This window comes from Rattus norvegicus, chromosome 4 (assembly GCF_036323735.1).
Source record: "Rattus norvegicus strain BN/NHsdMcwi chromosome 4, GRCr8, whole genome shotgun sequence".
Classification (NCBI taxonomy): Eukaryota; Metazoa; Chordata; class Mammalia; order Rodentia; family Muridae; genus Rattus; species Rattus norvegicus.
Genome location: NC_086022.1, coordinates 148852624 through 148996802, shown reverse-complemented (window position 1 = coordinate 148996802; position 144179 = coordinate 148852624). Strand labels below are relative to the sequence as shown.

Genomic DNA, 144179 nt, shown 5'->3' with positions numbered 1-144179 from the left:
CGAATGATCCTCTCCCAGGGCCCACCTTGTCTCGGGATGGAAGACCTTCTACAACTTGAGGTCCACCTCCTAAATGCTGCAGCACCCCCACAAAGCACTCAGCTAGGAATCCAGCCGTCAGCATGCAGCAGATCCAAACTACAGCACATGAGCACAAGGACGGCTGAGGAGCACGGGCTGTGCCTGAGATAGCCCAGCACTGTTCATTTTCTACAGGCTCTGCCTGGAGTAGTAGTAGTAGGCTATGGCAGTGAGGTGGTGGCAGGTGGAAACCTGGCATGAAGTAGATGGCAGCCAGGGGTGTGACCCATAATTCCCATATCTCAGGCGGTCCAGAGGCAGCGGGCCGTCCCGCTCTCATCAGCCATTAGAGTGACAGCTAATCACAGCCTCCTTATTTATGAGATAACCACGCATTCAGCATATTTCCTCAAACGGAAGCTATTGACAGTCCTAGAATAGCTCCTGAGAGGGAAAGCCCACAGTCAATGGAGCCTTTAGAGACAATGACCAATCAACAGAGTTGGGACCAGCTACATGGGCCTTCTGATAGGAGAAAAAGGGGCAGAACCAGAAGAGGAGCAGGCATGTTGTTGGGGAGAAGCACCCCCAGAATTTGGAGGGATGGGGCTGGAGAGGTGTTGGCAGATGGAGGTGGGAGGCAGGAGCCCTGGGGGAGGAGGAGCCTTGCACCTGTTTGTCCCCCACACTAAGGCTGCTTCCTCTCCACCCCCTTCCACCTGCACCCTTGCTCCCCTTCCAGAGCACTTGAACCTCGCTTTCCTTTCCCTCTTCCTGGCCCTCTTTCCTTCCCCTTCACCTCCCCCTTTTAAATGTCTCAGTTATCTATTTCTTAGACAGGAGTACAATGTTTAAGGCAGACATTGCTTTTCTGTGAATGTGAGTGTGATGTGCGTGTAATGTACGTGTGCACGTACAGATGCGCGCACATGTGTCAGACAGAGGATGCTGTGCAGTGTCTTCCTCTATTGCTCTTCACCTTATCTGTTTTGAGGCAGGGTCTCTCCCCGAACCTGAGGATCCTCCTGTCCCAGCTTCCACACAGCACCAGAGTTGCAGGCTCATGCCACCACACCCCGCTTTTCTGCAGGCACTGGGGATCTGAGTCCAGCACTTCCCCTGGTAACTGGTCCTCCATGACCCTGAGCATTTTTTTTGATTGTCACACTTAATCTTTTGCTCCCTTCTCACAGAAAACCATTGGGAACAGCTCAGTGCAGACCCTTCTAGAATGTTCTTTTTATTTGTATATATCTCTACATTCCTGGAAAACATATAAGAAGGTTCCAATGTAAGGGAGGACGAGAGAGCTTACTTTCTTTCTCAACTTGGCTGGACTAGGATTTACCTAGGAGTCCGGGCGTTTCTCTGAGGGGACATCTAGAGAGGTTTAACTGAGGAGGAAGAAAAAAAAAGTCCATCCTGAAGATGAGCTGTACCATCCCACGATCTGGGGTGTCCTCGTAACTATGGGGGACAGCAGTTTGCTGAGCACTACAATTCATCTCTCTCTCCTTCCTGACTGTGGATGCACTGTGACCAGCTTCTTCACACTCGTGGGCTAGCCCTTCCCACCGTGCTTGTTGCCCCTTCAAACCACAAGCCAATTAAAGCCTAGTCCTTAACCTGAATTTGTAGGATGTTTGCCTCAGCACTAAGTCAAGTCACCAATACCAGAGGCTTCAGTCCATTAGTGGGGGAGGGTGCAGCCGTACGACTTGTACCTTCGTGAACAGGATGCAGAGAGAGGATGCCTGCAGTTGGGTTTCTTCCTCCCTCCTCTTTCATTCCTTTCTGGCCCCTAATCCATGGACGATGTCATTGTCCCACCTTAGTTGATCTCTCTGGAAACATCTGACATGCCTAGAGTCATTGCTCTTCCCTCAGACCCCGTCCTGAAATGCCCCTGGGGGTGAATGCCAGGGTGCTTGGTCAACCTGCAGTTGCCTCCCACTCTGGAGTGAGCACTGGACGAGTCTTTGCTGAGGTCTCACCACGAAGCTGCAGGGAAATTAAAATCTGTGAATAACAGCCAGCCAGTCCAGCCGGAGCTCCCTCGGGGCCCACTGAGCAGAGCGGGAGCCAGAGCTGATATGGAGACGAGTGTCCAGCCTGGGACTCTGGCCAAACCCCACAGATGGCCGCTGGCTGCAGAACCCGGCACTGGAGGGAGGCCCAGCTGCAAAATGCTTACTCTATCTCTGAGTGAGACAGACGAGGAGTTTGGAGACCTCGCCAAAGGGGCAGCTGAGGGGCCAAAGCAAGAGAGATGGGTTGAGGGAGTCCTCACTGGGAGTTCAGTTCTGAGACTGGGAAAAACCCCATCTCTGAAGCAGTGGGCATTGGAGGAAAAGGCAGGACTGGGGTTCAAGGTGAAATAAATGACCACAAACACTCCTTTGCTATAGTACGGGTCCCCTCCCCATCCCAACCTTCTTATTTCAGGCCCTAGGCATGTCCCTGGATATGCCCAATCTCTTCCTACCCCAGGGCCTTTGCACAGGCACACACCCCCACATTACAGCAGATCCCTTCTCATTGTTCAAATCTCAGCACCCTTGTCCCCAACCTTCTCTGATCACCTTCACAAAACTGCACCCCCTCCCCGCCCTCCACTGGCTGGCTTCTAGACTAGAAACTGAGTGACTAGTGACTAGGAATCTTGCCTCTCTGGGGACTACAGTTCAGCAGGAAAGATAAAAATCCCTGTGATTTAAAGATTGGTAAGATAGTGCCTCTAGGGACCACAGACAGGAGTCCCACTGTGGGCTTGAGGTGGGAGGCTTTCCAGAAGAGGAGGTCAGATGGCCAGGAGTGAGCCAGAGAAAGTGGGAAGGGGAGGGGTTCTAGTAGGTAACAGGGCCTTACACAAAGGGTCCAAGGAGGAGGGTGAGTTGTGGGTGCCAGGAAATTGAGGTAGGGATGGGGAGAGGAAGAAGCACCAGGACTTCTGGTGTGTGTGTGTGTGTGTGTGTGTGTGTGTGTGTGTGTGTGTGTGTGTGTAAACCCTGACAACTTGGATGTCTAGTTTTGAAGATGTGCTAGGGTCAGAAGGTAAGACCAGAGAGAGTCCTATTCCAGGCATAGGTGACTCCCTTAAAGGCCAGGGAAGAAGACAAGAAACATAGATTCCTGTCCTACCTCCCAAGGTCCTCGGCTTGAGCATCATGCCTGGCCATCCCTTCCAGGCATGTGTGTTAAGGTGTAAAGAGCTTTCTCAGAACAGGACGCCTATGTGGCCTGGTCTCAGTCTGAGCCCCCCACCCCCTACACATACACACACAAGCAGACTACAGTCTCCTCACTTTCTCTCAGGTTTAATGGCGATTCATTGAGACATGCATGATCAGTGAAACACAGACTCAAAGGAGAGAAAAGCTGCTGGTGGTTTGGGGGAGTCCAGAGCTTCTGGAGAATCCACAAGCCTCTGCGATGGACCTGCCTTCCACCCCCCAGAACCTCCTCTCTCAGAACGTCTGCCACAGAGTCATTTCTGATGCTTGAACAGGGCCCAAACTGGAGTCAACAGCAAAGACCTAAAAGCCTCACAGTCGTAGCTCAAGGCCAGGTGGACCCAGAGTATCGGGGAAGGAGACAGATGGCCCCAAATGAGGGGTAAATAAAGGTGCTAAGTGGCCCACTGGGAGTGAGTATCCTGCTTCCTGTCTGTGAGGCCCCTTCATCCCTGTGGAAGGGCTTATGCAGTTAGGCCTGGGCTGTGCTAGAATGGGCATATGCCTTGTGTCTGCACACACACACTTCCACACGAACCCTCTGCCTGCCCCGTTCTAGAGACCCCTGTACTCAAGTCAGTCCGTTCTCAGGCTCGCCCATGCTTTCACACCCATGTCCATGAAAGGCCAGCCCACATGTTCACTTCCAGAGGACATGCTGCCACTCCCCCATGAGGGATGTGTTGCCAAACCCAAGAGGCAGGTGAGGAGACAGCAGGCTGTGGGATTTTTCTCTCACAGCAATGAGCAAGGAGCCCCCGCACCACCCCTAAGAGATGTTCATGTTTGGTTGGTGTCTGGCTTACAGTAAGCCAAATATGCACTCCAAACTGGTTCACAGCCTCCTTTGGACCCCCAGGGAGGATCCCACATCCCCACCTGCAGGTGCTTGCCTCAAAGAGCTGTGTGTCTCTTCTGGCTGGAGATTTTAGAGCCCGTTCTGCCATGTGCTCTTTATTCTCTGACATGGTGACCTCCAGAAGGGTTCACCCACTGACTCTGGGTCCCAAAAGGTACTCTGTAGGGAGTAGGGTCTTAGGAGACTTGTACATTTGCTAGGGGGACACCAGGGATTCAACCTAGCGGCTGAGCACTCTAAGCAGAGGGCTGTTTGTTACAGCAGCAGAAGGCAGCCATAGTTGACATACATAGAGCATTTACCACCTGGTCACCTCACACTATACGTACACCAGCCTCTTCAAAAATTCACCCCACACATCAGCTATGCGGACTCCTTGAAGCACTGCTGTGCTACTGTGGAGCTCATTTGATAAGGACCTAGGTGGTAGGGACACAGGAGGATGGGACACAGTTCTATTCCCTCCATGGTACTACAGTGAGGTGGTTTCATGGCAACTGTTCATTTGCCAAGGCCTTAGCCTCAACCGTAGCTGGGTAGGCAGGCTCTGAGGCCAAGGGAAGTGGCCGAGTTCAGTCAGGAAGCTTGGACTCAGAGCTTCCCATGGCTGTGGGACATTTCTCTATCTGCCCACTGTGGGGATAGGAGTGGCTTTGAATTCTGGAAGGGTGACTGGTCACATATGGAGGACAGTTGAAAGACCGTAGCTTAGGGACAGCACTGGCTGTCCATCCGTGTGGAGTGTTCATTCACAACAACTGCTGAAGACTCATGTGGTCTAAGGTCCTGTGGGTGCCTTCCCGGCTGAAAAATCTGTGCAGGGTGTGGGTGCAGGAAACGCCATAGTGTCTCCTCCAGAACCCAGGACAAGAGGGATCTGCAAGATCACGGGGATGCCAAGGGCAAGTGGTCACCTAAAGGAAGTTAGGGAAGGATCCCTATGGTGCATGTGGTCTTTTGAAGTCAGTCTATGTATTGCTGAGGTCATAGTCTTTGATATGGGAAGACCCGGATTCAAGTCCTAACTGCTTCATTTTCTGGCTGTGGCAACTAGGGTACTAGATTTAACCTGGCTGGGCCTTGGTTTTACTCATCTGTGAAATGGGCATTGGCCATTCTGCATCATCCTGAGGATAAGATTTTGTGTTAGCAGGTGCTGCCTATCAGTGTGAAGTGTGAATGGGCACTGATCACACCCTATTGACAAGGAATCAGCCACTCCTGATCACTCTAAACACTGACTCTGCTCTTCTTGAGGGAGCCTGAGGGAGCCTGAGGAAGCCTGAGGGAGCCTGAGAGAACCATTGACTTGTATTGGGCCTAGGTCTGCCCAATGTACCCAATGTCCCATTTGCATGCTCAGTGGCACAGCCTGGACTCCTCTGCCTCTTTTCCTGGGATCCAGCTGATCCTCCCCACCCCCATTTCTCTTGTCCAGCCTCACTTGCCAGAACATTCTGCCACTGGAATGATGGCTGCCCTCTCCCTGTACTCTTCTCCAATGAAGGAGTTCAAACAACTCATGCTGGTTTTGAGAAGGAGCCTGATGTCAAGTTTACCAGTGGGGCCATGGTGGGCAAATTACTGCTGGAGAACAGCAAGGCTGAGGGCAGAGTGTCATTGGTCCAGTGGCAGGGAAGTCTTGAGAGCACAGAAGAAGGGGAGGGACGGATCCTGGCACCTCCTCTCTGTTTCTCCTGCCCTCGTCCCCTGGCACCTCACCAGACACACTGTGACATCTTCTCTCGTGGGATTTTGCCCAACCATTTTTTCCCAGAGATGCTCAGGTCTCTCTTCTCAGTCAGAGCAAACTCCTAATTACGCTTCAAAACCCAGCCCAATGCTCACTCCAAATGCTCTGGCCAGCCCTGCCTACATTTCATTCAATTCTGAAAATGCTTCCTCCTAGTGTTTAGTCTCTTTTTTGGATCTACTGAGGGGTACACATCTGCCAGTCCTAGCCATCTCTAGTCTGGCTGAGAGCCCCCCAAAGGCCATATTCACCATAGTTTCCCAGGGACAGGGACACACCCTATGTGAGTCTCATGTTCACATCTGCAAAGAAGGGCTATTGATAGGGTCCACTTTTAGGGCAGCGGTGGGTTGAAGACATGTGGTCCTCACATGACTGGACAACTGGTCTTGTCCCAGATAATGGTTCAAACATCTTTTGTTCTACCCTCCACCTTCATTCTCTGATAACCCCTCCCCTCCATTTTTCTTTTGGGGGCATGCGTGTGGTTTACGGTCTGGGAACGGGCGTTCTTTTCAAGCATGTCAGACGTGCTCTGCTGCAGCCCTTGGAGTTGAGGGAGGGCTCCCCCAAGGCTTGTTATTGTTTCAGTGTCTTGCTATCTCTCCTGCTGGGTCAGAGCAGGAGGCCTGGCCCACTGCTGTGGGCTGGAGGAAGATGAGACAGTCTCTGTGATGTCTTGGCCTCTCGAACTTGTGCTCTGCAAAGCAGTTGTCACTCATCTTAACCGGACTCCCCACCTGGCTGGCCTTTCAAGTCTGTGATTCCACAGCTCTCCTGGGTTGTGCTGGCCTATGCTGGGAGCATAAGGTGGGGGGGGAAGAGAGTGGCTGAGACCTTCAGTTTCTCACCAGGTCTAGCCTATGTGGTGGGTCCCTGTGTCCCACTAGCCTATGCCCCTCTCATGCTTCCTGACATCCCTATGAATGTAAATGGTTAAGACTTATCTGTGAAAGCAGTAAAGAGGCTTATCCATCCAATAATTCATTCCCTGGCTCAGTTTTCTCATTCATTCATTTATACCTCAATAATTCATTAATTCCTTCCCTCATTGATTCCTTCTCTCATCCACACCATCCACTCATCATTCATCCATCCATCCATCCATCCATCCATCCGTCCATCCATCTATTCACCCATCCCTTTGTTCACTCACTCACACATTACTTTCTCCTCTTCTAACCTGGTTCCCAACAGGTGGACTTCAGCTCCCTTAGACTACATAGATCCCTCCTGTCTCTTCTCCAAGTCTCCTCGGCATCCTTTTCGGACCCCTGTTGAGCCATGGGCCGTGCACATTCCCAGCATCTGGTCTGTCTTTATTTTCTTAAGTATCATGTATTACCCTTTATTTTAAAGAAAGACTCTCACTGTGTAGCTCTGGCTGAAATGGATCCAGGCTGACCTTGAACTCACAGAGAGACACCTACCACGGCCTCCCGAGTGCTGGAATTAAAAGCATGTTCCATGTGTCAACTCCCATGTCCAAAGTCACTAAGGCCATTAAAGGGGACCTGAGACCACAGGGGCGCTGCAGAACCATATGTTTGCTTCCGTCTCCCAGCCTGTAAAATGCACACCCTACTGGGGCTCTCTCCCCAAGGCCATATGGGCAGCTCTGCTTGCTGGCACTGCAGCTCTCACACTTGCTGTGGATTCTTGGGGTGGAGCCTCCCTGGGGACTCTCACCACCCCCTTCTTCCCTGTCCAGCCTTTGTCTCTCAACCATTCTCCCTGTGGTCCTCTTAGCACTGTCTTTAGAGCGTCCCTTTTAAATTCCACCTCTACCTCGATCTACCACCTGGGACAGGGGAGGAGAGCAATGGACTGAAGCTGCGATGCTCTGGTGCCCTCCAAACAGAACAGTGCTACATCTGGGTGTGCATTACATGAGTCAAACTACCCTGAGAAGACATGGCTCCTGCACATTTCGGGTGGCTCCTCCGTAGAACTGGAGGTTAGAGTACCTTAAACTAGGGGTTCAGGAAGAGCCCTGCCAGTTCCTGCAGTAGCTTCACCAAACTGTCAGAAGCCTCATCCTGTGTCAGGATTCAAGGGTGCAGTAGGGAATGGCACAGATGTGACCCCAGCACAGACGACCCCAATACATTAAGGCCATCCACAGGCTGCAGCAGTGTGAGGACTCTGAGCTCCGTGGGGTTGGGATCCAATGGGGCGAGGCTTCTGGTCAGCCTTCCCTGAGAGGCCCTGGCACTGCTCTACATGGGGTCAGCATTGGGCACAGTTTGTACCTTTAATTGGTCATTTTTGACTCTCTGGTCTTCCCGCTGCTCTGTGTTAGGGGCTGCAGAGTTGAGAGAAGCCATATGTGAATCTGTGTCTTGTCATGGAGAACCTCTATCTCCAGAGGAGGGTCAAGTCTGAGTAAGACCTGAGCCTTAGAGGACAAGGTGGCCTCTGAGCCTCCTAGTTGACTAGAGAGCATATGCAGGGGCGGGGGGGGGGACGGTGGATAAACCAGACGGAGAGGGAGATGGAGAGAGATAAATTCCCACGATGAGACTCACTGAGCGGTTCAGAGTCCTTGGGTTGGAAACAAAAGGTCTTTGGGGACAATTTAAATTCTAGGTTTCACTCTCAAAGCCAGACACTCCTAGCTGTGGCTCGGTAGGTTGTCCATGTGGCAGCAAACAAAGACTGTAGTGTGGCGTCGGGCTGTACCTAAGAGCCCTGTTTGGATGCAGATAAGCCAGGGTAACAGGGCACTTTGGTTGGGTACTCACTATGCTCCAGGGAGTGAGCTACTTCTGGGATTTTATTTAATCTTCTCTAGAATTCTGTGAGAAGGGAGACCAGGCAGTTGGTAAGGCACTCGGGCGGTAAAATGGAAGTGCATTTAAAGATATGGTTGGGGAAAAATACAAAGGGGACAAACAGCTGAGACCGGCAACCATGAGCCCAGGGAAGGAGATGATGCTACTACAATATGGCGGGAATGGGTGTAGACCCAGAAACAGGAAGGACCAGTGCGAAGCCCAGCAGAGTGAGGGGTTGCCATAAAGAATGTGGCCAACCTGTGCTCAGGTCCCTGGCATGGGGATTGCAGCATGATGGGTAGTCGGCTTTGGATGTGGGCGTTTGCTCTTCTCCTGACCTTCTGTCAGGCCCCACTGGCTAGGCCCAGTTGTATTTGTGGAAGGACAAGGGAGCCTGAAGGTATGGCTCCCTCCATCTTCCCTGAGCCACAGTTAATAGTGGAGGACTCTTGGAAGTAGGAGGTGTTCCCTCATCCCCTTCAAGTCCTGATGAAATGTATCTATTATCTGAAGAGCGGAACTCAAGAGTCCAGAAAACAAGGAAAATGCTTTCTGTCAAAAACCATTAATATTGCAAGGCAAAAAAAAAAAAAAAAAAAAAAGGAAAGAAAAGAAAAATAGAGACCGGTTGTCATACACCCTTGGGACTGGATAGCTCCCAAGATGCAGATGAAGAAACCGAGGGATGGAGCAGAGTATCATGTACCTCACAAAAAGCTCTTACATGTGGGCTCAGCTCTGCCCTTTACTGACAGACAAAACATGCTTGACACAGGGAGCAGTGGCAGAAGCAGGCCCATCAGGTGAGGCTGGCTTCAGCTATGCCCCATGCTGGAGTTTGTCCAGAGTGTTGATCCTGCATCATGCTTCCTAAGCACTGAGTCGCACGCACTTATGCTGAAATGGGTAAGGACATTTGACACTATCTGTCCCCTTCCTTAGTTGATCCGAGCTTGACATCAAGAGCTCTGGTTTGGAATGCACTGAAGAGAGCCGCGCCATGGAGACCTGCCAAGAATGGTGGCTCCTGTCAGCTTATCCCAAGACCATCCATTAGAGTGGCTCCTTAGCCACATTCTCACATGCTCCATTGAGCACTTACCATGTGTTGGAAGAGACACGCCACAATTACTTCATCATTAGGTTAGTCTAGCAATCTAGCATCCAGACCAGCAAACAGGCTGAGAGGGAAATGGCAGCTGAGAAGCCCAGATCAGATGGGCAATCTCCCAGGCTTCTCGCTTCAGCATAGCTGTGGGGCATGTTCCTGCTCTTAGAACTCCCTGACACATTAGGGGACATCCTGAGCAGCAACCACCAGCCAAGCCACTTACTGACTCCTGGTCCTCAGAAATGATTAGTTAATGGGTCCCTAAGTGCTAGAGGTAATTTGTTGTACAGAAGGTAATAAATTCACTCCACTACCCGTGTTTCCTGGAGTTGCTTCCAAAAATACTGGTGAGCCTTGAGTCTTTGTCTTAGGGACAATTTTTTCAGGGAAACCAAGATTTTTGTCACTGTGCCAGACTAACCCCCAGCCCCATCACGTGAGTGAAGGGCCAGGCTGGTTTTGCATCTGCCCCTCCATGTCGTTGGTGCCTGGTTGGTCCCTGGGTTAGGGGGTCGGGTTCTGTCTTCTAAGAGCCTCAGGACTTAGCCAGAGCTTCCTCACTCAGACTACCAGATCCCCACTGTGGCTTCATTGGCCAGAACTTTTCTGCTTAGACCGAGACAGTGATTTCCTTTGTGTGAGAGGGTAATGTCTACCTTTTTGTCCATTTCATAGGAACATGGATCCAGCAGCTCTTGTCTGCTCCCATCCAAATGGTGACATGAGAGGTGTGACAGATGATTCTTATCAGTTCCCAGAGCCCTCCGGGTACCTGCCAGACATGTGTGACTTAGAATTAAGCTCTTATTTTACTTTGACAACCCAGGCAGCCAATCTCTCTAGGAGTGGGAAGAGAGCTGAGGGAACTGGGGGGTGAGGGGCACCCTCTGAGAACTTCAAGTTCAACCCTTTTCTTTTTGCCAAGAATGACTGACTCCCTGGCTGTCTTCCCAGCAGGTGTTCGGTAAATGCACATCAAAGGACCAGACTGGAAAAACGCCAATTGTGCATTTTACACAGAATCACACATCCTGGGCTCTATAACAGGATCACTCCAAATGCATACTGCTCTCAGCTTTTCCTCTGATCTGGTGACCCCAACATCCCAGTTCTGTATCACAGTTGACATTCACCACCCCCCGTAACCCCCACATTGGGCTAGAAATCTTGGCCTGTTCACTTTCTGATTATGCTAATTAGCTAGGCTTATTTTTGTTGTTGTTTAAAGGAGACAATTATTACCTTCACTTTGACAGTTTCTAACATTATTAGCACTCACAGCTGCCAGTACCACGGTGCTATTAGTCACCTGAATTGCTCCAGAAAGACAATTACTCTCTTCAGGCTGTGCCCCAGCACTTTGCTCTATGGGGACAAGAGGTGACAGGGATAGGGGCAATCTCCACAGTGAGCAGGAGTCATGGGGGGTGTGCTGAAGCTGCAGCCACTGGCCCTGGCTGCTACAATTGGAGTGGGCAGTCACAGGGGAGAGGGACAGCTGTGACTACCACCTTGGAAATCAGAGGGCCATGGCAGCAGGAAACATGTAATGTCAGAGCAGGTCATGGTCCTCCCCTGGTAGACCCCAGGTAGAGCAGGACCTAAGCCAAGGCTCGCCATGTTGGTGAGCCTCGCTTCTCTAGGTATTGCTTTCCACAGTCCTGAAGTGTAGCATAGCTGGAATCCATCTTTCTCTCCTCCTTTGGGTTCCTGGGTTCTTAAGACTAAGTATCTCCACAATTATAGATCATTTCTGTCCTGTTGGATGTAATCGCCCCACCTCTCCACCTCCATGTCCTACTTTTCTCTGAGGTAAGGTATCCCAGGCTGGCCTAGAACTCGAGACCTTCCTGCCTCTGCTGGAATGCTGAGATTACAGGTAGGTATGCACAACCATGGCCGGCAAAATATCTTAACTCTTGATAAATATATCTCGCTTTTTCACACTGTCACCAATTAGTTATGCCTGTGACATCAACAACTCACAGAGGGAGTTCACACGCCTACAGCTGCCAGGAATACCCTCTATTTGAGGGCTGGGAGGGGCCTTCCTCGATTACCTGCCAAGTCGGGGTGCACATGAAGCAGGAAGTGGGAGATGCCCCTGGGAAGGCCGCCCGTCCCCTCTTACAGCCAAGCGGAGAGCTGGCTGCTACCACTTGAAGGATAGCCATGCAGGGAGTTGGGGGTTTGGCCCTGTGTCTCTGGCCCCCATCTCAGTCATAGCTATAACTTGTTAGGAACCAGTTCCCTATGCTGAGGACTCAACTAAAAACATTCAGCCTGCATTGTCCTCTGATACCTGTAGAGTTCCCCTGAGGCGGAATCACTATTCTGGTTTGGAGGTGATGAGACCAAGATGTGGAGATCTTGGGTCCCTTTCTCAAGTTTGTAGGTAACAGCTTCTGAATCTCCATGAACTCACTTCACCCACCCCACTGTCTCGTCTATAAACTGGGCCCAGGACGATGACCCAACAGTGAAGGGCTTGCTGTATAAACGTGAGTGTGAGTGAGGATCAAGTCTGGATCCACAGCACCTGTGTGAATGGTAGGTGGGTGTGGCAAGGACCAGCGATCCTCACAGCAAGCCAGCTAGTCAGACTGTGAATCATCAAGCCCTCAGTCCAAATGAGAGATGCTGTTTTACAAGGTGTCTAAGGTAGAGAAAAACCAGGAAGGCAGCCATTGTGAGCCGCTAGCCTCCATTCACATGCACAGGCAATTGCACACACACACACACACACACACACACACACACACACACACACACACACACCACTCCATCAGGGTGGTACCCAGGATAGGATGCCTAACAGGTATAAGGTGTGAGTAGCTGAGAACATAGGAGCACCTGGCACCCTCCCCAGCTTGGGGTACTCAGCATCTAGTACCCTCCTTCAGACCCCTCATGGGCAGAATCACTGGACTGAGCCATGCGTCTCCATGCAGAGTCCCTGCACAGAGTTCAGTTCTGACCTATCATGGGGTCATCTGCCCCCTGCTGGTAAGCTCTCCTGGGGTCTGGAGCCTGTGTGGCTTCTTCCCTGCTAGATCCCAGTGTCCACAGTCTTGGAGCACCTCAGCTGACATACAGTGAATGACTTCCCTGCATTGTCCTGACGGCCATCACAGTCTGAAGTTCTCCCATGAGGCTTCACAAGTGTTGAGGACCAAGGAGACCCAGGAGGTAAATGTCTCTCTTTCCCAGATGAGTTTACTCACTTGCTTCTTTCATTGCACAGGCAAGAGGGCCGGAGCCAGGGTCTTAGGGGGAGTCTGGCTGACTCTGAAGCAATTACCCAGAAAGAAAAAATGTCTGTTTCTAATGGCTCTCAGCAAGCACAAGCAAAGGTTACTTCACTCAACCCTCTTAATAGTCCATCTTGTGAACAAGAAAAGAGGCCCAGAAGAAATGACTCCAGTTCCAGAAGCCACAGAGCCCGGAGTGGAGGAAACATCCTGCTTGCCTAAAACATGCTTTTCATTTTACCCGCTGCACCATGTCTGTCACCTGTAGTTCCCCTCCCAAATGAAGTCAGGGGGATAAAGCCTGCTCGAACAGCATGAGCTGCAATGGCTTTCTCAGCAGCCCCAAGGGCCTCGCCCACCTCCCTCAGCCTACACTGGTGGCAAGAGACCTCAGAGAAAAACAGGGCAAGCAGGGGCGGAGAGAATTGGAGATGACAGCCCATGGCCGCAGGCCTCTGGGCAGCAGGACTGGAAGTGGGTTGGCATCCAGGCCAGTGATGACCCACTTTGGGGCTTGCTCTCTGTCTGAGTCTTTCTCAGGCCCCTCCCACTTCCCCCAAATGGACCTGGTGAGGGGCTTGTGTGCCCCATCCCCCTCTCACAAGGGAGCTGGGGACAGTGGCAGTCCTGTCTCTCTGCCTCTGCTAGCAGAGAAGCACGTGCTTGGTCTCCTCAGCTGTGCCAGGGAGACCTGCCTGAGAGATTCTAGCATGCCTATCTGAGCAGGGACAAGGAGACACTCTCCTAACCAGTGGAGATGGCTAGGAGCCAATGACAAACCAGTCTTTTTATGGTTTGTTTTCATTTTGTTGGTTTTTTTTTTTTGTTTTTTTTAACACTCAGTAGGACTACCTCTGAGAGTACCTCTGAGATCGCACACCTGCCATTGGTTAAATACTCGCTCTGTACCAGGAACCTGGCAATGTTCGCAGAGTTCTCTTGCAATGCCTAGAGGTATCGGAGTTACATTCAATTTCCTCAAAAATATGAGGCTCAGAGAACTCAGGGGACCTGTCCAAACTCACACAGTGGGTCTGATGGGCTCTAAATGTAGACTTTTCTGCTCCTGGGATTCTAGTTTCTTCCTTTGTCTTAGGGGGGCTCACTGGAATGAAGTAACGGTCCTCGGCCTAAAGGAGCTGGTTAGAGATGAGGGATTTCGGGAAGGTGGAGATCTGAACCAGCAGCGGGTCAGCCAGGATTGTTGTTGTTGGGGCTGCTGCTGTTAGGTTTCAGGTGGGGACCTTATTTTAAGAAGGGAGTCACATTCTGGAGGTGGAAGGTGAATTCTAGGGGGAGAAATCCTTAGTATTGGGCTACATGTCTTCTCGTCCCTGTTGGAGGCGGTGGTGATGTAGTTTCTGGACTGAGGACAGAATGGTAGACATCCTGGGACCCAAGAGAATGGCTGTGTCCTGGGGACCCCACTCACCTTGAAAATGCTCTCTATTCAGTCCCCCAGGTGGCCTCAGATGACAACCTGGCTGTGCCACATGCTTAGGGAGGGAGCAGGAGACATCCTTACAGCTGTCTGGAAAATTCATCCCTGGGGCCAGGGTTTCTGGCCATGGTTTCCCCCTACACTGACCTCCTGGGAGCTTGGTGACACCTGCATTCCGCTGCAGTCGGCCTCTTAGACACATTGCTGGACAAGCTTCAGTTGCCTAAGGCAGAAATCAGCTTGTCTAAGACTGCTTCTCCTCAACATGCCCTCTTTGCCTATCCTGCTTAAGTCCGGAGTGTCTGTTGGATGCTTCCCCCATCTTCTCCCACCCTCTCCCGACCCCCACCCCCACCCCAGCCACAGCACCAGCACCATTCTTCTCCCTCATCTCCATACCAAACTCTCCCACCCCATCACCTTCCTGCACTCCAACAGGGTTCTGTGCGCTTCTGCCCTTCCAGGAAAGTGGGGCTCAGAGCTGTGGCCACTTACTGGGAGCACAAACCCAGTTTTACCTTCAGTCCCAGGACACCCCGATGTCCTGGCTCCCTGCTCACACAAGAGACTCATGTCTGCCTTGCTGGTCTGTGTGTTTGTACTCCGCAGGCTAAGTAAGAGGCTTGTATGAAGTGCAGTGGCTGGGTAAGTGGTCCTTTCATGTGTTCTGCGAGTTGCTGGGTAGTTTGAAATGAGCTCAAGCCTCTGCTTCCTGCTGGGTCCTCAGGCCCAGGCCCATCCTGGCACACTACCATTGGGGGAGGAAGGGACAGGCAGCTTAGTGACTAAAGCTTACATCAAATGTGGAGGAATGGCAGCCGGTGATCCTGGTGACAATCCCCAGCTGCAACCACACACACACACACACACACACACACACACACACAGAGAGAGAGAGAGAGAGAGAGAGAGAGAGAGAGAGAGAGAGAGAGGGACCACACACAGACACACACATGCACAGACACACAGAGAGACACACATAGACATACACAGAGAGAGACCCGCACAGACACACAGAGAGACACACATAGACATACACAGAGAGAGACCCACACAGAAACACACACAGACACACAGACACATAGACACACACACACACACACACACACACACAGACACAGACACAGAGAGAGACACATACATATGCACACATACACACATGCAGACACACAATGGGTAGGGGCTGAAAGGCCTTTGTCTAAGAAGCCAAAGGGAGAGGTTGGGGAGAAAGCTGCCTGCCCAAGATCAAGTCATGAGGCCCCTAGTGCACTGGCAAAGCTGCAGGCCCCCTTTGCAGATTGGACAAGCTCCTTAAAGCCCTGACCCTAGGAAATAAATCAATGGTGACTAGCACTTGGCATCTGTTCCTGAGCTCCCAGCTGCTGCCACCCCAAGGTACTTACACTGTCCCTAGGCTTCACTATGAAACACTTGAATTCCTTAGCTGGGTGGGGAATGACAGCATCTTCCATGAGAAGACCAAGGCATGGAAAGATTTTATGGCTAGAATGAGCCCAAACATTGTACAAGAAAATGAGTGTGTGTGCACATAGCAAACAAGTATGTGATATGTATGCACGCATGCCTATGCATGTGTATACATACATCTAACATGTATGAATTTGCTGACTCTTACACACATTCCACATCCCAACTTCTTCTTCAGGCAGGGTCAGAAGTGAGTTCTCTCATATCACCTCCTCTCTCACCACCTCCTCCTGGCAGCCCTCTATGGTTATTTCCCATGGTACACGTCAGACAATGCCACAGTGTCCTTCTGGCCCAGGCACAGTGCTTGTCTCTAGCAAAGCATGGTCTCCAGTGGAACCCAAGAGGTTCAGAGCTGTCTCTGTCCCCACGCCCACATCTGGGACTTTCATGCTCATTCTTGCAGAATCCAGGTCATGTTCACAACCACTGAGGTGAGCCCCCAGGCATCTGCTCTCAACTCCCAACTTGGCAGATAGGAAAACTGAGGGTGGGGAATCCCATACTTCCCAAGCTGTGTAGCCAGAGAAGGGCTCTTTGAGTGGGATCCAGTCTCTGACTAAGTTCATTACTGAGTGTCCTCAGTCTGCCTTCAGGAGATCTACACAGCACCATGGTGGACACATTCCTTTCTGCCATCCATACGTGTGCTCACAGCAGTTCCCTTGAGATCAGCTATGGCATTGTGGTTAGGTTCCTTCAGGCTGGGCTGAGTCTCCAAGCTGAGGTCCTGCCTCTAGACAGCCCTGGATGCTATAGGTACTGATAAGGTCCCCGCTCCTAACCTTCTGTGATAAGGGCAGTCAGGGAGGGAACCCTGCAGGGCCAGCAGGTAGAGTTAGAGGTAAGATGGTGCTTCAGGTACACTGCACAGGATACCTAGGTGTCAGGTAAGTCCTGGCTCCAGGGCACTGACTTTCCCTGTATTTCTTGTGTGGGGCTGAGCCAACACTCAGTAATCTGGTGTGTGTATGCAGGAGGAGCCCTTGCTAGTTCTGCTGGGGCATGTCTAGGGTCTGAGTCAGGGAAATGGAAGGGAAGTAAGTTGAGGGGAACAGAAGACTGCTGACTCCAGTCCTCTCTACAGTCAGCATCAGCAGACCCCAGCTGTTGCTAGGGAACTGTTTATCCTCAAGCTGGATCCCACCCTTCAGACCACCACATTTTTTTTCTCTTTTCATCCTACCAAGAGCCCTGTGAAATCTGCATCTGACAATGTGATGTCCCCTCACAGACAGAAATCATCGTCCATGCATGGAGTCACTCTGTGCCTGATGTCCAGGAGTGTTCCCCCCGCGCGTGCACACACACACACACACACCCCACATACACACACTCACATACACACACTTCACACCACACACACCACATACACACACACACACACACACACACACACACTCTACTTCAGGGAGAGAATGCTGACATCAAGCCATTCCTACTCTAGTGGAGCCTCTCTCAGAGAGGTGAAGGGGCTTGCCTGCAACCACACAGCAATGTGGGCGCTGCTCCCCTATTCCCATCTGGGCTTAGGAATTAAGGATCTGAACAAGTTTTCCCAGGAGTCTGTCACTCTGACTGTGGAGCAAGGATGTGTTCACTCACAACTCTAGTGATCTTGGGAAAGTCTCTGCTTATCATCGGGACTCCATTTCTCACTGTATCTGACTTAGGGGACAGCTTCTTAGTAAAGGACAAACCAGCTGCAGCAGCCTCCCTTCAGCTCATCCTCTGCTGGAACCATCAGCAGTGAGCAGCTGTTGCTTAGCAACAGAAGTAGAGGGTAGGGGTCTGCAGAATCCTGGGATCTGTATAAACCTCCAACCTGAATTCCACATCCCAGGCATGGGCTTTGGGGACACTGTGCCAACCACAGACTGAAGCCCAATGCCAGGTAATGGAGTGGGGTTGTGCCTGGCCTTTCTAGGGCACTGAAAGGCCCTGTGTGGCTTCTGACCATTTCACAGTAGTAGGGGCACTATGTCATTCTGTCAGGCTGGGAGGATAATAGGTCAAAAGGTACCTAAGAGTCTTGACCTTGGGACCCCTTCTCCCACCTAGAAACAAAGGGAATGGTTCAGAAGTCCACTCTCCACCCCCAGATATGAGTTCTTGAACAAGGCTAGCTCCTAACATGAAAACTGGGTTTGGGGTGGAAATGAAGCACGTTGTATGCGTCTGCCCCTTAAATACTCGCTACAACCCCGGGAAAAAGAAATTGAGACCCAGAGGGGTTAGATGACCTCCCAGCATTGTACAACCAGAATGAGATAGTTAATATCTGAAACTAGGCTTGTGTGACTTCAGACCCTGAACTTACAATGACTCTTCCAGGTTCCTCCCCCAGGTTCCTACTTAAGAAATTGTGTGTGTGTGTGTGTGTGTGTGTGTGTGTGTGTGTGTGTGTGTGTGTTTTCTTACGTGTGTATGCATATGTGTGTGCCTTCATGGATACATGTGTGTGTAAGCACACCCTGGTGTCAGACATAGAAAGCCAGCAGCTCTATGCCCAAGACAGAAATTTGACAGTAGTTGTTTTAGCTGTGAGGCACAGCAAGTTATGGTGATTACACAGTAGGAAGGGATCAGGCTGATGAGGTTACCCAGGGCACTTTGCCCTGGCCACTGTGATCTCTTTCAGGATATTAGGGGAGGGCTCCGTGATGTCCTATCTCCTTCCTCAAGGGGTACTAGGGGTTCTGAATTGCCTGGGTCACAGCCAGTGGCTGTGGTGTGCATCCTGTCCCCAGGTGGAGATGTCTTGCAGTCGTTTGCAGCAATCCTCACGGGGTCTGCCCTTGCAGCCTTCTTGGGTCTGGTAAGCAAATGGAAGGGAGCAATGGCTGCCAAGGGGAGGAGGATTGGATGAGGAGGAAGAGAAGACTACAGGAAGAGGAGAGAGAGAGAGAGAAGAAGAAGAAGAAGAAGAAGAAGAAGAAGAAGAAGAAGAAGGAGGAGGAGGAAGAGGAGGAGGAGGAGGAGGAGGAGGAGGAGGAGGAGGAGGAGGAGGAGGAGGAGGAGGAGAGAGAGAGAGAGAGTCAGTCAAGGGAAGGATATGAACTGCTGATGAAGATAGGAGGGAGGCAGAGGAAAGGGCGAGGACAGGGGTGGGTACCAGGGATACAGGGGTAATAGAGCAGCAGGAGGGAGAAGAGAGAGAATACCTGCATATCCCATTAGCCAATAAAGAGGAGAGGCGGGAGTAACTGTTCCTCCGCCCCACTCTGCAGCTCAGATAGTACCTCATAACGCAGCCATGGCCCCAGCCAAGACCTACTGACACCAAATCTCTAAGGAAAGGGCCAGAGGCTGCTAAAAAAGAAAGACGCCCCAGGGTTTGCCCAGAACTAGCATACCCACCAAAGACTAGGGTTCAGAGCAGCCCCAATCCAGTTCCACCAGCCTCAGTGTCCTGACTGGCAAAGTGGGCACAAATATATCTGAAAAACTGACGGGGGTGGGGGCGGGAGGGGCGACTGCTCAGTCAGTAAAGAGCTTGTGAGGCAGCATGAGGCCAGAACTGGAGCCCCGGAATCCATGGGAAAGTGGGGTGAGTGTGGTAGTTTGCTCTTACCACATCCAACAATGGCAGGTGGAAACCGGTGGACCCCAGGCCCTAGTGAGAAACCTGTACAAAGACTAGCTGAAAGCCAGGAGGTGGTGGTGTAGGCCTTTCGTCTCAGCATTCAGGAGGCAGAGGCAGGCCGATCTCTATGAGTTGAAGGCCAGCCTGCAGAAACACCTTGTCTAAAAAATAAAAAATAAAAAAAAGAACTAGGTGGAAAGCAACAGAAAGAGACAAGGAAGGTCAATCTGTGGTGCTTCCATACACATACATGTATGCGTGTGCTCATGCAACACAGGAACATGCACAGTCAAAGGTGCTCTCATAAAAGTGACCATGGAGTTTGCATGTGACCATGTCTGGGTCATTGTCCAGCAAGGAAAGGAGACAAGTTTAAGGTGCAGCCCAATGAGCCAGGTAGCCTCAGACAGTCAGACATGGACGTGTGTGTGTGTGTGTGTGTGTGTGTGTGTGTGTGTGTGTGTGTGTGTGCACGCGCGCGCACGCGCACGCACCAAAAACAATACATGGAAGATCCTTTTCCCCTGACCAATAGCTCAGTGCATCTTAAACCCAACATGCAAATCTCTCACTCTGTCCTCCATACTCCTCCTCTGAAATCCAGAGGTTTGGAAGTGGGGAGAATGGCTCTGGAGGTACATGAGTGCAGGATGTCCTGTCCCATGCACTCTCTTCCTTCCTTGCCTCTTCTTGCAGCCCTTGGGTGGCAAGTGGGCCATGGTAGCAAAGTGGGAGTGAGCACATCCCACGGAGGCTGGGGAGGGGGCTAGCACATCCCACGGAGGCTGGGGAGGGGGCCACGGCACTAGCTTGCTCGCTCTGCTTGCAGTAATCAAGGCTCAATCAGCGCTCATCAATGTGTTCTTGAAATAGACCCAACTGGATGGGGGAAGCGAGAGCGCCTCGGTTTGTATAGCAGCAATCAGCGGAAGGCAATTTTAGATGCTGGGGAACAGTAGCATTGCCCACACATGCAGGGATTCAGCAGAGTTGCAGTGCTGCTTGGAGCCCACTGCAATCTCGGAGGTTAAAATGCCCCACCAGGGCTGTAGCTGCCCGGGGCCAGGAGTGGGTATGGGAACATGGGTCCAGCTGCACTAGGGTAGAGTCCACATTCTCCTTCTGCTCATTGGTGCAGGTCCTACTGTGTGCTGGGAGCATAGGCAGCTGCTTTGTTTGTGTAAAGTGGGTTCCCTTTTGCAGAGAAACCAACGGAGGTGGAAAAGGTGGATGTCGGGTCAAAGGTCATTTAACTAGGGCAGGATCCTGTCTGTCTGACACCCTTAGTAGGGCCCTTTAGTCTCTAGGAGACATTGGCCTCAGCTAGCACAAAGCACCATGTTAAGCACCAGGCCTTACAAACCTCTGAGGCCTGAGAACAACTGTTTCCAGCTTTCAGATGAGGCGTAGTGAGACAGCAAGAGATGAAGGGATTTGCTAGTTTGATTCTGCCTGCAGCACATGACATCACCCAGCACTGACCTTCTGCCATCAGCAGGCTGAGATCTGTTCAGTTTCTCCTATCTCCAACCCATCATTTCAGATGCCCCACTTACAGAGCACCGAGAAATCCTACCCCACTTTGGAACCACACCCAGGATCTGCACATCCCTGGGGGCTGACCCCAACCTCCTCCCCACCCACCCCTGCTTCGAGTCCTAGTTGCCACCTTCCTGGGCCCCCTAAAGTAGCTGGAAGATCTCATTCAAACATAAGCCAGAGCCTGTGAGATGGCTCAAAAGGTAAAGGCATTTGCCACCAGGTCTGAAGACCTGAGTTTAATCCTCAGAACTTACATGGTAGAAAGAAAGAACTAGTTTCTGTACGTTGCCCTCTGACTTCTGACCTCCACGTATACAGGGTACACATGAGCTTCCTCCGTCACATACACATGTAAATTCAAATAAAGAAAAAGAAATAAATAAATGAATACATACATACATACATTACATACATACATACATACGTACATAATATATACCACAGACATCCGAACCTGTACCTTTTCTGTTCAACCTTCCCATGGTTCCCAGCTCCCTCATTTTACACTGACACTAGCCTGCCAGGCCACCCCCTACTTACCACCTCTCTCAGCTCAGCTTGACATGTACCACTTTCCCCTAAGCACTTGGTTTTGTTTTGTCTCCTTTTAATTCTGGAAAGAGTACATACAGGCTTCTACCATAGGGCCTTTGCACATGTTGCCCTCTTCCAGTAATACTCTTTCCCATAAGGTCATTGTGTGTGCTCTTCTCTCTCTCTCTCTCTCTTTCTCTCTCTCTCTCTCTCTCTCTCTCTCTCTCTCTCTCTCTCCCTCCCTCTCTCCCTCTCTCTCCCCCCTCCCTCCCTCTCCCCCTCCCTCTCTCCCTCTCCCTCTCTCAAGGAAACCCTCCCTGGGTGGTCCATTTAGAACAACACACACACACACACACACACACACACACACACACACACACACACACTTTAACCCCTGCTACGCTCTATGGCCTCCTTACACCTCTAATGCAGATCATTTGCTTCGGCCCTCTCTTTACTTGACTTCATGGAAAGCTCATGGTCCTGTCTCTGTCTACCAGAATGAAGCTGTGTGATACCGAGGGCACAAAACTGGCATTTTCTGGATGTGGGGGTGGGGGCAGAGGCTGTAGGGGTTGAATTCACCTGGGAAATGAGTAAGTGAACAGAACTGCAGGGCAGTGGGTGGTACAAGCCCCAACACCCAGTTTCTCTGGTGTCACTGAGTTAGTGACCCCATGCCCTCAGTGGGTAAGGGGGCAGGGGAATGTTGGCTTTATTTGTAGATGAGACAGGAAAACCATCAGGACTGGGCTGGCCATTGATGAAGGCTTCTTTCCTCTGTCCTCCAACACCCACAAGCAACCCCAATCTAGAAATAGCTACAATGCCCATAAATGCTGTCACCAGAGGAAGGGTCCTGCCCATGACACAAAAGGACAGGCCTGCTTAGTTGCTGGTTCTGTAGCATCTTGGGGCAGAGCTGAATTCCTGGGCTGATGAGTTTGGTGAGGGTAGGCAGCCACCCTCCTGGCTCTCTCTCTGCTTCCTCTTGCCATCTCTTCCAACCACATGCCTGTCCCCCACCCCCCCCCCTCAGAGCGTGCATTTGTAACCCAACTTCTCAGTGGCCTAGGGAGGATTTTTAAAAATAGCTAAATCAATGGATTTCATGTTTTGGAATAAAAAAAGCAATAGACGCATTTTGTTTAGGGAAAAAAATAATTAGATGGTACAGAATTAAAAAGAAAGAGAGAGAGAGAGAGGGAAATTGGCCTAAATTTTCTCTCCAGAAACTTTCGTCATTCCTATTTGGTTTTGTGCTCCACTCTCAAACCCAGTCCTGTTCTCACGGCTGTCCTGTGGACTTCCTTGTCCACACGGGATGGGGCCCTGCCTCCACCGCAGATGCATCAGGGCTGGCCAGCAGGTGTGGACCAGGATAGTGTGGTGCAGTATGAGCAGACCCACAGGCCACTCTAGTTCTTTAGCCTAGTCACCCCTGCACAGTCATCTCCCCAGACCCTGCTCATGTTTTCTTCAGAATAGTCTCCATAATCACCTTTCCAGTTCACCCGAAGTCTGATAAAACAAATGTCGTTCAGCTAAGGCCTGCGGCAGCTTTGTTCCAAGGGGCAAGGCAACTTTGTCCAAGGCATAGCCAAGTTGGAATGAGGAATCCAGGTCTCTGATGGCATTTCGGTCCTTCTGAAGACCTGAGGTGGGTCAGACGCCTGCACTTAGCCCCTTTGTGTAGTCAAAGAGACTGAACCAGACAAGTGAAGTTATTTGTCTGAGGTCATAGCGAGGGGAGAGGAGAGGGTGTCTGCTATCAGGGTGGGGGTGAAACAGGGGGAGGATGAATTTTTTGTCAAGGGTAGCCCTTTTGTTCCTTCAATTGGGAACCTAGATAAGACTTTAGGCCACCCCACCCCACCCCCAAGTCTCCTGTGCAGGTCCCTGTTCCAGGTCCCGCCCCTATTGTCTGAGGTTAGCAACAGTGCCCCCTCGTGGCCTCTTTTGCTGCCACTTGCTGATGAAAGGCCCAGATTAAGGGATGGGAGAGGCCTCCCCATTCCTCCCCTTTCCTTAAGACCACATCCTGCAATGTGTTCCTTCAAGGTCAACCCATGTCCTCCCGCAGGCCTATAGGTGGCTACAATGGCCCTCAGTAATGCCCCTGAACCCTGATTTCTGCTGGTCCCCAGCCACTGCTGGTCCTAGAGCCCCTGCCCTTCCCACAGGCTCCTGTCTTTTGTCCATCCTAACTCCCAATGCTCCCTCCCTCCCTGATGGCTCAATGAGGCAACCGTCCACCAGGAACCTCTGCTGTATCTTTTCAGCTCCTGTGGGGGAGGGCATAGCTCCCACACTCAATGCCTCTTGGTGGTTTCCAATATCCCCACCCCTCTGAATGAGTCCTAGTGGCCTCCCATCATTTGGAGGAACATGGAGCCCCCCCTCGCCCCTGAGAGATGCCTCATGTTTCCAGGTGGCTTTCAAGGCTCTCCCTACACAAACTCCACCATCCGTAATTTCAGCATGCTCTTGGGTGACCCAGTGGTGCTGGTGGCTGTAGCAGCCTTCCCGAGCTCCCAAAGGTCAGTTTCCTGTGTGAGCTTATCTGGGCTAAGGAGGTACCCAGGTAGCTGATGAAACAGGGCTTGCCTGTGGGTCTGTGGCGGTGGGTGGTAGGAAGAGGTTAGCATGTGAATCAGCAGACTGAGTAAAGTGGACAGCTCTCAAACTGGGAGTGAGTATCATAACCTTTGTAGAGGACCTGGGGAGAAGAGAAAGGTGGAGGACCTGTAGGTCTGGCTGGCTCTCTGCTGGGGCTGAGGCGGACTTCTTTTCCTTAGTTTCCTGCTGGGATGTGGCTTTACCCCACAACTTCTCTTGTGTCCCCAGCACACAGTGGGTAAATGCTGTGTTGATTCCTCCAGTGTTCCCTGCAGAGCAGTCCTTTCTCAACAGGGAAGCAGAAAGATACCATAGCCTCTGAGTTAGGCCCAGAGACCACCCTTGTCCCTGCTGGGTACTGAGTCATATGCAGATGGCCCGTCAGCCTATTGAAACTCACAGTTAACCCTGGGAGCTGTGACAGGATCTACACGGGACTCCTGGGGAAGTATGGGCTAGTCACATGTCCTCTCTGTGTCTCATTGCTACCCCATTACAGACAACTGAGGTAAGGCCCGGGAAAGGGGGTAGGCTCACCCAGTAAACAGCATGCTCCTGCTGGAGAGGCCAGAGAGGCAGCTCCTCCCCAGAAAATCTCCATCAAGAAGGCTGTGGACACTGCTTCTCTTGATTCAGAGTGGAAACATTTGACAAAAGGGGCTGCCCTTATACCCTCCTCCAAAGCCCTGGAATGGAAACTGGTGGGTATTTAGAGACAGCCTATTGGGTGCATGAAAGCCTGATCACTTCTTAGGCTTCAGCAGATTGCCTGTCCTTTGATGCTTGGTCCCCTTCACCCCACAGGAAACTTCTTAGAACTAGAGAGGGTCTTTGACTTCACTTTCAGATCTCCCCTTCCAGACTCCAGTTATTAGCAGTGTCTATCAGAGGTAGGTTGCAGAGCCTCAGTTGGGCAGCAGGGGTCACTAGCACACACAGCTGCCTACTGGTGGACCAGGCAAATTCTGAAATCCTTTAAGTTCAAAGGTCTGCAGTTCAAGTTTCCTGGGAAGGAAGGAAACTCGCATTTTTATGACAGTCTCTTACTGCCTTGCTGCTGACACCTGATTAAGTGAGTATTCAGGCTGTCACCAGGGAGATCCCTCAGCTCAGCAGGTCATCGACTCAGCAAGGTGGGGGAGTTGTGAATTCTATGGTTTATAAGCTGTGTGACTATGGGAGGCAAATTGCCTGAGTTATCTGGGCTCTGACTTTCCCCATCTGTAAAATGGGCAAGTGGTTGTGAGAATAAAAGAGGAGATCTGCTGAACATTCAGCTCATATGGAGCGTCTGTGCAGCAGCCACCATGTACAGTGACTTCAGGACCCACGAGGCATCAAAGGAGGTGGGGCCTGAAACAACACGGCTCCCAGTGTTGTCTGGTCTGTAATGCTGAGCGGAGCGCACGGCCTTTAATTGCAGAGCCAGGGTGGTTCCGAAGGCATACCCTGAGGATACCCAAAGACAGAAGGAAAACCCAATAAAGACCACTTGCTGGGAACAGCCACATGGGAGTTGATCCACATCCTTTAATTTTTAAAAACGAGCAGACAGACAATCTTGTGCTCTTTGGGTTGCCAATAAAAAGTTTGTTAAGCAAAACAGCCCAACCCTTTTCATTTTTAATAATACTGTAAATATCTCAGAAAGGATATATTGCATCATTTCTAATGAATATCAAAAAAGTTGTCATAATGACATGTCCCCTTGCTCCCACTTACCCTCCCCTCCTCCCTACAGTTACCCAAAAACTAGTATGAAATTACAAAAAAAAAAGAAAAAGAAAAGAAACAAAAAAAAAAAACCAACCCCCAAACCACAAGCCTCCCTCTACCCAGCCCCATGAGTAGTGTTAAGAGTGTCAAGTGTTAAGGGCCACATGTACAACACGTGTGTCTATGGTGACAGACATCAGGGATCTGTCTGTCCATCTGTCCATGAGGGAGTTGGTGGCGAGGAGCAATAGCAGCAATGGGCAGCCTCCCTTCTCAGGGGTGGTGGGGGGACAGCAATCGAGGACCAATCCCACAGGTCATCTTCAGGATGATGCTGGCCTTCCCAGAAGGAATACATGGCCTATGTGTGAGCAGTTGGGGGTGGTGTGCCCTGGACAAGTGCCACGTTAAATGAGGCGGTGCTGGGCATTTGGCTCAGCTAGCTCAAGCTTTAGGTGGGTGGGAGGGGGCTGGGCAGAAGAGCTAAGAGTCTGGAAGCATTGGGTAAATAGAGCATTCAGGACTCTGACAGGACACTGGAGCCTTAGCTTGAAGATATCTCACCTTTCCACAGACAAGTCTAGGAAACTCCAGGGAGAGGAAGAATGACCCTCCCTCCACTTCCCATCCTCCATAGCTGGGCAGACAAAGCAGATGAGAAACCCAGCAGTTGAGGAAGAAGAGATCAGCCTAAGAAGGCTGAGTCAGGCAGGAGGGAAAGGCACCAGCCTCCCCCTAGGGACCAAGTCTGCTCTCCATTCCCAAGGAAGAGCCTAAGGGATGGGTGACCAGTTCTTCCCCCTGGCCAGTGGAAGTGAAGGCTTCTCAGACCCAGGTGACAGGCAGGTGGAATGGCTCCAGAGTAAGGTGTTTGCCTACAGGATCTGCAGGAATAGGCAGGAAGGTAGAAAAGAGGGCAAGGGACAAGGTGGGTGACAAAGCAGGGTACATAAGGAGGTGACTGTGGGTGGAATCCAGCCCCAGGCCTCCCTGTACCTCCCATGCAGGGGTGGCCATAGATCCTAAGTCATTGATCCTGGCCGGGGAGCTGCAAGAAGAGATGGTTACCTTCTGGTCATCCCTATCTAGGAAGGAGGGACAGGGCTGGTAGTCAAGGAGGGCTGGATGGATAGTGGGAGCCCCTGCCACAGGGTCTGGGGGTGCACTGGTCTCCAGGGATCAGGGCTAAGCTAAACTCCAGTTGTTAGGGAAACACACTTCCCCACATCATTTGTTGTAGGTTTGACTTAAGATAAGCTAGGTGGGGAGGTTATAGCAAAGGGGACAGAGAAGAGAAGAGGTCTACAAGTCTCTGCAGGTCAAAGCAGCCCCTGCAAAGCAATGAGGCAAGTACTCTTCCCTGCTTTGAAGGGAAGACTCCACTCTATCCCCTCCCTCAGTCTGGAAGATGGAGAAGCTGGGGGCCAGGGAGAGAAGGGAGGAGCCACAGTCATTGGAAGGGACAGTCAGCAACTCCTGGTTACTCAGGAGTCCTGAGGATGGGGGGATGTTTTGTTCTCTGTCTTGCCACCTTGACATGTAGAAGGTGTCACTGGAAAAGGGGAAGACCAAAAAAATAAAAATAAAAAACAAAACAAAACAAAACAAAATAAAACAAACTGATCCTAGGGCACAGAGGAGGGTGGCCAGGGAAGTTCAGAGATAAAATCGGGAGCAATTGAAAACCAGAGGCAGATGGGCACCGCTCCCTCACTCCGCCTGCCCCCAGCACAGAAGCTGACAGTATAATACAAGGACTCTAGAAAGCACAGGCTGAGCCACCCTGGGCCAGGATCTGCTGGTCACTGTACAGAATTATCTTGGTGAGGTGGATATGCCCACGATCGCTGGGGTGAGGTGAGGGTACAGGGCACACAGTGGCCGGCTGGGAGTTAACTTGTTAATAAATCCTGTGCAGACGAGCAAGCCCCTAACATTAGGTGAAATACAAGGTTCAGGATTCATTTACACGCAGGGAAGGAAGGCTGGAGACACATCCAAGTGGCTGGCGGGGATCAGAAGTGCGTCTCCTTCTCTGTGATGGCAGAGATGGTACCGTCGCCTTTGACCTTGGCCTCACAGTCATTAACGGTCACCATCCGTGGGCTGGCCCCAAGCTTGCCCCTCATTTTCAGATCAGCGCTGGGGACTGTCAACTTCTGTAATTTCTAGATGGTTGAAGAGGAGGAGAAGCCTTTGTGAGCAGGGATGCTGGGGCCTGGGTTTGTCCATTCTGCCTCCCCAGTCGTATAGATGCTTCTTGGAGTCATTAGACTGGGGTCAAGCCCTAGCTCTGCCTTACTTCTCAGTTCTGGGTGGGTCATTACCTCCTTGAGTTCCTACACCAGAAACAGGGATGGCTGAGATCCCCACTCCTGGCAGTAAATGAGAAGTAAGGAAATAGAGGCATTCAGCTTCTACAGCATGGATGTAGAAGGTAACCAGGACTAGAGAGTCAGAATCAGGGCTGACACCTCATTCCTTCCTTGGCAGCAGGAGCAGCTGGACTTTGAAGTGGCCTGAGGGCTGTGCCAGCTAGTCTCCTGACCTCTGGTTGCATCGCTGTGTGTGTGTGAGCCAGGGTGACAGGTACTGACTGATCAGAGGGAAAGGGACTTCCAGTGTTACTGAGTGAATGTTGGTTAATCAGAGCCCTGCCCTGTCCTGGGTTCATCACCACAGCATTGCAGTACAGGGGGAGGTCTATGAGCTCCTTTAGATATGCTTAGAGGCAGATGCCACCCCTACCCTCTATCAATTAAGGGGCACTGTCAACCTGTTTGGTGGGCAGGAGGCTGAGATGGAATTCACAGAGTCTGGCTTAATCCAAAAAATCTCACAGAGGTGCTTCTGACAGTTTAAGGATGGACACCTGCCAAAGAGGAACCTGCCACAGCTTCCCTACCAACTGCTCACCTCGGGCAGGGTGCCCTCTGTCTTCCACAGCTTGATGAAGATCCAGAGCGGGATGCACAGCATGGAGGACAGAGCCATGAGCCAGCCAATGCCGTAGCCCCAAGCAGGATATGTGTACACATTGTTGTACTTGAGCGGCTTGTACTTGACCAGAAAGAAGATGAAGATGCCCTGTGGAAAGGCAGGGGGAGGAGGTTCTTGGTGGCACCCCTCAGCCCTACCCTCTTCAAGGGTCCAGGCACCTCCACTGTCCACAGTGGGCTTGAGGCACTGCCATGGGAGGGAGTCAGTATGGTTGTCAAGACACAGGGCCTATGGCCTTGGGGCCCAGGCTCTTAGGGACCCTGGGGCCTCTTCAGGGCTGTGATATCTGTCCCCTTTCCCAGGATCCTCTTTCCCAGCTTCTGCCCACTCAAGAGTTTGTCTTAGTCCTATCATGAACCTGTTGTTTTGACCCCTTCAATTGAGAAGATAAGTTCAGATAACCCCAGACCCCAAAACAGGCCAAGAAATAATGAGGCCATTTTTCTGTTAAGTGTCCTCTTACCAAGGTTGGTCTGTGACCTGTTTCTAGGGATAGAGTCTAAACCTTGGCATTCTCCTCAACTCTGTCCATCACCTTCTCAGTAATAAATCTCACTCATGTTTGCATGCCCCTGGTCTCCAGGGAGGTAGACCACTGTCGGGCTGGTATACATAAGGCCCTCACAAAGGAGAAACCTCTTCATGGTCACTCAACACTGGAATTAGGCCTTGTCTCAGCAAGCCTAGAGAGTCTGAGCTGAGACCTCAGCTCTAGAGAGCGTCAGATGGCAGGGACCTTGGGCACATGACCCTCCTCAGGGCTGGCCTCAGCCAAGCTGGCTGGAGCTTAAGAGTGACTGGTGAACAAGTTGGGGAGGGGATGGAGGTGTCTTTCTACCAGTCTTACCGCACAGATCCCAGGGGTCACAACTTTCCAGCACCACTTGATGAGTGACAGTGGCCGGTATCCAATCATGTCCTCAATATTGTCATAGAACCTGTTACTTCCTATGGGAAGGAAAGCAGACAAGCACGTGTCTCAGAGAAGAGGTGAGGTGGGTCGACGTGGGACATAGGGTGCTAGGGCTTAAGTGTGGAGCACCTGCATGTAAAGTGGGGTCCTTTGGGTGACATTATTAGGTAGTCTTATTGTGCTCAAGGAAATAGGGCTCTACAGAGATCCTTAGGTCAATGGTGGGGTTACCTCTCTCTGTTTCTGGCTAGAGATATTCTTTCTCCATTACACACCCTCATCATGAGAGTTCTTCACCAGGGCACCTGGACCAGAAGCAATGGCACCACCCAATCCTGGATTTGAACTCCAGAACCATGAGTTCTGTTAGCCCCCTACTCCTTCCATAGCCCATGGCAGCCATTTCTTTGCAGTGATGCAAAACAGACAAGGTGAGGTGAGGGCCTGGCGATTCTCAGGAAACAGGGCTCTAAAGGGCTGCTTGTGAATTCTGTGTGTTGTTCCACACTCTGCTTGTTCTGGAGACAGCAGCTCTTTTCCTGGTTTGTGTGAGGACCAGGAGAAAGTGGGGTGAATGAGGGTGTGGCTCATGCTAGCGGCTCTGCCTGATGTCTCCCTCTGGGACACAACTTTCACAATGGGGAAAATAGCCTCAGGGTAGGGCTAGTCAGATATCAGGGAGTCTGAGTCCTGAACATCCTATGCTGGCATACAAACAGGAAGGTCTTGTGATAGTAGGAAGGGCCCTGAGTCCCCAGGGAAAGTACCGAGCCAGGAACAGCTTACCAGGCGCCAGGGGTCCAGCCTCCACTTACCATACACCCAGCCGATGCAGACACACTCAAAGATGGCCACGAAGAGCAAGCACATGCCACTGGCGGCGTATGAGTCAAAAAGCTGGAAAATGTACATGCCTCCCTGGGGGCAGGAGGACAGACAGACAGACATGTAGGAGAACAGGGTCAGTAGCCAGCCTTTGTGTGGTCTTCTCTGTACTGGCAGCCGCCAGCCAGTTGGTTTACTCATTTCTAGTCTGAGTGCTACACTCTATAGCTGGGTGTTCCAAGGCCCTGTCCTGCAGAGATGTCAGGACTGCAGGTGATCTGTGGCATCGGAGGCTCCACTGAAACTAGAGTGGGTGGTAGATGGCTTCAACACCTCTCCCCAGAGCCTCTCCAGCAGCCTCCAGGTAGGCCTTACTGCTGCCGGTCTCACCCTCTTCCATACTTCCAGAGGTTTAAAATCACCCTCAGCTCCCTCCAACCTGGACCACCACACATTCTCAGCAAAGTGGCCTCACTTCAGCCCAAAGGTCACTTCCTCAGAGAAGCCCTCCGTCCTCAGCCTCACTTTTTCTTCAGGCCTCCAGACCACATTGTTTGAACTCACAATTTAATCCTAAAAGTGCCTTGTTAGCAGCTGAGAACTCTGATCTCTGCTCAGGAAGCCCCCACACCTTGGACCTTATTATACCTACAGCTCCCAACACAGAGCCCAGCGCACAGTAGGTCCCCTAAAGATGTAAGTAGAATCACCTAGAGCATGGGTTCTGAGACGTGGTACTGGCTGGCTTGCCTAGAACCATGCCCTGCTCTCTGCCTCAAAAATAGACACCCGGTAGGTACGCAGTTATTCATCTTTGGGATGAATTACTGATGAAAGATTGTCTGCAGGCCTACTCTGTAACACATGGTTGACCCCTCGGTGGCTGGTATTGTCAACTTGACCAGACTCAGGATGGACTCTGGGCATGTCTGTAGGAATGTTTCTAGAAAGAATTGACCAAAGTGAGAAAAGCTTGACCTCAGGGTGAGTAGCACCTTCCAACAGGGAGCCCAGGTAGAGAGAGGTTTGAGGAAAGGCATGTGTTTGCCTATTGCTGAGTGAGAACTTCTATTTTGGCCTCCACCATCATCCACAGACCCCAGCCTCTCTAGCCTTCCAGCACAGACACGATGCTAGTGACTTTCCAGTGATTTTCCTGGGCCTCCAGTTCTAGGGTGTCCTGTCCAGCTTCATGAGCTGAGCAGCCACCAGGTCCTCCTCTCTAGGAAACATCCCCAACCATGTAAGGCATCCTAGTGACCCCCTTCTATACTCTGTTCCCCCAGAGGGCCCTACAGACCCCTTGCCAGTTTCACTTAAACAGTACAGTATAGCTCTTCACACAGCATTGGCATGATGTTAGGCATCATGAGTAATCCAGAGATGATGGGATGTGGGCTGGTCCCACGAATCCTGGGTATCCTCAGATTTGCTGCTCATGGCGGTCCTGGTGTGACGGGGTGACTAGGCAAGTCTGAAGACATAGCTCAGTGGAAGCCCTGGCACTCAAAGGGATCCAGGAAGGTCCTTCATGAGAACTGGGACGGGGAGGGGAGGGAGAGGCCAGGTCTGGATTCCAGCAGGAGTAGCATCTATAAGAGAGATCTTCTTGATATTCTAAGGGTCCTTGAAGAGGGGGATCAACGTGAAAGAGTTTGGGGGGGTCATGTGGGGAAAGTCAGACAGCAGCTGCAGGGCCTCCTGAGTTTGCCAAGGTGACTTACTTGGAATAAGAGTACCCCATCATGTCCCTTGAACTGTCTTCTATCATGAATATTCTACACCTCAAGACATGTGTCCCCTCAAGCGTCTCCTCTGAAGATGGAGGTAACATCGCCACAAATACAGGGCCACACAGGGAACACCAGTTGAATATGAGGGGTATGGCGGGGACTCTGGCTAGGTTCAGAACCCACACACTATCTAGACACGTGCTTTTAGCCAATGGTTGTTAGAGGGAATGGGTCTGAGGCCTGATGTGCAGATTCTCTGGAATGACGTGCCTCAAGTCAGAATTTTCCAGGAAACTTCTCTTTTTAAAATTATTGATGATGTCTTCATATTTTGAAGAACATAGGGAGAGTGGAGCTAAATAATCCCCGGGCCCTGTCTGCTGCGAGGCTGCCGTTGACAGCAACATCAGACATCAATTTGTCAGCTTCAGGTTTGAGTCTGAAGCATCTGGACAGCAACGGACCTGGCTTTCTGAGTTCAAACTGAAGATCCTCTTCCTAACAGTCCGGGTATCACTTTTAAAAGAACCAAGTAACCCTCCCGCGCGTTACCCAGGAAAGCCTCCCGTCACACTGATGTCTGCCCAACAACAGGGTATATGTACCAGAGATGACTTCCGAGTCTCGTCAGGACACACAGAGAAGGCCTGTCATTACAGACTCTCAGGAGGCTGAGATGGGAGATCGCAAGTTCAAGGCCCACCTCCTCTAGCCTACTCAATTTTAAGGACACCATCAAAATAAAAAGTAAGGCGTGGGTAGCTCAGGGGTAGGGCACTTGCCTAGCATGAGAGAGGCAAGTTCAGGCTCAGCATCAGCATTGAAAAGAACAGAAAATAAAGCAAGAAGTTCACTGACTCTGGGTCCTCTAGTGACCTGGTGTCTAGCTCAGCTTGTGCAAGGGTGCTCTATGGCCCAAGCTTGTCTGTCTGTCTGTCTGTCTGTCTGTCTGTCTGTCTGTCTGTCTGTCTGTGTCTCTCTCTCTCTCTCTCTCTCTCTCTCTCTCTCTCTCTTCCTTCCTCTCTTTCTCCTCCTTCCTTTCTTTTTTCCTTTCCTCCTCTTCCTCCTTTTTCATTTTGTGTGTGTGTGTGTGTGTGTGTGTGTGTGTGTGTGTTTTCAAGACAGAGTTTCTAGTTGTCTTGGAACTCACCATGTAGACCAGGCTGGGCTTGAACTCACAGAGATCCATCTGCCTCTGCCTCCCCAGTGCTGGGATTAAAGGCACCACCACTCCCGCCCGGCTAGTGCCCAGCTCTTTAAACTGTGCAGATCACATGAATGAAATGTGGGAGGTGTAAAACAACTGGTAAAGGCCAAAGGATTCTGACTGTACAAGGACTGAAAATTAATTCAAGGTCACATCCATAACAAGCCAAGTGTTTTCTGTCAGTTCTCACTGGTGCCCCACCACAAGGCCTCACCACAGCCATGGTTCTGACCACATGGCACACTCTTCCCATATCATGTGCCCTCATGCAACTCAGCACCAGTAAACACTGCCTGAAACTTCTCAAACTTGAGACTGCTATATGTTATGAACTGCGGTTTTTACTGTAGGTAAAAAGGCTTTTGTTCTCCCAGAAACATAAAGGTTTAATTATGGAAAATAAAGACAGCGTTTTCTCAGTCTTTCCTCAGTGAGTATCCAGTTAGGCTCTCTTTATATTCTATTACTGGAATGCTTGATATTTCTTTTTATGCTTAGTGCATGTATACATGTGTATGCACATGTGTGAGTGCATGTATGTGCATGTGTTTACATGTGTGTGTGTGTACAAACACACATATGCAAACACATGTGAGCTGTTTGGGTTCATGTACAGAAGTCAGAGTACAACTTATGAGAGTCAGTTCTCTCCTACCATGTGGGTTTGGGACCAAACTCAGGTTGTCAAGGTTGGTGGCGCCTTTACCTACTGAGCCATCTTGCTAGCCTCAGAACATTTGGTTTTAAAAACTGCTATTTGAATTGCATAAAAGATTATTCAAATTATTTGTCTTGGGGTTAGACAGAATTATAATTTCTGAAATGACCCTGAACACACATTTGAAGTTGTGAATTATATATTTATGCAGTGTTCTTAGTACTGATGATCATAAAACCAAAATATTGGTCAGCTCAGGAAACCATTAAAGATATTCTGCATTCTGCAGTATCAAATATTGAGTCGAGATTTGATTCTTTATGTAAGCACAGCCACCTCCTTTACAGTTTTGCTTTTGTTTTTAAAAAATGACAAAATTGTAAGTATACCAAAGAATTGCTTTCAAAGAAATGCCTTTATACTCTATTATCAGTAAGTGGTTTGTATTCCCACATTTTTATGCCTGCATCTTTGTCTGTGCATCACATGTGTGAAATGCCTGTGAAGGCCAGAAGAGGGCATTGGATCACATGAGACTAAAGCTACAGATGGTTGTGAGCTGCCATGTGGGTCCTGGGAGTCAAACCCAGGTCCTCTGCAAGAGCAGTCATTGCTCTTATCCCCTGGGCCATCTCCCTAGACCCTGTCTATCTATTCTATATTTCTATTTCCCCAGGTCACATACAAACTTCTTGGGCAAAAAGGAGCTGTGGGTAGCAAAGTTAGGAATTCCTGCTCTGATGTCCCTATGCCCATTGGTGACCTATTCCTCACAGCACAGCCCTATGAAGACGTTGATGGCTGTGTTGGCTTTAACTTTTCCATGTCTTAATGTATTTCTTATAATCCTTGTATCCCTCTGCCACCAATATATTGACAGGCATGACTACTGATATTCAATGTCCCTACAGAGAAACGGAGGCACCAAGACACAAGGCCACTTGCAGCATGATGTCACGGTGCTGAGTGGAGGGTCTGAGAGCTGAATAGCCGGGCTTCCAGTCTTAACCACCAGTCACACTGTGGTGGAAGATAAGAGATGGGTAGCCTGTATTCCTTAGACCTGAGCTCTAACCATGCATAAACGAGAGAGAGAGAGAGAGAGAGAGAGAGAGAGAGAGAGAGAGAGAGAGAGAGAGAGGGAGGGAGGGAGGGAGGGAGGGAGGGAGGGAGAGACAGAGAGAGAGAGAGAGAGAGAGAGAGAGAGAGAGAGGAGGCTCCAGCAGGCAATTACCAGGATGACTGAGGCTTACACGGCTCACTGGGCCCACTGTGAACTTCTTCAGAACAATGGGCTTGAAGATACCCCCTCTGTGGGGGTGAAGGGCTGGCATGTGAAGCCCAAATGTCTGCTGATTACTAGTCTTGGTTGACTGGAGTACTGGCTCCCTGATGGCCCCTGGGAGTCACCATGTACCATTGGAAAGAGGCTCTGTGCACTAGGGGTAACCCAAGGCAGCCTATGCTGGGAGTCAGCGATACCCACACCAGCACCTCCCCATCAGTTTCTTCAAGGCATCAGATTAACCCCCCAATTTTTATGTGACAAATGGCTCCATTCTGTGTAATTAACCGGTGCTTAATGAGGCCCTAATCACTGTAGTCTGGCTTTCTGACACGGAGAAGCCTGAGGTAGAACCACTGTAGGGAGAGCTGGAACTAGACCCTCACCCCATTCATTTGGTTAAGCAGCGACTCACTCTCATCATCTCGACAGTGAGCAAGAGCAGCAATAACTCCAGCACTCCCACTGAGCAGGAGACAAGCCGCCTCTGGGCACCCCTGACTCAATAGGGTGTCCCCAATCTCCTGGACTTTTGGGTCTGGAGGACAACTGGCAAAAGTGTGATCAGATCAGGGGTCTTAATAACAGCTAGAGGGACGGGGAATGAGCTGAGAACACAGTGGGGTGTGTGTGTGTATGTGTGTGTGTGTGCGTGTGTGTGTGTGCATGTGTGTGAGTGTGCATGTATGGGTGAGTGTGAGTGTGCATGTGTGTGTGAGTGTGAGTGTGCATGTGTGTGTGAGTGTGAGTGTGCATGTGTGTGAGTGTGAGTGTGCATGTGTGTGAGAGTAGGTGACTGTGTGTGTGAGTGTGCATGTGTGAGTGAGTGTGCATATGTGTGAGTGTGAGTGTGCATGTGTGTGAGTGTGAGTGTGAGTGTGCATGTGTGTGTGTGTGTGTGTGTGTGTGTGTGTGTGTGTGTGTGTGTAAGCCTGGTGGGAAGGGAAGCAGGAGAGCTTCCCTAAGGCTGTGAACTGGGAGGGGGATGTGGAAGAGGGCCTCTGGAGATGGCTGGCCTCTGTTTCACCCCAGCTGCCTGATGAATTCCTGTTCCCCACTTCTTCCTCTTATACAGCCTCTCTGTGTCTCTCAGCAACAGAGCTCCCTCTCCTTCTTTGCACTGTCTTTATGCATTATGCCCAACCTCACCTTCCAGATACCTGACACAGAACAGGGACAGAATGGCTGAGGAGTGGGGTATGCACATGGTTTAGAAGACCATCTCCGTTCAGGGTTGGCAAGAAGCCCACCTCACTTGCATGAACAGTAGGAAGAAACACATGGGGGAGGGGCTGAGACTGGAGCACATAGCAAATGCCACCCCAAGTGCCTGCTCTGAGAGAAGTTCCAGAAGAGCCAATATTGAACATGAGGCCATGACAAGGAGCCAGTACTGGGCCTGAGAGCTGACACTGTTCTCTTCATTGCAGGCTCACCCAAGGGATGATCAGGGGAGCAGCAGGTTAGCCTGTCAAGTTCCTGCATGAGCTTTCCTGTCTAACAACATCTAATACTGACACAGGGCTGACCTTGTACTCAGAGCTCGACAAGGGTATAACAGAGAAGGTGCTGGGTCTGTGCATAGTTGCAGGGTCTGAGGTCTCAGAGCAGGAGTTTGATAGAGCGCACTGCGAACACCACTTACCTCTGTCAGCATCACCAGGCCTAGGAAATAAGAGACAATGGACAGGGCCAGGATGAGCAGTTCTCGCCGGTAGCCCCGCCGGAAGACCTTGGGGTACATGTCAACCACGGCTGTCACAAGGCTCTCCACACACACAAACTGGAGGGAGAGAGACATGCATGAAGCCCAGGAAAAGGCCAGTCCTGTACCCTAGGTCTACATACTAGGGGTTCTCCCTGGCCTGCCTTGCACCTTCACTCTCCACCCGTGGTGATGAATGCAAGCCCTGGTGCCAACATGCTCCAGTCTGTCCACTGAGGGGACCAGGATGAAGATGCTGGGGGTACTTCCCAGGGTCATTCAGCATGCAGCCCGGACTGTGATGGCTCCTTCTCCCTTGCTGCTAACACTTACTATTCTGGGTTTTGTGAATTACAGGAGACCTAGCCTCTGCTCTTGAGGCAAGGCAGGAATCTCAGAACTGTCCTGGGTGTTTGGCCATCTGCTGGCAGCAGGCTCTGGCCATTGCCTTTGACTTCTAGGACTGTGATGGTGCCCTGTCTGTGGAAAGCCACACTCAGCTCTGTCCGCTAGGTGCTTAGCAACAGAGCCCAGCTATGAACCTGCCTGCTTCTGAGGTGGTCTCCCACCTCTGTACTGTAAATGGTGTATGTATTTGCTAGTTACCATGTTGGGCACCCCTAACTGTCTGATTCAAGGTATTTCCATTATACAATAAGGGTTGGGGCACAGAGAGGGGTGGTGACTCTCTCAAAGTCACACAGCTGGGAGCGAATGTTCACCCCTGCATTGCTTCCTGGTACTGCCAGTCTTTCCCCAGGGTCTTGGTGGAGGGAGATGGGATTCAAAGAAGGCAGCTTACCCAGGAAACTAATGGAGTGTGGGCTGCAGATGTGCACAGGCAAGAGGCGGGCAGACCCCAAGTATCTGTCCTAGCAAATCACTTTGCTTCTGCTTTCAAACCCAGACAATGAGTGGGGGTCCTCAGCTTATGTGACTATTAGAGGATGGACTTAGGACGTGGCCCAGGCACATGGCAGAAAAGCCAGTGAGCCCAGTGGGGCATGAGCAGAGTCATGCCTCAGTCACACCTCCTCTGCCAGGCAGGACCTTCTGTCAGTCACATCCCAGCTGCAGAGCTCTGATTCCTGAAAGGCTTTGCCAACAACAATGGAAGAAAAGCTATCAGCAGAAACACCCAGTGCTTCTGCAGCACAGCTTAGTGGTTTCCGGGGAAGGATTCCAGCTCCAGAGAGAAACTGAATGTGGCTGGATTGACAGACACACAGGCCAGGGCTTGTGTGCTCAGTGACTCCTGCAAGGTCATGGATGGGAGCAGTGCTCATCAGACTAACTTGGGCCCTACTCTTCCCCAGAATGTAGGAGGTTTGGGACGGCTTCTCTGGTCAAACAGGGCTTCTCCTCTGCACAGCTCAGACTTGTCAGGATAACCGATAGCCATCAGCATGGTTAGAGGCAGCTCTTTGGGTGCGAGACAGCTAGCTGTGCTCAGCAGCAGACAGAGGCTGTACCCTAGGCCTGTGGGGCAAAGAGAGGCCACAGGCTGCAAGCTGGGAGCCCATGGGAGGATGAGAGTGTGCATGGAGAGAAGCAGACAGGGAGGGGAAGCTGGTGTAGAGGAATGAGGAGACAGGAGCATGCAGTTTGCCCCTAGAGCTGGTCATGCATCTGCTCTGTGGTCCACAGCTACAGAGTGAGTGAGGGATGGATGGGCAGAGGTCCACAGGGACTGGTGGGAGAAGGCACTGAGATACCAAAAGGATGCCAGAAAAAGGTTATAGAGACCTCTTCACAGAGCCAGACGAAGGAAATTGGCTTTCCCATGTCTCATGGGACACAGAGACCCTTGGTTATAGTATTGTCATTATATTATAATTATTATATTAGCCACAGCCTTTATACCCTCTTTCTGCTTTTCCAGGAGCCTTTGGCTAGATATCATTTATCAGAATGGAAGGACTTACGGCATCATCTTAAAAACTAAACCAAGGTCCGGGCAGTGAAGCAACTTTCTGCCAAGTCCGAGAACCTGAATTCTGTGCCTGGGACACGCACAGGAGAAGGAGAAAACTGATCTCCACAAGTTGTCCTCTGACCTCTGCATGTGTACTGCAAGCAGGTATGTCTACACACAGACAGGATTAAATAAACAGATGCAAAAAAAAAAACCAAACAATACAAAGCTAAAAGGAAACAACCCAAAACATTTAAATTGGGCATTTTGGATGAAGAACAGGCATGGAGGAATACCAAATAGACATGTCTGTGGCCGGGAGGCTGCCAAGAAGGTGACAAGGCCGCTTGGTGGGCTGATGACTAAGGCCAGGAGAGGGTTCTGCAACCTAGAAGCTGTTCCTAAGAGTAGCACCTGGTCTGTCTAGTCCCCTAATCTCCCCTTCCCTCTTCCCCCTTCCCCCTTCCCCCTTCCCCCTTCCCCCTTCCCCCTTCCCCCTTCCCCCTTCTCCCCCATCCCCCTTCCTTTCCCTTCCCTTCCCCTTATCTGGATGTCCCCTTCCCTCCCACACCATCTCCTCCCCTCTTCCCGCCCCCTCACCTGACTGTCCAGGCCCAGGAAGATGAGCATCATGAAGAACAGGGTGGCCCACAATGGGGACAGGGGCATCATAGTGACAGCCTTGGGGTAGGCGATGAAAGCCAGTCCAGGACCTGAAGGGAGAGAGAGAGTTCAGTGTTCCCATCTGGCACGTAGACAGGTGGTTGCCGGCCACTGGGCCAGTCTCACTCAGATCTCCTGTCTGTGGTGTGCAGATGGCGCCAGGTTCATATGGGCCTGCTGTGGAGAGGGGCTCAAGTCAGGGGTGTCTGACACACAGATCCTCTTCTGTATCCACCTGCTCCCTGCTTTCACATTGTGGGGCGGAGCCTGTTCTCACCAGGACCAGACAGCAGCTGAATCTAGGCAGGAGCAGAACAGTCTACCTAAAAGTGCTTCTGAAAAAAGTGGGATGCCACCAAGCAGGGAGGTCACAGAAGGAGGATTTATTATAGTAGAGCCAATATATCGTAAGAGCCATGTGTAGTGTGCTTCCCTCACCACGCCCACCATCAAGATACACAATGTCCCTGTTGCTTCTATTTACTCATCATTTCCACACCCATCTCCATCAGCATCCTGGTCAGCTATAGGAGTTTTCATTTAAAGATTCTTTTTAAGAGCGCGTGCGTGTGTGCGTGCGTGCGTGCGTGCATGCGTGCAGTACCCGTGGAGTCCAGAAGAGGGCATTAGATACCCTAGAGCTGGAGTCGGTTTGTTGTTGTTGTTTTTTTAAATCTCAGGTTAAGATTTCTGTGCTGTTTAGGATAGAATTGCTGGGGTGACAACCACACACTTCACCTATGAAATGTTGATTTCAAAAGCAGCCATGCCGTTCTGCTATGGGAAAAATTAAATACTTCAGCAATTAGATAATTATAGCAACGTTTGAGGCTACATGTTCTTGCCAATACTTGATACTGTTATTATTTCAGATTTAGTCCTTAAAGTGACTGAGCGTTTTTCTGTCACTTTGGTTTTAATTTGTGTTGCCTGGGTACCTTCAAGTGCTTACTATTTAAACAAATGCCCCCCCTTTTATTGGTCCACCTTTTTTATTGGTTGAAGCAGTCTCTCTCTCTCTCTCTCTCTCTCTCTCTCTCTCTCTCTCTCTCTCTCCCCCCCTTCCTCCCTCCCTCCCTCCCCTCCCTCCCTCCCTCCCCTCCCTCCCTCCCTCTTCTTCCCTCTCTTTGTACATAGGGGAGAGTAGGCATCATGGTCATATTTCTTCTCGGGCTATGACTAGCCCTTTAATTTTTAAAAAAAAGATTTATTTTTATTCTATGTGTATGGGTGTTTTGCCTGCATTTATAGTGGTGTCCAGTGCCTACAGGGGATCCTCCCCTGAGATCTCAGTCTCCATTGGAATGTTGCTTCTACAGCCATTGTTATGATGGTGGTTGCTTAAGCAAGAGCTGCCTCATCAATCACTTGGTGATGCTTTATGCCTGTGTGGGCTCCTTAGTGCTCAGAGGTTTTCTCTGGGTTATGATCCAGAAATGATCATTATTTACTTTGCTGCTCAAGTTGTCCCAGCATGGGCCACCAGGGGCTTCAGGTAGATCCTGTATCTTTCCGATATGTCCCCAGCTTCATCTTCTGGCTTCATTGTGTTCTGGCCCAGAACTAGACCCAGTTGCCTCTTCAAGGGGCCCTAGCTTCAGACACCAATGCTTAGAAACCCTGGTCTGGATACAGGGTGTGTTTGTTAACTGACAATGTCATTGCAGATGCCTTCCTCAGCACGTTCTTCCCTCCTGCGCATGTCCACGTGATTCTATCCACACACTGAACTCAGGAGTTGAAGCATACAAATCCCTTGATTTCTAATACAGTGAATTCTAATGCCTGTTCCTCGGAGGGAAATAAGAGCCTTGAGATCTACGTACATTTGCCAATTAGTCTGCCCTGACACGCTCATCCCACTCACCAGAATCTCCAGTCCAGACTCCTGTTCTGACACAATACACTCTGGTCATGCTTTCCATCTTTAGCTGCCAGTACCCTCTTGGCATGTGCCATCTGTTGTCAGTTCTGTGTTCCTTAATGCTATGGGACTCACTGTCATTCTATACAGTGAGGTCACTGTTACTAGCTTATATTCCATTTTGGGGCTCATCCTATCTTGGATGGGGTGTGAGACATCACCCAGAGTCCAGACTATGAGGAAAACACTCTGGAAAGCACTGACCTTTCTTTCCTTCCCCCACTCACCCTTTCTGTCCCTCCCCTCCTCCCTCCACCCTTCTGACCTTCATGACAGTATCCGTTCTCTCTGCTTTTTGTCCTTTCTGTGTCTCCTTTGCACAGCTGACAATGCAGTTTCTTGCATCTCTGTTTTTCCCCAGTGAGGGATAAACACTGATATTTATTTTTCAACTTTTAAATACAAACTATTTTTTTTCCAGTCAATTCTCACTGTGGAGCCCAGGCTGGCCTCAAACTTAATGTACTGACTGTGTTTATATCAACTTGACACAAGCTAGAGCCATCAGAGAGGAAGACGTCTCAACCGAGAAGATGCCTCCATAAGACCCAGCTGTAGTTTTTTAAATTAGTGATCAGTGCGGGAGGGCTCAGCCCATTGTGTGTGGTGCCATCCCTGAGCTGGTGGTTCTGGGTTCTATACAAAAGTAGGCCAAGCAAGTCTTGCTGAACAAGCCAGTAACCAGCACTTCTCCATGGCGTCTGCCTGTGGGCTCCTTCACTACCTGAGTTTCTGTCCTGACTTCCTTTGGTGATGTACAGCAATATCAAAGTGTGAGCCAAATAAACCCTTTCATCCCCAACTTGCATTTTGGTCATGGTGTCTTATTGTAGCCATAGAAACTCTAAGACACTCAACATCCTCTCCCTCAGGCTTCCAAGTGTGTGCCACCATGAACAGCTTTCTATGCACACTGATTTAAAATTACCCTTCAACTGATATTTTCATGATTACTTAACAGGTTTAAGATTATTTTTTATTTTTATGTATGTGTGTGCTTGCCTGTGTGGTTTTATGTGTACACATGAGTTCAGTACCCACAGTGGCCAGAAAAGGGTATCAGATCCCTTGAAGCTAAAGTTACAGGTGGTATGAGCTGCCTGATGTGGGTTCTGGGAACTGAACCTAGGTCCTCTGTAAGAGGAGCAAGTGCTCATAAGCATTGAGCCATCTCTCCACCCCACTCCTGGTTATTTTTAATATACATACTGCTGTTATATTTTGTCAACATTTTCTCTTCAGTCTCCATGAAGACATTAGGTTTGTATTAATCTGTGAATACAATGTATACTATTAATGGAGTTCCTAACAGTGAATAAACCTTGCATTATTCATGCAATGGTTCTTCTTGGTCAAGACATATAAATCAGTTTATTTCCATGTCTTCCCAGTGATAGAGAAAACAGTGAGTTTTGTTTCTGTCCTCGTCATCTTGCATCTTCCCCGGTTCAATGCCAGGCACCCCCATGCCAAGCTCTCATATTTAAATGTGCTTATCAGGGTAGCAGCACAGGCAGGTGGGTTTATAAGAGGCAATTAAGTCTTAAAAAGATGATTAGGTGGAGAGGGATTAGTGTCTGCCTCAGGGTCTGGATTAGTTCCTGTGAGAATGGAGTGGTTCTCTTAGTGGACTGTTAGACAGGACCCACTCCCTTGTGCCCACCCTCTTTCCTGTGCACCTATCTCACTGTCTAAGGGCTCCTGCCACGTGATGCCTCCGTCATGGGACGGCACAGCCTGAGATACCCCCCACGCATGATGCAACCACCAGATCTTCCTTTCTTCAGAAACTATCAGGTAAAAAATAACACATCTTTATAAATTACCCAACTTAGGTATTCTGTTATAGGAAAAGAGAATGGCAACAGTCAGAGAGCGTGGGCTTGAAAGTTCCTCATAGTTTATGGCTGATTTGTAGAGGAGTGTGATTCTTTACTAGTTCATGGGAAATTCCTATTCCTAACTTTGTAGAAGGGTATATAGCTTTTCTTCTTTCTCTCCCTCTCTTCATTTCTCTTTTTATGCACGCATGCACGCGCGCACACACACACACATATACACATTTATGTATATGTTTACATACATATATATACATTATATACATATACATATACACACATATATGCAATGTGTATGTGTTTGCCTGCTTAAGTTTATAAGCATTCTGTAAGTGCAACAGTTCTCGGGGGTATTGGAAGATGTTATCAAATTCCCAGTAACTGACATGTTTGTGAGCATGTGTGTTCATGTACATGTGTGTATGTGTGTGTGCATGTGCGTGTGGAGGTCTGAGGTCAGTGTTAGATGCTTTTCTCTTCCCCCATTATTAGAGATAGGGTTCTCACTGAATCTGACAGTCATTGATCTGAGTAAGCCTTCCAGCTAATGAGCTTTGTAGATCTGCTTCTCTTCGCTCTCCTCCGTTCAAGGCTGGAGTTACAGGCAAGCACTTTTACACTCAGCTTTTTACAAGGGTTCTGGGGATCCAAACTCAGGTCCTCAGGCTTGGGAGGCAAGTACTTTACCAACCGAGCCAGCCTAAAAGCTTTTAGATAAAGAAATTACTTCTTCAAAAGATATGGAGCTGATCAATCTTCCTATTTCTTCTGTGGCAGTCCCAATACACTGTGTTTTAAAACACATTTACCCACATAATCTGTGATCAAACATAGGTTGAAGCTATTCATGGTGGTCCTCGACTTTCATTGTAATGTCTGTTGGGTCTGTAGATCTGCCTCTTATATCTCATTATTCAAAAAACATTAAAACTTCTTTATTATCGTTGTTTATTATTATATGTGCACATGTGCATGTTATTTGAGTGAGAACCTGTATAGTGGTCAGAGGACATCTTTGTGGGGTCAGTTCTCTCCTACCTTAATGTGGGTTCTGGGGATCAAACTCAGGTCATTGGGCTTGTGTGGCAAGTGCCTTTAACCACTGAGCCATCTTGCTGACAACTTTCATTGTTGGTGTTGGTTGTGGTGGTTTGAGTGAGAAGTGTACCCCAGGGGCTCATGCATTTGAACAGTCGGTTCACAGTGGGTGGTGCTGTTTGGGAAGGTTATGAAATGTGATCTTTCAGCTTTCCTGCTGCTGATACTACGCCATGCCTTCCAGCCATGATGGACTCTACCCCCCCCCCCCAAATTGTAGGCCAAATAAACTCTTCTGAAAGTTGCTTTAGTCGTGGCATTTTATTGCAGCAATAGAAAAGCCAATAATACATCAGTAGTTTGTATTTTCTTTAATTTTTTTCTTGGTAGTTTTGCCAAGGAATTATGATTTTGTCCATCTCTTCTAATAGAGTTGTGGCTTTTAAAATATTCTCTATTAATTATATAAGTTCTCTTTATTATTTCTCTGGTCCTACTTATCTTAGGCTTAATAATGTCCTATTTGTGAAGTCTATTCTGGTAAACACTTCATGCTTGCTTGAAGAGACTCTCTGAGGTTGTTTGGTGCAAAGCTGTATGAAACCCCTTTAATGTGCCGAGGAACTAAACATACTGTTAGGCAGTGTGTAAGGCAGCGTTCACCTCTGATGTCATCTACTTTGACTCTGACCCAACCTCTTTGAGGCCCATATCTATCTTCAATACTCAGGATCTATAGCACTTTTTCACTGCAGTGCAAAAGAACCATGTAAGTCAAGAAGGTGTTGTGGTTTGCCCTGGAGTTATCTGTATTTTGATGCTAATTCCACTGCCCCAAGGACAGCTGCCTAGTCACACACTCAGGACTCAGGTCACTTCAACAGAACCTTCTCCCCATTTAATTTGTAAAATATAGGTGAGGGCAGGTACCGGATAGAAGGAGGCCTGTCATTGCATGAGAAGGAAGGATGGGCAGGAGAAAAGTTTGAAGGGAGAGGAGACAGGAACGTAAAGGAGGATGAGACAAGAGGGGGAGAGAGAGACAACTTGGTAGGTGATGTTAGATTCTGCTCTGTGTATTTACAGGTTGTTATTAATGTTCTTAAGGGATGGATGGTACTGGGCTTTGAATGTTTAGGTGGGCAATTATATCTTATCATTTGGGTCAAAGGTTATTGTGTTGTGTGTTCTTTCATGTGTAGATTTAAGTGTAATGGAGTGTGGGGCAGCTGGTCTGGGCCACCAGAGAGTTGGGATGTGTGTTTCTGGCATGGAAACCTGCCTTGGGAACTAGATAGGTATAGAGAGTGCTGATGGCTCAGAGAGAGGCCTTCAGCAGTGTGATAAGGGATGGAGCAGAGCAGGTGAGACGCTTTGCTGACTGAGAATTAAGATATCTATCAGATATCATGGGGTATCACAGTGTAGACCTAGTGGGGATAAAAGACAGCCTTTTTAACTTTTTATATTTTTACAACAACGAGAAGGAACTGTGATCACAGTGAACCCTCACTCTGCTCATTTAATACAAACACATCAATACCTTAGGCTGTGGTATCTCTGAGGACTCTATATGAGGAATGGGGTCACAGGAAGAAGGGAGGCTTTCAAGCACAGGAGCATGTGTGCAAAGGGTCTGTTCTGGAGTATGGTGGAGAAGTGAGACAGACCATTGAGGTTGGATAGAGTGGGCCAATGGGCTGTGCAGGCCTCCCTCAAGGCCACATTGTAAACATACCATGGGGTTGAGTGCAGAGCAGAACAAGTCCAAGGTGAGTGAAGATGTGGGACAGGAGGCAGGGTAACTTGGGAAGTAACTGGCTCTGGTTCCCCAACCAGGGAGGTTAGGGACGAGTGTGGCCACACCTCAAGAAACAAACCGAGGACAGGAAGATCACTGTGTGGCCACATTGTCCCCACCCCTTGGCTTCCCCCACGAGCTTGGGCTTTCTACATCCGGGCTCTGTAGACTTACCTGATTCTGCCACCTCAGCAATAGGCACGCCCTGCTCGTACGCCATGAAGCCCAGGACTGAGAAGATAGCAAACCCAGCCACGAAGCTGGTGCCACTGTTCAGACAGCAGAGCATAATACAGTCCCTGTTGAGAGACAGTGACAGGTGTCTGGGTCAGCTCAAGCAGAATAGGCACCTTCTGGAACCTTCCCCACCTGAGACCAGGGCATACTGTGGGGAAGGCAGCAAAGTATAGACACTGACAGACTCCTGTTTTCTAGATGAAGTATTTGTGGTCCAGAGAGGGTGGCTAGCTGGACCACAACCACACAGCTTTCCCTACATTGCTAGAAGACAAAGTGGGTCACAGAGAGAAGGATGTGACTGAAGGTAGGGAGCCTAGCTTTATTGAACAAGAGAAGGAAGACTCAGGAGACAAACACTGCTCTGATTCCTGAGGAGAGAGCCAGAGATAGCAAGCCAGGAGGGGACCATGCTTCCAAGTACAAAGCCCAGAAGGTGGGAGAAGTCTCCGTGTAAGAAGCTAGGTAAGTGACTAAGAACCTTAAGCCTGCAGCCCAGCAGCTTCCAGAGGAGAGGTTTTTTGGTAACACCCATCCTAGCTAAGCAAGGGAGAGGTTTTGTGGTGGTACCAATCCTGGCAAAGCCCTGCATTCTGCTCTGCATAGGTTCTGCACTTTGAGCCAGTTTACGGAGGAAAATGAACAGAGCAGTTACTCTGACCTGCTCTTAAGAGGGACTCACCAGCTGGGAAACACCAACATAAAACCCTATGGGAAACCAGGCAACAAGTGATGGATGGCGATCCAGAGACTTGGCCCATCCTTGCACAGGCCCTGCAACTCAGCCTCCACAGTGCAGGCTCACAATTCAAACCAGGGTGCACGCCAGTGCCCTGCTCTCTATGGAAGCTGTGCTTGGGTAATCCTGACCAATAGTGTTCTAGATGGAGTGACATTGTGGCCTTTGCTCCTGACGCAGGAGCTAGAGTTTACTGCTGCTTCCTATTGAATGGCATCTCCTGCTGACAGCATAGAGAATCTGCATAGACTCTGCTAGCCAAAATCTGACATAGCTACCAACAGGGGGTGGGGCTTGAGGCTATGGTGGTGCCCAGTTCTCTTATCACTCCTCATCCTGCCCCTCATCTGTTGTGCTCTCTGGCTTGCTCAGAGACTGTGCAGCTGTCACATGCAGGACTGAGAACTCTCCCCTCTTCTTGCATCCTGCTTTTTGTAATAGAGCCAAAGGTGATACTTATCCCAAGCCAACAATGACCTTGGTAATGAGGGCACAGTGGAGAGAGCACAGGACACAGAGTCAGGAGCCTGGGCTATGATTATCCTGCAAGGTCTTTTCTTTGGGATTGACCTAACCATGATAAAGCATTTTGGTTTGTTTCTAACCCCCACACTAGGGGGTGGAATCGAACCTCCAGGTCCACTGGTTTGGGTTTAGCCATGTGACCTACTTTCCAACAGTAAGATGTTAGCTGACACGACACAGACATTTGACTTGTATCTTCTTAACTGGACCTGTCTTCTATCATTCTTGTTATTAAAATAACTATTGTTGTTGTTGTAGTTGTTATTGTATGAAGAACTCTCCAGGAGACTAACTGTCCCTTCAGCCCGAACCACAGGATGTACACACAAAGAGCAGATTTGAGCTTGACCTGAAGCCAAACCCACTCACTCATAGCCTGGACAGTTTCCCCAGCCAACCTCAACACAAACACTCAGCCCCTGGGGCCAAGGTTACTTGTCACAAACATTACCATGGCAGCAGATGACTGATACAGGTCCCTTTAAAGACACCCTTTAGACAGTGAATGCCAGCTGGGTGGCTAACCTTGATTTTATATACTATCTAAAGCCTGATTTGCCTCTACTCTGGAAGAAACTCAGTGCAGCCTAGAGGAGGACCACATTCTTCTCGAGTCAGAAAGGACTCACACTTTCTCTAGCATCTTATTGTCCAAAATCCAGTTGCAGCTGCCCTTTGCATCTTTCCTCATCTAAGCTAAACAGCCCTGACTTATCCAGCTGTGGGGACAGAAGGAGCTGGAGAAGAGAGTATTACTCCATGCTTGCTACTTTCTGGATTTCTCCCATCATGTTTAAGGAGAGCTGCCGTGTGCCAGCTCTGAGTCAGGTCCTCTAATCCCACCACTGGAGTTCATGCTCCAGCATCAGTTATCAGGTAAACTGTAGCTGGGGATTCAATCCTCCCAGATACCCCTTCTGGAGCTACATAGCACTTGCTAAGAATCAGGGCTTCCAAGACCAGACTGGGCAGTTACCTTCAGCCACCATGAGGCCAGGGAAGGCAAATGTCCCTATCTGCAAATCCCATCTCCCCCATAGGCCCCTCTGACCACTTTCCTGTGTTTGAGTTCTTAGGGACCTCCAGTCCCCTCAGCACAGTATCTGGATGTCCGTCTCCACCTGTGAGCTCACTCACCCACACCAGGCTGGGCCCTGCCTGGCCAGGGCTGTTTTATCCCTCTCATGACTTCCCTACAGCTCCAGCAATCTCTGGGGAAGGTTTATGTAACCAGGGCTTTGAAGTCAGCAGGAGCTGAGCTGGGCTTGCATGAGCTCCAGAGGCGACTAAGCTGTCAGGAGAGGGGATTAATTGACTGCTGGGCAGACCTGTTTGCAGAACAATCTGGAAACAGATTTTTGCAGGCATCTGCTTTGTTCTACTGAGCAGACAGGAAGAGGAAAGTCCTATCTGCTGAGTTCCTACCAGCAGAGGGTTAGGACAGGCCCCTCGCACAAAATGAAGTGCTGTTCATTTTCAGATCCACTGTTAGGTTGCTGGTAGAGAACATCATTCATGTTTAATTTTATGTATTTTGTTCTAAGTCCCCAAACACCTTATATGTCACTATTATAACTTCCAATTTAATCAATAATTTGCATATTTTATTTGGAGTTAGGTAACAGATATTATCTGCTCTAATTTGATTTTCCTTGCTAAAATGGGGCTGGGAAAGGACTAGGACAAGGTCTAACTGTATCATAGGCTAGCCTGAACTCATTATGTAGCCCAGGCTAGCCTCAAATTCACAGCAATCTTGCTTCATCCTCCTGCATGCTAGTGTTGTGGACTAATATGCCTGACTTCCTTGACTCTTTTTTTTTCCATCATAAAAGCAATATGAACCCAGAGTAAAGAAAAATGCCTTCTATATACAGGAATCAAGAGAGGCCCAGCTTCTTGATGTGATATTTTGAATAGTTTTCTCTTTCCTCCCAGAAGTTTGAGGCGGTGTACGTTTTCGTGTTGTTTCCCTCCTCTATGGGCTCCATTTTAGTTTTCTACCATTGCTTTGCAACTTCAAATACTATCCTGGTCTGTTCTCATGGCAGTGCCCATCACAACGCCAGAGACTCCTTCCTACAGAAGGAGCTCCCAGTCACACAGTGTGATGCTCTGTCCATCTACCATTGAGTATTCATCTACTGTGTGCTACATGCTGGGCTCTTAGGCGTGAGGACAAACTGTCATCGAAGTCAAAGACCCCAGAGTGAGTTTGTGCCCTCCCTCTCCCACATTGCTGACTGTCCCTGGTCCTCAACCTCATGGTGGCCACTCAGGCTACAGGCCTGAAAGGATGACCCACACAGCCTTAGCCACCTCCCTGCCTGGTCCCCTCAAGGCTTTGAAAGTGACTAGCTGCAGGATGTCAAGAGGAGTTGGGCCAAGGATAGGCCAAGGAGGGCCAGCCGCTCTAGGTGGGTCAAGAGAGGGCCCCATGGACCTGTGAGAAGCAACAGGAGTCAGAAACAAGGTCCGTGGTGTAGAAACAGTGGGGTTGAACCAGTTTAGTTCCTTATTAGCCGTGTGGCCATGGGAAACTTATTGCACATATACACCTCTGCTGTACACACTGGCACTGGGTCCTGACTGGGGATGCAGGGTGGGTTTCCCGTGCATCCAAGTCAGACTCTGCTTGCATGTGGCAGTTTCCCAGTTCTGCCCCTGTGATCCCGGGGAAAGAGAATGGCTGACCAGCAACTATGTGTTCACGGCCCCGTGCAGTAGATAGCTACAAGGGTTTGGAAGCTGTGGCTGTTGTCGGGCTCACCTGTAGCAGTTGTTGTTATAGTTGTTGTAACTCCCCAGAGCGGTCAGGCAGCCCAGGCAGATGGCATAGGAGAAAAAGATCTGCGTCCCAGCATCCACCCACACCTGGAGGAGGGCACAAAAATGTGGGCATTGAGAGAGTCAGATGTGGGATGAGGGAGAGTCAAATATAGGAAGGAGTGTCCGATGGAGGAGGAGGGAGCTTGCTCTCTGGACATTCCCCCGCAAAGTAACTCTAGGTTAGAAATATCAAGCTTCCTAATATTTATATTCCTGGGGAAGACATTTCCTTAACAAATTCTAGATCTTTCTAAAGGTTGTGGTAATAGTTCACTATATAATGAGAACTTGGATATTGAGATGGGCCTGCAGGCATAAGCCTGTAGCCTAGCACTAAGAAGGTTGAGGGAGGAGGATCTCTGCAAGTTCAAGGCCAAGCCTGTCTACTCAGTGACTAGGCTAGCCAGAGCTACTTAGCAAAACCTTGTCTCCAAAAAATAAATAGTTGGTGATTTAGCTCAGTGGTAGAGCGCTTGCCTAGCAAGCACAAGGCCCTGGGTTCGGTCCTCAGCTCTGAAAAAAAGAAAAAATAAATAAAAGAAGTAAATAACACCAGGTGTAGCGGTACATGTCTTTAATTCCAGCACTTGGGAGGTGAAGGCAGGCAGATCACTGTGAGTTCAAGGCTAGTCTGGTTTACATAGTGAGCTACAGGACAGCCAGAGCTAAATAGTGAAATCCTATCTTGAAAACAAAACAAAACAAACAAACAAACAAACAAAATGGTATTTGGATATCAAGGGCCCTGGTTCCAGCAGTGTGACTTTGGGACAGTAGCTTAGCATCTCCTAGGCTGTTTCCTCATCTGCAAAGTAGGAAAAGGAGGACCCCGTGAGGCCTATGAGGATGAGCATATCAGGATTGGGATTCCTGGTCATGGGTCCTGTGTGTACCTGTTCATGCATGTGTGCATGTGTTTGGGTCTACCAGCCTACAAAAGATTTCCTAATGCCAGCTTCCCTGGGATGCAGACAGCCACCAACGTCTTAGTCACTAACATCCCGTCTGGTTAAAACTCCTATAGACAGATGACATTTCTAGTACTCTCCCTCCCTGAGGCTCTAGGTTCACTACTTCAAAGTCTCTAAGGAAAGCCACAGCTGAAACACAAGCTGGGATTTGAGCTGAACATCCAGCGCCACCTGGAGATGAAACTCAGCACTGAACACAGACAGTAGCAGCCGTTATTAGGCACTTTTGGCATGCAAGGCACCTTGCTGAGCCTCTGTGTAAGACTGCCTTGGAGTGTCAGCAGTCTTGGGCAGCCCTGTGCAGGGTACAGTTGATGCTCTTAGCCTTCTCTCGGAGCCAAGGAAGAAAGAGGGCAAATAACCTGCCCAAGAGCATACAGCTGGAAAGTGATGGGTGGAAACACACACAGATCTTCTAGAGACACAGCACTGCCAGACTCATGCAGGTTCAGAACTAGACCCTGCATCCTGGTGAAGCATCCCTACCTCAGAACAGGCCCGCACTGTGCTGGCAAATTAAGATGTACCAATACACAGGTATTGGGAAATAGAGCACAAGAATATTTTTTAAAGCCATTGGAATCATATTTTGTGTCTACTTACACACACACACACACACACACACACACACACACACACACACACAGTGTTTAATTGAAGTTATGCCCTTTGGGTAACCTCTCAATAGTCAGAGACTAGATGGTATAAACCCCAGTGCTAGGCATGGGAAACAAACCTTTGCATTGTTGGTTAGAGGAGCCCAAGAAACTGCCCAAATGACACAGGCTATTGCCATAGATCATGGTGCCTTCTTGAAAAAAGAAGGCAAGACCTCATTTCTAAGAACTCTACATAGTTTTGACACAGGAGGAATCCATCTGGATCTGACCTAAATGTCTCCTCCCTGAGGACCACCTCTCATAGCGTCAGAACAATCCATGCAAGCTGCCATGGAGAAGACAATCAGTAGTCCTAGCCAGCTGTGACATCTATGAACACAAATAATGATCAGAATGACAAAAGACACTGAAAATTACAAAATCAATCTCTCTCTCTCTCTCTCTCTCTCTCTCTCTCTCTCTCTCTCTCTCCCCCGCCCTGGGATAACCAACAGCTGATCAATTGGACTTAAGGCTTGCCCAGTAGGAGAAAATTCATGCCTGGCACTGTAAACCTAGCCAACTATCATGGCTCCTGAGGTATCAGATCCTAAAGGAGAACCTACCACAGCCACTATAAAGCAGTATTATTCCTAACTGCCCTCAAAAAATACTTACCCTTCCACCCTTGGGTGATTATGGCTCTCACCTGTCTTCAGAATAGCTCCCTTTAGCAGCAGAGATCATCACAGAAAGCCACGACTAATCAGGTGCAGAGAGCATTGATCAGGAGAACCTAGCCCCAGTGGTTACATCTACAGCACATCCCTGTACCTAAGGCTCAGGAGACGTCTTGGAAGGAGGGATAGGAAGACTGGAAGAGCAAGAAGACCAGATATTGGCTGTAAGACAGTGTCTTCTAAAAAACAAAACAAAACACAAAGTGGAAGTTTGGGGGAACAAAGGGAGCAAACATGATTAAAACAAATTCTTTGAAGTTCTCAAAGAGCAAGGATATTACATTTAAAAGTATTTTATAAACTCCGCAAAGCTCAAGAATCACTGTTGCAGATGGAGAGTCAGGGTGGGTAGCAGTACAAAAGAGAATCAAGACGCGAAGAGGGATTTTCAAAGTGTCAGGAACTTGAGAATGCCTACATGTTGGCAGGAAGGGTCCAAAAGAGTAAAACTTGCTGAAGATTGAGGCAGGAGATGAATATGTTATTCAATGCTGCATCCTGTCGTGGTTTTCCCATGTGCCAGTCTCTGAGAATTCCTCTTTCTGCACTGAAAACCAAGCAGACCACAGGGAGACACAGAACACAGCTCACATGCTGACTCAGGAACAGAATGCCTGCTCCTGAAGGAGCCCTGTGAGATGCTTGGTGGCTGACTGGTCATGGGTGGCTATTTACAAGGGACTTACACCTGTGGCTAGTGGTCCTATGAGCTCAGCCTCCCACAGGCCAGAGCAGGGAGAAGCCTGCAGGCTAGTGGAAAAGCTTGCTCAAGCATTACTCAACAGAACATCATCATAGTCCTCAACTCTGAGTTAAAAAAGATTCCAGATCTCCTGTCCACACATCCCAATGATGGGCATCCCAAACCCATGCAAGGATTGGCACTTGCTGACAACTTTCCTGCAAATCCAACACCCATCTCTTCCCTTTGAGTATTGGGACTTCAGATTCTTTTTGGGAACCTACTTCTCTCCAACTCAGAGTGGGCCCATATCACAGGCCTGACTAGTTTTTCCAGGAATGTGGAAGACTTTGAAACCTTGGACTAGGAAAACAGTTAAGTGCTATCTGCAGAGTTTAATCAGCCATCCCAGGGAGCACTTGGAAAACAGTAATGCCAAGAGATATGTAGACTTTGGATGCCCAGCTCAAAAGGTTTCATGTGAGAATAATATTAGCATCTGAACTAGAGATCATTTTTATGATAGTTTGGCAAAATCTGTTTGTTTTCTGTCCTTATCCTAAGAACTTGCCTGAGGCTAAATTTAAAAGCATCAGCCTAATTTCTTCAAAGGAAGAGATTTAAAAAACAGTCCAATATTGCCTGTCATGTGGTTATTAATACTTAGTAATTAGCAGATTACAGTGAAAAAAGCCAATGGAACAGAACAAATACTGAATGTACAGTATGGACAGGACTAGGACCCTTGCAAACCTGATTTGACAGCCAAGTCTTGTGCTGAAAGAGAGGCTATGATTGTGAGATTAGAACTATTAAGGAGAAGACATATCTGCAACGGGATAAAGAGAAGGCTACCCTTAGTAATAGCTTGTTTAGAGCACACAAGACTCTGGGTTCAGTCACCAACACTATGCAGACACAAAATAAAAAGTCTCGAAGAAAGGAGTTTGAAAGTTCTTATCATGAAGAAACAATATATTTGAAAAGACAGAGATGTTTGAGCTGGTTTAAGCATTATGTAATTTGTATATACATTGAAATACTATCCCATCCATAATATACATACTATCCCATCAGTATAATCAATGTTTACATTTTATGTATTAGTTTTAAAAGCTCATTTCACTTTATTTTTGAGATGGAGTCTCATGTAGTCCAGTCTGGCCTTGAACTCCTTATCTAGCGGAGGATAACGTCAAGCCCATAGTCTTCCTGCTTCCACCTTCCAAGTGCTGGGATTACAGGTACCCAGTTCATGTAGAGCTAGAATCAAACCCAGAGATTTGTGCATGTTAGGCAAACACTCTTTCAGCTAAGTCACGTTCCTGGTACCAGGTAAAAATAAATATACCAATATGCAAGCTTTTTTCCTTCAAGTAGGGGAAGACTGCCTTTCATTACTGCTTTAGATCTGTTTCTTTAGGGACTTGTACTTGATTCGGGCCTTCTTTGCACAGTATTTATACTTACTGATTTTTTCACATTTAAAAAAGTACACTTCTTTGTTGGCTTATGCATTATTTGTTGTGGGTTTACCTGTGTGTACCTGCATGTGTGCCCCTCCGTGCCTGTCATCAAGAAACAACTACAGAAGTAGACTCTCTACTCTTCTCTCCACTTAGGTCTGGTGATGGAACTCAGGTTGTCCGGTTTCATGGCAAACACCTTTCCTTACTAAGCCATCTTGCAGGACCTTTCTTGTGTCTTAAACTATCTCTTTATTTCTATAACTTGGTCTTTGTTTTTCTCCTCAATAGTCTGTTTACCTCATGATACTATCATAGCCACAAACAGGCTTTTTGTTTCTTTTCAGTTTTCCTTTTATGAAGTGATCAGCCCTTCCTAGCTCTTCTTGGATTTCTTCTTTCCCCTACTTATTAATGCATCTGCCTTTTAGAGCTGGCTTTGGGATACTGCAGGGTTGGGCTGTCGTGTGGCTCTGACTACAGTGCATTCTTTACCATGGGGACCCTATTCTCAGGGTTTTCTTATAGCAAGCGTGTGTTGGATTGGACCACACTCCTCTTCTAGGGTTTTAGTGAAGACTGGAAGGGATGCTGCTGTGGGGAGGGATGGTGATGGTCCAGGGTGTATTTTCTAGTCTTTGTAGTTCTAGGATCCCCTCTTCAGTGAAGACTCTCTTCAAGAGTCTTTAAAATGGTGTATGTGTGTGTGCCTGCTTGTCTGTGTGTACATCACATGCATGCAGTGGTCATAGAGGCAAGAAGAGGGTGCTTAGACCCCTTAAACTATAGTTACAGAAGGATATCAACCATGAATGCTAGAAACAAATCCAGGTTCTTCATAAGACCAGCCAGTGCTCTTCACTGCTGAGCCATCTCTGTAGTCCTGATGTCAACCTCTCTAATAAAGACACATGCATCTTGGGCATCACACAGCCTGTGGAAATTCCAGGCTAGGTCTCTTAAGAATGTTCCATGAAGAGCCATGACATGTGTCTGGAAGGTTCCTCCTCTCAATAACTGGGTACAGCAGATATGCCCATGGCTAAGAAGATGCTGTTGTGCCTGGCTACCAGCCGGGCCTCTCGGTGTAGACTGAAGCTAATGAATCTATCAATGAGCTGCTGAAGTTGTCATTGTGAGGACTGCTGGGCCACTGATGAGCCTTGACATCTCAGGGTTCAGCTAGATACCTGCCTATTTATCACCCCCACAGAGCCTGTGCACGAGACCTCTTCCATCCATTGCATGGTGACCCAAACTTTCCCTGCTACGTCAGTAACTGCTTCCTACACAGTCAATGGGACAAAGGGACAAAGATCCAGAAGCTTCTTCAGGAAATTTTCTGGAGTCTGCAGGGACTGGTTCCTTCCACTTCTGTCCGTGTACCTTGACTAGAGTCAGGCCACAGGATCCCAAAATAAGGACAAGGAAGTCTGGAAACTGGTCCCATGAGGAGGGTATAAATGGCTAGAGGCTCCCATCACATTATCTCTAAGGCATAACTTCATGCACATATTTCTCTCACTACTTGAAATTTCTGATATACAGAATGAATGAATGAATGAATGAATGAATGAATGAATAAAAATATGGTGGCCATGGAAAAATTTGACAAACAAACAGAAGAGAGGTGAAGAAAACAAGGGAAATGAACACTTCTGACCCCTCCATGGAGTTGATGGGTCCCTCAGGAAAGACTTGACTTAACATTGGCCGAAGGGGACTGTGTTCTTGAGGCTGCCATGATTTAAATTTCAGGATTTATATGACATTCTTGCTGGGTCACTCTGGCACCTTTGCTTTCACTGAAGGGGAAATGGACTCATTGAAGGTTAAACAGCTCTTAAAGGAGACTCAGGTCTGAGTCTGTGTCTTTCTGGGTCTATGTTTCAGAGAATGGTGGGAGAGTTTCTTGGTCTTCAGCATGAACCTGGCATCCCTGAATTCTACAAAACAAATGACTTTATCTTGGTAAGTCCAGCCCCTTTGCTTGCATCTCCCAGGAGCTACAGAGGTGGAGGTTCCTATGAGAAATGACTTCCTATCCCTGCCCCCTACACAATGCAAGGGAAAAACAGTCTCACTAAACAAACTCTAAGGAAGCCAGGTCAGGGAAGGAGCGGATCCTCCCCATGTTCTGCAGGATGAATGGGGGGCGTGCTGGCCTTGCTGCAAGGGCAGCCCACATTCAGAGATTTTAGGGCAGATTTGTGTGGGAATAAGAAAAGCCCCTTCACAGCTTTCAGGACAACTGGTTCCAAGGAGTCCCAGCACATGGGTCAGGGTGCTACCTGCCGGCCCAGTGGGACCCTCATCATTTTGGAAGAATAGCTTTAGGCATGAGGACATATTCCCTTTCAAATATGTAGAGGCTATGCTGCCACAACGGGTGGCCCATTCAGCAGGGATAGCATGCTACAGTTCACACTATTGCACTGTGAGTCTTGTACTCACTCTGAGGCTGGCATCCATACCAAGTTTAGAGATATGGTTAAGTGGACCATTGGCTCACATTTTCCCCATAGCTCTGTCCCAAGCTTACTTATACAATGTCTAATTTTATCTACACATAGAGACAAAAGCTATGTGTCTTTTCAGTGCCTCTAAGATATGGGTGATTGTTGGGAAACAGGGGTCAGGACATTGTGCATAGGTAGAGACGGCGTCTTTCTGTTTGTTTCACACACAAAGGATAGACTCAGGGTTCATGCCTCGGGAACCAGAAGTTGTGCCCACAGGGGACTCAGCAGGCTAGTCACAGTGCTAAATGAGCCAGGGGCCTAGTGAACCCCACTCTTCCACAAGACAGCCCCTATCCTAAAACCCAGAGCAGAGAGAGACAGACTCCTGTCTTATATTCTGTTTTATATCCCCCCCTGTAACGCGGATACACTGGCTGATCTCTGAGAGTAAGAGTCACAGCAGGGACATGGTTCACCCAGCTACTCCCAGTAGAGATAAAGATGGAGAAGGAAAATCATTTGGCAGAGAAGGGCAGGTGAGGGAGGCAAGAACTGGAAGAGGTGTGCTCTTTGAAGGCTTCTGAGGTGGGATGGATGACCACAGAGAAACCCCAGCTAAAATGTACCTTCAGGTCTGCAAAGAGCCCACTGCTGGTCAGCACCAATGGCTGTGTCCCACAGGAGTAAGAACAGGTTGACAGTAACCCTGGTTACCACAGTGTCTCCAACCAGCTGTATCAGAGCCTGGGACCCCACGGGCTGGGCGAGTTGCATGTCTACCTCAGCTACCCTTCAGTCTCACTGTCAAGTTGGAGGTCTTCTGTCCTTTAGGTAGATAAGGCAGCTGGAAAGGGAATCTCCACCCACTCAGTTTGAGAAAGATGGACCCTGGCACATGTACAATTACCTTTGGCTTGGGAACAGATGCTTCTGAGGATAGGGGAGAATTCAGCAAACCATTGGTGGGGCGGCCAAACAGTAGATGGAGCTTGGGGACTCTTAACGGAACAATAGGAGGAAGGATTGCAGCCCCTAAGGTGAGAGGAACCCCACAGGAAGACCAACTGAGTCAACTAACCTGGACCCTTGGGACTGTCAGAGACTGAACCACCAACCAAAGAACATATACAGGCTGGAGCTAGTCCTCTCCACACACATGTGGTGTATGCAGCTTCTCTCCACACATACGTGATAGGTATGCAGCTTGGTCTTCATGTGGCTACCAAACAACTGAAATGGGAATTATTCCAAAAGCTGCTGCCTGCCTGTGGGTATGTTTTTCTAGCTGGGCAGACTTGTCTGGCCTCAGTGGGAGAGGAAGCCTCACAGAGACTTGAAGTGCCAGGGTAGGGGGATACCCAGAGGGTCCCCACCCACTAGAGGAGAAGGGAAGGGGACACAGGGGAAGAATTGTGGGAGAGGTGCTTGGGAGAGGGGCAGTGAATGGATGCAAAGTAAATAAATAAAAAGCAAAAAATAAACCAACAACCAACCAACCAACCAACAAACTTAAATATTGGTGAGGAGTTCCTATCAGATGCCTTGCTCGGATCCTCAGAGGGACTTGTGAACAGAGCAAAAGCTGTGTGTGGGCAGAGGCAGGTTGGGGTCTCACTCCTTCTGTGTGGCCCCTCGTAAATTCTTCCATCTCTCTGGGCCACGGTTTCATCATTCACGAACAGCAGATGAATAGAAACCATGCAGTGGGCACTGGGCACCTGCCCCTTACCCTGATACTTTTCAACTATGCTAAGAAAGCAAAGTCTCATGTCTTTGCCAATATCTGATAGCCAACCTCCCTCTCAGGCTTCTGAGATGCATCAGCCCTGCACAGATACACCTGGCTCCTCTGGTCATGAGTGCAGGAACCAACAATGAGTGGGGAGAGCCAATGCTTCTCAATTCCAAGGCTCCCTGCCTCCCTGATGCCCAGTGAGCACTGCCAGACCCAACAGTGCAAGCAGCCTTTGTCTTATGGTGCCAGGAGCCAGGACAGGGCTTGGTGACCCACAGACTTTTCTTGAACATTTTATTTTCAGACAGACACACAGACACATACAACTTTTTTAAAGTAGAGCCCTCAATTGAAGCAAAAACGTAACTATATGGCATGGCAGGAAAGAGCTGAAACAAGGTCTTTCTTTCCACCTTTTCTATTGGGAAGGCCTCTGAAAGGATTAAAAGTAGGTTAGAAGAAGAATGAAACAGCTGTGTTTCCAGTGTGTACCTGACAACGGCTTTTGTGGAAGTGAATAATTACATGAGAACTGCTTCCTTCCCACCTCTTTCTCAGCCTCCTCCGGGTTGCTAGGCACCCTCGCTCCTTCTCCCGGCTAATGCCACATACAGAAGCAAGTGAATACAGTATGGCCATTATGAGGGGCCTGGAGTCCAGGAGAAGGATTCAAATGCTCCTCCCCTGTGGCTTCTATGGGGAAGAGGGTTTGGGGGAGCTGACTTTGGATATATTTAAATGCTAATGTGCTGGGCCAGCAGGATGGTAGTGGTGGGAAGGGGCAGGGGATCTTGGCTTGAAAGCCCCACTGGAAACATGTTCTGTTGCTTCCCGAGTGGGTGCCAAGCCCTTCCCTGGGCAGCTGGCTTTGGCTACCCCCGGACCTGCCAGTAAAGTGTCAATGGGCTGGAGGGCTAAGCTGTGAGTACTGAGGTGCTGGCTGGCTCTGTGTGTGCGGAGTTTGGGTGTGTAGGCTGATCCTGGTGGCCCCTGTGTGTGCAGCGGTGAGCAGGGGTCACCGTGGCTGACCTTTGCCCAGGATGCTGAGCAGTTACATCCGAGACACAGAAAACAGGAAGTGGTTGGTGGTACCAAGTACGTGGCAGTGACCTTTGATGTCTTATATAGTAAAATCCTGGGGGCTAGGCATACCTGCCCCAGCTTATCACATGAGGTATTGAGCCCCATTTTCCAAGGGCTTAGCAGAGGAGGTCCAGAGCCAGGACCTCTTTCTCAGCTTAGAACCCCTCCCTCCTTCAAGATCTGTCCATGGGTGGGAGATCCAATTGAGCCAAGATATTCCCCACTGGAACTTCTTCAGGGGATCAGCCCTTGTGTCGTAGATGGCACATTCCATATGCAAGACTTGATATACACACATAAGTCCCATCGACTCCCACTAAGATCTACAGGTGGCCCCCACCATTGTGAACACCATGCTGATGACCCATCCCATTCAAAGTGACCTGAATCAGAGGTCCAGCCTTGCCTTGGCAGGGGTGTGGGCTGGCAGCAGTAGCCCTCACCCACAGACAGCACCAGGCCAGTGTGCCCTGGACCAAGCCAAACTCTAGCTCCCAAGTCCAACCCTGAGCTGGCATAGTCTCTTGTGTCAGCCAAGCAGGCCCTGGGATGAAGCCTTAGCCCCTCCCACTATGGCCACATTCTTTCCCCTAATAACTGTGGAATTGATTCAAAGTCAGGGGTGCTTTGTATCCTCTGAGGGCCAAGGCAGTGTGGGGTCCAGTCTACAGAAAAGGGTCTTGGGGTTGGAGGAGAGAAAATACAGCTGTCCGATGGAAGACTGCCCACTTTACTGGTCTGCCTACACACAGAACAGAGACCTCCCAGCATCCCATTGTGTTCTCTGAGCATCATCTGCCTGCCTTAGCAAAGACGGGATTCCATGAGAGCACACGACCCTTTGTGTCATGCTGGCAAGTTCTCAAGAACAGAGACCACCTCTGCTTGAGACTCAGCACACAGGAACACATCTTCAAGGTCCATGCAGAATCCCAAGTATCAAACTAGGTGTGGAACCTGTTGGACTGAAAAGGAAGGTGACCTGGAGATATCCCACGCAGATAGTCCCTGAAGTTCTTGAGCATTCCCCTAAAGCCCTTTCTTTTTCTCTTAGCCTCGGTTTCCTATTATGTAAAATGCAGAAACTAGACAGCAATGGTGATGGCCGCTATGTGACATGCATACCCCATTCTCACTGCTGCCCATGGCAGGCATTACTAATCAATCATTCTTCAGTCCTCAGTCCAGCTATGGTAAAAAGGGTCTGCTACCAGCCAGAGTTGGCAATGGAGTAAAACCTGGGAGATGATTGTTCATCTCTGCCATTTCAGGGAAGGAAGTAATAGCTAGATTTCAGGATTAGTTGAGCCCATTCCGGAAGTCCCATGCACAAGCCGATACATAATATTCTCACAGAAATACACGTTTAGTGGGTCACTGGTGCATGCATTGGTCTGGGAGACTGGAAGGAAAGAAGATGGCAGAGATGCAAACCAAATGCCAGATTGGGAAAGTTATAGTGGGACTGAAGTTGCCCAGCAGGGGCACTTCCAAGCAAGTGGCTGAGTGAGGGGTGAAGGGCATTCCTGAGCTCCCTGGAGTCCATGGAGCAGCTACAATTTATCAATGCATATTTGGTTGGAAGTTGTTCAAAGTTCCCAAGCAGGAATGTGCCCATGGGACTCACAGGGAGGCTGTAGGAAGAGATTACTCAATTCCGTGATGATCAGATGTCTGATGCTAAGTGGGAAAACACTCAAGTCCCCAGGGAGCCTCCTAGAGAGGACTCACGTTGGCTGGGGACTTCTCATAGTCACAGGAGCCAATGAGCTTCCGCCCTGGCTGACAGTCTATCTTGGGATGAGTCCCCTTGGCTGAGGATGAGAAGGAAATAGGTGCTTAAAGTGCTCTGAGCCACCCTTTAAGTCTGGGCAGATCTCTGAGCTTTTCTGCAGCCGAGAGGCCAAACCATCGCAGAGACACTATCTCAGTCATATATTCTGACCATTACGATATAGCTTCCAGATAGGGACATTCATAAGTAGTCAGACCCCCAAGATCCTCTGCTCAGGAGCCTGCAACCTAGCAGGTGTACAGTGGGAAAGGAACTCAGACAAACAGCAGGCCTGGAGGATGCAGGTCAGTTAGGCTGGGTGGAACCCCAGCCCTTCTGGGAAGACCTTGCAGAGGTTGAAGCCATAGTTTCTCTGTGGGTGACAGCACAGCTGGGAACTGACAGGTCACCCTGATAGTTCATGGCAGTGTTCATGCAAAGGGCTCACAGGAAACATTAAATGACCAGAAAAGGTCATGGCTATGCGTGTGTCTAAAGGGGATTTTTGAAGGGTCTAGGCCTGTACGTGATGTCGAGCTGAGAAAGCAAAGGAAAGTGTGTTCTCAGTCCTGCAGGCAGCTGCTCCTAAACCTTTAACTCCCTGTTCCCACCCCAGTCCTAGTTGTGGAGGCTTCAACTAGTAAAGGAGGCCGGGCTTCCCCGTTCTGGTTTGGAATCACCCCATTCACCAACGATTATCCTTACCCAGCTCTCTTTGGGGGATCAACACCTCCTCTCCCAAGGGCAGTAACACTTCCTAAAGAGTCAGCTTCCAAGGCTTTCCTCAGTGTCCCTGGGTCTCCCTGAAGCCAGGTCTCTTGGGCATCAGGTGCTCTTGGGAGTGTGAAAGGCCAGATCAGACTAATTAACACACACATTCTCTCACACAGTGTGTAGTGTGAGGTGAGAACACTTTAATTGACTCAGTAATTTCTAAGTATGCCATCCTTTGGATTTTAATGGGAATCGGTACCAGGACTTCTCCCTCTACCAAAATGCTAGGATGCTTAGCCCTTAAAGTAGTGAAGTATTTGTGTCAACCTCTGCACACCTCCTGCACATTATCTGGTCTATCAATGACTGGCAAAACCTAAACCACCTGAACCCATAGACAAGCTGTTGTATGTTATTCGGGGGAGAATAATGGGTGAAAGAGGCTTTTCGTGGTCACTGAAGATGCAGTTCAGAAGTGAGACTCTATTTGTCCTTTGGTTCCCTCTCTGAGATCTTTAACCATCCAAGGAGTCACCCACTATCTATACCCAGTCTCCAAGCAGGCTACACATCTGTCACCTGCCTCTGCTTCCCAAAACTACTGTCCCCATGGATCTTGAGGCCAGGCCTCTAGCAATCTACCTACCTCCCCTCATGGTCCTCTTTCAGCTTTCAGAACCCTCATCATCCTGAAAGGTCACCTTGCTACCTGTTCATATGGTCTGTCCTCAGCTCATATGAAAAGAAGTGACAGCGTTCTGTGTCCCTGGGAGTTTAACACCAAGGTTGGATGATGTTGGCTCAGAACCCTGAGGAGGAGCTCCAAACGCAGCAAGGTCTGGAGGCAAGCATGCATGAGAGGACAAATAGGGGACACAGCAGCCATGGCTATTCCCCCTCCCAAAGGATTCTCTGAAGCTCAGTGTCCCAGGCCTTGGGGCAAAGAAATAGAGAGCAAGCCAAGGTCCTTACTACTCATGCCTCCCTAGGTGACTTCACATGGCCATATCTTGAACAGCAAAACTAAGAATGATCATTAAGAAAATAAATCAAGAAATGAAGGCTGACATGTCCCAGGTGAAGGGCACACATGCCTGTAATGCACTTTAAAATGCATAGGAAATAAATTGGGTAAAGGAGGAATAGAGAGCCCTAGGCAGCGGTGAACACAGTGAGTGTCAGTGATAGAATCTGGGGGATGGATGCTACCCAGACTGATGACACAGGGGATGTTCCCTGGAAGAGACAGGTCAAGACTACAAAAGGAAGGGGAGACTGTCCCCAGGACACTCTGGAGAGGAGACATGATTCCTGCTCAACGGCACTACTGTGTTGTTATTCCCTTTGTACTATGTTAGTCATTCCCTTTGACTAACATGCTCTTGGAGAAGAAGGGAGGTTTGTAAGATTCTGGAAGCTTGGGATGTTACACAACTCACACAGTCTACTTCCAAGGCTACACAAGCAGCAGTGGTACCAAGGGAGACTCTTCAGTGGAGGTCCAAGGAGGTTTTTCTTGACTGTTACTCATACTGGGGATGGGGGAAGCATTTTGTTGATGCAGCTGCTCCTGAACTCACTGGTTTATTATTTAAATTTGGATGAGATTGCCTCCTGATCCCCTACTTGTGTCCCATCAGGATAAAGAGACAATTCATTCCTGTCATAGCCTAAGGAATGGTCCAACCTACTGTTAAGATGGGGCTTCCCACATCAATTATTCTCAAGATAATCCCTCATAGGCACACTCAAAGACCAAATACTCCCAGATAGGTGTGCCTGGAAGCTTGCCTCCTATGAAGTTCCACATCCCTCTAAGTTGACGATGAGTATTTCAGACATCTTGGCTATATGCTTCCTTGAAGAGAAGCATCCACTGCATGGATAACATAAGGATACCCTCTCGCCAGAAAGACTAGAGAATATGTTGCCATCCCCAAGAGTAGCAGTATAGGCTGATATCACAAACAGGCTGTGGTGGTATTAAACACACATATGCACACAGACTCAACTGTCTGTCCAGAAAGAACCTGCCTGAGTAAGGAGGAATTACAATAAGAGACATGAATTCTGTGCTTCTACATTATTGCCTTCATTGGCAGGAAAAGTGTGTGTGTGTGTGTGTGTGTGTGTGTGTGTGTGTGTGTGTGTGTGTGTGTAAGGAGTTGGCCTGCCATTTCTTAGAGCTGGCAGAGTACAGGAAAAAGAGCTTACAGTTAAATATGTGCTAAAGAGTCTTTACTGGGGTACAGACCTTGGCACCCGTGAGAAGAATCAGATTGTGTCTGGGGAGAGAGAAGCCTATAGGTTCAATCTTTAACTCTGAAGGAAAAAAATCCTTAATGATGGCTCAGCACAGGACACAGACAATCAGGAAACACTCAACTGCATTGCTTAGATTGGGAACAACTTAGAAACAACAACTGTTAGAGTTCTCACAGCCTGGCTTGTGAGATTGTAGGGTGTGAGAATACTGGATCAGTCTGAGCTCTGTGGAAATGTAGCAACTACATAATGAAACTATGCATCCTTCCTTGAGCCCTGGGTGCAGAATTTGACACAGTGCTAAGGAAACCAGTTCCTGATGCACTGTCTCATAGAGCCATAGAAGAGACTTCGCCACCACCAGCTAAGATCCCCAAGAATACCAGGGGCTGGAAGACAACAGAAGGGGAGAATGAGCAAAGTGGTGCTTGATGGTGGTGCTTGATGGCCAGCTCAGCAGCCTGCAAGGACTGCGTTCACAGAAGAGCTAGTAAAGAGGCTTCTGCAGCAGGGATCTTGGGACTGTTACATGGCTTCAGTGGCTTTGTGGCCACACGGTGAAGTGTGATCTGTATGAGCTTCAGAAGAGGTTCTGACATATCTGTGATTTACACCAGCATATAAACTGGGCTTCCAAAGTACTGAAATAATCAAGAAGAGACAGAAGGAAGGGCAAACAGAGGGGTATGTTCGGGTTACCGAAAGGTGACTATGGCAAGATTTATATCAAGCTAGTTTTCCCATGGGTGTGGTAACCCTGGCAGCTAAATACTTTACTGGTGGGCACCTGGATACTTTTAAAGCCTGAAAAAATGTTCACAGAAGACATAAATGATACAGTAAGAAGACAAAGACTAAGCTTGTTCTAGTGGTGGGCAGTTGTACCCTCTGAGTATACATTATACAGTTCTTCCCTAAAAGTACACTGATGGTAGAGATCCTTTATCCAGCCCAGGGCCCTTCCTATTGCCAAAACCTAGAGCCAATCTGAAGCTAGAATCAGTTCCAGCAGCAGGCACAGCAAGGCACAGCAGGGAATAGCAGGGAACAGCATGGCCCTGCTCCTTGGGCTCCCTGTCAGCTAAGCAGTAGTATCTAGTCTCACCAAGCCTATGGGAGGCAGGAAGACCCCTGGAAGCTTCACATTAGGATGAGGAAGTTGGACATTTCATGGAGAATGACTGGATTTATAAAGAGCTAAATAAGGTAACATAAGAGCTCTATCCATGTGCTTGCCTACCCTCTGAATATTCTCTAGGACATGGGGAAATCAAGCTGGGACCAAGCTAGAAGCCTCTTATCTATTGGCTGGCTTTTATAATGCTTAAGTAGGTGGGGGATGGGGATTTTTGTTGACAGTACTATTCAAATATAGAGCCTTTGTGCTACATTAATAACCTACATGACAAGATGTGTCCTCTGGTTTATATACCCAGATCACTAGCCTCCTAGGATTGTGTTCATAGAATAACTAAGACTATTCAGGGTGCAACCAACTGATTTCCAACTGGATTCAAGGCCAACTCCAACTTAAGTATAATACTATGCTGCAGGGTAAGGCTCATTGCTAGTGAGATCATAGGCTCCCATGGAGGGGGACAACTTCTATTGTTTTATTAAGTAGATGTAATGTGTCTGTCAATTTGCTTTTAAACATTTTTAGTTTTGCCATGGAATATTGCTGCTGTTACCCCCAGCTTCAGAAAGAAATTTTTCTCTTGCAGTGTAGGTTGAAGACTCCTAGCCATCCAAGCTGCCAAGAATAACTGACTATGGCAAAGGGTGCAATGCTTGGCCATAAATGTAAGACAATAACCACCCACTCCACTCTCAGGGAACAACTCAGAAGAGGGGAGATCCAGAGGAAGGGGTGGACTGTCGTGTATCTGTATTCTCTCCTGGAGGGACAAGGAAGGCTCAAAGGACTCAGGGAGCTAAGGCAACTCATAAGGTTCAGAAATCACAGAGGATTACAAGACTCACAAGGACCCTCTCCCAAATAATATAGCAATAAACAATTGCTGGAGAAAAAGACTTTTCAGTAGACTTGTGACTCATCACCCATACTGAGAAGGATTCTTAGTGACACATCTGCCTTGGAGTTATGCCAATAAACTCATTAGTTCACCAAGCAAAATTTGGGTGAGTTCATTTCTTTTGGCTGTTATTGGTACCCTATCTGGGATAAACAGACATTTGTTCATATCTCCCTGGGAAAAGTCATGCACATGCATGCTTCCATTAGTGGCAAACTGAGTACAGCTCTGGGCTTTTTGGCAACGGCAAGAACAAAGATGAGTGTTCAATGTGTAATCAGTAAACCAAAGAATTCTGGGAACTCATCTATCTCTTCCTTGACATCACCCCACAGACAAATGACACGTTAAAGTACCTAACATCATCCATCAGTAAGCTATGTGCCTATTTGGGTGACTCTGAGCCCTTGCTTCTAGACACACAGCCCTCTGGATGAGATGGTGCAGCCTTCCATGGATCCAGAGAAAGTGAAGGACAAGTTAAGTACAAGAAGGTTTGTCTCTGTGGTTCCATTTCGGTCTTTATTTGAGATTTCTGTCTTAGACATAATTCCTAGAGAAGTCTATGACTGCTGTTATTTCCTCCATCTGATTTTTTTAGGAATCCTTCTTTTTCTTTAAAATAATGTTTTATTTGCTTATTGAAAGTTTATACATTTACCCAATTTATTTTAATCATATTTATCTATTACTCCCTGCCCCCAACTTGCACAAGTGTCTCCACCCCATCACCCTTCCAACTCCCTGTCTTTCTTTTTTGTTGTTAATGATAATCCTCTGAATCTAACGAGTGCTTCTTATATGCAAATTGGTGCGGGGCCATCCACCAAGGCACAGGTTACTAACCACATCACCAAGAAGAGTGACACTCCTTCCCTCAGTGGCCATCAGCTGTTACTACTAGCTCTTCTGCTAAAGGCAGATTCTCAGGGCTGCTGCCACATTTACTCTGCACTGTTTTGACTGACTTGATCTTGTGCAACTAACCACAGGTGTTGACATATATAGAGGCCATGTCATGCCAAGAGGGTGCTCTTTCTTTATGACTCTGTGACTGTTCAGTCAGTCACCCATTTAGCCGTCTAAATGAACACCACAGCACACACTATTCTAGGCATGAGCATAACTTTGAGATTCTACAACCAGTATTCAGTGGATATCTACTATGTGCTGGGCAGCACACAAACCATCTCAAGAGGAAAGTTGAGTAAGATGTTGTCCACATATTGGAAGGGACTGATCGTTTGGGTAGTGGTTGAGTATAACCTGGTTTAATCACATACTCTCTTAAAATAACATCCACCTGTCCCATTTCAGATGCTATGTAAAGTAGAAACATGCAGAGGACCAAAGATAAATCATTTCTCTTCTGTGGGCTTTCCCTCAGGAGATACCCTGAAGATGTGTCTCTGGACTTTGGACAGTGGCTTGTAAAGGTTAGTGATAGTGCTGGGCCCCCAGAGTCTGCACGGGGAGTTTCCCATCATGCAGCACAGCTTCCTGAGGTGGAGTGTACAAGACAATGACCTAAGCCTCTGTAAGGTTGGAGGAGGAGCTGTATCTCCTTGCCTATGCCTGGTGAAATGTCACTAAGGTTTTAATCAAGGAGTGGAATCAGGCTTGAGTTCTTTGTGAGCAAAAGCAGGGCTGTGTTTGCCCTGTGGGTGCTCCAGAGCTCAGCTTGCATATGGGAAGTGAAAGAAATGGGACAGGAGATTCACACACCAGTGAGTCTGCACAGAGATGGACATCAACTGTCACAATCCCAGTCACCCAAGACCTATCAATGCCCCATCATCTTGCTGCTCACAGGCAAAAGAGACCTCGCTCTTTCACAAAGCTTTCATGTACAGTAACTACTGTATCCATGAGGTGCTCATTGTAATTATGGTAGAAGTGTGGGGCTGTTGAGAGCCTCTCTATCTCCCTCCCTGTGGCCTCTGCAAATCTCAGGGCACTTTTTTCCATGGCAGACTATTAGTATATCTGACATTCTCTACCACTAACAGAAGTAGAAAGGACAGGGATAATTAAGACGGATGTCCAGAGATGTCAAACTCCTTCTCTGAGGTCACAAAGCTAGTGGTCAGGACTCTATTCCATGGCAGTCTATACTTATTATTTGACAAATGATGAGACAGATTCAAAAAGCTGGAAAAGTGACAGACGTTTCATTTGGGGTCCTATGTCCCAATCTAGTTCTCCACCAACTGTGGTGACACCCTGTCTCTGGGACTTAGCTATTCCCCACTACACTGCCTTCATTACCACACAACTTAATAAATGTAATTGCATTCTAGACAAGAAGCAAATTGACAGTGAAAATATGGTCTTTAGGAAATCATCAACCAAGAAATGTGACTTTGTCATGGCGATATTTGAATTAAGAATAACTAGAGGTCATTTCACTGAATGCTCATATGATGCTCAAGTAATTAGTATGCCAGATTTAAGACCAGCAGATAAAGAGAGACAAATGCTAATGATCAAGGATATTGTCATGGGAGATAAAGAGAATATACAAGCATGATACATACTTGGCATTTTGAACTACCAGTCTTGCTCGGAAGAAGATAGAACTGTCTCCCTATCAACAAAAGAAATGAGAAAAGTCAAAGATGAAAGTTGAAGAGAAAAAAAGACCCAGCAACCCATGAGAACATCTGAGCAAATAGAAGCCCAAGAAATTGGGTTTTAAATACCTTTCCAAGGATAGCACTAAAAATTTGAGCTCTAGGTATGCCTACAAGTTAAGATGAATTACTCCGCAGAACTATGAAGCAGAAAGTGAATTTTCTGTAGAAAATAAGAAGTTACAAAGTTATTTTTCAGCATAGCACCCAACATGGAAGTACTAGATATATGTGTAATCATATGCTGCTTTCATCAATGTAGACACTCAAGCCCAACATGCTAATTACCATCTTTAGAATTCTATACCCAGATAAACTATCACTCAAGAGGAAAAGTGGGATAAATGCATTTAGCCCTATATAGACTGAGAGGGTTTAGTTTCTCTTAAACCCCATGGAAAGTACTAGTAAAGGATATACTTTGCCAGGAAAACAAATATAACCCTATAGAAAAAAAATGAAAATGATAGGGAGTAAAGAAATCATTACATCATGGAATAAAATCCAACTATTGACTCCTAAAAAGTAATGAAGAATTTAGATGTATATAATTGAGCTGATGAGTGGGGTATTTAGAAGGGTCTTGAGTCCTACTGTTTATTGTTCAGACAGAGGATGAGGCTGGTGATAGCCATGCTGGCCGAGTCAACACCCATGCCTTTCACATTCTCCCTTGGCCTCTGTAGGGCTCACAGGTGAGCCTTCATCATGGCTCTTCCTATCCAGATAAACAGTGGCCACAGTTCTGGTCCCAGCTTTTCAATGGCATCCTCAGAACACTGTTGGATATCAGCAGGCCCCTGGAGCTAGAGGAGGGACAACCACAAAAGTGAACAGTCTCTCTTCAGGAAGATGAGGTACCAGCTCCATGCTTAGGCCCCAAGGGAGACTTAAGATTCTATAGATTGGGGGTTGGGGACTTAGCTCAGTGGTAGAGCGCTTGCCTAGGAAGCGCAAGGCCCTGGGTTCGGTCCCCAGCTCCGAAAAAAAGAACCAAAAAAAAAAAAAAAAGATTCTACAGATTGTCCTGCTTTGGGGTCTTCAGTTCTAAACATCATTACTGCTCAACAGACATCTTTACAAAGGGAAAATCCTTTCATAGCCATGTTCTTTGTGATAGCTAAGCATGGTTGCCAAATTGCCCGTTAATTAAAAGTCATGACACTGGGCATCCATATGTAGAATGTTTCTGATCAAATTATTTGAAATAGGAAGACACACTCTAAATTTGAGCAGCACTGGTAGAAGCACAGATAAAAACAGAAAGAAGTTTTGCATTTTCCTGCATGCCTTTGTGCTTGCTGGCAAGTCTATCTACCCTGGTGTTTCCACTACTGTCGGCTCATTCATTGACAATAGAGCAAAGGTCAGAAACTCCTCAGAACTCTATCAGCACCATATTGGGACCTCTGAGACATACAGCATCATGGAATGAACAACTATCAGGCTGGTGGCCTCTCTCGTGTGAGATAGCCATTGTTGGACTACTCCGACTGCATCCTATAAACCAATCTATTGTGTTCCCTTTTAACACATATTTCTTTTTTTGATTCTGTTGCTCTTAAGCTGCAGTTCTCAGTCTGTGAGTTGTGAACCTTTTGGGGGTAGAATAACCCTTTCACAGGGTTTGTCTAGACCATTAGAAAACATAGATATTTATGTTATGATTCATAGCAGTATCAAAATTATAGTTATGAAGTAGGAATGAAAATAATTTTATAGTTAGGGGTCACTACAACATGAGGAACTATATCAAGTGGTTGCAGCATTAGGGAGGTTGAGAATCACTGTTCTAGAGAACCCTGACTAATACACTCCTCACCATAGTGACCTCTGGTCACACATGACTGGTGATGATCTGAAACTTGCCTACAGTGCATGATGCACTGAACTATAAATGTGATTTAGTTTCAGTCAATTTAAACAGACGAGATTTGTGTCTGCATATCTGGATAGCACAACTCTAGGGGAGTAGGACCTAAAGAGCTTACTGTATTCTACCTCCAGGAAGCCTCGGGTGGTCCTCTACCTCCTCCCACCGTAGAGTAGGCTGGAAGGCAGGAAGAAGGCCCAAACTCCAAGAAATTCTTGCTTGAAGAATATCTGTCCTCAGAACAATAGCCATTTTAGACATGAGCCTTAACTGATTGATCTGACAGGTCTCACCTTCCTGGAATGATTGCTTAGGCAAGAATGTTTCAAACATCCACCTGTGTGCCAGTCACTTGACGGCACTGCTGAAATGCCGTCTTTGAGAGAGCAGCCTCATGACGGAGCCTGAATGTTAGCACTTCTGACAAACTCCTAGAGATAGCATGGCTGGCTTGAAAACAGTTTGTGTAGTAAGGTGTGAGCAAAAAAACCAGTATGAGAAAGCCAACATTTGCACCATTCCAACTATAGACCATTCTGGAAAAGACAAAACTATGGAAACAGAGAAAATGTCAGAAGGAGGATGGGTGTGAACAGGCAAAATACATGAATGTTAAGGCAGTGATCTTACTTTGTATGGTGCTTTAATGTTGAGTACATGTCATTACACAGCTGACCAAATCCACAGAATGTTTACAGAATGTCTAGCACACAGGATGTAGGCACCTGCCACTAAGCATGATGACCTGAATTTGATCCCAGGACCCACATGGTGGAAAGAGAGAACTGACTTCCATGTACCCTTTAACTTCCACAAATGTACTATGGTGCATGTATGTGTGCACACAAATGAACAAATAAAAGTTTAAAAGAAATATAAATTCTATGGGCATCAGTGAATATAAGATATCAAAAATGGCTCTGTAATTTTGAGGAAATGGACCACCCTAACAATAACAGAAAGCCTTGGGTATTAGCGAAACTTTAATGAGAATTCTGCAACTTGAGTTTCTTTTAAAAAACACAAAAATATCATAATAAGGCTGTTTTCATTTTAATCCCAGGTGTGAGGCTATGGGGCCATTCTGATGTTCCTCGTGATTTGCCTCGTGCCCTAGCAGAAGCTTGGTTTTGACAGCTGCAGATAGTTTCTGAGATTGTGTGACATGTGGAATTCTGGGAATTTTCCAAAGGGTATATAAATGCTAGGATCCCAAGAGACAAGGCTGGTGGTTGGTGGTCATTTGGGGAGTTGGTTTTGGTTTATTAGTAGTCATGCTCAAGGAAGAAAGAAGAAAGAAATTAGACTCACAAATTCTCATTCTCTCTCTCTCTCTCTCTCTCTCTCTCTCTCTCTCTCTCTCTCTCTCTCTCTCCCTCCCTCCCTCCCTCCCATCTATTCTTCTTTCTCCCCTATATCGTGATAGGAGGTGAATCATGGGGTAGGGATAAAGGGTGGGGAAAAGAAGAACCCATAAAGTAGCAAAGACAGGCTATAGGAAACAAAGTCATTCAGACTTTCTGTTTTCTATTTGTGTAAGCTTAAAACACCCCCAAAGTAAAACATATTAATGAAAGACCCTACTCAATTAAAACCCTCTGTTCCAGAAAATATAAACTACATCTATCCACCTGATCCCCTACCCATTCCCATAGTGGCCAGCCCAGTGGCTAGTAGGAATGGACTCTTGGTCTATGAAAACAAAGCCAGGGTCAATACTTCATAAATATGTTCTGGGCAAATAAGCTCAGGAAGGAATCCAGCCAACAGCCCATCTGGGGTCATTAGACAGAGCTGATGTGCTTCTCTTGGTATAGCGTAGCTTGCCACCTATACTACTGAGCACATGTCATGAGGGACTTTGGCTGTCTCCTGGAAGTGACCCTACTACCTCTTTGCTGTCAAACCTTGTGAGCTTCAGCTACAGCACCTATAATGTCATAGCCAGTATGTTATTTCTCATGGCTCTACAGCCCCCCTTCATCCTCAGCACCTAGATGCTTACTTAGCTAAAGCCCCAACAACTCATTGGCTATGTGGGCCCACTTCTCCCTCCTTCCCTCCTCCATCTTGTCCTGTCCGTTTTAGACTCCTGAAGAGGCTAATAATAGCTGTCTCACCTAGACTAACCATATCCACATGGGCCAGGGGACAAGTAAAAATTGGTCTCTGCCCTCTAGGTTCACACAACAGGACAGTCTGAAGGTGAGAGAGGGCAAGTTTCTAAGATATAGCCACCTAGGAATGCAAAGAGCAGATTCAAAAGCAGCCAAATCCCTAGCACACACCGCCTGGCTTCGCTCCGTCTGCCCTGAGCTAGACAGCCTTCTAAAATTACAGATCTCTTCACACCAATCAACTTCTCATGCAGGCGCTTTCCACACCTACCCACAGACCACTAAGGGAAGTCTGTATTCTCTGGCTTGACAGCTACAGTCTCTGGAGAGAGTAACATGACCTTTCTCTCTTTAAAGCCACATTACATGTTACATATAGTTGCTGGTTACCAACTCTCCCCTGCAGTCATGTCCCTCTGGCCACTTCCTGCATGTATACAGGCAGTTATTCTTTTGATCCATGCTTTTTCCAAACTGCCTTCCTCCCCCCACCCCTTCTTTCAGATGGCAAATTAAGGCTCCACTAGATCTCTAGGACAGGCAGCCAGAAAGAATTTTTTAATTCACCTCTGACTGTTGGTGTTCCTTAAGATAAGCTACCATATGGCATCCATCCACTTCTATCTACCCACCCTCCCATCTGTCTGTCCATCCATCCATCCATCCATCCATCCATCCATCCGTCAATCTGCTCACCCTTCTACTATCTACCTATTCATACATATATCCATCTGTCCACTCAAACACCATCCATTCAACCACCCATGTATCCACCGTCCATCTATTAATCTGCTTACTCATCTATCTACTCACCTATTCACCTATTCAACCATTCAGCCACCTATCCATTCATCTAACATTCATCCGTGTGACCATGTCTGTCTGTCCATCCACCAGTCCATATGCTGCTGCTACATCCATCAGTCCATCTATGCATCTACTCAACTACCCATCATTCATCTTCCCACTTATCCACCACTCATTCATCTGACTTCTCAATTATTGACCACCCATAAAGTTGCCTAACATGCATCATCTGCTATCCATCCACTCATTCATTTATTCATCCATCTGTCTGTCCATCTATCCATCTGCCCATCTACCCATCCATCTCATGATGATTAGGATTTTCTCATGTCCTGGCCTCAATCCCAAGTGCCAGGGAACCCACAATGGATGACCCACAAACATCCTCTGTTTATGTAGAGTTGAAGTTCTAACTGATGATACTAACCGTGGATGTATTGATGAATAAACATGAGATTATTTCAGGCAGCTACCAGCTCCATGAATTAAAAAAACATCACCGGGTTTTTATTCAAGTCATGGGTTGAGAAGAGACCTGATGTGGGAGCAGAATGAATATGTGAGAGGGCCAGCTATGGGATGACATAGAGAAAGAACCTTGAATGATGGGTCCCTGGCAGCTGGGGCCAGGCCCATTGTGACCTGGGATTGTGGGCCATGTGAGATATGATGATTGATGATATGACCTATGATGATTGAATATATTGGCAAATACCGCCAAATGTCTCCTGGGAGTCAGAATTTGCAACTAAGCAGCACTGCTCTAGATCAAGGAAATATCTATAGTCACCTTCTCCAAGCTGAAAGCCAAGGCTTGAAGGAACCCATAGAGGAACCATAACTCAGAAGCCCATTACCTCCTACCTAGTCCTGTGAGGCCAATTTTTTGGAGTCAGCATGTGGCTTCCACAGAGCTGGACTGTGAAGATGTGAGGGTGAACCCTCACAGTGTGTTTAGCCCACACAAGGTCCAGCTGTCAAAGGCTGGAATAGGATGCACATGAAGACAAAAGCCAGCACTCTTCAGAGGAGGACAACAGAATCTAGTGTCTACGCCAATTCTGTAACATAACAGTAGTCAAAAACTACAAGCAACAAATCAAATAAGAAAACACAGGCTTTACTCTAGGCCAGAGGTTTTGCATTTAGTAGACATCAGTGACCCTAGATGTGTTCAGAGAACTAAAGGACACATCCAAAGCACTGAGGCAGGGAGCCGGCGATCCAGAATCTCCAGTGAGCTCCTTCAGAGTGCTGCAGGAAGGCAGCGGACACAGTGAGGGAAGGGTGGTAAGCAATAAGAAGCAAGAGCCCCGTTGAAATGCTTGCCCACACTGTTTAGACTGAACTTGAATCTGCCCAACGGCTACCCTCAAAGTGGGACACCAACAAACCAGAGGCAGCAAAGTCAAAAGAGAATGGGAGAGGGAGGTTTGGAGGGAGGAATGGAGGGAGGGGGAAGATAGACAAAGTTTGAACACTGGGAAGTAAGTGATGGGCAGTTGCTTCAAATTGGAGATGAGAGAGCTGGACACAGGATGGGGGCAGTCAGAAGTGGTGCCTAAATGGTGACAAAGTATCTAAGATCCTAGGAAAGAAGCCATGTGGTGACTTCAGAGTCAAGAAGAAGAGCTGGGACTGGGAAGCAGGCGGTCAGACACAACGGCTTCAGCATTGTGCCTGCCTTTTGCTCAGCTGAATCACAAGCCTCTGGGCTCAGGGATAGTTGGGTTTTAAGCTTATATCTCCTAAAAGAACTTTGCTTACCCCATAGACAGAGCACAATGGTTTTTGGTAGTGATTTGGTGGTTAAGTAAACTGGAGAGACAAGACAGTTATGGTGACTGGTAGAATATCAGATATCAGTAGATGATAACCATCAGTAGTTACGTTTTAGATGGCAGCTAAGTGTGTGCTATGTGATCGTCCACATTCCAGGATCACTATGTTGATAGCTATGCCAGCAGCTCTCTTACTCCCAACACTAATAAAACAGATAAGACATAACCTGGGGCCTCAACTCTTTGACAGCATCTTTGTGATATGCAGAACCTCAAGGAGGAACCCGACAATGCTGTCTCCATGAGCTAAGAAAAGGGGAAGACTTCCTGCCTTTGGACAGGAGGTTAGGTAAGATATACGCCAGTTCCAATCCCCAGTACTGTCCCTCCATTCTTACTATTGACCTAACCACAGCTCTTGAAAGAGACAGGAGCCTCCCTGAAGACAAGAGCCATGTGTGATGAGATAGCTAGGCTGAAAAGTAAACAATAAACTCACAGTGCTAGAGAAACCACTTAATGCAGAACCAATGTATTCAAAGAAAAGTGTAAGGGACTTCAGTTTCAGGAAGTAAGCATGAGATCATATCAGTGGCATTTTATCATCATCATCATCATCACCATCATCGTCATCATCATCACCATCATCATCACCACCATCACCATCATCACCACCATCATCATCATCATCATCATCATCGTCATCATCATCACCATCATCATCACCATCATCGTCATCATCATCGTCGTCGTCGTCGTCATCATCATTATTATTAAAATGTATCTGCTATCTCTAAGTCAGTGGAGGCACGGATATTTCAGGTTCAGCCCAGAGGCCATGTTTTATTCTAGGTCTTGGCCTGGAACCAGAGTACGTTGCCACCAGGTGGCAGTAACTTCATGTCACCTTCTTAGTGGCTCAGAAGGCTTTGAACCAGGGTCTGGTCTTCTTAGGTGGTCTGACTTGTTCTCCTCTGGGGTGGGGAGGCAGGGAAGGTCCTGTCCTGAGGTCCAGCATTTGGACACCTCATCCTCAGGTTCTGCTCCCTCTGTAGAGGGGGCAGCACAGGGAAGTGGTGTACCAGGGCTGCCTGGGAAAGCAGACCCGAGAGTTGGATCTGTGACAAGCCTTTCTGTTCTCGCCCTGAAAACACACACTCGAAACACAATGACAAGGGAGAGCGAAAGGAATCTGGGGCAGGGACATTGTGGTTTCTTGCAAGATCCCCTTGGCTCCCCAAAGACTGAAAAGACAGAAAGTGAAAATCTAACGGGGTGAAAAAGGAGTTGGAGCCCTTCACACTCCAGGGCTAACAGTGAAGACAAACAGAAGTTTAGAAAGTTCTGACCATGGAATGCAAAGCACAGGGCAAGCTGTGCTGTATCACACAAGAAACGTGTTTTGTTGGATCCTCGATAAAAACCTCAGTTCCTACTTCCAAGCCACCTTCCCCTTGGGGTGTGGGGCTCTGAGTTGTCCTACTAAGAGCCAGACACAAGACAACATGGCTCAGGGTCCTACTATGTGCCAGGCCTGGGGCTGGGCAGCAGAAGTAGGGAATACAAGGGGTTTGGCACATGTGTGCATCTGTGCTTTGGGGCAGCTCTGTATGGAAGACCCTAGAGGGCAGGTGAGAGTCATGATGCCAGAGAGAGAGAGAGAGAGAGAGAGAGAGAGAGAGAGAGAGAGAGAGAGAGAGAGAGAAAGACACAGGATGGGAGCCATGCAGCTGCACAGCGACAGTAGACTGAGTATTCCAAAGTCACTGCTTCTTGAAGAGCATGCTCAGATGTACTGGGAACTTGGGCTGCCATGACACAGGCAGTGAGCACTACTGGGATCAACAATCTTCCTTCCAAGATATACTCACGGATCATTTTACCTCACTATAGACTGTGCCCGGGGCTGGCAATCCAACAGTGGGTAAGCAGGTACAACCCCGGCCTCACTAAGTCTACACTACAGTGAAGGACTGCAAGTCCTACCCAGAAGCCTTTACGATATCATCAATGGTGGAAAAGGAGCTTGAGGACTGACAAGAGATATAGGGGTTAGGGAGGACATGATGAGGTCTTAAATTCTGGGATTCTTCTGGCAACTACAATAGCTGCATGCACACCATTACACGTTTTAAAACAATTTCCACAGCCATCTTTTCATGCCCACAAATAAAAGGAACTAGTTCCATTTTACTGATGAGGAAACTGAAATGGTCCCAACATTCTAAATAAAGGGCGGAGTAGTGCGACTCCCAGCCCCAGCCTATGCACTAACATGCACAGGGGGAGCAGAAGCACCTGCTAAGGAGCGTCAGGTGGAAGAAGGCCTGAGAAGGCAGGTGAGGGTCAGTGAGGGTCAGATGCAGTTGCCTACAGGCTTTGGCACTGAGAATGAAGAGACAAGGTGAGTGGCCAGGCTGAGACCCCTCCAAACCAGACAGCCTGGTGAATCCTGCTTCAGTTGAGTCCTAGAGGTTGAGTGAATGTTAGGGTAAGGAGTTAGGGACAGAAGGAAAATTGTCTGTAAAGAAACAGCATGTGTAAAGGTCCTGGGACAGAAAGGACACATATGTTTGAGGCCCAGAAAGGAGGCTCTTATCTGGAACAAACAGAGCTAGAAAGCAAAGCAGGGATGGGAAAAACACAGTATAGATGCAGGTCCCAGAAGTCTTGGGGAGTGGGGCAGCAATCGGAATTACTCGAGTAACCATGAGCACCCCAGAAAGGGTTTAAGCAAAGAGCTGCCAATCAGATTCACATTTCAAACAGCTGTTTTTTGCACTGGCCAGAGAGCAGCCTGGAGGGGTCAGGTATCATTTCTTTAAACCACTGAGGGGCCAATCCTGTTTTTGTGAGGGGACAGCAGTAGCCTGCATAACACCAGGGGCACAGAGTGGGGAACAGAAAAGGCACAATAGGATCTGGTGATCAGTAAAGCACTGGGTACTCTGCGGCAGAGGTCAGCGAGGACTGAAAGGTAAGTGTGTGAGCTATGCAAGCTGCGCTTCTGAGGCGGGCCAAGTGCAGGTGTGGCTGGAGTCTGAGACTCGGCCTTTAGGATGTTCTCTATGTGTCCAATGATGTAGCAATTTCTTATGACAGGGACACATTGTATCTCTGTGTATAACCGCCTCTGAGCCTGGGGGGTCTTCAGTGACTCCCAGAGTATGTGGGTGGTTGTGGAATCCCCAATCCAGATGTCCACACAAGGTGTTGCTGTTCAACTCTTTCTTTGCCACACTGAAGCAGAGCTGCGAGCCTTCTCCAGAAACAATGTGAAAACAAGCAGAGGGCTGGCACTGAAGCAGAGGCCATACTTTGCCAGACTATACTCTCACAAAATCTACCTGGAAAACCTACCAGCTGGTGCCAACCTTTTCAGGCCACTGATAGAGAAACTGAGACTCAGAAGGAGACCTGGGAAGGCAAACCTGAGACGGTCAGAAAAAGAGCTGAGTAGATTGCTAGGCCACAGGTTCAATCTGTGTTTTCAGACTGTGTGTACGTGTGTATTCAACTGTGTGCTTATGTATGTACATGTCCATCTCTGTATAGATGCATGTGCACATGTACATGTTTTTGTGTGTAGCTATATGTGCATGTGTGCATCCATGGGCTGGCTGGTTTTGTGTGTCAAATTGACACAAGCTGGAGTTATCACAGAGAAAGGAGACTCCCTTGAGGGAATGCCTCCATGAGATCCAGCTGTAAGGTATTTTCTCAATTAGTGATCAAAGGGGGAGAGGGCCCAGCCCATTGTGAGTGGTGCCATCCTTGGGCTTGTGGTTCTGGTTCTATAAGAAAACAAGTGGAGCAAGTCAGAGGAAGCAAAGCAGTAAGCAGACCCCCTCCATGGCCTCTGCATCAGCTCCTGCCTCCAAGTTCCTGCCCCTGCCCTGTGTGAATTCCTGTCCTGACTTCCTTTGATGATGAACAGCAATGTGGAAGTGTAAGCGGAATAAACCTGTTTCTCCCCAACTTGCTTCTTGGTCGTGGTGGAATAGACCACCTCTGCACCATTTCTGTAGGAATAGAAACCCTGACTAAGACAACAAGTGTATTTGTTTCCTCTGTGTGCATGTGTGTGCGTGTGCGCTTGTGTGTCTGTGTGATCACAGGTGTGCTCGTGAGCATTTTTACCTGTGTGCATGCATGTTCATCTGTGTTTTTCTCCCTCTCTGTGTCTGTATGTCTCTGTCTCTGTCTCTGTCTCTCTCTCTCTCTCTCTAAGTGTGTGTGTGTGTGTGTGTGTGTGTGTGTGTGTGTGTGTGTGTCTGTATGTCTGGCTCTGCATGTGTATCTGCATGTGTCTGTGTGTGAGTGTAGGGCTCTGAGGAAGTGGCACTTGGATGCCTCCAACCTTTTCCAGGAGTCAGATTCATCCCTGAAGCTCCTTACTTAAGTAAGCTCCTACTTCAGTGTCCTTCAGCCACCCCAGACCCACTGAAAGTGAGCCCTGAGGCCTGCACCTTCAACAGCTCCAGGCACCCTGATGACTGTCAAGGTCTAGATGTCATGGGGGATGATTGTGGTCTCTTTGCTGACCTTAAGGCCAGGGAGGAAGAAGGCAGTGACCAGGGGAGACAGGCAGGAGCTTGCTCTGTATGGATATAGGACCTGTAGACCCCACAAGGGAAGACAGAGCAGCAATGGGAAGTATGAACCCCAAACTGCTGGGTTAGCAGAGCCGCTGCTGTCACAGCTGTCATTGGCCAGGCCAACAGCACACAGGAGCCAATTGCTTTCTTCCTGAGGATTCCTGTGATTTGGAGTGTGACTCAGTTGCCTGTAGCATTCAGAGACATAGCAAACTGGCAAAGATGAGCACGTGTCCCAGTCCACTGGCCTCATCACTTATTGTCACAGACACCTCTGAGTTGTGGTAAATAACCTGTGCTCTGCAAATCTTTCCATCCACACTGCCCAGACAGAGGGAGCCAGAAGCTACAGGCTTAAAATCACTCGGAAGCACCAAATTCTGACTGGAAGCGAAACACCAATTCCATGTGATTCATGTGTGTTTGTTTCTATATAAAACGGGCATTTCCTAGTGGACAAACTGACTCTGAGCAAGTAGCTTCCTATGCTGGCATTCCTGTGAGCATGGGCACACCCGAGGAATACTCCAGTGAGCTCTAGGCTAGTGTCTGAAACTCTGAAGGCTTCAGGCAGGTGGTGCAGGTTGAGGGCTCGGCTGATGAGGGGGCTCTGTTTAATACACTCCCGGGCTCTTCGCCATGAGCAGTGAGAGGGGCTCAGGCATAAACACTTGCCACTCATGACTAGAATAATCCAGGCGTGACTAAAGGTGAGCCGATTTCTCCAATTCTTTATGTGGAGGTGGGGTCAAGGGCAGGTTCGGGTGTGAACTATTCTACCAAGAAAGCCAGTCATAGAAAATATCCCCTTTCTCCCCAAGACACCCCTGACAGGTCTGCAACACCAGGCAGGGGAAAATAGCGAAAAGATTTAATCAATTCCTAAATGAAGTTTAACATGTCCTTTACTTGTGACTGTGAGTGTGGCAACAAGCCACAGACTTCTCATGAAGGAAAGCCTAGATATGATGGTGAATATCTATAGTGAGGCCTGGATAGCTCAGTGGTGAAAAGCACATATTGCTCTTTCAGAGGACTGGAATCCAGTTCGCAGCACCGGCATCAGGATGCATACAATCACCTGTTAACTCCAGCTCCAGGTGATCTGACGCCTGTGCCCTCCTCCCACGCCCACACATACGCAGCATACACACATGTACACACGATCAAAATTAGTTGATTAATTAAAATTAAAAGCAAATAAATAAAAATACAATATCTATGATGAGTGTTGCCTTGAAATCATGATACTGGATGATCACATGATCCCACCAAAAAAAAATCCAAAACATCCCTGATCCCAAAACCCAGAATCCGAAATTTCCAGAATGTCAACATAATACAAGTAGAAAAGCTCGTGGCAAGAGACTTTGTTTCCCAGACAGCACAACTAAAAATGCATATAGAAGATATGCATGAAACAAATAAATCCATGCTTACAACTGGGTACCACCTCCAAGACACTCATCAAATATATGGAATATTCCAAAACTCAGAAAAATCCCAAACCTGATAAGTTTGATTCCAGACATTGCAGGTGGGATCATATGTTGAAGGCACACACCAAGACGCTTCCATGTTTCCAGGTCACATAGTTAAATGTTTTAATACACTTGCTTGCCTATGTGTTTAATGGATGCATTAATAATTTTCATCCTGAGGAGGCCACCGGCTTCCACCTACTTACCTGGTGGGTGAGTGGACCAGCCTCAGTGGCTGGTGGGTGACATTGTGCTTTTGAGCTGCAGCCCTTACCTGTGGATCAGAGAGCCGGGAGAGGTCAGGGTACAGGTAGAACTTGATGCCTTCCGAGGCACCCGGCAACGTGACCCCTCGGATCAGGAGGATCAGCAGCATGATGTAGGGGAAGGTTGCAGTGACATACACGACCTGCGTTGGAGAAGAGAGACAAGAGGTAGGCAGGGGTGGTAGTAGTGGTCTTATCTCACTCGGCACAGCTCCCTCTGCACGATGCACGCCATCCTTTATGGAGGCTGCCCTGAAGTCAATAGAAGCATGGACCATGCTCTCTGTATCCATCTGCACAGCCCAGTCTCAGAAAGACAACTGGCCCTGAGCATCCTCAGGGTCTTGTTTCCATAGCTGCCAGGAGCCATGGATGCGCATGCCTCTCACATCACGTGCAGTGTTTGCAGAGCGCTCCATAGTTCTCCGTGTCATCACTTGACAGCTGACAACATCCGATACAATGCGAGCGCCATGCCGTCGGCACCCTGCATTATCTAGGGAACAATTACAAGGAAGGAAGCCTACAATCCAGTTCCCATGCAAACATCCATTCATTATTTCTATCTGGGTTTCTCCGAATTCACAGATGTGGCTCCTGTGGGACTGTACTGACAGCAAGTACCTAAACTAACGTCAGAGAGGCAAAGAGTAGGATGACCGTGCCTCCCTGGTCGTCTTTGCCATGTTGGGTGTGACAGCCCCGTCAATCAAGAGGAACCTGTGCAGGAGATGGATCTTCCAAGGTTGTATATGGTCAGCAACAATGTGTCCTACGTTTAAACCTTGTGAGGGGAGGGAGAACCTGTTTGTCTCCCTCTGCCCACTCCTCAGGGGAGCGTGTACAGAGGGCATATGAGGAGCTTGACAGCAGTGGGTTTCAAACTCACAGAAAGACATTGAAATTACAACCCTGTACTTGGAGCTCTGGGAAAGAAGTTTCTCAAAACAGTTCCAGGTGGGTCACTTGATAATGTTGTCTATCTGACTCCACTCATTTTAAAATGTATTTATTTACTGTATGGTGTGTGTGTGTGTGTGTGTGTGTGTGTGTGTGTGTGTGTGTGTGTGTGTGCATGACATGGCATGTGTATGTAGGTCGGGGAAAACATTCAGGAGTCCTTTCACCATGTGGCCCCCAGGGATCGAACTCAGGTTGTCAGGCTTGGCAGCAAGCACCTTTCCTAGCTGAGCCATCCTGCTGGCCCTCTATTTCATCTCTGTTTAAACCTGGCTGGGACTCTTTTAAATCCATTTCACAATTCACTAATGGTTTAAGACTTGCAATTTTGAAAAGAACTGTTCTTCGTAAAAATCTTTTCTTTTTATAACCTAAGATAGACTGGGACATGGGGGTAGGAAAGGAGATGGGAGGTGGAGCCGAGAGTAGAAGAGGAAGCTAAGAGGGCAGGAATGACCCCACACTGGTTTGGAGCTCTCTGGGTCTGGTCTGCAAGGAGGTCAATGGTTCAACCCAGAGAAGCTGAGAGAGGCTGAGCCAGTAGAGAGACTGTGCACTCAAGGACACATAACCTTCCTGGAGCCCTCTCCTGAACACTGCTCACACAGAGCTGGCCAACCATCCAACCTCTGGACCCCAGCCCTGGGTCCCCACATAGGTGCCAGCCCTCCTCCACTGGAGGACCCTGCAGGACTCAGAGTCCTGCCACATTTAGCCTTTTCTCCTTTGTCATTTTCTATTCTCTAATCACTTGCACTGTCCCTTTTGGGGACCTCCCACTCCTGTTTAGAAGGGAGCTTCTAAACAGCCAACGAATCATGGCCAAGTATGGATTCACAGCCAGGTCGACTTACTTCCAAGGTCTCCTATTTGAACATCCCAATATTCCACTCATGAGATCATCACAACATTTGTGAAAATACATTATTATTTCTCTCACTTGAGAGAAGTCATTTATTAGCATAAAACGCATGTTTAAACACAGTCCTCGAACAAGAGGACACAAGGATCAGCAGAGATGGTGACAATGCATCATCCAGACACACCTGGAAGGTTGGATCACCTTCTGTGGGTGCTATCTGTGTTCTTCAATGATAGCTCACTTAGCCCCCAGTCTACCAATGCCTGCATTTAAGCTGACAAGTGAGCCATGGGCTCCCTGGCACGTCGTATGACCAATGCATTCTCATACTGTCATATACAATGCCACGAAGTGTAATTCAAGGAAAAGGGCATGCAATTCAGACACACAGAGTAGGCAGTCAATATTAACAATAAGAAAAAAGGTCAGTCATGGCTGTAGCTGGCCATTGGCCAACAGGCTGACTGCTGTAAAACTCTCCTCTTCCACATAGCTTCATAGGCCTTGTCTATGACAGATATTCAGCATTGCACACATATTCTGTAAGGAACGCTTCTTAGGGCTGGAGTGATGGCTCAGGAGTTAAGAGTACTTTCATTTGCTGCTCTTCCAGATGACCCAAGCAGAGCGTCCATCTTCTGCACTGCTCACAACATTTTTAATTTTCAAGCTCCTCCAGAACATCCCACTGTGGTCTCAACACTCAATAGCCTTTCTAGCCCAAAGTTCCAAAATCCTTCTACAATCCTCCCCCAAACTTGTCAGAAATACCCCGTTCCTGGTACCAATTTATGTTAGTCAGGGTTTATAGTACTGCCATGAAACACCATAACCAAAAAGCAAGCTGGGGAGGAAAGGGTTTATTCAGTTTATATGTCCACATTGCTGTTCATCACCAAAGGAAGTCAGGAAGTCAGGACAAGCACTCAAGCAGGGCAGGAACCTGGAGGCAGGAGCTGATGCAGAAGTCACAGGAGGGATGCTGCTTACTGACTGGTTCCCAGTTCTCATATCAGGTGGCTTACAACCATATATGACTCTAGTTCCTATGGATCTGACACCTGTGTCCTCTGAGGGCACCTGTACTCATGTGCATGTACCCACACGCATGTGGATGTGCACACATACCGAACCCCCCACATCTATATATAATTTTAAAATAAGAAATTTTTAAATATTTTAAAATATTGATTTATTCATTTATTTGGTGTGTGTGTGTGTGTGTGTGTGTGTGTGTGTGTGTGTGTGTGTAGTTATGAGTATGGGTGTATGTAGGGATATGGAGGGGTGTAAGTCAAAGGACGTTCTACAGGAGTTAGTTTTCTCACATGGGTCCCTGGGATTGAACTCAGATTGCAAGGTTGGCAGCAAACACCCTTACCCTCAGAGCCATCTCACTGGCCCCTGTCTATACACACTTGACTCTTTCGAATACTGTTAAGTCAGCTCAAATCTACAAGTCAGGAGGAGGGTAACAACCTCGGTGCCCTCAGCTAGGGTAACAACTAAACAACCATGCCAATCAGTGCAGTAGGCAGGAGCTGCCATGTCCCAGATTTCTTTCTCCAGCTTAGCGGCCATGAGCCCTTGCTCTCACAGCGGAAAGATGAGAATGCTAAGCACAAGGACAACTCACATTCACAGGAATTCATCCTCAGCCTGCAGGACCACGTTAATGAGGCTGAATTTGCCAGTTTCCCTATGTTGTCTTTACTGAGTAGATAGGGTCACTGGGGTACCCTTTAGAGAATCATTTAAGACCTGACCAAGTATATCCTCTGGGCCCAGGCAGTGTGGATGGCAGACAGAGACTCATCCTGGTGGTGGTGTGCGTGCGCCATTAAATGGCTGCTGGTTCTCAGTGATGACTCTGAGGCCACAGAATGAGCTCCCAGAGTATGCTTCTGCATTACGTTCGAACAGCCAAGCCCCCTAACCATTGTCCCTACTTTCATTTTTATACTTTTAACAAAACCATAAAAGATAGGTAATATGCAAATGATTTGCCCACAGACCATAGTGTGGGCATGTTTACTACTAGAATGAAACCCCTGACTGGCATGTGTTACCCAAGATTCGCTCCTAAGCTAAAGTGTGGGAGCATCAAAAAGGATATAAAGGGTGCAGGAGGGTGAGTGACATCAAAGTCGAAAATGTAACATCTCCCCAAATCCCTTCTCATGTGTTTCTATTTTTGGCTAGACTGGGTATTTGTGTTATCTTTGATTCTTCCCCTCACTCCCAGCCCCAGCAGCTGGTGACTGTTACCGTATAGATATGACTGTCAAGAGATTGCCCACAAATGACATGTGCCAGCACTCACTTCTCTTGTGCACTTGTCAGACTCTACTAATCAATCCCAGCATTCCTTGCAGCTGAGCCTGCCAGCAGCCTCAAAGCCCTCCATGTATTATTCTGTCACCCCTGACCTACTCCACATATCACATGTGCATTTCCTGTTTCCTGCAGGTTAATGGATGTGTAAGATCCAGGTCTGGTCCTTAAGGAAAACAGTGTGCATGTGTGTTTGGGTCCCCTGGAGTCCTGATACTGCACGGCAGGGTCAAACAGGTAAAGAAGGCTGCTGAGCCAAGTGCCTCCCAGGTCGCTGAGACGGATCCGTAAAAATGATTTGGAGCCAGGCATCCCTGGGTAAGTGGGAACGGCAGAGGCCAAGGAAGTGGGATGGACACAGAATATGCCTACACAACATCAGGAAGCTTCCAAGTGGTCACTGGGGTGATGGGGAGGTTGGCCTCGTTCCTCAGCTGTCCCCACATGCCATCACACTCAATTCCCACTGTTTGGCTCACTGTGTTCTGCACTCACAGCAAGGGTCCCTCGCTCCCTTCCTTCTGGGTCACTGTGACAACCCTGTGCTATCCACACTGCTGCCCAGGTTCAGAAACAAAGATCTGGCTCATCTCTGTCCTGTGAGTCGTAGCCAGCTGCCCATGCTCAAGGTGGGGTGGAGTGAAATGGTTGAGCCTTGGTGGCAAGTGCTAGCATCCAATCCCGCTTCTTGCTGTGTGACTTGGCAGGTCTCCACCCATCCCCACCGCCAGTTCCTCACAGCTAGGGAGCATGCCAGGCTCCTCCAAGTCCCCTTGCCTTTTCCCAGCCTTCTTTTGTCCACAGAGTCCATGGCCAGCTCAAGGCCACCCACGGTGTTCACTCTCTATGTGTCTGAGTCTCCACACAGCTGGCTGAGCTTCCTCCAGGTCACATGTTCTGCCCTCCACCAGGATGTCCTTGTCCCATCTCACAGCTCTAGAAGCAGAAGCTCACAGTGGCTGACTTGAAATATCTCCTGCTCACCTCAGCAATGCCCTTTTACCCCACACAAACAAAACTGCCAGCCCTGATGTGGTTGTAAGGAATGCCACGTCCTGACTCAAAGCCTGTCACCCATCACTTGAGCTATCCAAGCCCTCTCCCTAGCACCAAATACTATGGTTGCCTTGCCTTAAAGGCTCATTCATGATATCTAAAATGGAGGGATGGACTTCGACGTTTCACACTTCTAATACTGCACTCACTGGTCCCAGAGCACAGAGGACTCTGGTTGAGATGGGTACAGTCACTATTTGTTGGGTGAGAGAAACACAAACTTAGGGTAGGATGCCAGTCATCTAGAATATGGTTTTGCACCAGGTCCATGTGAAACATGGGAGCCTTGTGAACTTAGGTTTGGTGAGTATTGGATTTTAGGAGGTGTATCTGTTGGGAAGGTCATCACAAGGTATATTCTTGTAACAGATCACACACACACACACACACACACACACACACACACACACACACACACACTGGGAGTCAAGGATCTCTTGATGAAGGTCCTCCCTGACAAGGAGTAGGGTTCCTTTGAAGTCATCTGGGGACCCAGAATATGTCTGGACGAGGGAGGAGTTGTTCGCAGTGCTTGTGACTGTGCTGAATGATGGGTGACTGAGATAGGCACAGTAAGTCCTTTGACAAGGTAGCATCCAGCCAGCCTGTTCCTTGATGTTGCCAACAGGGGCTCAAACACAGGGAGGTGGGTGTGGAGGGGGGAGGGTCCCATTTGTCAGCCTCCTTAGGCTCAGGCAGTGAGGCCTCCCTGCTCGGAGCATACCCCTGGGTTAATGAAGAGTTTCACTATTGTTGAACCCCCTTGCATCAGGTCACCTCCTTCTGCACAGAAAGGTCGAATAGTTGTGGTAATTACACTGTATCCTGTCTTAATTGACTCTAATTACTCATTTGCATCCCAATACTGGAATCCTAGGGTGCTTTTCCCCCTACTTCCAAGACACTATTTATTTCATAGCAGGAAGACTGTCTGGTCACTTGGAATGCCACAGAGTTTGCAGAAGGGCCTCCCCTCCCTAAGTTTTCAGGACAATGGGGCAAGTTATAAAGTGGAGTGTTGTTCAAAAAGCTTTTGGAAAGTGAATTGATGTGGGGACAAGGGCCTAGGTCCCCAGGGTCAGCAGATCCAGAATGCTGTGTGGACTGCTCAGGCAGATTCCATCCTCACTGGGGGAGAAAGTATGATACAGTGAAGACGGGGACAGATGGGCTAATTTAAGCCCATCCATGCTGTATTCCACAAATGGACTCACTTATGTGAGCTAATCTTTGCTATTTATCCAAATCTTCTTAAAGGCAGTATGCCTCTTATGTTACCAAACATGACGAGGAAAACTGTGAACTTCTGCCAGAGAGCAAACCATCTCTAAGACCAATGGGTTGGCAACCGCAGAATTAAATGTGATGAACTAAGATGAGAATAAATTCTGGCACAAGGCTGGATGTCCTTGTGGGTGCTCTGTCTGTGTCTACAGAAAGAGAAGCAAGTTTGAGAGGGACTAACTCGAAACCATCTCATCCCTGGACTCTGCCAAGGAAGCAACCATTCCACAATATAGCAATACTCTCAGCTGCCTTTCATGCAGAAAAGCTCATTCTAGGGTTTGCTCCCAGAGGAATTTCTTCTATAGTTGTAGTGAAAGACCAGACAGATGCTATGTGAGGTGCTCCCTGTGGCCTTTGTCAAGTGCTAGCCTTCCCAGAGGCAGGACCCCATGGCGCTCTCCAGGGTCCTGACACTCATTTGGGTTGCACTAACTGCCCAGAGCCTTGGACCATGCTTCCATTAGCTAAGCACCTGGGTGCCAGAGATGGCTGACAGGGTTACCTCTAGCCTGCCTTCAACACCACTTATGTGGGTTTCCCTTTATACATTGCAGACTGAAACCTTCAAGATGGCTTGTCCCGGAGCACAGCTCCAAGCACTCAGAAGTTTGTCCTCTCTGTGCTGCAGCTTCTGTTCTTATCCAGGAGCCTCTGGCATGACTAGATTTTGACACGAAGTCATCATTACCCACTACCCCCAGCCATGGCAAGCCCGTGAAATCCCCTGTGCCCATTCTCTTCCCAGCTGGTCATTCCAGCACAGCCACCTGCCCCCTGGGTTAGAAAGCATAGCACTAGACATCCAGTCATTACACAAGCATTCTTTTGACTAATAACAGACTGTTGTTACTCTCCCTAACCCAGATTTCTAAGGACTGCTCCCAGACTTCCCAAGGAAGACTATCCTAACCTTCACCAAATAGTCAGACATACCCTCCACTAAGGACTTGTTGGATGTGGAGAAGATGAAAATCCAAAACATGGAAGTTCCCATGGACACAATTAGCTTCCCAAAATTTTTTACTACTCTTAGAGATGTTTTCCAAGATTATTCTAACAAAACTTGTGTATGTTTGGGGGAAACATACTTCTAAGTAACTAAATCTAAATTGGGTAGTGCCATGTTTTCACAGACAGTAAGGGTATCTCCCGACAGAGCTATTTTAACAAAACAGTGCTGTTTGCTTATGTAGATGAAAAGATAAGCAGCAACTGACTAATAACAGCATAGACTACCTGATTGTCACCAAATGCTGTGTCACTATAAGATGCATGTGTCACACTGGCATCCCTAGACAGGTTTAAGGAGGAGGAGAGGAAGATGCTGTGAGACAGCATCAGAGCAGGCTCCAGCTGAGTGGGGTGAGCAGAACTTGGAACTCACTGGAAGACCATGAGGAAGCCCCAGTATCTACTCCCTCTTTTGCACTAAGTAAACCCCTGTTTAGAGTGTGCATGCATGTATGTGCAAGGTTACTGACAGCTGTCTTCCTCAATCACTCTCCACTTTACTTTCTCAGATAGGGTCACTCGCTATGGAGGTTTGTTATTTGGCCTCACACATCGTTTGTTCACCTTCCTGGTGCAGGGTTTGCAGCATACAATGCCACACCAAGACTTTTGTGTGGCTTCTGGGATCCAAACTCCTTACTGACTTACTCCCCAGTCCACATGGAGAGGTTTAATGAGAGAAGAGTAGAAGAGGAGAGGAGTAAAGGCCAGCCATGAGCACGTGGAGGGAAGTGGGGGAGAGGAATGGGGAGAGAAGGGACAGAGGGGAAGAGGGGAAGAGCAAGAGAGCAGAGAGTAAAGCAAAGAGTCAAGACTCCTCATTCTTAACAGAACTTACAGCTGCCTAATCCCAACCTCCCTCACAGCTAGGTGGTCACGTGAAGATAGCTGGCCAATAAGACACAAACTAAGGTACTATGTACTTCTACAGATCATGCAGGTAAAAGGAAGGGCTAGATCTTTCCCTTCCATCTTGCCTTTGCATAAGCTTAAATGAAGACAAGATCTTTTAGGTTATGAAACTGTGGGCAGTACCCTAAGATAGCCAGGAGTGAGAACAGGGGGCTGAGCTCCCGAGTCTGATCCATCAGGTGAGAGGAAGGGAACAGGACTTAGTGGAACAGAGAATCTAGATGCCACCAGCTGCCTCTCTGACCTTGTGTAGGCACCACTGTTCCCACTGTGGGTCTGGTCTGAGTCTTTTGTTGTTAAGTAAAGGTACTGGCTAAGAAGACCCATATCCCCCTTCACAGACAGCGATGCTGAGGATGACCTGAAGATCCCAGACTCAGGCCGTTAAGGTTCACCATCTGCTACTTCTGGAACCAACCAGGAGTGTCAACAAATAGGAGAGGCTCAGCTATGAAATGAAAGCTTCAAGCTTCCATGCCAGGGTCCAAGAGCAGTGTTGGTGAGGACCTGTACATTCAATACATTACCACATACAAGGTGTGTGTAAGTTCCCTGAGTCTTCCCAGTTTGTGAAGAGAAGCCAATTCCCACGCAGATGATAAAGGTGGGTCAGAGGTCACCATCATCCAGTCACGAGAAACGCTGGAGTGGCCTCTCATCCTAGCAAATGGGCAGTCTTTGCAGGTAGGGAACAAGGTAGCAGGGGTTCTAGACTTCAGACAGAAGCTGCACCAATCTCATCTCAGCTACAAGGGGATCAGAGCAGTGATTCTGGAAAATACTTAGGAAATGAACGTGGTACTGACTGGGGACATGGAGGCACCGGAAAACTAATGTTAAGAGTGGCTCATTCACTGGCTGGGGAAACCTGAGAGCAAAGGGCCAGGAGAGAAGACGACCCACAGCATAAACATACATGCATAGCCATCACTCCCAGATGCCTAAAGAAAGTGTGCATAACAGCTGATTGATAACAGTAGCAAAACTAGTTATAAGTAGCAACAAAAATAATTTTATGGTTGGGGGTCACCACAAGATGAGGAACTGTATTAAACGGTCACAGTGTTAGGGAGGTTGAAGACCACTTATAAACAAACTATGACCATGTCCCAAAGGAAACACACTTTTGCAATCAGGAAAGTACAGGATTCCTGGTCAGATCCCCATGGCCCCAAAGCCTATACCCTGACCATCACATGGACCAGTGGCAAGTTTTTTCCTTAGGACAACTTTACACCATTGTTTCTTGCTCTCCCCTGCCAGGGGCCTTTGCTTCTGCCCTACCCTTTCTTGCTGCCTCTTTAATCATGGCTGCCTTCACCCAGGCTGTAAGAACCACCCTTACATGGCACGTAACACTCTACAGAACAGTAACACCACACAGACACAAGTCCAGTCTCCAGCATTTCTTTGTGCATCCAATAGACTTCTGCCAGCTAATGTCTTTCTGGGTTTTGATTCGCTTTTCTTTACACCGAGGACAGTAACACCACTCATTAGATGTGTCTTTGAACCTCAGGTTCTTGCAATGACAGTGCCCACCTCTATGCTAACTCTGGGAGATAACCAAGCCAAGGTCCACACAGTGTCAGTCCTACATCTTGGCCCATCAGCCTTTAGTAAATGGCAACCTTCTCCCTTTAATTCTGCCTCATCTTACTTCATAATGCAGCTAGTCAATGTAGGAGTCAGCTTCCCACCTCCGTGATGTAATACCCAAGACAGACAGCTTAAGAGGTGGGAAGTGTTATTTTGACTTCTGGGTTTGGAAGTTTTGACCCGTGGTAGCTTGGTTTGGTTATTTTAGGTCAGTAGAGACATCATGGTGGGGATATGAGTTAGAGGAGATCCATTTACATCATCATCATGGTCAGAGAAGAGAAAGAGGAAATGGGAAGGCTAGGGGAGAGGAGGAAAGAGAAAAAAGAGGAGAAAGGGAGAAGAGTGGGAAGATGAAGTTTGATGCAGAGAGCGGAGGATGAGTGTAGATCCCAGCATCATATTCAAAAAACACGCCCCCAGTGACCTAATTTTCCTCTACTAGGACCCACCTACCAAAGGCTGGACCATATCCCTACATTGCCATGACTGATAATTTGGCCTTTAACACACAGGCCTTAGGGGGCTATATAAGATTTAAACTGAAGCAGCTGCTAACACAGATAGACGGGCCTTTACTCAAAGCTGCTCAAGGCTAAGGGCTGTAGGCTTCCTCATGGGCTATGAAGCTTTTCTTATCAAGTCCTTTACATCTAAATACTAGGCTAATACGAAATTCAGATCTTGACAGGTGAACACCGTACATGTCTACATCAGGCCTTCGTTGCGGGACTGAGGCTGCTCAGTTCATCTACTTGAGATCTTTCTACTGAATCCCATCTATAGACAGTCAGGTTTGCTGAGCACACTGTGGCCAGGCCCTGTGCTTGGTTCTGAGAGGAGGCTGAAGCTGATGAATGAATAGGTCCCCATCCTTGAGCTACTCTACAAGAAACACTGTACAGTGGGAGGGTGGCTCAGGGTTCCTGGGGATGGGCTCTGAGGGGCACATCAAGCCCCTGTAGCTCCAATCCTGATCTAGAATCCACTGTGAGAGCAAATCCCTGCAAGGCAGAGTATGTCAGCCTGGGACAAAGTCACCTCCAGGGACAGAAGTGAGCCTTACATGCTGGGGGACATGGTCCTAAAGCAGCAGGCATTTTTGCACGGTCATTAGGATGGCTGAATCCAATTGAAATCCTTGTCCACGGGGTATCAAAAGATGACCAGATTCGGGAGGCAGGGTTTAAGCCTATTTCACGGTGAATTAAGATTAGCTAGGGAGTCAATGCTATTGATTTTACATCTCCACCATAAAGGCAACAGAAATGGAAACAATCTCAAAACAAGCCCAGCCCGTGTGACATAAATATTCCATACTGTGCCCATCCAAGCTTACTCTGGTATTAAGAGCTATTGCTTACTGCCTGAAAAATAGGCTCTGTACCTCAACAAATAATGATTTAAACCCTGTCCATCTTCTTGGACTAGAGGACTTCTGTCACCATAGCAACCAAGGGCACCAAGAAAGCAATCATACCCTGGAGTGAATTCACGTGTCTCTGTGTGTGCATATGTGTGTGCCTGTTTGTATGTGAGTGTGCATGACAGAGTGTTGTGTGTGTGTGCGTTTGCATTTGCGTGTGCATGTGCGTGTGCGTGCCTGTGTGAGTGTGTCTGTGTGTGTGTGCACGCACGCAGGGGGGTGCTAGATACGAAGCATCACCCCGTGTGTCCTGGCTCTCTTGAGGACACTTGTAAAGACGGAGATGTGGAGAACAGCAAAGGCTCAGGCAGGGACCATAGCTATTGCCAGGATCCTGAAAATAGACCTCATCTCAGACAAACCAGATCCAAGGTAGAGATTCTGGCTCCCATCCCTCTCTTGCCTCAGTTGCTCTTCTGTTGCCTCGGTTACTCAGTCATCATCTCAGAAGACACCAAGCTCCTTATTCTGTTCTGATGGACTAAAAACTTTCCTCTATTTAACTTGTTTCTCCCCCTCCCGTTTGAAAGGCCCCTTGCCCCAGTTTCTTCTGTAATATGTTCCCTTAATCAACTAAACAATCAGTAGATCAATCAACCAAATCTGATGAGCGATGTCTTTATGAGGTACTTAGAATCTGGCCTGGGGAGATGGCTCAGTCAGTAAAGTGCTTCATTGCAAATGTGAGGACCCGAGCTTGATCCCTGGAACCCACGGAGGTGGGCAGAGTGGTTGTCCTTGTAATCTAAGAACTGAGAAGGTGGAGGCAAGGAGAACACTGAGGTTTGCTGAGCTGCCTAATGACCTCAAAACATGAAGCAGCAGGCCAGCTAGAGACCATGACTCAGAAAGGTGGATGGTTCCTGAGGAGAAACACAAGAAGCTGACCTCTGTCATCTACACACATGTGCACCCCCACACACGGACATCCTCCCCAAGAAATAGAAATAAACAAAATAAAAGAAAGCCTTGGCATTAAATTATAGCAATGACATCAGACTAGGATACCCCGCTTTCTTTTCTCCCTGCACCCCTTCCTTGTGGGACTGGAACTCTGTGTAAACCAGGCTGGCTTTGAACTCAGAGATCCACCTGCTTGTGCCTCTGGAGAGCTAAGATTAAAAGTGTGCACCACTACACTCAGCACTTGTGTGTGATTTTGTTTCGTTTTGGTGTGTGTGTTGAATCAAGGTCTCATATCACATTAGGTAAGCCCTCTTCCCCTGAGTCACACACCAATCTTTTTGCCTCCTATGGTTTCAGAGGCTGAGGCCTGGTTGGTGCCTCCTAGTTCCACTCACCAACTGAATGAGTTGCCTCAGCACCAGAGTTCAAGACCCACATTTCAAATCCTTTATTATTACATCTGCTTGAATTTCCCACAAATTCACATGGAAACCTACAAATCCTTATGTGCAAACCTGCAGCCCTCACATTCTCCCCGGATTTACACCCCCTCCATTATCTTCTTGGACTGTGGTGGATCCCAAGCTCTGGCCCCTGTGTCTGCAGCTTCCTATCCTCCTCTCCTGCTTTAGCTTGAATTAAATTCTAGAAAAGGAGGAAGCATGGCTGCTACTTCTGGAACCACCAGCATGCATAGCTCTTGTTTTTGCCCATTCTAGGCTAGCCAGCCCCAGGGCACACTTCCACCTTGGTCTCCTGGGCCTCGCTCCCCTTCTCAGCCAAATCTCTTAAATGTCCATGCTTCCCAAGTCTCTCCATCCCTCCACCTGCTCCTGCATTCCCTTCCTGAGCAAGCCTTTGCTCACACAATCCCATCTATCCAATAACTCATGGTTTTGAAATGCTGCTTTTGTCCATTTTCTGTTACTGTCACCAAATACCAGAGACTGCTAACTTTGTAAAGAGAAGAGGGTTATTTAGGTAGCAATTCAGGCAATACAAGGGCAGTAACACCCAATTCATCTCAGCCCTGGGCAACACCCTCATGATATCATGGTAGGGTGTGTATAGAAGTGAGAGTCCACTACCAAACTGCTAGAATGCAAGGCACCAAGGCCACCACCATCTCCATAACTATAGATGAGCAACAGACTTTATTGACCAAAACGGCTATATTTTTAGAATGCAATTTTTATGTGTATCGGTGTTATGTATATACATGGACATCTGTACACATATGCACGTCTGGTACCTATGGTGCCAGAAGAGGGCATTAGATACTCTTTTTTTTTTTTGGCATTAGATACTCTTAAGCTGGAGTTACAGATGGTTGTGAGCCACTGTGTGGGTGCTGGGAATCCAACCTGAGTTGTATGTGTGCTCATAATCACTGAACCATCTGTTGATGGTTAATTGAAACCTCTTGTCCACTTGTTTAACATTTAGGATGACTGTAGCCAGTAAGATGGCTCAGTGGACAAAGGCATTGGCTGCCAAGCCTGAGGGTCTGAGTAAAATCCTCAGAAGCCACTGATGGAAAGAGAAATGATTTCCTTCAATAGTTCTCTGACCTCCACATATGAGCCACGGCACATCACACATTAAATTTACGATAAGATATTTAAAATACCTTTAAAAGATGGAACTATTTTTCTCTGCAGAAAGGTATCAAAAAAGGTTGGTGGAATTTGATGCTGAAAAACCAACTTTAGGAACACGACCTTGAGTCCATTTTTTAAAATTCCACATTTTCTTGAGACAACCCAATACTTTACAGATCCAAGAAAAGAAGATACCATAGAGGAGGCTATCCCATTGTTACTGTGCTATCCCATGTTACTGTGTCCAAACTGCACACATGGTCTGCTAGTGCTATGACCAGCAACCCGAGCCTGCAGATGCTGAGGATCCTGTGGAAGAACCCTCACAGCAGCAAGAATCCACATTGCTGTGCCATAGACCAGCACGTGGCATGAGGTGCACATTTCTGATTTCTGTCCCGTCTCGGTGGGAGACACAGCACATTGTTTAGTTCTCAGAATGATGGCATGACTTAGTTCAAGTGAAATATGTCAGTTAGCCATTTCTTCTTTTAAGAGTAGGGCACAAAATAAAAATCAGATGGTATCTATGAGTGTAGAAAAGTACACATACCCAACCAACTCTATGAGTTTTATAGAATTCCTATGGGTTCATGGGAGCCCTGAGGCTCTTCATCTCCATGATAAAGAATCGTAACCTATATGAGGTGATTCCATGCCACCGCTCTCTAAGCCTAGATGCCTCGGTGGCATCCCAGACATCTCCCCATGCATTCTCACTGGCCACTGCAATCTTGATGAGAACTTCAGAAGAGAGAATTATCTCCTCTAGACTCTGTCCAATGTATTTCTCCTCTTCCTCAGAGCACCACATCTGGCCCCAGTCATCTAGCTTGCAGCCTGGGTTTCATCATTAATTTATCTGCCTCCCAAGCCCACCACAGAGGGGAGGATCCACTCTCTGGGGCATTTCCTAACTCCATTTTATTCTCTCCACCTAAGGCACCTAGCATCCCTGACCTGCAATCCCTTCATGGTCACCTTTATCTACTCACATGCCATGGCTCTGGAGGCCATGGAGGAAGCCAGGCCACACCACCCCTTGACTTCCAGTCATATCCAAGCTGGGTTCTCTGGGCCATATGAGTCCCAAGATAGCTGTGAATGTGGCCTGACATATTTATAGACACTACCATTGTGTCACGATATCAAAGGGCCTTCCAGTGACCACCTGCATCCTTGACTTCTCTCTAGGCTTGCCCACATACTGCCTCCAGGTCTACATAGGTGTTTAACACTTGGTGATTGACTCCACTTCTAGATGCATAAAACAATGAAGCAGTACCATATGCTTAATTTCCATCATGATACCTGAAGTGGGTATCTCATTACACATAGTCATGCACACCTATAAATGCTGCAGAATTAATTCTTAGGATGCTTGAGTGGTATAGTGTAAGCTGGTTGTTACAGGAACATCTGTTTTGCCTCCTAAAAGCTAAACCAGAGACATGTGCGGAGTTTCCTGATATCACAGACACTAAAGCACTGCGTTAAAATCCAATGTCTAGGGTTTCTAGGAACACTACAGTGCATACCAAATCATGGCAAAAAGCCCTGCTTCCCAAAGTTTCCAAATGGCCTGGCAACCATGCGGGAGCCAGACATTCTAACTGCTTAGCTTAAAGTCTGTTTTACATGAAACTGAAAGGTTTTATTTGGGACTGCTAGATTCAGGGCCTTGCATAGCCATTTTTTCTCATATTAATTAAAACTGAGGTTTCTACAAATACAATCATCACTCAAGATGAGGTGAGGCAGGTTATCTAAACAAACATCATTCCTCCTTTCAGAGAAGTCATGTTGCTATGTCAATACCAACATAACCCTCCTGACCAAGGCACCACTCCTGGGCGGCCACGTTTATGACCATTGCAATACTTGAAGCTCTTATTTCAAGATGGAAAACCCAGAGCAATGGCCTTGAACAGTCTGGGCCGCCATCTTGCCTCACGTCCATGTGTGTTCCTCACAAGGTGTTGGCTTACACACTGGAGAATGATCACATCTTTACAGATGCACTGTATGTAAAAGCTGCTATCTTTCGCTGTTGCTTCAGCGCAGCGAGGTTTTCTGCAATCTGTCTGAGCAGTCTAAGGCATTTCAGGCTGGTCAAGGTGTGCTTTAAAACCCCTGCTATGAGCAGGAGGCCCTGCAGCTGTAAGTGGCTTAAAAAGCCATAAGCATCTGGACCAGTAGGCCTGGCACAAAGCAGGCTCTTCCTAGGGCTGTGATCAACACACTGATCCAAATACAAATAATTGAAAGGGATAAAGACTTTGCTGGCTTCTGCAGAGTGAAATATGGTCTGCCCAATGTTCTCGCTGGGGGTTCTTGTTCCTTGCATACCTGAAGTTGTCAAACAGGAAGGAGGACAGCTGCTATCACAGTACAGAGCACAGTGTGAGGCCTGTCAGTGCCATCTCCACTTTCCAAAAATACACTTCTGCCTAAGAAGCATCATCAATGACTCCCCGCTGCTCATGGGCCCCTAGGTGGGCAGTCCAGCTTCTTGCTTGCTTCCCAACCTCCATGGCCACACTGCCCCACCTCCCTCACCTCTCCTCCAAAGGTAGACCCAGTTCCAGTCTCTCCACCTGGCTGTCCTCCTCTATGAAGTTTCTCTCCAGAGGCTTTCCCAGTATTCCCAGTGCCGTGGTAATGTCCCAACCCACACAGCATCGACTGGGCTGTGGACAGCTATTGTTTACAAAAGGGTCAATGTGAATATCTGCAGGTGAGGGGCTCAAGCTTCCTCACCTACTTGAAGCCAGAGAATGAACTCAGCAAGGCAGAGAGAATCAGTTCCGGCACGGCTAGTCACTGTGTCTGCTGCATACAAGCCTTGAGTATTTTTACATGTAGCACCTTCTAGAAACCTCATAACAAGGTAGGTTTTCTTATATCTCAAGAGGCCAAGAAATCCCAGTGGTCACCCTGGAGGACAACACTACATTCAAAACCACACTTGCCAGGGGCCAGAGACAGGACATTTGCTCTGTTTTCCTGATGAGTAAGGGGACCATGGGGTGCACTGGCTTGAGATGCACCGTGGCAGATGGGTTGTACCCTGGCTCATCCGCTGGCTGTGTGACTTTTTATGCCACTTTCCTCTCTGGACCTAAAGTAGGCTTGCCTACACTCACGTGAACACCTACGATAGAGGCTGAATCACTTGACGACAGCAGAGCACCAAGCTTCGATGTCAGAAACACAGGGAGGGTCTAGAAAATGGGAAGGGCCTGAACTTGGAGCCTGGGCCTGTCTGCCTGCTGCCAGAGGCCTTCTGTGGCATTTCCTCATGCTGCCTCCTCCATCAGTGGCACCCTCCATCGAATGCTGGTTATCAAGAGTCTCACTCACTCGGAGTCACAAACTTTTTTACCCACTTTGTGCCACATTTATCTTCTTCCTCAAGAAAGCATTCCTGAACCACATAGGTATAGAAAGTTGGGGGAGGTATCAAGTGAGTGACTGCCCAGGAAATGCTATTTCTTATCAACTCAGTCCAGCAGGTCTTTTGCGCACACAGGCGTCACGTGTCATCGGACCACTCAGTCAGGTCATCGTTTGGTGTACATCTATTGACTTCCTTTGGGGACCTCTGACCTGCACGGTGTCGACCTTGTTCATTGTCTACAAGGAGGAAGGAAAGAAGAGAAAGGCTGTCTTATAGTTACCCTGGTCCTGTGTACACAACCATACCCTAAAGTCACTACCAAAAGTGCAGTATAGGAAGAAAGCAGCCCTGTGCCTCCCCATCACTAGTTCACTGAGAGTAGGTGCCTTCTAAGCATTATACAGCTAGGGCCACCACCGTGTCCCACCAGCATCAGCACGGAAGGATCACCTGTGCTGTAACAATACAGTGCCTCTGATGACACTGACAGGAACTTTCCAGTTCACTGTTAATCTCCGGCACCAATGTCGTGTGGTCCCTCGCTAACTAAAACGTCATTGTGTGGCACGCAATTGTTCTTTAAGTGGACACGGGCTAATTGTGGTAAAACGAGGCTGCTGAAACAGGAGCATGTAGTAAGGACCCCAAGAGAACAGAGCAGGTCCCATCCACCACAGAATGAACTGGCCAATGGTCTGCAGGTGACAGTGTGGGGGAGACACCTACACCGTGACACTTGTGACTTCCTAGAAAACATAATGACTTACCCTTAGTGCCTCCCTGGCATTTCCTTACTATGGCTCTACTGCATCCACAGAACTGGCCCAGGATTCACTGTATCCTGCGCCATGCACACATGGTAACACAGTGTCCTCCTTCCCTGTACTATAGCACTTGTTAAACTCCCCTTGACAGAAGAGGAAACTGGGTCTGGACTGATAACACTTTTGAAAGTAAGAAGGCCGGACTCCTGACACCTGCTTACTGCATGGAGACGGTCACCTTTGCCCTCACCTGGGCCTCTGACAGTGCTAATATCTTGTGGGTGCAGAGCAAAAGTTCCCCTTGTTTCTGGCTTGGTTTCCCCATAACGTAGTGTCTGTCTCCACTGGGAAAAGGGTCCATTCTAGTTATTCTTTGTCCACCTTGCAAGACGATGGTACTGTGTGTCCCCAGGATATCCACCAACCCATACAGGGTTCCACACAGTGCCAGGTGCCAGGGAAGAACTGGAAAGGGTTAACAGTGTCATCACCCCCACCCATCCCCCAACCTTGGACTCCAGGCCCCCCTTGAGCTCCTGCAGGCTTTCTCTAGAGCTGGCTGGGCCTACAGAACAGCCCCCCCCAGCAATCACTCCGACTTTGGGGGGGCCTTTGTGCTTTAATAAAGACGGTATTACTGAGTGGCAAAGTTTCCTCCCTTCCAAGTCCCCTCGCTGCTGCCAGAGTCCTGCTAAAGGTGAAGCACAGCAATTCAGCCCCAGAGAAAGGGCTGAATTGGATGCTGGACTCTTTTGACTTAATGCCACGCTCTACCCCTTCTCCCGAACTGCAGCAGCAAGAGTAGCACCCAAAACTGTGGTGTGGCTTCTGTACCCTTGTACCCCATGGGGCCCCCTGGCTGGGGCCTTCATAGGCAGCTTCTGGGGTGCTCTGCATGCCTCTCATGATTGCTCCAGTTTCCTCTCTGAAAGCAGACATCATCCGCCACTAGGGCAGTCCCACCACCAAGGCTGCTTGAGGGCTGGGAGGCAGGGCTGCCCAGGTCTCCTTCTGATCCTCTGCTCTCTTACAGGTCTCTCTCTTTAATTTCTCCGCCCCTTTCTCTCCCTTCATGCCTCACTAAACCCAGTAGGCACTTTACAGGGCGCTCCAGATTGCATAGATCACCATGCGGGACTCCTAGTCTTCTGCCTGCGGTTATGCTTCAGCGGTGGGAGGGTGGGCAGAGTCTCCTGCGCCCCTGAGCGGTCTCTATTTGCAGCTCCATCTACAAAACATGAGCAAAATATCTACAAACCTGTGGACCTGCTCCTTCCAGACCCCCATGGACTCTGACAACCTGTGAAAACCAGATCTCTAACTTACACAGTGGCAGCGCCTTCCTCATGGGGTGATTACAGACAGAACGGGTTAAGAGTGAGGGGAAGAGGCAGTGCTCAGCCTCACTACTTCTAACATCCAGACCAGACAGTCTGTTTGGGAGTCCTTGTGTCCCCTCCAGTTCCTCTCCTGGTGGCTGAATGAGGCAAAGAGAAAGAAAACAAACTCAATTCAAGGCTGTTTGCAGCTGTTTCTGGGTGAGGGTGTCTGTCTGTCTGTCTGTGTGTGTGTGTGGCTTTTTTTTTCCCCTAACTTTCCTCTGCCTTGGTGTCCTGGGTCTTTGAAAAGAATAACAACAGAGTCTCAGAGCAGTGAAAAGACAGGATTCTTCTTCAAATCCCAGCTAATCCTGCAGCTTCCTCTGAAGGGGCAGCGGGGGAGGTGGGAAAGGACCACAATTGTTTTTTTAGGTCCTCCCCTCCCAACCACTGCTCTTGGAGACCAGGAAACGAGGGGGAAATATCCATAAATCATCCGCGGTGAAGGACAGCAGAAACAGAAAGACGGGTGCCAGCCGAGGAGGAGGCATCGGGACATCCCGAGGGTTGATCTGATCTGCTAGGTGGGACAGCAGTTGCTGAAAACCGAATGTCTAAGCTAGAAGCTGGGCTGGCCATCCCTGCTCAAAGGGCAGAAGACAGCAGGGGCTCAGTGTCTATGTGGGCAGGGTGGGAGGCCACCCTAAAGGGATTGTGGGTGAAGGCTCTACCTGATCCACACCTCTGCCACTGCCTTCCTGGTCACCCGGAATGCCCTCAGCCTCTCCCCAACAACCCCTTAATAACAGGCAGAAAGTCAGCCATGTTCCTCTGTTCCAAAGGTCTCCTTGTCCTTAGAACTAAGTCCTGCCCCTTTGCACAGTGCATAAGGTCTGATTCAATTCTCTGCTCATCTCTTGTCTGCCAATCATAGACTCTTGCCCTAGTTTTGCGATGCTCCTATGTTTGCCAGGGCCTCCCCACCTGGAGAATTACATGTGGCTTGACCCTGTCTGTCCCGTGCTCTCTCTGGGGAGTCCCTTCAGTATCCTTCTACCAGACCTCAGCACTCCTCACACAGCATTTCTGTTATTTATTTATTTCCCTCTGCAGGAAAGTAAAGGTTCCACAGTCTGTGCCACTCACTGCTGAAAGCAGCCCCCACTTGGTGTGCAGTGCACAGTGGGTGCACGGCCAACACTCACTGGGTGGGTGAAGGTGTGGATAGGAGGATTGGGCTCCCTAGAAAATGAGTGCTGGGCTCAGATAGGAGCTCTGGGGTAGAGTAGTTTCCTACCATGCTTCAGGCTCTGGTCTGCACCCCCAGCACTGCCAAAATAACAAGTGAAACTTCAAACACACAAAAGAGCATCTGGATGTGGGAAATACTACATAAGGAGCCTGAACAAGCCATATGTGTTTGTGAGTGCCTATGTGGGCTCATGTCTAGGTATAGGTATGGATGTTTATGTGTGTGTGGATGTGTATGAGATTGTATCTCTCCATGTGTACATATGTTTGTGCATTTGTATACATATTTATGTACATGTACATGTATGTGCATGCCTGTGCATGGGTATGTGTGCATGCACATGTGGGCATTTATGATTGTGTGTATTATGTGTATATATGTATGGGTATGTGTCTGGGCATATATGGACATATATATATACATACATACATATGTGTGTATGTATATATATACACATACATACATATATGTGTGTGTCTTTATGTATATGCACATACGTGCATATCTGTGTGCATGTGTATGTTGATGTGTATCTATACATACATATATTGGTTTATGTGTGTGTACATATGTATATGCATCTATGTGTATATGTAATGCATGTGTATGTACATATCTGCATATATATGTTTGTGTGTGTGTATGTTTATGTGGGTTTGAGTATATATGCATATTCAGGAATTATATGTTTTTTCACATGTTTGTGCATGTGAGTGTATGTGTGTGCATGTGTGAAGGATTCTTCACAGTCACTGTTGCTTCTCAGTGGTTGAAATAGCCCATGCATTAGGCACATCAGTTTTGAGTCATTTCTTGCTAAAAGGGAAATGCTTTACTTAGCCAGCTTAGAAGAGTGGACGTGTCTATTGAGCCGTGAAGTATTTTCTCAAGGGTCAGCTCATGAGTACATGCTGAGTATCAGAACTTACTTAAAATGTTTGCAGCCAGGACTGCTTGTGGCTTCAGATTTATTTTTTAAAGCTGAGTTATACATATCCCATACACATTTGAGATGTTTATACATACTGTTCACATTGAGATATGAGACCAAACGCTAAGTTCAACTATGCTTTTAATTGTCTTAAATGCACACCCTAAAGGTAATTTTATATATTTCAGTAAATTTGTACACGAAACAGAACTGGACAATATGGAATTTCTTCAAGTGTCATATCAGTCTCCAGAAAGCTTTGGATTTTGGAGTATTTTGAATTTTGGGATTTTAGATAAGGGAAGGCTTGACCTACAAGTCTTGTGGGTTTTGCAGTCTTTTGAAGTTCCTCAGTCCCACCACTTGTGGCAGCACCAGAGTGAACAGGTGCAGCTTAGAGATGCAGGCAGTGGGTCAGATCTGCTGAAGCCACGGTTGAGCAACCATTACTGTCCATGAAGGTCAAGCGAAGTCAGCACAGGAGAATGCAGACAAGAAGCTTTGGGATACCCAGAGCTACAAGCAAAAGATCGGCAAGGACAGCACCAACCCACAGGCAGTGTTCTAATCAGATGGGGTGAAAGACGAACCCTACAAATTCACTTGCAATTTGTGTTTTGTGGAACACACAGCACTTGGCTTTGTCTATGCGAAAAAGTGTCTTTGTCTGTACAAAGGTTGTCAGTAGACTTGGCCAATAATGGGATGAGAGATTAGTGGAGTCCATCAATATGATTTTGTAACATTGTGCCCCTAGAACCAAGAAAGGGAGCCAAGGGCAGAGGCAGGCCTGATGAACTTAGTAGATGTGTAAAACATGGATACAAGAAAATCACAAAGTTACCTCAATGATTGGGGTCCCCATTAGTCCTTCACAGTGACACCCTCTCACCTGGGAGGCAACAAGTCCTCATTCAGCCTTGTTCACTCAGGACTTATTTAACAAACATTTGATTTTCTTTTTAATCCACAGAAACTGTTGGAGCTTCCACGGTGTCTAGATCAGTGGTTCTCAACCTGTGGGTCAAGATCCCTTTGGGGGTCATATATCAGATATCCTGGATATCAGACATTTACATAAGGACTCATAACAGTATCCAAATCACAGTTATGAAGTAGCAACAAAAGTCACTTTGTGGTTGGGGGTCACCAAAACATGAGAAACTGTCTTCAAGGGTCACAGGATGAGGAAGGTTGAGAACCACTGGTCTGGAGAGAAGACGTGGCATCCAAACCTTGGCTATTTTTCGAGGGCAGGGAAATAAAGTGAGAATGAGCAACCCATGTGTGCTCAGAACTACAACCAAGGTCTTGTCCTTGAATCTGCACACTGCTCCTCACCGAGGGCACAGAACAGGTGCAGACATGAATTTGAATGCTACAAATGCACCTGGCCAATGGACGGCCTTGGGACAACTTTATGGTCTTCTGTGACTTGTAAGAGAGTTTTACCTTAAAAAACAAGGATGTTTCCAGGGTCAAATGCACTGGATTCTAGAATTCTAGAGACCCTAGAAGTTCTCAGGCTCTGACATGCTTTCATTACTAATGTTTCTTTACTAATCGGCAGCATCTGGGAGCTCAATTGCAGCTGCTTATCCGAGCGTGCTCACTCCCACAGGCTGCATGGCTTACCTACCCTTGAGGGTTGCACACTGCATGCTTACTGAGGGCCATGCTGTCCACTGTCTTCACTGGCACAGGGTAGGATCTGTGCTCTACCCCAGGTTTATGAAACAACGAATGTGTGGCAGAACCCTTTACTACACCCCTTCCCCCTGGAGAAGCATCTTTTGAGGTAGGGGTTTCACCTTCTGGGGGACCCCAGAAGATACTGAGTGCCGGCCTCTGTGGTGTCAGATGTCTTCTAAGGGAGATATCAATGGAAGAAAAGCCTTGTGGCTCATCATAGCCATTTGGGGCCTGCCCCTGCTGCACAGTGCTATAGGGACATGTGGTACATCACAGCTTCCCCTGAGATCTGTATTGGTCATCTGTTCTCAAATCCATTGATTATGAGGCCAGGTCAACAGTGTCTGCTCCTGACCATGGAAAGAACTGAGTAAACTGTGCTGAAATCAGGAGCCATTTTTCAGCTTGAACATAGAGGACACAAGGGACTTTCCTCACATTAATGAACATGTCAGACACTGAGCTCGGACTCTAGGAAGCATGTTGGATCTTCAGGAAGGAGATGAAGAGCAGACTCTACCCCATCCAGACCTGGACAGTCCAGGGAAGGTGGATGTCTCCTTTCTTGAGGAATGCCATGCCAATAGCTGTGGCTAGGGTCTGCATTCTGGGACCAGAGGCAACCACTGCCCACACAGGACATCTCAGATAACCCAACATGCTGTTTTCAGGTGTCTTTGGACAGAATCCAAAGGACTTCTGGATTCCAGACCCATCTCCAAGATGCAGTAGGGGAAAAAGCAACCCAGTAGTTAACTCATGCCACACACACCGTCCCCACAAACCGAGTATACCTCCATAAGTTGTTGTTGGAACCCTACCGTTCATAAAAAGCCCATGAGCTGGCCTCACATGCTTGCTCTGTAACCCTGGACAAGTGTGCCTTTTGTCTCCATGCCTTGATTTCTTCATACATAAAGTCACAGTATGAGCTTAATGGCTGAAGGAGTCTTACTTTTGACAAAACGGGTCTCATCCTTCAAGTCACTGTAGCACTGAGGGGCACAGGAGCATCTTATGGAAGCCAGCCTGCAAGAGTGTGGTCCATCAGCTCGTATATCCAACACCACCAGTGCCTTGAAAAGCACTTGTTCAGAAATGCTGCAACCCCTAAGTATCTCCTTCACTCCTTCCTAATCAGGTCATAAGGAATCCACTGCTGTCCTCAGGATGCTGCAGGTGGTGTGACCGTGTCCTTATGCAGAAAATGGGCTGTGCCGTTATCACTGCTCAGATTTCAGCCCCACCTGCTGCTGCCTGTGGAGGGTGCTTTGGTTAGATGCTCAATCTGCTGCCTCTGCAAACAGGGCTACTGAGCCTCCCTCTTGCAGGGTTGTCCCAGAAGGAACATCCACCAGCAGTGCTTTATCATGAACTCTGGTTATGATTGTAGCTGTGGTTGTCACTTCTACCAACGATGTGACGAAGGGGACAAAGGAAGGTGCGCCCTTTGTGACACAATAGTCTACATGTTAGCTAAGTGCATGCCAGTGGGTGTGGTGACATACATCTGTAATCCCAACACTCTGGAGATGGAGGCAGGAGGAAGAAGAGTAAAACAGGAGTCAAAGAGAGGCAGAGTGCAAAGTTCTGAGGTAAGGCAGAGGCAGTCACAAGATTCCTATGACTGGGCTGGTTGATCACTCAGACTCTGGTTCTCTGTGAAACAGAATACTAACTGCCCACAATGGGGACACATGATGCAAGGCAGATATGAAGGACCAGGAGAAAAGGCATGGCTGAAGATATGCTTGCTTCTCCTCCTTGGCAGTTTCATCTGAAATCTCCCGGACTGTGCCTGCCCTTCCTAGGGTTCAGTTCCCCAACAGGAGTTCTCCAGCGCCTGGGCTGCCCACCACCCCAGACAACAGCGCACAACCCATACAAGGGCTGAGTGCAAGTGCATCTTGCGGCAGCTGCGTGCTGGGATCTTATGGGTGGCTCTTCTACATACACCCCAGCTCTCCCCATGCCACTGCTGCCCAGCCAAGCCCACTGATGTAGGCACAGCGTCCAAGAGGCAGTACTTAGGGCCGTACTATCTTAACATCGTCCATCCCCTCTGGGTTCCTGAGGCATTTCCACTGACCTACTGGGGAGGGTGCAGGGCTCACTTGCCCACTTTCAGAAACCTACTGAGGGCTGGAAAGTTTGATCCCTCAGAACCTCATAGTTGAGAGAACAGACTCCAGTAAGTTATATTCTGATGCCCAGCTCCTCCAATACATGTATCAGATACGTAAAAATGTAATAAAAACATGAAACCCAGGGAATTATACTAGTCTACAGCAGAACTCAGAAAACATTTTTAATTATTTTTTTTCTTTTCCCCCTCTCTTCCTGTTCTTTTTTTTTTTTTTTTTTTTTTTTTTTTTTTTTGCTTTCTCTAAGTAGGGTCTTGTTATACAATCTAAGCAGATTTTGAGCTCAGTCCTCCAGTCCAGCCTCCCAAGCCCTGAGGTTATAGGTGTGAACCACCACTCCCAGCTCAGAAACCATCCCTCAGGTAATAGTTTATCGTTATAAAGAGTAGTTGAAAACCTCCATTCATTCACTACTACTGCGAGCTCCCCCACACTATTCAGTCCTAGCATGCAAACTCACACCCTTGGTTCTCACCATGCAGCCTGCTCCTGTATCTCATTCTATAGAAGGGAAATGACCTCTGAGAAGTTTATCTGGGCATTCTAGAACATACCCAATGAACGACAGACTTGGGGATTGAGTCCTGATTCCAGATACTTTTTTTGTTGTTAAGGTTAATTTTAAAAATTGTGTGTGTGTGTGTGTGTGTGTATGTGTGTATGTGTGTGTATGTGTATGTATGTGTGGTGTGTGTGTATGTGTGGTGTGTGTGTGTGTATGTGTGTGTATGTGTGTGTATGTGTGTGTATGTGTGTGTATGTGTGTATGTGTGTGTGTATGTGTGTGTATGTGTGGTGTGTGTGTGTATGTGTGGTGTGTGTGTGTGTATGTGTGGTGTGTGTATGTGTGGTGTGTGTGTGTATGTGTGGTGTGTGTGTGTATGTGTGGTGTGTGTGTGTATGTGTGTGTATGTGTGTGTATGTGTGTATGTGTGTGTATGTGTGTGTATGTGTGGTGTGTGTGTGTATATGTGTGTGTGTATGTGTGGTGTGTGTGTGTATGTGTGGTGTGTGTGTATGTGTGGTGTGTGTGTGTGTATGTGTGGTGTGTGTGTATGTGTGGTGTGTGTGTGTATGTGTGGTGTGTGTATGTGTGTGTGTATGTGTGGTGTGTGTGTGTATGTGTGGTGTGTGTGTGTATGTGTGTATGTGTGTGTATGTGTGTGTATGTGTGGTGTGTGTGTGTGTGTGTGTGTGTGTGTGTAGGCACACATATGTAAACACAGGTGCCTGTGGAGGACAGAGGTATCAGATTCCCTAGAGCTGGAGTCACAGAAGGCTGTGAGCCACTCAACATGGGTGCTGAGTGACAACTGAACTCAGGTCCCCTGGAGGAGCACCAAGCTCTCTCAGCTGCTTAGTCAGCTCTCCAAGCACTAATCCCAGCTCTTAACAATCCAGCTATCCTCTTCTTCAGCTAGAGGAGGCAGCAAGGAGGGCCTCGGGGGGAGAGTTTGAACAGGCAATAGTTTTTAGTATAGCAATAATATAAGCATTCCTTATTTGCAAGAGAATCCTATTGCTTTATGGCATCATAATGCACAGAAAGCAAGGGTCAGCAGATGACATGGCTGGGGGGACACGAATGTCCTTGTTCTGTTTGCTGGGGTTCCCACGCACCTCTCTGAGTGCTCTCTCAGCATACCCGGCATTACCCATATGTCATTCTTCTGTGTCTCTATGTTTTCCCAGCTTCCCTCCTTCGAACCACCTTGTCTCTCTCACCCTAGCAGTTTCTTCATCCCACCCAGCCTTGAGGGGCCTCTGGGGAGCAGCCTTCACAAGGCCCAGAGGTGCTTATCCTTCTGTCCTTGGAAGCCTCATTTTTAGCCCTTGCCTCAGACAAGGATTTAGAACACAGGTGACAAGCAATGACCTATGTCACCCACATTCATGAAGTATGATGGAGTCAGGAAGACCCAAGTATAAGAATTTGATTTCCTATTTCTCAAGAAAATAAAATGAGTTCCAGATAGAAGACTAGTGGCCTTGATACTTCGCCTTAGGTGTAAGAGCAGCAAGGGACAGTGGAGGGCTGATTTCTAACATTGCCAATGGGCTAACTTTTCCTTTAATTCCTTATTTTTCTAAGATATACACAAGCAAGCGGACATGCTCATGAAGGTAACACTTCTACTCCTCTTTCAATCTGAGAGTGGCACAGTCCACTTATACTTTCCAATACCCCTGTGATTGGAAGAGGCTATAGTCCAGGTCCTGACCAGTAGCCTGTGAGTGGAGAAGACACATACAGCTAACTCTCAGGCAGCTCAGAGTTGGCCATTATCTCACTTTCCTCCGCCATTGTGACCCCGAAGGTCACCAAGTACAGCTAGCACAGCAGGGCTTAAGACAGAAGGGATTGCTCCCCACTCCACACTGCAGGAACAAAAGACACAGACACATCTAGGGTGCTTAGTGGGAGGACTAGCATGGTCTGCCCTACTATGTACCTGGAGTCAGGCTCAGTAGCCTAAGAATTGTCATGGTTATAGTTAGCATATTTTACTTTTCAATACATCTTACCCTACCTTACCTTTGTGATTCTCAACTCACCCAGAATGATGGTCTAGTAAGGCTTTATTTCACAGAGGAGAAAACCAAAGCTTATAGCAGAGCAGAATGGCCCTGCAGAGTATGGCAGCTATGTGGAGGAGCTCCCAGATGGGATCCTCATCCATCGCTCTTCTCATCTCTCAACTTAGAGCTGGTGCTTCCAACATGAGCTTCTTGGTGACCAATATATAGGTCACTTGTTACCTTCTGCAGAACTCACATTCCGCTTATGGGCTAGCTTCTCAACAGTTAACGTCTTACCTTTCCAGTTGACTTCGTACCCTTCCAGATGCAGAAGTAGCAGATGGTCCAAGCCGCCAGGAGACACAGTGCCAGCTCCCATCGGAGGTTCCCGATGTGTTCAATGCCATCAGATATAGCCAAGACCCGGCGTCTGTGGAGAGAGGGTGTGGAGTCACTGGCCATTGTGCTTCTACCTGAGGCAAAGCCAGGACAGTAGAGGAGCAGGGATAAGCTACCCTCCAATGCCTCCAACCTCCAATGCCCCCAACCTCCAACCCCAAGGATGGGCTGCCCTCTAATGCCCCACACTCCAGCTTCTGTCATTCACCAACTGTGAGATCCTGGATCGAGCTGGGAGCCTCTGAGAAAGACAAGACCGAGCCTGTATGTTTGTGGAACCACACTCTGGAAGAAAGTAAAAACATGTGGTACAATGGGCTTAGGAATCACCCCACCACGTGTGATGTATCTGGGAGAGTGTACCACTATGTAAATAATAGTCTGTGTTTTTAGAAGGTTACACATTGCAATCCTCCTGAACTCAGGGGTAGCCACAGGACTGCGGAACAGGACTGTGTTAAATCACAGAGAAACTTCTAGAGTCAGCTGTCCCCTTTTTCCTCCCTTTGCTGTGATTGTACAAGAGTGTCATGATGAGGTTTCTAGAAGCCCTGTTCCTAAGGGACTGCCCAAGACACAGTGCAAGCAGTACTAGAAGACTGTGGATTGCCTCACTCAGATTTCTGGAGTGCTTGCCACTGCCACATAACTCAACCCATCTTTGCTGCAGCAGGAAGCCACCGGAGGCTTCCTGGGAGAAGGGATGCAAGATCTGCACCCTGAAGGGAGGAGCAGAGACTGTTCTAGGCTGAGTGAAACCTCTAGAGCAGAGTGTGATGCATTGTGGGGCCGAGGCGCAGGGCACAGAGGGCAGACAGAATGGTGGGAGGAGAAGACAGAGGAGGGATTCATGCCAAGGAGGAGGAGAACCCACGCTAATGGGGAGAGGTGCTTACACTAAGAGGACCTAGACTACAGAGCATGAGGATACCAGGTACTCTGGAAATACCTCCGCCATGGCCTTCTCCGAGAGCGCATCAATTCTTCAGAGCTGACACATGCCTGGCTCCCAGAGCCCACCCTGGGGTTGTGTTTCTTTAAAGTCAAACTTGCCACGCTCCATATTGTGTCCAACCATGGCACTAGCACAAACCCCCTCCACACTTGCTCCACGAACCCCATTCTGGCTGCCAAGCCACCCCCAGCAGACGGTGCCAGTCGCCTTCAGTGCTCTGAGAATGTCCCCGGAGAAAGGAACTCCCATCCCACCAAGCATGAAAGCCACCCTCAGTGTCTGCCTCCCTGGGAATCAGCTCGGGTCTGATTCTGCATTAATTACTCAATGACACCAATTAGCACTGGTCAGCAGGCTCCCCGTAGCCCCAGCCCCTGCTGGAGAAATCAGGCAGGCCCCCAAACAAAATCAGACTGTGGGCAGCCTCTGAGTTACTAGAAACCAGCTCATGGCTGGAAGAAACAGGAACAACCATGCTCAGCATATATCTCCTGGGGCCTACTATGTGCCAGGCACTCGCTACCTTACGTTCTGAGAATAGAAGGTCAGTATGTTCAACGAGGCTAAGCTGGACCAAAGAAGGGTGCAAGTTAAGTGAGGAGAAAGGAGTTGGCTAGCCAGGCTCAACAATGACCATAGTTCTTGCTTGGAGTGCTTTAGCAATCCTCAGCTTGAATTCATCTCACACCTCACAAAGACATGATGAGTCTTTAAAGACCGTAAAGAAAGTCTAGTGTGGAAACTGAGAAGTATCTTTGCCAAACAGAGCCTTGGGAGCACTGGACCATGGACTTCTTACTAAATGAAACACTTGGACTCCACAGAAGCAGGACTCTAGAAATGGGGAAGAGACTTACAATTGCTGCTCACTTGAGTCATTTTTAACTTTGCCTTTTTCTTGACAGGAATTGGGGGGGGGGATGAAATCTCCTCTACCTTCCTTTCCTGGGTCAGTTCCACTCACCCTTCAAACTACGTCTTACCTATAATTTCTTACAGGAAGCTTTCTGTAGCAGTCAGGAAGATTGAGTTTTGTCATAGTAGTTAATAATCATCCCCCAGAGATCTCAAAGGTAGAAACCAACAACATTCTTCCCTTGCTCATGTATAATGGTTCTTTTGAGGAGTTACTACAGGGATAAAATTTTTCCCCGAGAAATTTCACCACTCCCTAAATTGTACAGGGACTTTCAGGGTGCGGTGCCTCTTCTGTCCCCAATACTAAGACCCCAGTCACAGATACACATCTGTTGTCTTATAATTGCTACTCCAAACACCCCAAGGATAGCGCATTGGTTAGCCAGGAGGAACGATCTAGACAAGACCTTAGGTCCCTGTGCCATGGCACCCTCTGTATCCATCTATTCTAGGTTTGGGACAGCTCAGGACAAAACATATAGGTTACCTAGCTAGTAGGTGTGTGTGTGTGTGTGTGTGTGTGTGTGTGTGTGTGTGTGTGTGTGTATTCATATTGGTGGACCTATCTGTTGAACTGTGCATCTGAAGTCTAAAAATACACAGGGACAGGACGGAGAGAGGAAGGGGGGAACAGGCCTGCGAGGAGTGAGCTGGCTCCACTCTCTGGAAGCTGAGAGCCTCAGAGGCCTGAACAGCCAGCTCTGGCGCCCCCTCACTTAACCGAACCAACTTGTTTCCCAATTGAGAAGCAGCACACCAGAAGCCAAAGGGGATGAACTGCTCTTTTGTTCCATCAGACTCCATTTGAAAACACCTTCAAACTGTTTTCTTTGCATTGAACCAATGCCGTGTGTTACTCAGAAGGTTCTGGAGAGAAGCTGGGCTCCATCGATGGGGTTTCTCAGCTCACTAGGCTAGAGGGATGATTTGAAACCCACAGGGGTAGCTTTTGAGAGCATGGGGGCTGGGGCACTCCACAGCAGAGACTCGGGGAAGGCACAGCTCTTCCTGGGAAAAAGCTTTCTGAATGGCCCTCCCCCATGAAGCACTGGGGCATAAGAGGCAGCTGAGTGAGGAAGAGTTCGCTGCCAACACGCTGGCCGGCAAGGACCCAGGACCGGACCTCTGGACGTTGTGCCCAGAGCGGACACACTCAGTACTCAGGACTAGCCAGAGCTGCTCGGGGAGATGTGTGTGTGCAAGTCACGGCAGTCGAGCACTCTGCACTGGTTTGGAGCATATCCAGAGAGCACCTTTTAGCATATTTCTGGAGACCTCCCCCTGGAGGCTGACAGCCTGGAGGGCCAGGGCCAGGTGTCTCCAGCCCTTGACACATACCAAACAGCTAGGCTCAAGGCCAGCTCTGTTTCCCGCCATCCGTTCCACCTTGGCTGGGGAACATCACCTCCCGGAGTCTCAGCTTCCTCATCTGTAAGAAGGAATCAATGGCACCTCCCTCCACAGGCTGCCCGGGCATGGAAGCATCTAACTCATCCCAGGAGCCTTGAGGCAGGGATACATATTACTGTTTCGAGATGGGGAAACTGAGGTACAGCCGAGTCAAGGAGCTTGGTAGAGTCACATCAGCAAATGATGGATCTTAGGTGGAAATCTCAAAGCCTCCATTCTAGCCATTGGGTCTCCCAGAACCCCAAAGTCACGACTGCATTCCCTCCAGCTTTACTCATAACAGACTAGAGCTGTCTCACATACCTCTGCACAGTGAAGAAGAGGAGTACTAAGAGCCTAATACTACTTCATGGATTGCTATATCCAAGTGCTTACTGAGCACCATTGAGATGGTGGCTGCTGTGGCAAATTAGAGGTTCCATAAGAGCTCAGGACCCGGTGGAAAATGGAGACAAGGAAACTGCCCATCATGGGAAGAAGAGAACAGCAAAGCCTCAAGTCACAGTGGGACACTATCACGAGTGTCAACACCAGTATCAGAATGTGAGGGTCATTGGGGTGTATCAAAAGGTAGGAAGGACGTTAGCAAAAAAAAAAAAAAAGGCAGAGAGAGAGGGGGCAAGAAGTGAACCCAGAGCAAAAGCTGGAGGCTAGCAATGGTGCAGTGGGGTATGGGTGCCCAGTGCAGAAGCAGAGGTGCTGGTGAGGTGGAGGGTGAGCCTTGCAGAATATTGGGCCGCATCTCTGCACCTTACAAGGGTGGTGGAAGAGTCTAAAGAGGGGTGATACCTTGTCAGGACAGACGGATACCTCTGGAGACCCAGCTTCCCCTGTATCAGGAAGAATTGATTGTAAAGCTGGGGCATTGTTGGGGTACCCAGTGCAGAAGATTTTGCTTTAGTTAGGTTAGTTCAGGTTAGTTTAGTTAGGTTAGGTTAGTTTAGTTAGGAAAAGGTTAGGATCAAGGTAGGAAGTGTCAGTAGGGAAGGACGGATGAGTTTGACAGTGGCAGAGGCAAAAGGTGACTGCCTGAAAGAACAGGGCCGTGGACACCTCAGAGGTGGCCAGGTCCAGAGAAACAACAAAGAGGCTAGCGAGGCAAACAGGAAAGAAGTGGGTTGATACCATACCTTAAGACAAGATGGCATCCTAGTTTGCTTTCTATTTCTGTTATAAAACACTATGACCAAAAGCAACTTGGGGAGGAAAGGGTTTATTTCATCTTAAGCTTATAGTCGACCATGGAGGGAAGTCAGAGCAGGAACCTAACTAGAACAGGAACTGACGCAGAGGCCATGGGGGAATGCTGCTTCCTGGCTTGCTCCTCAAGGCTTTTTTATACCACCCAGGATTACCTGCCCAGGGGGGCACCAATCACAATGAGCTAGGCCTTTCCACATTAATCATCCATCAAGAAGATGCCCCACAGAAATTGCTTAGAGGCCAGTAGATGGGGTCATTTTTCCAAATGAGGTCCCCCCCCTTTTTCCTGATAACTCTAGGCTATGTCATGTTGACAAAACTCTAAGCAGCTCAGGGGACTCAAGGTGGGACACTCAGTGACTTAAAGGCCTGGAGCCCACTGGGTCTCTGGATCCAAAGCTTAGAAAACAGAAATAGGGTGAAGAGTCATACCTAAACCTTGGTTCGGGGGCTTTCAGAAAGAACTGGAAATGGGAGATCATCTGTCTCCTCATCCAGAATCTCCAGTCCAGGGCACAGAGAGGGAAAAGCCCTTAAGGAGGCAAAGGCGGGGCAGAGAGGCAGGGCAGCATGGGAGAAGAGCGCCATCCAAGACAAACAAGAGGTAATACGGGTACAAGTGACTGATCTCCCCACCATCAAGGGAGAGAGCCTCCCTGTGCAGGGGAGACCTGTGGGGAGGGGAGAGCTCAGCCAGGTGGGTATTTCAGGGAGTGAAGTTCTTGGGTCAGAGGAGTGAATGGGTTAAAGAGACACAGTGGATAAGAGCTGTCAAGGGAAAGGCCAAGAGGGAGGGCAGAGTTCCAGACATAAGAGGACAAGGACATGAGGGGAGGGATGGGAAGGAACTGTCCACAGAGAAAGGAGTACTGGTAGAAAGCAAACCCCAGGCACACAATGTGCCTCCCTATTAGGAGACTGAGAGAATGAACAGAAGAAGCTGACATTGGAGGGGACTGTGATAGGCGCTAAGGGAAGGGGCACCCAGCTCACTCTGTTTCATCTTCATAGCAAACTACTGCCAGGGAGTTAGTTCCAGCACCTCTATGTCCACAGGGCATTGATTCTTGACCCTGCTGATGCCAAGTCCTTCTGTATAGCAGGATGAAACATTTGCACAGAACCTGGTGTATCCTGCTGTGTGGACTAAACATCTTGGAAGTACTTAGAACACCCACCCCCCAGTACTTGTCACACAGATGATCTGTCTGGGGACTAATGACCAGGAGAAAATTCTGAATGGATGCACTTTCCCCCCTGAGTATTTTCAGTCCGTGCTTGGTTGAAACCTGAGATACAGAACCCAGATACGGAGTACTGACTGTTCATCCGTGAATGGTGAGACAGAGGCCCAGGCTGGTGAAGCAATTGTCCAAGGTGGGATTGTGGGATTGGAGCCCAGTTCTTTAGCTGACACCAGCTGCTTGGTGGAGACCTACCAAGGGGAAGTCTTGGGTTTCGAACCTCTGTCTCTGAGGGCCCAAGGGAAGTATCTGGAGTCTGCGATGGGTCCTCCAGCCTTCTCCTTTCCCTCTAGAAGGTTCACCTATCCCGTGTGCTGGCCCTGCTCTGGGCAGAGGCAACAACCTCTCAGAATGAGGTGGTTCTGATCATAGGCTGCTGAGTTAAAGACTAGCACTGGCCCTCAAACCCCCGGTCCCCTTCCTTTGTCCCTTCCATTAGAATCTAAGAGAGCCTTGCAAAGAATAGCTCCCACCCTCCCCTGGGATGCCTCATCTTCATGTCCTGCACGAAGCCTGCAAACAGATCACCTTTCTTTAACCTGCCATGTGGGTTGGCAGGGATGTGGAGACGGCCCCAAAAGCTGGCGCAGAGGGGCTAGTCTATAAATAGCTGTGCTGGTCTCCCAAAGCAACCAACTCCAACAACAACAACAACAAAAAAAGGCCCATCACCAAAACAAGTGTGCTTTCCTGGCCCTACAGGAGAGCCAGGGCCACCTCCTGGAATCTTCTGCCCAGATTCTACTTAGAATTTTCTCATCTCTTCAACTCTTCCCTTACCTGGGGGGCTCCTAGAGTGTCCCCAGCTCAGACCCCCCAACCAAGCTGGAATGGAGAGTGAGGAACCCCACTTCATGTCAATTCCTTGTCTTGGGGGTAGCCAGATCAGAACTGCATCTTGTAGGTGAGACTTCAAACCCAAAGAATCCAAGGAAGGTGCTCAGAGAAGGAACTTGGTGAGAACGATCTGGGGCTGCCTCTAGTTTCTTGTCTCTGTAGAACCTTCTGGATAGCTTAACAACTCTCTCATCAGTCCCCTGCTCATGTCTACTCTCTTGTTTGCTCTTCAGGAACCTCCTTCTCAATCCTCCCACAAGCCGACAAAGTTTTACCCACCCTGCACACTCCAGTTCAGACTGTACAGACCACAAGTCTCCGTGTTCCAGTCCCAACAGCAGGGCCATCCACATGTGGTGCAGACACCTCACTGTACGCCAGGATCTCTGAGGCTTAAGCTATGCAAGCTGCACTGTGGAGGGCAGACACTCGAGGCATTGCAAGACATCCATCGCCATCCCAGACACCAGCTCTGCCCCTGCAGTGTGAGCAGAGCCAGGAGCAATCTGCAAGTGAGAGAGTGTGGCTCTCCTCCAGTGAACCTTTATTTACAGAGACAAGGACTTGGCCAGGAGTTTGCTGACCCCCGTGACTTCTTCAAGACACTGAGTTCTCAGCCCACAGTGGAACCTCATTCAGGAAAACCTGCCCACTCCAGACTTCCCTAGGAATTCTCTTAGAAGCCTGAAACAAACACCCTAATAGCTCTGTCGGACCTGGCACTCCATAACTGTCTTCACAGACATCCTTCAGGAAGATGTGGAGCAAAAAACCATAGTGACAGCCACTCCACATGCGAAAGGCAGAAACTGACAAACAGCACCAGAAACAATAGAGTCTCATACATTGTAAAGATGTAGCATAGGTTGGAAGCCCTGGGGAGCAGCTTGGTTCTTTTATAAAAGTTAGATGCAAAAAAACAAAAACAAAACGAACAAACAAACAAACAAAAAAACCCAAAGCAACAACAACAAAACCCTAATGACCGATAAGCTGGTGAGGTGGCTCAGCAGGTCAAGTATTTGCCCCGTGAGTTCAATCTCTGGCACCTGTGATGTGCAGAGAGAACTGACTTTTGAAAGCTGCTCTTTGACTTTTGTACATACATGACCATAGTTTCACACGTGGTGCGTGCACGCACCTGTGTGCTCACACACATACACTAACAGGAAGAACAAAAATTTAAGTTAAAAATAATCTACCCAGCAATCCCGCTCCTGAGTACATATAGCCCCCAAAAGTAACAAGTACAGGTTCAACCCCAAACACACACATGAATGTTCTCAACGGCATTTAATCCTCAGAGCCCCTAGGAGAAGCCACTCAAACATCTGTCAGCCATGGATGCCAACAGGACAGGCAGTGTTATTACTTTTAAAAAAGAGAGAGAGATGAAGTGTAGGATGAGGATTCCCAACCCCAAACCCAAGTGCTCCCAAAGCAGAAAGCTTTTGTGTGGCAATTTGACATTGTAAGTAGAAAACTCCAGCTCACAGTAAAACCCAGACACACTGGGAGTACTGTATAAAGTTACCTTCACTCTCCTGTATGAGCTGAGCATGAAACATAAATGATTTTGCTTTTAAACTTGGTATGAATATCTCAAAAGCTAGGGAAGAAAACCAGGTCCGAAACACTTCTGACCCTAAGCAGTGTAGATCAGGGACGCCCTGAGTCAAGCTGTCGTTTCAGGGCCGACCCTTGAAACCATTAGATGAAAGAAGCCAATTACCAAAGACCCAGTTCCGTTTATATACTCAGTCTAGATGAGGCAAATCCACGGAGGCAAAGCAGATGAGAAGTGGCTTGGAGGTAGGAGGAGACACATGTTAGACAGTGGAAGTTAATTTGGGAGATGGGAGTGGTCTAAAACTGTGTTATGATGCTGCCCACTGTAAGTTTATACAAGACAACTGAGCTGTATGCTTAAAATGGTCACATCTTACAGGTAAAGTGTACCTCAATAAATCTACTAAACACCTGTTCACAAGGAAGCGCCCACCCAGATGTTTTTCCTTTCCAGGGTACGTGGTTGTTCCCAGCTTCAGTTACTGATGGTCTGCCATATTCTGGAAATATTGAATGGGAAATCTCAGAAATAAACAATTTCTATGTCTTAAATGGCACATCATTCTGAGTGGCAATGACAAAGTCTCTCACTATGCTGCTACATCCTGCCCAAGACATGAGCTGCCCCTTTGACCGGAGTCTCCACAGTCTATATGCTACCACCTTAGCAGCTTTCCTTAATTTACTTAATGAGAACCACAAAGTGCAAGAATGGGGATTTGGTGACTTTGTCACAGTGGTATTTTTAGTTATTACTGTTAATCACTGTTGGAAATTTATCAATTAACCACAACCACAGGTGTGTATATGTAAGAATCTGGACGGTTTACATTTCCTGTGGCTTTCAGAACTCTGATTTCAAGCACAAGACTAAGGGGGCCACTGTAATTCTGCATTGTGCATGGCGCGGACAGAAACCAGGACACTTAGCCTATCATTTGGTTTTATAATCATTGTTCAGAGAAAGTTCGGGTTCCACAGGTGTTTAACTGGCTGGTTTGAATGAGAATGTTGTTCATACACTTAAAAACTGAAATTGTAGAAAGTCAGCCCCCAGTTGGCGGCACTATTTGGGGAAGTTTAGGAAGTGTAGCCTCTTTGAAGCAGTTACATCACTGGGGGTGGGCTTTGAGGTCTTAGAAACCCACTCCATTCCCAGTGTGCATACTTCCTGATTATGGTCAAGAGGTAAACTCTCAGCTTCTGGCTCTAGCCACCATGCCACTTGCTGAAGTGCCTCCGCTCCCTAACAGACGCCTACCCTCTGGAATCATAATCCCAGTGAACCCCTTCGGTCTATAAGTTGCCTTGCTCAAGGTTGTTTTTATCATAGTAGTAGGATGGTAGCTAATTCATTTGCCCATGATCACAAAACTGATGGGTGGCACAGCCTGGCTTTGAACTCTAGTCTCCCACAGTCTGTCCAACACCTCTTCTCTTCCACCCTCTATAGCTGCATGATGTGACCAGAGGAGTGGGAGGAAGAAGACAGGGACAGCGAGTCTAGAAGAGACAGCAAGGACAAAGAGACAGGCGCCCAAAGCGCCTCCTCTGTGGGAGGAGTGGACAGAGTTCAACAGACCAGGACAGGTACACCCAGGAGAAGCAGAGGGCTGCTTAGCTGCTGGTGACTCATTGAAACTTCACAATGCAATCTGTCCTCATCCACAGGTCCTCAGCATCAGGTGTTTGTCTAGCACCAGCATCCTGCCTTCCTACCTTTTCAGTTGGACTCAGGGATCTCAGAGGCACTGTCCAAGCCACGGCCATCCCTATAATGGCTCTGCACTAGTGAGCAATTGTGAGCCCAGGGACACTCAGGTCCTGTGCCCCACTCATCCACAGAGGTGAGGCTTTCCATAGGTAGAGGCTGGCTGAGAGTCACAGTTGTAGCAGCCAGACAGTAGTCCAGGGACACACAGGCAACGGCAGTGAAGAGTGGGTCCGCCAGAGGCCACCACTGTCCTGTTCCTTCAGGCCTTTGAGAAGTAAACAGAAAGTGAGTGTGGGTGGGGGAAGGCTGCAGGAGTAACAGGAGCAGATGGTCCAAGGGACAAGAGAGAGCATTCTCCGTACCCTTCACTGGGGTGAAGAGAATACCCACGACAGTTCAAAGTGAGGGTTAGAAACTGTTCCATGGACAATGGGCTGTACTTAAGAAACCCACTGGCAGTTGGAAACACCCAGAGTGAAAGGAGTGCTGGACACAGTGAACTGAGCATCCTGGAGCCGCAACACAGCATACTGTGAGTGATGGTCATTTATCCCTGAGACTGCAGGCTGACTACAAGCAAGATATGTTTAACTGAGGAACAAACCCCAGTCCCCAAGTCAAAGCCCGGTTTATGAGTGTTCACCATTTCCACACACTGTGAAGGTGAACATGGCGAGTGAAACAGTCATGAAGCCAGACATCATGCTACTGAGGAAGAGCCTGAGAATCTGAATTACTTCCTCTAGGTCAATGAAGGAGTTTTGGGTTGTCCCAGGTTTGGGGATCCCTCTCTATCCTGGATGTTGTTCATCTGCCAACTCAGTGGGAAGATGGTAGAGCACAGGGGAAACAGAGGTGTGTGTGTGTGAGTGTGTGTGTGTGTGGTGTGTGTATGTGTGTGTGGTGTGTGTATGTGTGTGTGGTGTGTATGTGTGGTGTGTGTGTGTAGTGTGTGTGTCTGTGTGGTGTGAGTGTATGTGTGTGTGTGTGGTATGTGTCTTTGTGATGTGTGTCTATGTGGTGTGTGTCTGTGTGTGTGTGTGTGGTGTGGGGGTGTGTATGTGTGTGGTGTGTGTGTCTGTGTGGTGTGTGTGTCTGTGTGTGTGGTGTGTGTGTTTGTATATGTGTGTGGTGTGTGTGTTTGTGTGTGTGGTGTGTGTGTGTCTGTGTGTGGTGTGGGGGTGTGTGTATGTGTGTGGGGTGTGTGTCTGTGTGGTGTGTGTGTCTGTGTGTGGTGTGTGTGTTTGTATATGTGTGTGGTGTGTGTGTTTGTGTGTGTGGTGTGTGTGTGTCTGTGTGTGTGTGTGAATTCACACGTGCGAATCTGGACAGCGTAATATGCTCTTATAACTCTGTTAAAAACAATCTGAAATTATGAAGAGTTAGGCATTTCGAAGCCACTCCACTCCTGTCCCTGAATTAAAATCATTTTATTCACTGCCACCAGTGAGAGGACCACAGAGAACATGTCAGAGCCAGCATCGATTCTTCAGCTCCCATTCTCTCAACAGGTAGCAGACTAGATCAGTATCACATTCAACATCTGCCCCAGCCTGACAGAAATCACGTTTTCTAAAACAAGGTTCAAGCCACTTTCTAAATGATCCTCTTAAGAGTGAAGGGCACACCACAAACGCCAGATGCCTTTATTCGGTACATATGCTAGAGCCTTCTGCGAGTTTTCTCCAGCCTCCCTCCCCTTCCTTTTTCCTATCAGGAACATGCCCTATCTAGTGACAGTCTTCCAGGGATGGCTGTGGGCACTGGGATTTTGGCAGAGGGCTGCTACTGGGACTGTGGGAATCACATGCCAGTGGATGCTGTAGCCGAGAAACAGGAAAGCTGACACTGTTTCAGGGCAGGAGAGGAGAGTGAGCAATCACAGGAGGATGCAGGTAGGCATCAGAGGCACAGCTCTGGCTCACCCTGAGAGGTACCTCAACAAGCCCCTTAACCTCTGACTTCCCAATCCCCATGATGTGCAGGGCAGATAGTCAGCCTTGCAACCCATTGTCTGCACAGGTGGGTGGAAGGAACAAGCCTATGCAACTCTGTGTAATGGCAGGACACACAATAGGGGAGATCTGAAAGTGACCCCCCTTCCCTCACTGTAGCCATCAGGATGCAACAGGGGACCTATGCACAACTGGTTCCTTCCCATTATATAGTGTCAGTTAAAATTGCCAGTACCTTCCTAGCTAATTTCAGACGTGAGTATTTTTGTCTGAATGGTTACAAATGTCAGGCAAGAGTAGACCCTAACTATGAAGAATTCTATTAAGGCCAATTTCTATTGCTGTTCCACAGAAGCTGGACAGCAGATATAAGTAATTAGCCCAAGGCAACAGCACAGTGATTCTTGACGCTAGCCTCCCAAGGCCCAAGCCTCTGGCTCCCCACATTACATCACAGCATTGAACAGCTTTTCACAACTATCTGTGCAAACAATGCCTGACCCTCAGTGGGGCTTTCGGTGAGGGGCTCAGACCATGTCAGAACACAGAGAGGTCCTTCCTGAGATAGGGCTCTGGGTCAGGAGACAACGCTGGCGGGGATGGCTTAAGGCAGACAACTCCATATGGTACACAAGAACAAATAAAGTCCCCTTTGGGCCTTCTCTACTCCTCAAATGCCACTGGCAGTAGATTGGAGGGCTGGTTCCACTTGGCGCTTTGCAGGGAACACCAGGGAGGTTTTATGTATATGAGGAAACCAGAGCAGTAGATCGGGACCTGATTCAGTTTCAGCAGCACAGGATCCCAGGGGCAGGCAGAGAATGAATTGTTAGTGGTGTGCTCTCTTAGGGGGTGGGGGGGGGCAATATGTGATTTACAATATAGTATAGAAACACAGAATACACTATATTTTAGTTGCTAAAACTCCATTTGCCAGTGATGTAACCGGTTAAATATTCAACAGTTAGAATAAAGAGGTCACAACCCTGCTGGGACAACAAAGAAGCATTGTAGTTAGTGTTGGCAAGTGTCTTGACCCCTTCTCTGTTCTTCTTAGCTGTGTTCAAGTCAAGGGTCTGCAGTGCCTCAGTGAGGGGACAATAACAAGCAGAACCCTCATGCAGATGAGATCCACTGCATATGCACAGCCTGTAGCAGCAGAAACCAAGTGCTCAGGGGTAGGAGTGGATGATGGACTCGCTTTGGGGTTCAAGTCCATGAGCTGAGGTAATACCCTTGTGTTGGTAAAAGGGAAGATGGAAATCTGACTTCTGCCCACCTCTTAGGGCTGACTGTGGAGTTAAATGAGTTAATATTAACAAGAATGAGCCAATAAGTAAGGTTAACAAGATGGGTTTCTCACACAAGCAAAGAGAATCATCAAGATTGCCATCTCATTCACCGATACCGTGACTCCTGCCTTTATTGTAACAGCTCTGATAGTTGTAACTTGAAAACTCAAATACTATGAGAGAGCACAGACCAGAGAAGCAAAACCCTGTTACTACCTACTTTTCCTTTTTCCATGTACTATTACTGGGTAGCCTGTGGATAAATGACATCAGATGTACCCTCCCAGACATGTCCATGGGGTTAAGGGTATGTGTAGTTTCAAGTATCCATAAATACAGGTAAAGTACACTCTAATCTGAAAACTTAAAATCTGAAATGCTCTAAAATCTTAAATTCCCCCCCGTGTGTGTTGGTGTATGTGTGTATGTATAAATGTATATACATATGTGTAGATACATGAGCCATGTGTATATGTTATCCTCATGTGTGTGCAGGAACTCATGAGTGTATGTTTGCATGTATATGGAGGCCATAGGTGATGTCAGGTGTCTTCCTTGATCATTCTCCAGTTTAACTACAGAGGCAGGGTCTCTGGTGAAACCCAGAGCTCACCAACTGAGTATAGCTACGCTGCTTGCTCAGGGACCTCCTGTCTTATCTTCCCAGGTGTTAAGATTATAGGTAGGCTGGCATGCCCACCCATCTTTCATGTGCCTCAGAGCTGAGGTCTTAAGCATTTTACACACTGAGCCATCTCTCCAGGCCCGTAAGAAACTGTCTGAACACAAACACTCCACAGTACACCTGAGGCTACAAGTTGCAACTGAAATTCTGGCACCCAAAAACATTCTGGCACCCAAAAACAAGGACCTTTAGGTTGCGTGTACTAAGAATAACTTCACAGTGAGCAATTTCACATTTAGACTCTGATCCCATCCTCATTCAATATGGTTATACGGAGACTCCAGAAGCCAAGGAAGAGGGGGATCATTTCAGATGCCAGCACCTCAGCCTGCACATGCCTCTCACCACACTTCACCCCTCCCTCACCTCAGCAGCAGCTCCTCTCTGCGGCAACACATTTCCTGCCTTGCTCTTTTTTATAGCTGCTGCATAATTTCACTCATGGGACATCTCACAGGTGGTTTTCTCCTCCTCCTCCTCCTCCTCCTCCTCCTCCTCCTCCTCCTCCTCCTCCTCCTCTCTCTCTCTCTCTCTCTCTCTCTCTCTCTCTCTCTCTCTCTCTCTCTCTCTCTTTTTCTTACCATCACAAATGGTGCTTCCATGGGCATGCTTGGACTACACATGACTATAGTGGTCACACCCCAGAAAAAGCTTTTAGAAATGAGACAAAGCTTATATACATCCAAAAGCCAGTACCTGTAAGACCCGTCTCATAGTCATTGTCAAACAAAAGAAACAAACCTTGAGTCCTGACCAATTTGGGCTCCCGTGAGTCTCTATTGGGGAAAGACCCACCCAGGATGTGATGTGAGGTCAGAAGATACTTTGTAGCAAAAGAAGGCGCTGGTGGAGCCTTAGTAAGTCGGGGCACAGGTGGGGTCTTTGCATCTAGGAGCAGCACAGTGGAGCAGAGCGAGCCACCACCTTCTAAGATTGTTTCCACCCATGCATTCCCAACAGTTGAGGACAGGCATGTCCCAGCCTCCCTCTGCCCAGGGAGAAACCAGCTTTCTGCACCCAGGCCACACCCAGCACACGCGGGATGAGCTCTGTCCTATTCCCAGAACTGTAGGGACTCTTTGAGGAGAGTCCACATCATCATTTCCAACGATCCTTAAAGGCACTAGGTCCAGAAACACTTAGGGCCTATGCTGGGTAGGTATTTTATCAACTTGATACAAGCTATCGTCATCTGGGAAGAGGAAACCGCAATTGAAAAACTGCCCCCATCAGATTGACTGTAGGCAAGTCTATGGGAGGGTTTTCTTGATTAATGATTGGTGTAGGAGGGCCCAGCTCACTATGCGTGGGTGGGTGCCCTGAGTTGTAGGAAGAAGCAGGCTGAACAAGCCACGATGACAAGCCAGCTTCACTCCTCCATAGTTCAGGGCTCCCTTCTGCTTGAGTACCTGCCCTGAACTCCTCAGTGATGAACTACAATCAGGACAGGTAATCTAAATAAACCTTTTCTCCCCAGGTTGCTTTTAGTTGTGCTCTTTATCATAGCAATAGAAAGTCGTCTAAGATGGGACCTCAAGTGTCTATCAGGATTGGTCCACCTTGCGTGTAAGTCTCAGAACATACCCATGTCCTCCACATAGGGTTACATCCTGCATTGCTCCTCTGGCCTCAGAATTTGTCCTAACAGATAAGCCAATCATTCCACTCTTCTTGGGTCCCTGATCAAATGCTATCCCCTCAAAGAAGCCCACCTGACCCCAACCCTCTCAGTTCTGTTAGCCTGCTTGCATGTTCCTTAGAGGACAAACCTTGACTTACAGGGATACTCACTTGTTTTGTTCCTAATGTACCTCAGCCCCTCCATGGTGCTTGGTATAGAGCAAGCTCTCTTGGAGAATATGCATGGTGGCTTCTTCTTATCCAGAGAAGACATGCATGGCCATTCCCTTTATCCAGAAGAGACATATATGACAGATTCTTCCTAACCAGAGAACAGAAGTTTCAAGAGCCCCAGTGGCTGCCTGATACCACACAATATGCCATGCTTTCCCTATACATCTAAATGTACACTAAAGTCTAATTTATAAAGCAAGCACAGGGAGAAAACGCAAAGGTCTCAGCCACCTGAGTGTTTATTTTGCCCTTTGGGAGGCTGAAGCTGGAAGACTGTAAATTCCAAGTCACCTTGAAATTCAACAAATTCCAACAAATAAGAAATTTGAGGCCATCCTAAGCCAAAGACAGAAACTACTCCCAACACACACACACACACACACACACACACACACACACACACACACACACACACACAGAGGATTGGTAGGATAGGGAGAGAGGAGGGAGGTGGGGGAAGAGAGAGAGAGAGAAATTAATTTTTCCTTAAAGCATTTTCTGACTCCTCGCTGACATGTCTGAAATTCCAGTATTACTCTTGTGTACTTGGGCTGTTACTCCATAATATAAAGTCACCCGAACTCAAGCAGCTTGAAACCACAGCATCTGACCAAGATGCTATGAGAGACTGGCAAGCAGGAAGCATATATAGCATGGATATACCAGGGGGGAGGGGGAGAAAGTGATTGAGGGAAGAAGACCCCTCCAGCAACCCTGGCCTGTGCAATCTTTCCCCTCTCTCCCCTCTCTCCCCTCTCTCCCCTCTCTCCCCTCTCTCCCCTCTCTCCCCTCTGTCCCCTCTCTCCCCTTCTCTCCCTTCTCTCCCCTCTCTCCCCTCTCCCTTCTCCCCCTCCCCCTCTCTTCCCTTCCTTCCCTCTCCTCTCCCCTCCCCTCTCCTCCTTACCCTCCCCCTCTCCCCATCTCCATCCCTCTCCCTCTTTCACTCTCTCTCCCCCTCTCTGCAGGACAAATGACATCTCACCCAAAGAAGTACAAGATTTCATCTTACTACCTCAAACGCACGAATACCAATGGATTTATAGCGAGTATTTTCCACTTAACATTTTTGATCAGCTGACCACAGGTAAGGAGATAACTACTGTCCTGATACCTTCTGCCTTTCTCCATGCTCACTACAGCATTGTAACCGAAGGCCGTGAGTCCACAAGCTCCTCAGGCAACCTCGGCATCTGTGATCAAGTCTGTGTTAGTCCCTTCTGCTAGCTCCACAATCAGCCATGTGAACTTCTATTCATCCTTTAAAAGTCCAGTTTGGGTCAACCCCAGCCCCTGCATGAAGCCTGTCCCACAAGCTGGATCGGCGGTCTCCCTCCTCTTGGCTCTGTGCAAGCACCCACAGGTTTTTGTCAAGTACATCAGGAAGTCCAGTCCCTCTCACTTCCTGGATTCCTCCACTGTTTCTCAAGTCTCTGGGTACTAATGCTGTGAGCAAACCCAGGAGAACTTTGGACAAGGTTAAAACTGTTCATTGAAAAAAAAAAAAAAAACACCAACCTCGTTGAGCATGTACCATGTGCCAGCTGTTCTCCAAATACTGTCTCATTTGATGCTAATGTGACACATTCAGCTATGTTCAGAGGAGCACAACAGACTTCCAGAGGCCACCCAAATTGCCCAGTGGCACACCCTCCATGGGAAAAGAAAGTGACTCCAGCTGGGCCACAGCACCTACCACTGAAATCTGTACTGCAGTCACAGGCAGGGTGATGGTGTGGGGTGGAACAGGGTCAGGAAGCAGCATTCAGTTCTGACCTAGGAAAATGGTCTGGGGTCCTTCTGTCCCTGGAGAAGGGGTATGATACAAAATCTTCAGGTCACAGGCTAGCTGCACAGGCCATGACAGCTCAGCCCTAGCCACTACTCTGCCTCAATAGAAGTGAGCAGAAGGAACACTGTGGCTCAGTGAGCTGGACATTTGAGGTAGGAACCACAGTTGAGAAAATGTCTCCATAAGATAAGACTGCAGGCAAGCCTGTAGGGCATTTTCTTAATTAGTGATTGATAGGAGGAGGGTCTGGTCCACTCTGGGTGGTGCCAGCTGGTAGGTAGTAGCCCTGGGTGCTATAAGAAAGCACTCTGACAAGGCCATAAGAGACAAGCCAGTGGCTGGCACCCCTCTATGGTCTCTGCATCAGCTCTTTCCTCCAGGTACCTGCCCTGTTTGAATTCTTGTTCTGGCTTCCTTCAATAATGGACTGTGATGTGGAACTATTAGCCAAATACAACTTGCTTTTGATCATGGGGTTTCATCATAGCAACAGTAACTGTAACTAGGATACTCAATAAATAGGAGCTAAATCCGTGTGTCTGCTTACAGCCCGTGCAGGGCCTCATGTCCCTCAAATCACGTGACAGCTACCCAGACAGGCCAGTAAGACAGAGTAGAGGCAGAATCAGCCTGATGGTTTGGATCTTAGATGCCCCTGTAAAGGCTTAACGTCTAGTAATGGCACCACGGGGAGGCCATGGGACCCTTAGGAGGGCGAGCCTAGGAGGAGGTTAGAACAGGGAGGCATCCGTGAGAGGATGACACTGGAACCCAGTCCCCTTCGATCTCTGTCCACTTCCCAGCACCGTAAGATGAGCCACCTCCTCGGTCACTTGCTCCCATGGAGCACTTTGCCACCATGGACTCAGACAGGACCAAGTGAGGAAACATAGGCTTGTGAAAGCGGAAGCAGACACAGAGCCTTCTCCTCCTTGGAGCTCTTTACTCTTCACATGGGGTGTTTTATCACAGCGAGGAACTCTGACTCGCACCAGGTCCCCAACAGGTGGAAGAGCTGCTCGCAAACATTCATTCCACCCGTGCGGCAGGCTGTCCACACAGCTCAGTGTAGGGAGGCGTCATTGCCCCCAGTATTGCCTGGTGGAATCATCCACTTCCAAGCGCCGGCTGAAGTGGAAGGAGCTATGCGGCCGGCAGGCGTCCATTCACTCACTATTCCATTCATGGATTGTTGACAATGTTTCCAAAGCACCTCAAATGTGCTGGCAGGCAACAGCGAACAAAGAACACAGGCTGTGCTAGCGAGGAGCTTAAACTACACGGAAGATGAAGGGGAATGAGCCAGTTCACAGACACGGGATTTCAGGGAAGAGCTATGCCGAGAGAAAGCCGAGGGAGTTGGCATCATCCCACTGTGCCACTCGGGAGGGTGTTGACATCTGAATTAAGACTCAGTGAAAACACAGAACCAGACACAGGCGAGGGGAGAGCAACGAACCACGAGGGTGACCCTGGTACAGGCCAGGGCATGTATGGGCCATGACGAAAGCCAGCAACAGGAGGAGGAGAGGCAGAAGAGGAAGAAGAGCAGATAATGGGGAAGGGAGGCCAGTGAGTGGGTGAAGAGTAAAAAAGGAGACAAAAGGAAAACAGGAGGAGGAGGAGAAAGAGACCAGAATGGAGGAGGAGGAATGAGGAGGAAGAGGAAGGAGGAAAAAGAAGGAGGAGAAGGGGGGATGGAGGAGGGTGGAGAAGGAGGGAGGAAGAGGGTGGAGAAGGAGGGAAGAGGTGGAGGAAGAATAAAATGAGAGGCAGAGTCAGCAAGGGAGAAACCCAGTGTCTCAGTAAGAACAGGTTTGTTCCTCTGAGCCCTGATTTCTATCCAAAGATGATGAATTAAGACATCTGTGGAGCTTTTAAAAATACAAAGCAAACCTGCAGTAAAGATAATCCTGACAGACAAGGCTGGGTCCTGAATAAAAAGAAAACAAAACAGAGGCGGAAACACTCAGAGCCTAGCAGCAGCCCAGCTCACAGTAAGTGCTAGGACACGTTCCTCACGCGGGTCCATGTGCAGAGCAATTGTAACCGTACCCATTGTGAGTCTGGGCTGCTCATAGAACTCTGGGACAGGGCAGAAAGTGGAGATTGAGAAAGGAAAGCAAACACACTGCCCATCTACTGTTGTCAGTTCCCTGTCTCACCAGAGGATGCAGGCTCAAGATTTGGAAATGCAGACATATGCAGTCAAGCACATGGACCTGATGCAGAATGGTAACTAAGGGAAACCACCATGGCAGATCTTGAATTGTGACATTAGAAAGACAAGCTGTCCCACCCTACAAGCCCCTGCCAGAGTCAGATGCGGGGTCTGGCTTGTCTTGTTGGCTGAGTGAGTCATTTGAGATACATTCTGAAAAAGAAAAGGAAAATTTTAAGTGGGTTTGATGTGGGTTGTGCTCTCAGTGGTATGAAGCCAGACCAGTTGCAGGCAGGGAAGCAGCTACTTGTCATGGATGTTACGGTCATCTGTGGGTTTGTTTCACATGTGTATTAGAGATTGGCATTTGTCATTGCTGCCTCCCTCGAAGATAGCGCCTTTCTTACATACAGCAAGAAGCAGGCGTTTGTAGAATGAATGAAGTAGCCGGCAGCCAGAGTCTCTGCTTCAACCAAGCATGGTGTCCCTGGTGTGGATAACAGGGACTTGAGAACAAGTCGGGAAGCCAAACAGGCCACACAAGAAAGAGGCCAGAAAGCATGGTGGCACAGCAGTTCTGGGGAAACTGACCCAGGATCCAAGGACTGTCAGGTGAAAAACTAGAAAGTTCTTCCCAGAGTCCCAGGATCAACTATCAGCTCAACGCAAGAAAGAACCACGTCCTAGCAAAGTGTTCTCCAACATGAGGCTGGAGGAAATGCTGGAGGTCTCCGGGGCAGACTGTGGAGGGGTGAATATCAGATGATTGGCAACCTGGGTCATCAAAGGTACATGGTGGTCCCATCAAATGGCACAGCCATCAGTACTCCTCCAAGGTCTTGTCTTTCTTCACGGGATGACGTAAACCCTCACATGGTGTCTGTGCTCCAAGCCCTCTTCTGAGAAGATGAATTGTTAGGGTCTGATAAAAGGCACCCGAGGGAGTGTTGTCAGTACACAGCAATCGGTACCCGGTACGTAGCATAGACACTGACGAGATGACGCTTCCTGTGCCTAGTCATCTGCGGTTATCAGTGGCTGGGGACGGCTGACACTCTGATGTGTAGCAAGGACATGACACAGCGGTGCTGGAAGTGATGGATGCTGACCAACTGAAAACTCAGGAAGAATGGGCTCTCACCGGCGCCTCCTCACCCCTTCTCATGTAGGGTTTTCTCCAGTACCTCCTCCTCCACCTATGCATCCTAGCAGCCCTCACAGAGAGCCTTTCCAAGCCTGGCAGAAAGCACAGGCTGTGGGCAAAGACACTGCACATACAGCAACTTATGCTAGTAAGGCAGCTCCATGGTAAAGGCCCCCGCCATTGACCCCGGAGACATGAACTCAGTCTCCATGACCCTCATGGTAGAAAGAGGGCACCAATTCCCAGATTGTCCTCTGACTTCAACAGCGTACTGTTGCATGCATGTAACCCCTTAAAATGAATAAAAATACAATGAATAAAACCCCCCAGATTCACACCAAAGTTACAAAAGGAGTGATGGACTGTAGGGAAAACCCATGCTGTCCTATAGAAATACCAAGTCTTATTTCAGGATGGGTTCCCTAAAATATATATATTTAACCTTTTGTGACCAAAGTAAGGCCCTGTACATTTCTCAAGGGAACCCCAACCCAGTGTGGTTGGAAAAAATTATGCTGTCCCACCCAGAACCAAAGCCTCCTCCCTCGTGCCACACCTTTCAGAGACTCCTTTTGAGACCGTGACTGACTAGGTAAGTGCCATTCATTTGGATGCTAACTGCTCCAAGGCCACACTTGAAAGGCATCTTAAAGGCCCAAATAAGGAAGAACCAGCTGAACCAGGTTCACAAACTGAAAGATGGGCTTTGATCCAAGAGAGAGGACTTTCTTCAAATTAAGCTAGCGGGTCAATAAACCTCTACCCCAAATCCCCACAAATGGAACAAAGTTGTTTTCATTTATTTCTTGCTCCTTAGGCTAAAGAAGCTGACTCTGAAATGTGCTTGGAACAGAAAGATCATTCTGGAAATGAGCAGAGCAAGACTAGGTCAAGGGTCATAACAGCAGCACAGGGAGACATCGATATACAGAAAGATCACCTAGATAAGCCAAGAATGCCCAAACAGACTATTAGGAAAGCCTAGATGTCTAGGTGAGAAGACACTGTCAATCTGCTGAGATGGGGGGACTGATGGGTAACAGCTGCTGGAGAGATCCAATCTTCACATAAAAATGAAACCTACATTTCTATCTTTTACCACATACACATGGCGTTCCTAAGTGCTAGAAAATCCAAACTTTAATACTCTTAGGAGAAAATACAGAAACTGTTCATATAACCTTGGAGGAGGAAAGCCATCCTAAATAAAAAGCCAAATGTGCCAGCCACAAAGGAGAAACTGATAAACACAGTGTCAGTGAAATGGAAAATTCTGTACACATCAGGAAGGAAAAGCCGCACACACAGAAAAGATCTTACAGCAAAGAAAATTATATTAGGGGGGAAAAAGTATAAAAAATGTTTGTCAATAAGAAAACACAACCCAGAGAAATCCAGGAGCACTTGTTTTTCTCTAGATGCGTCAAAATCACAAAAAGATGCTCACCTCAGGGGCAATCAAGGAAATGCATGTTTAAAATAGTAAAATACCACTTCACACTCATTATCTGGGAGAAATAAAATCTGGCTGGAGTGCAGTGGCAGAGGCCTGTAATACAAGTATTTGAGAGGCAGAGGCAGGGGGATTGCTGAAAGTTCAAGGCCAGCGTTGTCTATGCAACAAGTTTCAGGCCAACCAGAGTTGCACAGCGAGACGCTGTCTGGAGAAAACGTGGAACAAACAGAAACCACTGGCTCAGATGAATTGCCGCACAGGAAATGGAGGGTTCGCTTGGGGCTGCAGAGATGGCCTAAGTGTTTAGCGCTTAGAGACACCTTGGTTTGGTTCCCAGCACCCACGTGGCAGCTCACAATGATCTGTTAACTCCAGCTTCAGGGGATTTGATGCCCTCTTCTGGCCTCTGCAGGCACTGCATGTATGTAGACATACAAACAGGCAAGGTACCTCCACACAAAATAAAATAACACCCCCTTCTCAAAAAAAAAAAAAAAAAGGAAAGGAAAGAAGAAAGGAAGGAAGGAAGGAAGCAAAGCAGCAGAAATTCCTTTAAACTGATATTCAGGATGCATATTAGAGCAATCTCTGCATCGTCTGTTAAAATGGATGCAACACGTGCCCCACAACCCAGCAGCTACACCCTTGCCCATGGTTTAGATGTGTCCCCCTTGCAGTATGAATTAGGGAGTGAAATCCCAATGCAACAGCATTGAAAAGTGGCTTATGGGAACTGACTTGAATTGTTACCATGGGACCAACATGGATTTCCTAAGGAGAAGCTGAATTTAGACCCCTTGCTTCTCTCTTGCCATTTTACCTTCTGACATGGATGATGGTGCAGGAGCCGGCTCTTACCAGTCGCTCCACCCTGGACTTTCCAAACTGCACAAGTATAAGAAACAAACCTCTATTCTTTTTAAGTCACCTAGTCCTAGGTATTTTGTTACGGTAGCATATAGCAAGCTAAGATGGGTTTACAGACAGACTAGAAAGGGTCAAGAAAGCTCAATTAGTTCAACCACGGTGGGGATGGACCTCAGTCTCACCCTACCAAGAAGACTTGTAAATACAAAGTAACCATTCATAGAGTGCAACACTAGAAAGGGGTGAGAATGAAGAAGTCCGGATCCTTGTGTCAATACAGAATTATCTGAAAACCGCAACTGAGAAAAGAAACATAGTACAAAGAAAAGTAAGGATTGGATACTAGCCCTGGAAAGGTTTACAATATGTAAGGCAGTGTCTGTTCTATTCCAGGCACATACATAAACAGAACAAATATAAAGACTGACCAGAGATCTAAATTCATCCAGACTTCTAGAAGGAAGGAAACAAAATGGTATCCAGAAAACCAATTAAAATCACTCAGAAATCCACCATTCATCCTCATTCATTATTATAATTAGCCACAAAGTAGGGGAGACTTCATCAATGATGTCAGGTCCCTGCAGACTGAAAAAGATCAAGAACTATTTGGTCTAGTCTCCAATGCTCACAGAAACCACCTATGTATACCTGGACTGAGGGACCCTCCTACAGTAGGAGTCAGAGCCACCGTATACGTTCTGTGAGTTGTGCATTATATACTTCTACAGAGTACATTTCATAAGGTACCTCAGAATGATGCTCCCCTAGGTTATATCTAGTGTGCAGCTTACACACAACTGTATTCCTGAGCCCCATGAGGTTGACAGTGCTTTAGTACTCTGATAGAATTGTGCTAGCTTCTGGGATAAGGGGTGCTCACAACCTTCTGGGTCCTTCTGATCTCACATCCTTCATAAATACACTTGAAAACTTTCACACACTTCAGGTACTGAGAGCAAGCTAGCCCCCACCCCCCACCCCCAGAGACTTCTGCTTTCTAAGGCTAAATATACTCTTGGCTTTGCTTATGGCAAGCTTGCTCTGACTTCTCCGCTGTTCAGAATGAATTTTTAAACTGTCCTTTTACCAGGCACTTCCCGCCCTAGTAAGCAGGCACGTTGACATGTTTTCCAAGAACCAGAATGCGTTCCTCTCAGCTGCTCCTATGGGACTCCCCGGAAAAACCCACACACATGCTTGCTTCTACAGCAGTCTGATGGCCATGGGAGCCAAGAAGCTTGGAGTGGAGGAGTTGAGCTTAAGCTTTTCCAGGAGTGGGGTGGAGGTGGGAGGAGATGGGAAGGCAGGGATGAGGACAAGGCCAGCTGATCCTTCACTTACTCCCAGAACTCCATGACCGGGGAGGTTGCGTTCTGCAGGGACACATGACTGTAGTTGCTGAAGTTCAGCTTCTGGAACTCCACACATTTCTCTGAGTGGGAACAAGACAAAACACACAGAAAATTAACCTTCATGGGGCCGAACCCAGGGAGCACACAGAGCTGGTGGTACAGCCAGGTGGTGTTGGCAGACACAGGTCAGAACACACCGGAGAATCTATGCTTTGGCCACGGCTTTCCCTGGTGGCCTGCTCTGGTTCTATCAGAAGGAGGATGCAGTGGGAGCAAAACCTCACTCTGTTCCTATCCAGAATCTTTCTGCATGCCCCCCCTGTGCCTCAAACCCACCCCCATCTTCTACTCATTCTTGTCTTTCCTTGCTTAGCCCTATCTATGGCATTGGTCTCTGGTGCCCAGCGCCCTCACTGAAAAGAACAGAATAGAACAGATATCTCCAGGGGCTTTGATGGAGCTGTGGATTCCCATTCCCATAGTAAGAGGTAACTACTGGAGTGGCCTTGTGAAGAGCTAAGGGCTGGATGAACCAGCAGGAACACACACAGAAGAGGCCCGTGGTCCCTTATTCCCTCCCTCCCTCCAATGAGTCAAAAAGGTTGGTTATTGAACAAGCTCTTATCAAAAATTTGATCACCAAGGACTCTTCAGGAGAAGTGTCCTAGTGACTAGGTCCAGAGCAATCCTGAGCTGCCTCCTTCTCCCGGAAGCCTTCTTTGACCTCCCTCTCCTAAATTCTAACTAAATGAGAACCCCAAGACCCTCTAAGGAATTACTTTCCCTAACTTTCTTGACTATGAAAAGAAATAATCCAAGGATAAATAGTAACTTAGTCCCCATGTACACCCTCGCCCTCCTCTGTAAAGCCTGCAGCCTGCTAAAGACAGAAACAAGAATAACTCCAGCCAGGGTTCTACTGCTGGCTGCCGTTGATTTGGAACCCGTGAGCCACCATGGGCCTCACTCACACCTGCAGACATAGTTGGATGAGCCACTGGGCTGCAGGCTCCCTGGAGCACAGCCTCCTACATCAGCTGCTTTAGGACCTAGACATTGGTTCAGCTCCAGTGAGGAGTAGGTACTGCCACATTTGCCAGTGCCTTCTCACTCAGATGCGCCTGCCATTCAGGCTGATCACAGTAGACACAGCCAGTGAGGATGTCATGGGCTCTGCAGAAAGGGGATCACAAGCCAGGAAGGTCTCCACTGGGGATGGATGGCCCAGCTGTCTGTGTCATTCTCATTTCTCTTGGCTACTGCTGGCTTATGCTGAAAGCAGGTGGGTCTGGGTGCCCAGAGAGTCTACACTGGAGTCTAGAAGCCATGTTGCCAGCAATCTGACTGGACATACCCCAGCCTGTTTCTGCAATGATGGCGTCCTGGGATTTTATCAGACTCTAAAATGGTGCTGCTTAATATTTTTCCTAAGAGGAAAAAGAAATTCTGCTGGATGTGGTGGTCACACCCGAAGTCCCAACACTTGGGAGGTCGATGCTGAAGGACAGCTGGATGCCAGCTTGGGCCACAGAGCAAGTCTATGACTCAGTACTAGCAAATTAAACCCTAGCAGAATAAAACAAGAGAGGAAGGCAGGGAGGCAGGCAGGCAGACAGACATACAAACAGGCAGACAGACAGACAGACTGGAAGGCACACACACACACACACAAACTCCCTCAGATATTCAAAATTGATGTGTCATTTGAATTAAAATTGATTATATAAAAATAAACAGTGGTTATAAACCTGTGTGAGTATTCTCACAGGTAAGAAATTAAAATTATAGTAAGTCAATTGCTTCTCAGCCTTTGATCTAAGGTCATGTATACCATAAGTTAAAGCTGCTCTGTGCACTCTTGTAATCCCAGAGCCCAGGCAGTGGAGGCAAGAGGGCCAGGAACTCCAGGTCCATCCTGGGTTACATGAGACTCTATCCTAAAGATGAATTAATTAATTAATTTAGAAATAAAATACCAACTCAACTGGGGAACTGACAAAAAGTGAAACAATACCAAACCCTCTCACAATGTGCAGAATAATTCCATGTGGGATAATGAACTGCTTTTCCAGTAGAAAAGCAGACCAACAGCACAGAGGCAGAGTCTGTGAAATATTACCCCCATACTTCCCTAGCTCACTCTTCTGCAAGACCTTCTTCCCCCTTACAGCATGCCTCAGCCTCAGGTCATTCCCATATGTCTGTCTGTCCATTCATCTGCCCATCCTTCCTTCCTTTCATCCATTTTTAATGCTGGGGATGGAACCCAGGGCCTTATGCATGGTAAGCAATTGTTGAGCCACTGAGCCACACATGTCTTGTTGACGCATGATTTAAAAATTAAATCTTGAGAAATTACAAACACAGATTCAAGCCACAGAATCTCCCAAGGGCCCTCGATGGCAAGGACCATAGTGGAGATTCAGGGCATGTAGAAGTTTAGAGTTTCCTTAACACACTGATGATCAGGAGTCCAAGAGTACATCCCTGAATTGTAGCTTGCTAAACATCTCCATAAGATCCCTTGCCAAAGGAAGGCTAACTGAACCCAGGGCCTTAGGAAAGTTGACAACAACTAACACAGAAGTGACTGGAAGGCAGGTAAGGCAAAGACACAGACCTAAAACTAGGCTGCTGTGCTTTCTAGACCTAATATGGCTGCTGCTTCTCTTAGTGACCAGTACAGTACACAGGCTCACTGTATCTCAGCTTTCAGGGTGATAGGCCCCTCCCAGACATAATTAACCATGGATGCTGACATAGATGGATAGGTCATAGTATGTGTCCCAATTCCAGTCAAAATAGAGCACCTCTGAGAAGGGCTCAGAGGCCAAGGCTTATCTCAGAGAGAAAGAGTGCTACAATCCATTGGTGATGCCTGCAGTGAGCACGGAAACCTCAGAAAGGGGTGGGACAGGTATTCTCTTTCTCTAGATTGCCAAAGAAGTCCTGACAGACTGTATCTAAGTCAAAGATGACCTATAAGACTTTCCACTGTGCATGTGTGTATATGTATGTGTGGGGGATGTTGCTGCCTTCAAACATTTAGCTGGTTAGAACAAGTAAAGCAAACCAAGTAACTTGGGTGTGGTTTTGGTATTTAAAGAGAAGTTAGGGGGCAAGAGTTAACTCATCATTTAGCAGCACTGGCTGATCTTCTAATAGACCTGAATTCGATTCCCAGCACCCACATAGTGCTTCATAGCCATCTCTAACTCCAGCCCCAGTGAATGTGACACCCCCTTCTGGCCTCCATAGGTACTGCATGAATATGGTCTCGTACAAGCAAACATTCACACACATATATTAAGAATACATACATCTTTTAAAGAGAGAAGCTAGAAATCAGGATTTTCACACAATGTCTTCTAAAACTCAAATTCTGGAAACCAAAAGCATTTTCGAGTTTGTGCTCATTACTATAAATGTGATCATCTTAACTGCCCTTAGTTTAATCTAATACCTCGCCACCTTATTAAGAAAGATGAACCAGTCAGAGAGGCAGGACTTGAGAAATCATGATCCTCAAATTGTGGTCCAGCGCTTGATCTTACCTTCCCTCTAAATGCTGAATATACTCTGGTCAGGTGACCATTGTTCCAGAGGCCACTCCCAGGAAACTGAACTGTGACAAAAGACTGCAGACTCAGGGTGCACCACCAACCCCAGATCCCTCCACAGGACCAGGAGAGATCCAGCCTGGAGACCATACCTGTGTTCCACTCATGCCCACAGGTGGCCCAGGGGAGCTCGGTGGTGAAGCAGTTGCTTAAGTAGAAGATGGCCCACGCCAGGATGATGATGTAGTAGACATTGAGATGCGCCTCGATCACCTGTGTTGCATAGCCGATGCCTGTGAGAACGAACAGAGAAGAGCGGCTCAGGTCTCTGTCCTCTGAGACAGCCTTTGGCGGCCCCTGGCAACTTGTACAAATGAGGAAGACTCTGCTTTGCTCTCGAAATCAACGCTTACCTTCAAATAAAGGACAGACTCTCCTCCAGCACGTGATGCCGCCCTCGCTCGTGAACTGCCCCAGAGCCGTTTCCAGGAAGAAGACGGGGATTCCACAGCAGATGAAAAACACCACGTAAGGAATCAGGAATGCCCCTGTAAGGTAAGAGTGCAGAGAGGTAATATGGAAACTTCCCTCCTGACACCAATCCTGTCCCGTGGGCATCTACCCCAAGGTGGCACACAGCTCCCTTCCAGCTGGGATTCCAATTTGCCTGGAAAGGCCAGAGCCAGAAAACACGGGAGGGGAGGAGGTTTCGTGCCCTCTGCCACCTTTTACCTCAAGCAATTCTTCCTCCTATCTCTGGGCCTTGACTTCTCCAGCTGTAAAATGAGTTTTAATAATTAATGCCATTGACGATTTCCCAGGGTATCTGCGTGATTGAATAAGAATGTTTGGGGAAAAGTGTTTTGTTGATTAATTCTGTGCATGTGTGTGTGTGTGTGTGTGTGTGTGTGTGTGTGTGTGTGTGTGTGCGTGCGCACGCGCGCGCGCACGCGCGCGCATGTGTGAGCAAGAGAAAGAGAGATAGGGAGATCGATTTGCTTTCTGTGAGCGTGAGCATACAAGTTTGTGCCCATGTATATAGAGACCAGAAGTCAATGTCCTCCTCTATAACCTTGACGCCATGTTTGGTGCAGGGTCTCCCAATGAAGCTGGGGTTCACCGGTCAGTGAGGTCCAGGTATCCTCCTGTCTCCACTTCCCTGGTGCTAGAATGGCAGGTGTGTACCACCACACCTGGCTTTTTGTGTGGGTGCTGAGGATGCAAACCAACCTTCATGCCTGAAGAGAAAGCATTGATCTCTCCAGCACCCATTCCACCCTCCAGCACAGATTAAGCTCCTTCCTATCCTATGTGCTGTTCCCTTCTCTACCCCAAACTAATCTCAAGGGGTGGGAGTGAAGGAGAAAACCATTCATTATTTTCTTGTAGAATCTCCCTAAAAGATTTTTCTGGTGAAGAAAAAGAAAAAAAAAAAAAAAAACAAAACTTTCCAGACAATCATTCAATGAGGTTAAATGTCCCTGCACATATGACCCAGGTATGAATCTGAGCCCTAAGAAATTTGTAGCAAGAATCCCCCTTCAAAGCTGGCTTAGGGTCACCCTGGGTGAGGACTGCCCTAAACACAATACCCACGGCCAGGGCCTTTCTACAAAATAAGTGAAATGAAGTTAGCCTTGCCCCTAGGCACAGATGGAGAAGCCTCCCCCCACCAAATCCCTCATTTTCTTTCTCTCATCTAATAACAAAGCATGAAAACACAGTATTCTCCATCTGATGTTGTGAATGGAGGCTTTACCTGAAATTGCTTTTGCTAAATGAAGCCTCTTTAACCACCGGATTAACAGCAGCAACCTTGATCAATCCTGATAGTGTGGGCCTATCTACTGGGCTTTGAATGGGTCTTAAATCTTTTCTGGGCAAGGAACTCATTTAAGATTTTACCCTGTGGATGAGATAGATACCTCCCATTATTGTGGAATCTACTAGTCTGGCCCATGAACACGTTATTTTTAGAGGAAACCACAGCCCAGCTAGATTGAAGGCAGAAACTTATATGGGGTGAGCAGCATCTGAGTCCTGACTCCAAATCTATTTGATTAAAAAGCTGAAGCGGTTCCCTTAAGAGCTTGTAATTCACCTGTGAGTCTCTGTGACCCCAACAGATGACACTGGGGAGAAAGCCAGCTGGCCTCTGAACTCACAAAGCTAGTACTGTAATTCTTAAAATAACTAACTCCACGAAGCCTGGGTGTTTGCACTGATGGAGGTTTTTGGCAAATCAAAGAGCAAACAACCAACAATGAGTCACGTTTCAACTTTACTCACTACAACCTTACAAAACAGTTTGTAACAGAATTTCTGATTAACCCAATTTATCTCCATTTTCTACTTTGCAGTATGCTTCTTGTTTGGGTCTAATACTTCCTAGATGAAAGACATTAAAGTAGCTTCTGCCCCAAACTACCTTAAATGTACAACTTCCTACACCGTGCACACATGCACACACACACACACACACACACACACACACACACACACACACACACGGTAGCTTCTAAAGACTCTGTCTGCACAGTGAGGCAGGGCCTGCCTGAGGGCACAGGGTGCATTTTGGGTCTCCAAGTCTGCAGCCAGCTGTCACCCCTTGCCAAGCCACGGACACCACTGGCCACTTCATTACCAGTGCAGGGCAGGCCTGGAGCAGCTTGTGCCTTCAGGGTGAATGTCCCCAAAGAAAGGGCCAGAGCCAAGCAGTGTAGTTCGCAGGCCCCTCAGCTGTTTGTACAGGGAGCCCTGCACTGTCCCTGCCAACCAACTTCTCTGTCACCTTTTTAGTGTTTGAAGATCAGGGGTAGCACAGGGAGGAGGGGAAATGCCAATACAGGCCTTTTCTGAGAGGAACTGTGCCACCATAGGTTTTAATGGGACCCCTGGCTACTCTGCCATCCTACTGCGATAGAAGGGGTGTGGGAGTTTGGGGGAAGGTGGGGGCAATCTGGGTCCCACTCTGGGCTGGGAGAACTGGGGACCACAGCTTCAGTTCTTCCCAAATGGCACTCTGTGATGGTGTCTTTGGAAGGGACGCTGGTCTTCCCCCGTCTCACACACATCGGCGTGGTTGCAGTTGTGGGTGAGTCTGAGCCCAGTAAAAGAAACTGCTTGGTGCCAGTTTTCCTCCAGAGAGGCCTAAAATACTTTCCCTAGAAAGGGCCTGAAGAGCAAATTTAAAACACTACAGTGAGGAGCGTGCAGGGAAGCCTATGCAAAAGTTCTCCCCAGGGGTCAACTCAATCCTGCACGGAAAAACCTTTGGAGTCTGAATCTTGCCCTCAGTAGAAGTAAGACAGGGAGCTTCTTAGATGCGTGGTCCCATCATCCTTGAGATCCATAAAAACACTACCTTCCAAGGTGACTGTGAGGCAATTTAAAAAAATTACAAAAGATGGCTAACGCTGGGCCCCTTCTTCTGGCACTTCGGTGACCTCTCCAAAAGATAGCTCAGATCAATCTTTTCCTGTGAGGACAGGGAGCCTCCGAGGCTAAATAACAGGTTTCTGCCTAAAACGCCAGCGAGAGTTGCCTGAAAGCAGAGCTCCTGGACCAGGTCTGTCCCTCAAGCAGGTGACAGACGCTGCTCTGGGCCCGGTGGCAGGTGGCAGGTGGTGGAGCGCTCAGGTGCGAAGCGGCTCCTTGCACGCAGGCGCAGAGAAACAGGTGGGCCCCGTGCAGTCCCTCAGCTCCTGGGGACTGGGAGGGAGGATCAGGGCCTTGCATGAGAGGTGTCACCCTTCCCCAGGTGTCTCCCCGCGTCCCTGCCGTCCCCGCTGCCGCACTCACCTCCGCCGTTCTTGTAGCACAGGTAGGGGAAGCGCCACACGTTGCCCAGACCGATGATCTCTCCCGCTACGCTCAACACGAACTCCACCTTGTTGTTCCAGTGACCGCGCTCGTGGACCGCCTTGTCGCGCGCCTCGCGCGTCCCCGCCGCGCCCCCGCCGCCGCCGCCCAGCGCCTCGGACCCTCGCGCCTCCTCGGCCGCCTTCCCGTTGCCCAGGGGCAGCGCTTGCTCCGCAGTCATGGCCGCCCTGCCGCCTCGTGCGCCGGCCCGGCTCTGCGCCGCCGCCCCGGGCGCCCGGGCTTTTGAGAGGCTCGAGCGGCGGGCGGGGGAGCCGGGGGTGGAGCCGAGGGAGCCGCCCGGGCCGGACCTCACGGGACAAGGACGCAGTGCCCAGGCCACCTCCCGCCCGCCTGAACCCCGGGGTGGAAGGGGTGCTGCAAGTCCTGCGACTTGACCTTGTGTGCCCAGTGCCTCCCTTAACACCTTGACCTTGCAAGCACCTGGCTAACTCAGGGCACAGGTTTGCCCCACAGCCTGACTCACTGGCTTCTGAGTGCAGGTAACAACAGAGTCCTCTACCCAGGCCCAAGTGGGCTATGAGTGAGACACCCTCTCTGTGACCTTTCAAAGCTTGGGCCTCCATTTTCCCATCTCTACTCAGAGATAGATGGGCAGCTCTAACTTTTGAAGAGCGAACAACTGTGTGGGTAGGGTTCAATTGCAGGGTCCTAGTGAGACTACTGCTGGGGCATGACTAGATGGAAAGTCCTTTTGAAGTTTCCAGGTGATGGTAACTGGGTCTTAATCCCAACCCCATGCTTGGTCCCCTCTACCTTGGGGTCTCATTCCACCCACACACATGTGAGTCTTGACACTGTGGCATTGAGTACGGACATCCAGAGGCAAATCTAAGCTGGATGTCCTGCTTCACCTACATGAGTTGTGTGCAAGGCTCCTGATACCGCAGTTTCTCAGTTTGCTGAGCTGCAAAAGGTGCTTCCAACATCGCCTTCTTGGGTTTGTTGGTTTGTTTGGGTGAAAGGTTAAATGACGAGAGGCTAATAAAGTTTTCCTACAGTAGAGACTGTCCATGCACCACGCAGTGTGCAGACACACATGTGTACATCGGGTTCAACATTTCCTTCCACTCCGTTGTACAGACAGCATATAATGCCCTACGATAAA

General features: G+C 48.2%; 1 protein-coding gene across 1 annotated transcript; it reads right to left on the bottom strand.

The window, feature by feature from the left end:
- Positions 1-27907: 27907 nt before the first annotated feature.
- Positions 27908-143246, bottom strand: Slc6a11 (solute carrier family 6 member 11). The gene is made up of 14 exons (NM_024372.2): positions 142994-143246; positions 139606-139740; positions 139345-139485; positions 135622-135712; positions 111123-111255; positions 82858-82992; positions 50708-50811; positions 46611-46735; positions 39773-39885; positions 37198-37335; positions 30660-30762; positions 29779-29879; positions 28848-29018; positions 27908-28099 (listed from the first exon to the last, which is right to left on the bottom strand). Exons 1-14 carry the CDS (start codon positions 143232-143234, stop codon positions 27947-27949), a joined length of 1884 nt encoding a protein of 627 aa, NP_077348.1. The 5' UTR covers positions 143235-143246; the 3' UTR covers positions 27908-27946.
- Between the last annotated feature and the right edge of the window lie 933 nt (positions 143247-144179).

What these genes read in the sequence shown, in the direction of transcription:
- Slc6a11 (NM_024372.2), bottom strand. Translation starts at nt 143,234, where the DNA reads ATGACTGCGGAGCAAGCGCTGCCCCTGGGCAACGGGAAGGCGGCCGAG. An exon ending in GTGCTACAAGAACGGCGGAG is followed by an intron (nt 139,741 to 142,993) that starts GTGAGTGCGGCA and finishes CTTACCTTACAG; the next exon opens with GGGCATTCCTGATTCCTTAC. An exon ending in CTGCATCGGCTGGGTGTATG is followed by an intron (nt 29,880 to 30,659) that starts GTAAGTGGAGGC and finishes TCCTTCCCATAG; the next exon opens with GAAGTAACAGGTTCTATGAC.